General features: G+C 39.4%; 6 protein-coding genes across 8 annotated transcripts; 4 read left to right on the top strand and 2 right to left on the bottom strand.

Moving 5' to 3' along the window:
• The first annotated feature begins 6,789 nt into the window (after positions 1 to 6,789).
• On the top strand, positions 6,790 to 21,788 carry LOC137041176 (flavin-containing monooxygenase 5-like). The gene is made up of 9 exons (XM_067417200.1): positions 6,790 to 6,944; positions 10,001 to 10,152; positions 10,300 to 10,488; positions 10,599 to 10,764; positions 12,680 to 12,822; positions 12,925 to 13,124; positions 13,240 to 13,595; positions 20,988 to 21,060; positions 21,172 to 21,788. Exons 2-9 carry the CDS (start codon positions 10,021 to 10,023, stop codon positions 21,596 to 21,598), a joined length of 1,686 nt encoding a protein of 561 aa, XP_067273301.1. The 5' UTR covers positions 6,790 to 6,944; positions 10,001 to 10,020; the 3' UTR covers positions 21,599 to 21,788.
• A 6,811-nt stretch (positions 21,789 to 28,599) lies between these two features.
• On the top strand, positions 28,600 to 39,665 carry LOC137041175 (flavin-containing monooxygenase 5-like). Its single transcript, XM_067417199.1, has 9 exons — positions 28,600 to 28,738; positions 33,069 to 33,220; positions 33,390 to 33,578; positions 33,693 to 33,858; positions 37,767 to 37,909; positions 38,026 to 38,225; positions 38,351 to 38,706; positions 39,039 to 39,111; positions 39,211 to 39,665. Exons 2-9 carry the CDS (start codon positions 33,089 to 33,091, stop codon positions 39,617 to 39,619), a joined length of 1,668 nt encoding a protein of 555 aa, XP_067273300.1. The 5' UTR covers positions 28,600 to 28,738; positions 33,069 to 33,088; the 3' UTR covers positions 39,620 to 39,665.
• A 4,042-nt stretch (positions 39,666 to 43,707) lies between these two features.
• On the top strand, positions 43,708 to 50,372 carry LOC137041174 (flavin-containing monooxygenase 5-like). Its single transcript, XM_067417198.1, has 8 exons — positions 43,708 to 44,017; positions 44,172 to 44,360; positions 44,475 to 44,640; positions 45,151 to 45,293; positions 46,173 to 46,372; positions 46,498 to 46,853; positions 49,471 to 49,543; positions 49,643 to 50,372. Exons 1-8 carry the CDS (start codon positions 43,886 to 43,888, stop codon positions 50,070 to 50,072), a joined length of 1,689 nt encoding a protein of 562 aa, XP_067273299.1. The 5' UTR covers positions 43,708 to 43,885; the 3' UTR covers positions 50,073 to 50,372.
• An 826-nt stretch (positions 50,373 to 51,198) lies between these two features.
• Positions 51,199 to 93,021, top strand: prrc2c (proline-rich coiled-coil 2C). Of its 2 annotated transcripts, none has more exons than XM_067417195.1 (33): positions 51,199 to 51,597; positions 69,612 to 69,781; positions 70,287 to 70,464; positions 70,597 to 70,709; positions 70,867 to 70,992; positions 71,799 to 72,094; positions 72,218 to 72,297; positions 72,485 to 72,621; positions 73,045 to 73,132; positions 73,225 to 73,396; positions 73,517 to 74,099; positions 74,652 to 74,827; positions 75,017 to 75,266; positions 75,512 to 75,722; positions 75,837 to 78,278; positions 78,941 to 79,098; positions 79,319 to 79,473; positions 79,651 to 80,029; positions 80,201 to 80,286; positions 80,423 to 80,617; positions 80,921 to 81,172; positions 81,678 to 81,770; positions 81,848 to 81,949; positions 82,037 to 82,223; positions 82,331 to 82,528; positions 82,983 to 83,104; positions 83,220 to 83,392; positions 83,483 to 83,717; positions 83,821 to 84,129; positions 84,771 to 84,874; positions 86,346 to 86,487; positions 86,590 to 86,814; positions 91,198 to 93,021. In XM_067417195.1, the coding sequence occupies exons 2-33, from the start codon at positions 69,667 to 69,669 to the stop codon at positions 91,447 to 91,449; spliced, it is 8,334 nt and encodes a 2,777-aa protein (XP_067273296.1). In that variant the 5' UTR covers positions 51,199 to 51,597; positions 69,612 to 69,666; the 3' UTR covers positions 91,450 to 93,021. The 2 variants fall into 2 exon arrangements, with proteins under 2 accessions (XP_067273296.1, XP_067273297.1); XM_067417196.1 differs by having other exon boundaries at positions 51,200 to 51,597; positions 86,361 to 86,487.
• A 95-nt stretch (positions 93,022 to 93,116) lies between these two features.
• On the bottom strand, positions 93,117 to 102,107 carry myoc (myocilin). Its single transcript, XM_067417197.1, has 4 exons — positions 100,142 to 102,107; positions 97,129 to 97,194; positions 96,851 to 96,949; positions 93,117 to 94,659 (listed from the first exon to the last, which is right to left on the bottom strand). The coding sequence occupies exons 1-4, from the start codon at positions 100,611 to 100,613 to the stop codon at positions 93,872 to 93,874; spliced, it is 1,425 nt and encodes a 474-aa protein (XP_067273298.1). The 5' UTR covers positions 100,614 to 102,107; the 3' UTR covers positions 93,117 to 93,871.
• Positions 102,108 to 109,101: 6,994 nt separating this feature from the next.
• Positions 109,102 to 134,490, bottom strand: vamp4 (vesicle-associated membrane protein 4). Of its 2 annotated transcripts, XM_067417193.1 has the most exons (9): positions 134,337 to 134,490; positions 131,586 to 131,718; positions 126,986 to 127,087; positions 123,880 to 123,926; positions 123,696 to 123,746; positions 119,446 to 119,546; positions 111,701 to 111,780; positions 110,350 to 110,401; positions 109,102 to 110,207 (listed from the first exon to the last, which is right to left on the bottom strand). In XM_067417193.1, the coding sequence occupies exons 2-9, from the start codon at positions 131,586 to 131,588 to the stop codon at positions 110,182 to 110,184; spliced, it is 462 nt and encodes a 153-aa protein (XP_067273294.1). In that variant the 5' UTR covers positions 131,589 to 131,718; positions 134,337 to 134,490; the 3' UTR covers positions 109,102 to 110,181. The 2 variants fall into 2 exon arrangements, with proteins under 2 accessions (XP_067273294.1, XP_067273295.1); XM_067417194.1 differs by lacking the exon at positions 131,586 to 131,718.
• Between the last annotated feature and the right edge of the window lie 1,457 nt (positions 134,491 to 135,947).

Raw genomic sequence — 135,947 nt, 5'->3', positions numbered from 1 at the left:
AGCAAATCACCTTTCAATCACCTTTGAAGAGCATTTTTGATGCCCAAAGTGGGCGGAGCCGTCTGTCATCAACTTGGCAGCAAGTCTCTGCGCATCACTTCCAGAAAACTGAAAATGGGCAGCACGCTAGCCAGCAGCAATAAACATTGAAGAAGATAGCAAGATATTGTGGAAGAACACAGTCGCTGCATAAGCTTCCTTTGGATCATAATATTAGAAATGTGTTATACTTCATTTATTTTTAATGAAGTTCCAGTTCACATGAGGAAGACCGTGTGTATGTGTTCGCTTCATTTCACTGTGGAATCGTTTGTAAACAAGTCTCAAGTGCTGGATTTGCAGACACAATGTTGTGCCTTCGATATTGGATCTGACAGGAATGGTGCAACAAACTTATGTGAGTAAAATGTCTTTTTTATGTAATAGTAGTCCCGGGGCTATGTGTTTTTCAGACGGGCAACCAAAACGTACGCCCATCGGCAGAAATTCTTTCTTGATCTGGGCGTGCACGTCAGGGATGGAAATTAGCACGTGCCACCAGCAAAATGAGTTGTGGCGGGTAAACTCGCTTATGCAATTGCAATGCCTTGATTTTTAGTAAATTTTTTTAGTTTACACAGTCATAGCATTAGACATAAATGCAATAGTACTAATAATTGTCCTAATTTATTTAGGTGTTTTGGTTTCCTTGGTTTCCTCTTTTTCCTCTTTATGTCACATAGATTTATTTCCTTTATGTGTAAATAAGTTTAGGATTTTCTGACATTTATATGTACCTTATTCCGATGCCGAGGAATGCCAATGTGAGTGAGAATGGGTTGCGGGGAAATATATAAAGCAAAGCCTGTGAACACTTTATCTGCTGAACAAGTACCATAAATACAGTTTAGGTAGCTCTAAATCCAGATGATTATATAATCGTCATATTGCCCAGGCCTAAAAATTGTTAACGTAATAAGGCGTTTTAGACATAACATCAGACTTGATATGTGGTCATACTTCTAGATGAGATTTATTGGTGAAATTAAAGTGTTGAGGACATCAATGTATACAGTTCCTTCTCAAAAAATTTGCATATGTGATAAAAGTTCATTATTTTCCATAATGTAATGATAAAAATTAAACTTTCATATATTTTAGATTCATTGCACACCAACTGAAATATTTCAGGTCTTTTATTGTTTTAATACTGATGATTTTGGCATACAGCTCATGAAAACGTCTAAAAAACATTAGCATATTTCATCCGACCAATAAAAGAAAAGTGTTTTTAATACAAAAAATGTCCACATTCAAATAATTATGTTCAGTTATGCACTCAATACTTGGTCGGGAATCCTTTTGCAGAAATGACTGCTTCAATGCAGCGTGGCATGGAGGCGATCAGCCTGTGGCACTGCTGAGGTGTTATGGAGGCCCAAGATGCTTCGATAGCGGCCTTAAGCTCATCCAGAGTGTTGGGTCTTGTGTCTCTCAACTCTTCTTCTCTTCACAATATCCCACAGATTCTCTATGGGGTTCAGGTCAGGAGAGTTGGCAGGCCAATTGAGCACAGTAATACCATGGTCAGTAAACCATTTACCGGTGGTTTTGGCACTGTGAGCAGGTGCCAGGTCGTGCTGAAAATCGAAATCTTCATCTCCATAAAGCTTTTCAGCAGATGGAAGCATGAAGTGCTCCAAAATCTCCTGATAGCTAGCTGCATTGACCCTGCCCTTGATAAAACACAGTGGACCAACACCAGCAGCTGACATGGCACCCGAGATCATCACTGACTGTGGGTACTTGACACTGGACTTCAGGCATTTTGTCATTTTCTTCTCCCCAGTCTTCCTCCAGACTCTGGCACCTTGATTTCCGAATGACATGCAAAAAATAAATAAAAATATTTCGAAAAAAGTACTTTGGACCACTGAGCAACAGTCCAGTGCTGCTTCTCTGTAGCCCAAAGTGGCTTTACCTGGGGAATGCGGCACCTGTAGCCCATTTTTCTGCACACGCCTGTGCACGGTGGCTCTGGATGTTTCTACTCCAGACTCAGTCCACTGCTTCCGCAGGTCCCCCAAGGTAAGGAATCGGTCCTTGTCCACAATCTTCCTCAGGGTCCGGTCACCTCTTCTCGTTGTGCAGCGTTTTTTGCCACACTTTTTCCTTCCCACAGACTTCCCACTGAGGTGCCTTGATACAGCACTCTGGGAACAGCCTATTCGTTCAAAAATTTCTTTCTGTGTCTTACCCCCTCGCTTGAGGGTGTCAATGATGGCCTTCTGGACAGGGTCGGGTCGGCAGCCTTATCCATGATTGCGGTTTTGAGTAATGAACCAGGCTGGGAGTTTTTAAAAGCCTCAGGAATCTTTTGTAGGTGTTTAGAGTTAATTAGTTGATTCAGATGATTAGGTTAATAGCTCGTTTAGAGAACCTTTTCATGAAATGCTAATTTTTTAGATAGGAATTTTGGGTTTTCATGGGCTGTATGCCAAAATCATCAGTATTAAAAAGACCTGAAATATTTCAGTTGATGTGCAATGAATCTTAAATATATGAAAGTTTAATTTTTATCATTATTTAATGGAAAATAATGAACTTTTATCACATATGCTAATTTTTTGAGAAGGACCTGTATATTGGTTGCTTAATTATTTTTTGTAGAGATTTTAAAGTTACTTGGATAGCTGTCGGCTATTACTATGAGCTAGACAATACAGGGTTCTGCACTGTAATGGTGTTCCAACCACATTTGCTGGAAAACTGGGTTTGTCTATTTAACCATCCACCTTTTGTAGATTGACCACTTAAACTCCTGTACAGGGTCCGGAATGGCCTACCCAAATTGAAAAGCTTCACATACACACATACAGTGCTCTAGGTTCAAATATTGGTGTCATTTTACATGAAACCCTTTGAAGTTACATAAAACACTGCTAAAATAATAACATTTGCAACAAATCTCAAAGTGCTACAGTTAAAGTTCCCGTTCGTCGCGATTCCATCTTTCAAACTTTAGTTAATGTGTAATGTTGCTGTTAGAGCATAAATAATACCTGTAAAATTATAAAGTTTAAAGTTCAATGCCAAGCGAGATATTTTATTTAACAGAAGTTCCCTTTCAAAGCCTACAGCGAACGGCCGGTTTGGACTACAGCAGGAAGTGCAGGGATGTAATGGCGTCACTAGAACCGTTTGTTGACTAACCCTCCGCCCACAAGTACACACAAAAAAGGGGGCGTGGTCTTGTTGCTCTCCCACATGGAGATGAGCTTGCATTCAGCGCTTGCATCTCCCCGTTATGGTAAGAGGCGGGACCTTTCCGGGCAAAATGCGCTACGCTGCCGTCCAATCCCAACACAGGAAGCGCTGGCCCAATCAGAACTTGTTACGTGTTTCTGAAGCAGGGACTTCATAGAACAAGGAAATCATCAGGCCGTTTTTAGGACAGAGGAAACAGCGCTGTAACTTTTTAGGAAAACATGGAAACTCACAGGAAACTTTTTACACGCGAAACATGAACTCATGTTATATTGCACACTGTAAACATAATCAAAGCTTCGAAAGCACGCGATGAATGGGATCTTTAAGATCATTAACTTATAGATCTTACAGTTAAGATCATTTAAGAATGGGAAAATACAAATAGATTGAATCGCTAAAAGATATAAGCTCTCACAAAAAGAAATGTTTTAAGTCCTTTTTTAAAAGTCTCAAGAGCTTGAGGTGCCCTCAGATGGTCGGGTAGGGTATTCCAAATACGAGGAGCGGCAGAACAGAAAGCCCGATCACCCATAGTGCTGAGCTTAGTCTTGGGAATATGAAGGAGGTTTGAATTTGTTGAACGAAGTGATCGAGCTGTAGTTGAAGGTGTGAGTAGTTCTTTCAGATAGGAGGGGACATTTCCAGAGATGCACTGATGGGTTAGAAGGGAGACCTTAAATTCAATCCTGGCGGAAACAGGAAGCCAGTAAAGTAAATTGAGAATGGGTGTGATGTGATCGAATTTTCGAACTCTCAACAGGATCCTTGCTGCACTATTCTGAACGCACTGCAGTCTCTGCAAGCTTTTGTTAGGGATCCCGATGAGAAGTGCCTTACAGTAATCCAGTCTGGAGGAGACAAAGGCGTGGACCAGCTTTTTAGCATCTGCTAAGGTTAGTGTTGGATGGAGTTTAGCAATATTTCTGAGATGGTAGAAAGATGTCTTGCAGAGGTTTGTGAGTGTTGAAGACATAGATGATGTTGGTGAAATTGCAGAGGTATGCGTTTCTGATTTCATGTACAGTTGTGTCTCATCGGCATAGCAGTGAAATGAGACTCCATATGACATGGCTGAGGGGGATGATGTAAATGATGAAGAGAATGGGGCCAAGGACCCCTGAGGGACCCCGCAGGTAACTTTGTGTTGTCGGGACCTTGCACTTCCAAGTGAAATGTACTCTGATCTGTTAGTGAGGTACAATTGCAGTCCCAGTGAGTCCATTGGTTTGATGCAGCCGGTTAAGGAGTATGCCAAGGTCCACATGATTACTTGTATCGAAAGCAGCTGACAGATCGAGGAGTATGAGGAGGGATGGTGAGCCTGCAACAGCTCTCATCCGAAGTCATTTGTGACTCTAACCAGGGCTGTTTCAGTACTGTGTGCAGAACAGGCTGAAATTTTTCGAAAAGATTGTTGTATTTGAGATGATCCTGGAGGTGGAAAGCTACAACTTTTTCCAGTACTTTGGAGATGAATGGAAGATTGGAAATGGGCCTGTAATTTGCAAGCACATCTGGGTCAAGGGTGGGGTTTTTTTGAGAACAGGTCTGATTATCGCAGTTTTTAGGGCCGTTGGAACATTGCCAGACTGGAGGGAGTGGTTTTTTATAGTGGTAATCAGAGGACTTAGGACAGAGGTATTAACTTTCACTAGAGCTGTAGGAAAAGGTTCGAGTGCACAGGTGGTGGCTTTCATCCTTTTAATTATATTCTCAACTGCTTGCTGTGTGATTTCTGGAAAGTGATCTATGTGCAGGCTGTGAGTGGATAGTCAGGGTGGATAGTGGTGAGGATCCAGGAAAAGGTAGAGTGAATTGAGTGAACTATTTTTATTACAGTGCTCTTCTGTAGTTTCAGTAAATCAGGTTTGTGGTTTGAGTAGATGATTTATGATGGAGAACAGCTGTTTGGAGTTTCCGGGACTACTTCTGATGACTTTTGAGAAGAAATTTGACCGTGCCGAAGTGATTTTGCATAATTCTTTTGGTGTTCCTGAAAAGCGAGCTTGTGCACAGTGAGACCTGTGGCTATTAATCTCCTCTCAATGGCATGCCCAGCTGCCTTCATTTTCCGTAGTTCACCGGTATACCAGGGAGCTGTTTGGTAGAAAGTGACTGTTGTGGTTTTGACCGGGGCATGAAGATCCAGAATGCCTCTGAGGGTGTTATTATAATAGTCCCCTCTAACAGGATATTCAGGCACACAGACGAGCGATTTAATCACTTAACGTCGTTACAGAGACTTTCTATTTGTTCTGGTGAAATCATGAAATAAAATAACACAAACTTATTGCTGCCTTGAAGAACAAGCGGGTGAAAAAGATGATGAAGATGAAGCTACTGCTGCTCCATGGCTGCGTCCGAAAACCTAGGCAGCTGACTCGTTGCCCCGCTGCATCAGACAATGACTCTGTAGGCAGTGTTTTGTGCATGAAGGCACCTCACGAAACTAATTTTGGACAGACTTCTAAGGCAGTGTAACAGTTAAATAATCTACAGCTAAATAGAGAGAGCTTTGGTGAGAACTAAACACATATTTAATTACTACAGTAGTGATTTCTCGCTAGAAATGACATCAGAAGTGTAATATGTTTGTAAAAAAACATACATTTACACACAAACTGACCAGCAAACACAACTTCTGGATGCCATCTTTTTTTTCCCAGCTCAACTGTCACTGAATGGAAAGCACATGATTGTGGGATATCAAAGGCAGCAAAGGACACATGCATGCTGCCTTCAAAAATGGATCAGATAAAGGTATCTCAGGAGGCAGGAAGGGAAGCAAACATTAGATTCGGACGTGGCTTGATGCCTTCCTGCCTTCAAATGTGTCCTCCGAAGCATTTTACAGGTTTCGGACACAGCCCATGTCTCTCCTGAAAGCTCATATTTACGGACTAATACAAAGCACCACGAGATCATTCCAATATGCTCAGGTCAGAGAACACCTGTCAATCAAAAGCTCTTTATCCAATCAGAGTAGATCACTGTTAAGCCTGCCCCCACAAGAGGTTTGTGTCAAAACAGCAAACGAAAAACTGAGAAATGTAAGCGAAATCTTTGGCAATGCATTCACAATCCACGATTTGCGAAAACGAATCTTTGAAAAACATTAACGAAGAATGAAGCATACTGAATATCCTGTTACATTTGTGCGACTAAGTTCATTTTTTTCATTTTCAATGTGTTTTTCTTCTTTTGTAATAGCATATTTTTGATAGTTTCTGAAAATGTTTCGTTCAGTTTTATAGTTTCGTCCTCTCTCTCTCTCCAGTCCCACGTGACGTCTCAGACCTTAATTACATAAAATATAAGCCTTTATATGCATAATGTTTCTTGCATAAAAAAACACTGTTCTTATTCAAACAACAATATCTTTATTTACCCTTGTAAGACTGCTGTGTAGCTGCTGCAGAACTTCAGTTCATTCAGTCAGAGGGGGTGGAGTTACTTTGACAGTTTAAGGGTCCAACAAGATAGTCACAAGCTCTTTTAATACCTTCCATTAGCTAAATATTTGTGAAACTGACATACAGAGATAATGAGTGGCCAATAGCATCGATTTACTGCAATAAAAAAACAAAAAACACAAAAAGGGTACTTTGACTGTAAGGGCAAAAAGGGCAGGGTGAGCTCTAGCTCTAGTCAAACTTGTACTTCGTGTTAGCTGGGAAGGATTTGCATGCAGCCAGGTATGGTGTTCATTCTATTCATCAGGAACTGTTAAGTTCCACATTTTATTAACAACTCATGTTAGTATTATGTATTTAGGCATGTTAATTGTTGTTTTCGTAATCCTGATGCCACATTTTTTCACTTTGTGTTATTTTGTATATTTTCAAGAAATCAACTGGAAACAAACAGTACACCCAATAGTACAACAAACTTTTATTTTGAACTTTTATTTCGGATATTTACGAAATATTTAGTAGCCGGAGCTACTTCTCTCCGTTTATGTCGGTGGCGTGTCACGCAGGGACTGTGCTCCTCCGCAGCAGTACCTACCAGTCTGGCCTGAAATAGTCCCAATATAAACACTTATTATAAGTGTACCATAATGATTCAGGGAAAGACAAAAACACGGTTTGGAAAATGGATTCATGTTGTACATTCTCATTATATCATTTTTGTTAATCTTGAACACAAAAAAAGTTATGGACAGCAGCTTTAACATGCATGTGTGTATTTATATACAACATAGTACACACACATATATTATTATATACACACATTATTTTTATGTAAACACAAACTTTTATTGGTTTTTATAACACCGGTGGATAGTTTCCTATGGTAAATGCAAAAAATCTGTGTGTATCATTTTCTTATAAAGATTTGCTTTATCGATCGATCTATCTATCTATCTATCTATCTATCTATCTAGATAGATAGATAGATAGATAGATAGATAGATAGATAGATAGATAGCCTATAATATATATATATATATATATATATATATATATATATATATATATATATATATATATATATATATATATATATATATATATATACAGCCTTGTTCAAAATAATAGCAGTACAATGTGACTAACCAGAATAATCAAGGTTTTTAGTATATTTTTTATTGCTACGTGGCAAACAAGTTACCAGTAGGTTCAGTAGATTGTCAGAAAACAAATGAGACCCAGCATTCATGATATGCACGCTCTTAAGGCTCTTGTTCAAAAAAATAGCAGTGTCTACCTTTGACTGTACAAACTCAAAACTATTTTGTACAAACATTTTTTTTTTTCTGGGATTTAGCAATCCTGTGAATCACTAAACTAATATTTAGTTGTATGACCACAGTTTTTTAAAACTGCTTGACATCTGTGTGGCATGGAGTCAACCAACTTGTGGCACCTCTCAGCTGTTATTCCACTCCATGATTCTTTAACAACATTCCACAATTCATTCACATTTCTTGGTTTTGCTTCAGAAACAGCATTTTTGATATCACCCCACAAGTTCTCAATTGGATTAAGGTCTGGAGATTGGGCTGGCCACTCCATAACATTAATTTTGTTGGTTTGGAACCAAGACTTTGCCCGTTTACTAGTGTGTTTTGGGTCATTGTCTTGTTGAAACAACCGTTTCAAGGGCATGTCCTCTTCAGCATAGGGCAACATGACCTCTTCAAGTATTTTAACATATGCAAACTGATCCATGATCCCTGGTATGCGATAAATAGGCCCAACACCATAGTAGGAGAAACATGCCCATATCATGATGCTTGCACCTCCATGCTTCACTGTCTTCACTGTGTACTGTGGCTTGAATTCAGAGTTTGGGGGTCGTCTCACAAACTGCCTGTGGCCCTTGGACCCAAAAAGAACAATTTTACTCTCATCAGTCCACAAAATGTTCCTCCATTTCTCTTTAGGCCAGTTGATGTGTTCTTTGGCAAATTGTAACCTCTTCTGCACATGCCTTTTTTTTAACAGAGGGACTTTGCGGGGGATTCTTGAAAATAGATTAGCTTCACACAGACGTCTTCTAACTGTCACAGTACTTACAGGTAACTCCAGACTGTCTTTGATCATCCTGGAGGTGATCATTGGCTGAGCCTTTGCCATTCTGGTTATTCTTCTATCCATTTTGATGGTTGTCTTCCGTTTTCTTCCACGTCTCTCTGGTTTTGCTCTCCATTTTAAGGCATTGGAGATCATTTTAGCTGAACAGCCTATCATTTTTTGCACCTCTTTATAGGTTTTCCCCTCTCTAATCAACGTTTTAATCAAAGTACGCTGTTCTTCTGAACAATGTCTTGAACGACCCATTTTCCTCAGCTTTCAAATGCATGTTCAACAAGTGTTGGCTTCATCCTTAAATAGGGGCCACCTGATTCACACCTGTTTCTTCACAAAATTGATGACCTCAGTGATTGAATGCCACACTGCTATTTTTTTGAACACACCCCTTTCAACTAATTCAACTAATTGCCCAATTGCACAGCCTTAAGAGCGTGCATATCATGAATGCTGGGTCTCATTTGTTTTCTGAGAATCTACTGAACCTACTGGTAACTTGTTTGCCACGTAGCAATAAAAAAATATACGAAAAACCTTGATTATTCTGGTTAGTCACATTGTACTGCTATTATTTTGAACAAGACTGTATATATATATATACATATATACTTCTCTGAATCCTTAACTTAACTATTTTCATTTGTATAACATTTTGCAGTACAGTTTTGATCAGTTAACCTTTCCCCTGCTTGCCCAACTTAACAAATCTGATTTCTGACATTTTTCACAGTTAACCATTCTCTGAGTGCATAAATTCACTAATCTCTTCTGTAAAATATTACACAGTACAGTTTTGGTATTTTTGGTAACCCTTCCCTGAGTGCCTTACTTCACATATAAACATTTCACAAATAATAAATAAATGTAAAATTATGTAAAAAAAAAAAATAATAATAAATAACGTTATGGCTATAACGTTAAAGCTAGCATGACAAAAATATGTTTCTCATTTATACCTTGCTATGAATAATGCTATGAATAATTGGAGATGTGATTGCAATAACACTGGTGGATAGTTTCATGCTTTGGTAAATGCCACAAATCAGAAGATAATGAAATCATTAGGTTTCAAGCAACAAGTGTGTTCATACGGCATAACTGATGATATATTATTATTATTATTAGTAGTAGTAGTAGTAGTAGTAGTAGTAGTAGTAGTAGTAGTAGTAGTAGTAAAATATTATTTTACTTTTTTTTCTACCATCTGCCTAAAGTCTGACAGTTGTGGATCATCATGGCTAAACGTGTTGCTGTGATCGGAGGAGGGACCTCTGGGCTGACCTGCATCAAATGCTGCCTGGATGAAGGCCTGGAGCCAGTGTGTTTTGAGACCAGCGATGACCTTGGAGGTCTTTGGAGGTTTAAGGTGAGATATATCTGTTTGATAGGGCTCACTAAAGTAAAAAAGAAGGGTGCCAAGCACTGAACCCTGAGGCACGGTTCATTGCAGACCATCAATAAACAAGAAGCTGAGAGAAACTGATGCAGTTTGCTTCTTCTCTTTCCATCTTAGGAAACTCCAGATCCAGATCGTGCTAGCATTTACTACTCATTGATTATCAACACTTCAAAGGAGATGATGTGTTTCAGTGATTTCCCCATCCCTTCCCACTTCCCAAACTACATGCACCACTCCCTCATCATGGACTACTTCCGGATGTACGCTGATCACTTCAAGCTCAAACGGCACATCCGTTTCCAGGTCTGGCCTGAGAAGCTTGAATGTGAAGTTTTATAGAAATATACCTCATGTTTATCTTATGTTTTTGAGGGTTTAGAGATTCTCCATGAGTCATATTTTGTGTTTCTTAGACTAAAGTCCTTCATGTTACACCAAGGCCAGATTTCCCTCACTCAGGTCAGTGGGATGTAGAGATAGAATCCAAGGATGGCCGGAGGGAGAAGCAGGTGTTTGATGCTGTGATGGTCTGCACCGGTCACCACTGTCACCCTCATCTCCCTCTAAAGGACTTTCCAGGTGCAGTGCAAAGTGCAGCAAAAATAATGTCAATAAAAGCCAAACTAGGACACTCATAGTAACCTTTAGATGTACTTTAAGTGTAAGAGTCAATATATATATACAGTATATACATATATATATATATATATATATATATATATATATATATATATATATATATATATATATATATATATATACACACATATATATATACACACACACACATATATATATATACACACACAAATATATATATATATATATATATATATATATTACATATATATCTATCTATATTGTATTATATTGTATGTATTATATCTATCTATCTATCTATCTATCTATCTATCTATCTATCTATCTATCTATCTATCTATCTATCTATCTATCTATATGTGTGTGTATATATATATATATATATATATATATATATATATATATATATAACACATATAAATATATATAACACATATACATATATAACACATATACATATGCATATATAACACATATACATATACATATATAACACACACATATACATATATATATATATATATATATATATATATATATATATATATATATATATAAACGTGTGTGTGTGTGTGTGTGTGTGTGTGTGTGTGTGTGTGTGTGTGTGTGTGTGTGTGTGTGTGTGTGTGTGTGTGTGTGTGTGTTCACAGCATTTCACTTTTTCCACAATTTGAAGTTACAGCCTTATTCCAAAATTGATTAAAATCATTATTTTCCTCAACATTTTTTCAAACAATGACCCATAATGACAATATGAAAAAAGTTTGTTTAAAATAATTTGCACATTCTTAAAAAATAAAAAAACATAATGACACTCAAAATAGAGCTCAGGTGCATCCTGTTTCTGCTGATCATCCTTGAGATGTTTCTAAAACTTGATTGGAGTCCACCTGTGGTAAGTTCAGTTGATTGGACATGATTTGGAAAGACACACTCCTGTCTATATAAAGTCCCACAGTTAACAGTGCATCTCAGAGCACAAACCAAGCCATGAAGTCTAAGGAATTGACCTCTGAGACAGGATTGTATCAAGGAACAGATCTGTGAGGGTAAAGAAAAAAATCTGCTCCATTGAAGATCCTAATGGGCACAGTGTCCTCATCATCCATAAATGTAAGTTTGACACCACGAGGACTCTTCCCAGAGCTGGTGAAGGAAACCAGGCCCTGCTCATTCCCTGGCCAATATCATCCTTACAGAGAGGCATTGTGGTGGCAGCATCATGCTGTGGGGATGTTTTTTAGCAGTAAGAACTGAGAGAGTAGTCATTATCGAGGCAAAGATGAAAGTAGCAATGTACAGAGACATCCTTGATGAAAATCTACTCCAGAGTGCTCTGGACCTCAGACTAGGGTGAAGGTTCTTCTTCCAACAGGACAACATCCCTAAGCACACAGCCAAAATAACGAAGGAGTGGCTACAGGACATCTCTGTGAATTTCCTTGAGTGGCCCAGCCAGAGCCCAGACCTTTGCCCGATTGAATATCACTGGGGAGATCTGAAAATGGTTGTGCACCGACGCTCCCCATCGAACCTGATTGAGATTGTGAGGTCCTGCAGAAAAGAATGAGAGTAACTACTCAAAAATAGGTGTGCCAAGCATGTAGCATTATACTCAAAAAGACTAAAATTGGCGCCAAAGGTGCTTCAACAAAGTATTGAGCAAAGGCTATAAATACTTTTTTTTCATCAATTTGCAAAGATTTCAAAAAACTTTTCACACTGTCATTATGGGGTATTGTTTGTAGAATGTTAAGGAAAATAATTAATTAAATCTATTTTGGAATAAAGCTGTAACATTACAAAATGTGGAAAAACTAAAATGCTGTGAAAACTTTCCGGATGCATTTCCTTGTTATATTATAGTGGCTAAATTTTTTAATCCCCTCTTCAGGAATAGAAACATTTAGGGGAAAATTCTTCCATAGCCGCGAATACAAAACCCCAGAAGAATGGCGAGGGAAGAGGGTAGTTGTGATTGGCATTGGGAACTCTGGAGGAGATATTGCTGTAGAGCTGAGCAGAATGGCCAAACAGGTGATATACCACAACATCAGTACAAATAATTATAGCATATGAATAATTAATATTTAAAGCCTCTGCATTCCACTTATCTTACTTACCTTCCTTGAATTCCAGGTTTATTTAAGTACCCGAAGGGGATCTTGGATACTAAATCGTGTAGGAGAAAAGGGTGTTCCATCAGATATGATATTTAGTAAGAGAATGCGCGGTTGGGTTATTCAAATGTTGCCTGTTGGATTTATCAACAATTTGGGTGAGAAACAACTCAATAAACGTTTCAACCACAAGCTCTATGGGCTGCAGCCTGCACACAGGTACTCTGAACACTGGAGGAAACAAGACTCTGATGACTTTGGTCCATAAAAGTGTCTCTACTGCACTTAACCCTTTTCATAATGTACTATACAATGTATTTTGTTTATTTCCCAGAGTTTTCAGCCAACATCCCATGCTCAATGATGATTTACCAAACCGGATCCTCTCTGGTACCGTCTCAGTCAAGCCGAATGTGCAAGAGTTTCGTGGCTCAAGTGTGGTTTTTGAGGATGGCACGGTTGAGGATGACATTGATCTGGTGGTGTTTGCCACTGGCTACACTTTCTCATTCCCCTTCCTGTCTTCACATGTAATTCCTGTCTCAAATAACAAGGTTTCCCTGTACAAATACATGTATCCCCCAGCACTAGAGCACCCAACTTTAGCCGTTATTGGTCTGATCCAGCCTCGGGGAGCCATTATGCCCATCTCTGAGATGCAAGCGCGCTGGGCCACTCGTGTTTTTAAAGGTATCAAAAATGATGCTGACATTCTGCACAGAAAACTAAGAGCTGTTCTTAATATATATATGTTCATATTCATACAATTCAGAACAACAAAGGTCTACTTACAATATTAAGCAAGATTTCTATCCCCCCAAAAAATTTGTACGTTTTCTCTCTGGCACTTAATTAAAGCTGCACTGTGTAACTTTTTTTGTTTATTCTTAGCTAAAAAAAACTTAGTTCTTTCAAAAATATATGTGCTCATAAATTAGGGATGGGACGATACACTTAAACTCACGATACGATGCACCTCGATATGCCTGGGTTACGATACGATACGATATCAAATGTTTTTTTTTTTTTTTTTCAAATCTGCGTCTTTTGTTTTGTTTGTTTTTACCACCTAACTAATGTACTTAAACGAAAGGTAGGATTTTTCTCTTTCCCTATCTCGAGGGAACTTCGAGCTGCGTCGAAACGCTAGGGGACGCCTCTGCGTGCCATGTCATGAAGCACTTGTGTAATCAGTCCAATAGCGGGACGATACGTCACGGGCGGGTGACGTCATCGACCAGGAAGCTATAAAGCATGCCCGGACCAAACAGTCACTAGCTTCTGTGTCTTCACAAAGCGCTCTGTGTGATATTGTATGTCCATTTATTGTGTGTGTGTCAAAGAAAAAGAAAAGAGAATGTCTAGTCAGTTCAGGCGATGTGTCACTCCCTGCCCTCATTACATCACGGGTGGGGATACACACGACCTGTGTGTAATGTGTTTGGGGCTCGAGCATGCCCAGTCAGCTCTCGAGGGGGTTGGCTGCGAGCATTGCGAGAGTCTCCCAATGCGTACATTAAGATCACGCCGGGCACTCTTCGAGGAGAGTGCTTTGGCTCGTGGTCCTCAGGGCGCGGGTCCCGCTGTTGCCGAGGCACAGCGAAGGCTCGCGTCTTGGGGATCGCAGTTAGATCTAGTGGCGGGGTTAGAGACGGGTGATCCCCTATCTCTGCCCTTACCCACTGGATCTCAAGCCTCAGTTCGTGAGTTGGAAGCACGCTCTGCGGTTTCTTCCGCTCGTGCTGAGGCTCGTGATCAGCCGCAGCATTCCAGTTCCGAGGAACTGGATGTTGTTAGAGTAGAAATGTCTGACGAATTGCTTCCACCACTGCACACACACGCACAGGAGGAGCTTATGGAGGTTGTGACTCGTGCCGTTGCCAGATTGAGTTTAGACTGGCCGGCCGAGCAGTATGAAACACGCCAACATCAGAGCAGGCTAGATGAAAGATTCTTACCCTCATATACACAACCTCCTAAGCGGGGCTTGCCATTTTTCCCGGACCTCCACACCGAGGTGTCGAGGTCCTGGGCTAAACCAGCGTCAGCCAGAGTTTTCAACCCGTCAACATCTGAATATTCAAACATAAACGGGTTGAAGGCTCATGGTTATGCGGCGATGCCGCGGGTGGAAGAGACGCTCGCGAGCTATCTCTCCCCCGAGTCAGCATCGTCGCTGCAAGCCCCGCAGCTGCCCACCAAGCCCGTAAGAACGACATCAGCGCTGGTGGGCAGGGCGTACTCGTTTACATACGGTGGCCGTCCTGCAAGCATATCAGGCAGATTTATTGGGGGATATAAATGAGGAAACTGAGGAAGTGGGGAGAGAGACGATAGCTGAAATTAGACGGGCGGCAGATTTGTCTCTTCGTGCCACCAGGGAGACGGCCAGATCCATCGGCCACTCTATGGCAGCCCTGGTGGCCACGGAGAGACATTTATGGTTAAACCTCTCTGACATAAAGGAGAGGGATAAAAAATTCCTACTGGACGCGCCCGTCTCGCCTTCTGGTCTCTTTGGTGACGCAGTAACAACAGTCGTCGGCCGTTACCAAGAGGCCAGAAGGCAGGCTGCAGCCTTTCAAAAATTTCTCCCCCGAAAAACATATCCCCCAGGGGCTGCCGGGCGGGGGCAGCCCCAGCCGAGTACGTCCTCCTCCGTAGCGCATCGAGCGCAGCAAAAGCAGAGCGTGGCCGCTCGGGCCCCCCCGCAGAGAGAACGGGGGTCCGGGCGACGCGCTCAGCCGGGACCTTCCCGCGGTAGGACGGATCTGAGGACCGTCCTTATCGCTAGAAAGGCCTCGGCTAAGAAGTCCTGACGCCAAGAGCGCAGGGCTTCCGATGGCAGTCCCCTCCGGGAAAGTGCGGCTCGCCGAGGCGCCCGCTCTTTCCCGGTGCCATCGGGGGGCCGGTCTGCCAACCCTGCCACCATTGGTGCTTCAGGGCGCGGCGGTCCCCGGCGAACGCATATCTCCATGTCCGCCCGGAAACGTAGCGGCTTGGGGATGTTCGCGCCCTCTCGGGAGGGCCCCTGGGCGGTCAGTTCGGTTGCTACCTGCCGGTTATCCGTTACAGGACACCGGGCTGACCACACAGGAAAATCCAGAGACCAGCCTCGAGAGTCGGGGAGCGACCTGGCTGGGGAGCGGTCATGAGTGGCCGCTCGGCCCAAGGTCTGTGGAGGGGCCATCAGCTCTCCTGGCACATAAACCAGCTGGAGCTGATGGCTGTGTTTCAAGCACTCAAACACTTCCTCCCAGACCTACGGGGCCGCCATGTGTTAGTTCGGTCAGACAACACTTCGGTGGTCTCGTATATAAATCACCAGGGGGGATTGAGATCGCGTCAGTTGTGGAAGCTCACGCATCACATTCTAATATGGGCCCAAGGCAAGATGCTCTCGCTCAGGGCGATGTACATCCCGGGGGTCCTGAATGTAGCGGCAGACTCCCTGTCGAGGCAGGGAGTGGTGCCAGGGGAATGGAGGCTCCACCCCGAGGTGGTGGAGGAGCTGTGGATCCGCTTTGGGCGAGCCAAGGTGGATCTGTTTGCGTCTCGAGAGACGACACACTGTCCAGCATTCTTTTCCCTCACACATCCAGCCCCACTGGGGCTGGACGCAATGGTACAGACGTGGCCGAGGCTGCGTCTGTACGCCTTTCCCCCTCTGGCGTTGCTCCCAGGAGTGCTGGAGAGAGTCCGCCGGGACGGGGTTCAGCTCTTATTGGTAGCCCCGTTCTGGCCGGGCCGAGTATGGCTGTCAGACATCATGTCTCTCCTAGAGGGTCCTCCCTGGGAAATCCCAGTCAGGAGGGATCTTCTTTCACAGGCCGGGGGGTCAGTACTGCACCCGCGCCCGGAACTGTGGAAACTGTGGGCTTGGCCCCTGAGGGGGCCCAGTTCATAAACACGGGTCTATCGACTGAGGTGATAGAGACCATGTTGCACTCCAGAGCACCATCCACAAGGAGACTTTACGCACTCAAATGGAGAGTTTTTGTCGCCTAGTGTACGCACCAGACTTTGGACCCTGTTAACTGCCCAGTCGGTTCAGTTCTCGAGTTCTTGCAAGAAAAATTCTCCGCAGGGTTATCCCCGTCGACTCTGAAAGTGTATGTGTCGGCGATATCTGCGTATCATAATCCATTAGATAACGCATCATTAGGGAGACACCCGTGGGTCACGCGTTTCCTCCGTGGTAGCTTGAGGCTCAGACCTGCGGCACGCTCCAGGGTGCCGACTTGGGACCTGGCCATAGTGCTGAAAGGCCTTATGTTGGCTCCCTTCGAGCCGTTAGAGGAAGTGTCAGAAAAGTTCCTAACACTAAAAACAGTGTTTCTCCAAGCGATTTCATCACTGAAAAGAGTAGGAGACCTACAGGCTCTATCAGTAGCACCTTCTTGCCTTGAATTTGCACCAGGAGTGGTGAAAGCTTTTCTCTTCCCGAGGGAAGGATATGTTCCCAAGGTCCTGACCAACGTGCCGGGACCAGTAATGCTGCAGGCTTTCTGTCCGCCTCCGTTCACTAGTCAAGACCAAGAGAAGCTAAATCTGCTATGTCCGGTCAGGGCCCTAGATGCATATGTCCACAGAGCTGCCCTGTGGCGAAAGTCAGAACAGTTGTTCGTATGTTTTGGGTCCTCCAGTAAGGGAAAACCGGCTTCAAAGCAGACGCTTAGCAAGTGGATAGTCGTGGCTATTTCGCTCGCTTATGAGTCGGTCGGACATCCTTCACCTATGAGGGTCTGCGCCCACTCTACTAGGAGTATGGCTGCGTCTATGGCTCTTATTTCGGGAGTTTCACTGTCAGAGGTTTGTGATGCGGCTGGGTGGTCCTCTCCGCATACATTTGTGAGGTTTTACAATCTGGACGTAGCCTCTACTCCGGGGTCCCGGGTGTTTCTGGGTTAAATCACACATACAGACATTTGGGACTCTGGCGGCGTGGGTATTGAGGTCCCCTAGCGTTTCAACGCAGCTCGAAGTTCCCTCGAGATAGGGAACGTCTCAGGTTACGTATGTAACCATGGTTCCCTGAGAGGGAACGAGACGCTGCGTCGAGATGCCATACTCCCGGCATGCCTGTGATCGATTTGTTCGACTTTTTCAGAAGCTAGTGACTGTTTGGTCCGGGCATGCTTTATAGCTTCCTGGTCGATGACGTCACCCGCCCGTGACGTATCGTCCCGCTATTGGACTGATTACACAAGTGCTTCATGACATGGCACGCAGAGGCGTCCCCTAGCGTTTCGACGCAGCGTCTCGTTCCCTCTCAGGGAACCATGGTTACATACGTAACCTGAGACGTTTTTTTGCATTTTGGTTCTATAATGTTTTTTAAAAAAAGGAGAATTTTTAGAAGTCCGCAACCACATTTTAAACAGGGGTGCCAATAATTGTGGAGGGCACTGTAGGGATGTCAATCGATTAAAATATTGAATCGCGATTAACTGCATGATTGTCATGAGTTAACTCGTGATTAATCGCAATTTAATCGCACCTTTTTAGCAATTGTAAATGTATCTTAAATTAAGTTAATACTCTAATCAACATAGGTATGGACAAATATGCATGCTTTATGCAACTGTACATTTATTATTACTGAAACCATACTTACATACCATACATACTAATAATCAATACAGCATGAAGACTAGACATATCAAAGGTCATAGATATGTTTATCTAAGAAACTGTTCATGTCTCTTAAGCCTAAACTTAAAAATAATGAGTAAGTAGTGATTTCTCTCATTTTAACAATATAAAGGGAGTTTTTACACTGGCAGTTTAATTCAGAACAGGGCAAAGTTCGTATGAAAAATTGTTAATGTGTACCAGTGAGCGAACCAGAACCACACCATACCTTGAGGAGGTCCATATTACACGAGTAGGAATATAGTGCGGCCCCTTTAAGAGATCCGCATTTCCTATTGAACTGCCGGTATTTTGCGTGTGCGCGCCGAACTGGGCCGCGATTCACGTGGACAGTGTGAAGAACATGGACGACTCGGGAACGCGTTTGTTCAGGAAAGTAACCTGTGCATTCGTTTTATCCGATTGTAAAGTATTTAGTTCAATAAAACACGTGTACTGTAAGCGGGGTGATGGTGTTAATGATTTAATGTTACCTCAGACATGAGCGAGAGTGAGCTGCAGTGCATCGCGCTCAGACTGCAGAGAATGTGCTCAGAGAAAAAACGCCCTTTTCTTTCTGGAGTCTAATAAAAGTTAAACAGAAAATATGGTAGTTTATGTAGGCAATAACTGCATTTTTGGTTTAGAATATTAATGCTAATGTCAACCATTTTCTTTTCCTATTAATGTTTGCTGGTACATCCTTTGTCTCACTTTTTTCCAACTACGGGCTATGCCTCAGATCAAACAGAAAATGCGCGCTGCGTTTTGTTATGTCTGCCCCATACACACACACACACACACACACACACACACACACACACACACACACTAAATTATTAATATACTACGCAAATCATGCAGCAGTGCCATCTATCTTTATTTCGCGATCCATTTTTTTCGACCTCGATGCGTTTCGTCACGTTTTGTATCGCGATATTTTGTCAAACGATATTTCGTCCCATCCCTATCATAAATGTATATTTACTTCTTTCAAGTAATAAAGTATTCTCGTAAATTTATAATATTGAAAATACATACGGGTGAGGGGTTTGAATGCCGGTCCCCATGTTGCCCCTCCATCTTGAAAGTACATTAGCCAAAGAGGGACATACCCGTGAATTCAAGCTTCGCCTTTCACGTTTTAACACTTGATGGCACTCATGGATGAGGTCGAACTGGAAGCCATCTTAATCTTGGACTAAAGCAGCCACTGTAGGAGTTAAAACTAAATCGGAATTGAGAGGAACAGAAATTAATATTCACTGGATGGTCATATATCTTTTCACTGCTAGATGGGGGAAAAATATCACACAGTGTAGCTTTAAACAAAGATTTAAAGGGGTGATGAATTGAGAAGTCAACTTTCCCTTGAGCTTTTGATATATAAAAGGTCATGGCAATATAGGAATATCCTCTAAGTTCCAGAGGATCCAACTTCCTTGTGGAAGAACACAGTCGCTACATAAGCTTCCTTCGGAATGTGTGGTTAAACTTTATTTTTAAAGAAGTTCAAGCTCACATGGGGAAGACATTCACTTCAGTTCACTGCGAAATCGTTTGTAAACAAATCTCCGGTCGATGCTGGATTTGGATCCGACAGGAATGGTGCAACACACTTACGTGAGTAATACAGTTTTTATTTGTAATAGTACTGCATTGTTAAGAATCGTTTTGCTTATGTGTACGTGTCTAACAGAGCATACATTTAGCACGCTCAGAACGTATGGGCCAGGGTTTGCAAAGCCCGGCAGGCCGATGAATCTCATAATATTCCGTTCTTGATCTGTGATGTTGTCTCTTTCGACTTCCCACACTCACGCGTATATAGACCGATCGTGCGGGCTATGTATAACTTAAAAATAATAGTCCAATCATTCGCAGGTGGATGAGAAATAAATCATTGTGTTTGTTTGATAAAGACGTTAACGAGCTCTGTGATCGAGAAAATCATTCCGGTTGCCGCTTTCAAAACAATCGGTCCTCTCCCTCATGTGAACTGACAGGGGAGCTTAAGCTCATTAAATATGCAAATCTTATCCGTGGGCATTTACTTCCAAGTCTCCAGTGCGGCACTCCCATTAAAACCCATCGTTCAGAAGACAGCCTCAAAACCAGTGTAGAAAATAGCCTATTACTTATTAGTCATTATGTTTTTTAATGTAAAAACCACAAGAACGTCAATAGTTGACCTCAGACAACAGTATAAAAATAAAAAAGCCAGTTCATGACACCTTTAAACTATTAGACAATGGCCTTTTGTTGTTTTGGTTGTCTTGGTCCTTTTGGACTGGTTTTAAGTTTTGCAAGTTACAGTATGATGACATAGTACTTCAAATATTTTTATGGATATGATTATTTTAGTTTGACTTTTTAAAAAATTGATACAAGTCAGAACATTTAGTACACATTGTTTTCATATATAACAAACTGTGATATGTTCCCTAGGTCTGTGCAAACTGCCTTCAATGAGTGCAATGATGAAAGACATTAAAGCAAAGGACAATGAAATGGCTCAAAGGTTCTCCACACTTCACCTCACATGACTATATAACACAGAATTTATTACATTTCTACAGTTAAAATGTAATTTTAGTGTATCTTGATGGCTCTTAATCATACTGTCTTGCAGGTATGTGGCTGCCCAGAGACACACCATCCAGGTGGACTACATTCCCTACATGGATGAGTTGGCTAAACAAGTGGGTGTCCGTCCTTCTATCCTGAAGCTGCTCCTGACAGACCCAAGACTGGCTCTGAACATCATCTTTGGGCCCTGCACCCCGTACCAGTTTCGCTTGCACGGACCGGGCCAATGGGAAGGTGCACGGCAGGCCATCCTGACTCAGTGGGATCGAGTCACAGAGCCCCTAAAAACACGCTGTGCACCAGAGCCGCAGTCCCAGCACTCCTCTCATTCACTCATATTCTCAGTGTCTGTTGTAGCGCTGCTGTCTGCTCTGTATTACAGCAGGGCCAGTCTGCACACACTCATAGCAGACCCTTCGTCGCTCCTCGACAAGATCAGGAGTTTTGTACCATTGTCTGTGACCACATGAGTGATTCTCGGCTATATATAGCTATCATGTTATATTTGACATTACTTAATACAAAATGCTTGAATCTGAATCGCAAAGTGCCATAACATTTGAAACAGTTTGTGTGCAATGGACATTTAATTTTATTGTTAAACTGCTTGTTGAAAAATGTTGAAGAAAACCCAAATATAATTTCCATAGGCTACACTAAGCACTGAGTATTTTCATGCATGTAGGTCCACACACACTTTGTAGAGGTGCGATCCAACACAATATTTCAACCTTATTTAAAGGAAATAGAAAAATGGGGCCTCGTGCAACTAGTCCATTCAGAGTTATTGACCAGAGTATCGGCTATGAATCTCCGTCTCTTCAAGATATATGCAGGGTGTGATGGAGTGTTTGTGTGGATATAAACAAAGAAGCTTTGCTGAGGCATGGTGCACAATCTGCTGTTAAGGGGGGTATTAATAAAAAAAATTGTGGTCAGTCAAAGAAGTCCATAGAATGCCAACATTTAGATAAAAATTGGACATACATTTTGGTATGAGACAATCAATTCGAGATTGCCTTGATCCATTTTTGTTGGACCAGGTAAACTCCAAATTGTTCTTGCCAAATCAAATGTATAGATTAGCCCTAACAGTGAAGGGCGGAGGAGAAGAGTTAGTAGAGGATATCTATCCAGAGTTATTAAGTGATACATTCAAATCTTCTAGTATGAAAAAAATGTGTTAGGGAATTTGACCAAATTGTGAGTTTCTCATCTAACATTTCAAAGAAAATTGTATTATCCAAAGAAGGGTTATACCCATATAATAATTACTGTTGGTTAAGTGAAATAACTAATAAATGAAAGTGAACCAAACTATCTGCATCGGATCCCAATATATCCCTATTTAATGTAGGGTATATCTCGAAATGCTTGCTCCAGCAGAGTGTTCTAAGCACTCTCCAACTTACCCCACTGAGATTTCCACCATTTGTAATTGTCTTTAAGTAGCACACTCTTAAATATGACAACAACAACAAAAAAAACGGAGTCTCTTTTTGTTAAATGTCAGTTTATGTAAGATCAAATAGACATTATAAAAAGGTAAAAATTATACAAGAAATTAAGCAAACAATCAATTCAAACATACAGTCAGTGCAAGTAGGCTACAACCGTAAAATTAAATAGCCTAAAATACAAAGTTATGAAACTTTACTTTGCCCTCAGCCAAAACGATGTCAGTTAGACAAATTCTCTCTCATGTTTAACCACTACAGAGACAGCGCCAGCGGCAAACATCAGAAAGACTAGCCAAGGAAAGGCTGCTCTCGGCGGGGTTAAAGAGCGCCCAGTGATCGACTGGGTCTCACAACTCTGAAAACACCAGATCAAATTCAAATTAGGCGATCTCTTCATGAATAAACCACACAGTCGAACTTTAAACAAGTACATTCCATGACACATTAACAGCAGTATTTTTTAAGTTACTCTGGGTTTCTCATTTGCTGTTGACACTTGTTGTTTAGCACGAGATGCATTCTGGGATACCTGTCTGTCTCAGGGGCAGATCAAGGACACATCCTGAGAATTAAGCTGTACTTGGCTAGATGTAAACTTTGAAATGGAACAGTATTGGCCAGCAACTGGTGACGTTTCACAAGTCTAGAACAGACTTAAGAACACATTTAAGAAATTATTAATTACTAGTAAAAATGCAATTACGACTATAACACTGGGAACAATTTAGGCTAAAATGGCTTGCGATAACCTACTTTTTGCATCATGAACTGGTTAGTAGATTGCTGAAGATATAAAGTCCATAGATGATTTTATAAATGAGGTAGTGGAGGATGACATTTGTCATATATTTTCATGCATACTGAGCTTTTTACACTGTTAAAGACTTGTATTCCCATCCTAAACATAGACAAAGTTTCAAAAACTAATGTTGGACATTTGATGGAGTATTTCTGTGTTAAAAATACTCCTTCCAGTTTCGGAGAGTTTTTTTCGAATATGGCTCGGCTTGACGTTAATAGAGCGGAAGGTCCTTGTATGGGCAGTACGGGCTCTTCTCCCGAAAGGGTGCGGACACATCGTTGAAGTCGCACCCAAGCGACTTCGACGCTTCAGCACAGCATTCCGGGAAGGCAGCGCTGCATTTGAACCGATTTAAACGCAGAAATGACGGGAACCTTCACAACATCGCTTCAGTCGCGTCGCAAAAGTGGATCTCCACCGTTCACTGCTGTCAGGACTTTACCAAATCATACCAAAGAAGTTTTGACAGAGCGGTCCCAGCAATAAAGGTCCGGTCCTGCTTTGGAAGCAGCCGGTGAGCCTCCTTCAAATGTCTATGCTGTTGGTTATCGTCACGTGATTAAACATCAGTAAACGACACGATCGCGTGCTTCGGCATTCAAATGCGCTCTCTCATTATAACGGACTCTATTGTTGTTCTATGTATAACGTTACACTAGTCTGACGTGGAAAACCGTTTTGCTTGCTACTGCTAAGGTTTAGTCGCATACGATAGTCCATAAACCGAATCATGTCCTCATAAACTGTGAGTAAACACACACAAATGTTGACAGGCCACTAAATACAGTACATACCACAGAGACGGACGTCCTGCTGTTGCTCCTGTTCTATTTATTTCAGCCTCCGAATGATCCTGGATCATAGATCTAGCTGAGCTCGATAGCAATGAGTTTCTCCACGTTTGAGGACGTCACCGCTCGTCGTTCTTTAGCTCCGCCCACACAATACGCCTCCAGGCGCTCGTTTTTTTCCGGATAGACTCGGTACAGCCCATATTTCTTTTATAAATATAATAAAACTAAAGACTTTTCGGAGACATGAAGGATGCAATACTACTCTATAGGTAGGCTACTCAAGATTGACATGAGATTGACTGAAACTGAGTGTTTCCAAACAAACACATTAATACAAACACTGTATTAATGGTCTGATTGTCATTAAGAAAATTAATAATAATAATAATAATAATAGATTTTATTTATAATGCACTTTTCATTCCGAAGAATCTCAAAGTGCAACAAGGGGGGGGGGGGGGGGGGGGATAACAACAAAAAATGAATAACAAGTAAAAATATAGAATACTACAAACAATCAACCAACACAGAAAACAGAACAGAAACAGAGCTGATGGTGAACAGAAACAGAGCTGATGGTGAACAGAAACAGAGCTGATGGTGAACAGAAACAGAGCGGATGGTGGACAGAAAACAGCTGACGGTGGAAGTCTCTGTTAGCTCCGCAGCACACTGTGGTCCACTCCATGTTTCAGATTTCTCCCAGCGGCAGTGTCCCGATGACATCGCCGAGGCACGACAGCTGAAGACCAGATGATGGGTCTTCTTCATGATGATTCAAACGATGGGGATCGCTGCAGCACCATGCAAGAGGCAGAACATTCCTCCGGACACTTCTGTGGACACAACGGGGCCGGCGCAGATGTCGCTCCACGGTCGCAATGCAGGACGGAACAGCGGCGCAGCCGAGAAGCAGAACATCCCAACATCATGCCGGACGCCGCCGACGAGAGCCAAGATGACGCTAGCCCGGTGCAAACTTCAGCCACCATGGAGCTTAAGCCCAAGGGAGACCACCAGTGAGCACCCGCGGCGAGAAACATCAAATGTCCTCCAAACCAGAAACCAACCGCAGCAATTCAAACGTAAACATTAGAGAAGCGGTTGAAAACGGCGAAACGACGAACAACGACCTCTCAGTGGCTGCCAGCAATCAGCAACAGTCCCAATTGTAGCTCTGACTGTTAGACTAGTCACAAACATAAGGAAATAAAATAAAATGTAAATCTAATAGTACATTAACATGATTTGTTGTGGGTGGAGAAGCGGCGAACAGACAACGCCAGCGTCCTCTCCCCCACGTTGCCTAGCAACTTAATTAACCATTAATTAATTAACCAACTTAGAAATTAACCATTTCTGTTCACTGTGTGAAATGCCAAATACATAACATGGATAAAATGACAAAATAAATCAAATCAATAAATAAAATGTCTTTCCATCAGTTAATTTGGAAGAGTAGGAACAAGGAGCACCTTCTGCCCAACTCCCCGAAGCAAAACACTGATGGGTACAGGTAGGAATGGTACTGAAACCCGGTAAATGAGCCCTGGTGCTAAATTATGAAAGACCGCAGTATCCATAAGCTCTGATGCTATCGGTTCTGCTGTCTGTATTGGAGCAATGAAGGAAATACACTTACTATTTATTATCACTATAGAAGTTATATTGCAAATTTTATATTCCAAACCATATTTTTACATTCAGCTGGGCGATGAGTGGAAGCTGAAAGAAGCTGAAGGTCTTCACGTGTGTTTATATAGTCAATCACATGAAATATAAGTCAACCACCTCAGATGCAAGATGCTCAAGAAGATTGTGGGAGAAGACGAGACCCTCAGCATTAATCCGGTTATCTCTTTATGTGTGTAAATAAAACGAAATATGTCATAAAACAGCACTCTGCCTCTTTTCATTTTCAAAAATCTTAAACATTAATAGCCACACAAATGTGGTTCAGGTAAAGCATACCTTGATCATCACTGCAGTTATATAATAATAAAACAAAATGTAAAACAATCTTTTTGTTTAATTTTTTTTAATTAAAAAGTATATTAAACAATAATCTGGTTCAGACAATAAGTGTGCATATATATTTATCACTGTAGTCCTATCTGCCTTGTGTTTTTTGGCAAACAGAAAAAAAGAGTCCCCTGAGCCCCCTGGTGTTAAAAAGATAAACTAAAACAAAGTATGCTAACTGAGTAAACCAAAAGAGTTCACCCCTTTCAACCAGTAGTATATTCCTGCACAACCGGAGGCTGCAGTTTCAGGACCCCAGTTTTAGGACCGCAATTCCAGGACCCTCATTTTTTGTGACAGCGCCACCTACAGAACTGGATGATATAGCGGTGTGCTGCAGTTTCAGGACCTCAGTTCTACGACCCAGGTGGTTTAGTTAGTAGCCACATAGTATCAAGATATTTAATCTCAGGAGTATATTTTATGTGATTTTTTAAATTCAAAATGCATCAGAGGTTGATTACAAAGTGTGTAAAACCTGCTTTGATGCACAATTTTAAATTTAAACAAATTAATTTACACAAAATATAAATGAAAAATGTATATCAATCTTTAAAGAAAAGTTGAGTACCTTAAAAATCTTAATTTCTTGAATTATACTGTATATTGATTAACCTCCTTAAGTTTAACTAATTAGTTCATTATCAGGTAAAATAAAGATCAGTAGGCTATATGCAGTCACTAAATTACAGCCAGATATTTTAAAGGTAAGGCAAGGCAAGACTCAAGAATGATTGAAGAATATATATATTTATATTTAAAAAATTCATTTTTGCAATAACAACAGCACCAAAAAGACCCCATTTTCATCAGTTGCTGCACCAGACAGAATGGCTGTATATTATATATATATATATATATATATATATATATATATATATATATATATATATATAATGATTTAAGTTAACACTTGTGCACTGTTGGAGTTTTAGAGAGAGAAAGCCAAACAGAATATTAATGTTACTCATGTCTAATTCCAAACTCCAAATTTGCAAGTATATAATATCCACCAATTGAGACCATGGTACTTTACAGTTGAAGCATAAGGCAACTATTGTAAACATTTCCTATACATCTTACTAAGCTGGATGACGACTGACAGTCATTATACTAATCTGGTGAACATGGTAATTTTGATAAATGAGCCAAGGCACAAAATGAACTGTAGATTAAAAAAATTAATAAAAAACTGCACAAGTTATAAAAACCAGCAAGTGTTACAATATACAATATATATACAAATGTATATACAATATACAAATATGTTATAACCTTCCTATTTTGAAGAGCTCCATCAGAAGAAGACAACTTTCTAATGAAAGGCATGTCCATCTGGAAGATGTGTGACATTGACAGATACTATATTAGCATATGCTTGGCAAAACAAAAACAAAAAACAACAACAAAAAAACACTGAGACTTCATCCCGCAGTCATTTCCACAGTGATGGCGTGGCAATCCCTAAAAGCAAAAAAAAGGTAACACATGTCAAAAGCCATTGCCAGGTTACATTATGAAATTTACATGATATGCAGAATGGAATATAATAATATGGAGTAGCTAAATATGCATTTATTAATCACTGCAATGTTATGCCCAGTCTTTTCAGTCCAGCTCTAAGGATAACAAAACAACATTTGTGCAAGATTCATACAGAAAAATTATTTTAAAAAAATTAAAGGATTAATTTTCAACTTTTTAATCCTTCACAGCAAAAATATATCAGTACAGGCTATAAGAACGTAGCCAAAGTATAAATGGCTGAACTTGTCAAACATTATGCATCATTTAGACAGGCTAATATTGTACTGCAACCAGGCAGTCAGCGCAGTTATGTAAGAATATTCCTAACTATGGCAAAACAATGAGTATTCAGCAAGTTTGCCCTCTAATACAGTAGCTACAGGTACACACCCTTACACCAACATGCTTTTGTCATCTTTTTAAGTTTAATTAATGTGTTGGCAGCTGGCTAGATGCATTATAGTCATTAAAAATCAAAAAGGATTTAATAAATCTCAGCCACGCCACGATCAAGAACATCCTAGCCTAATTAATAAAACTAGCACACAAATTGTTATAAAATAAAACGTGATTGAATATCTGTACTCACAGTGATCGGTGTCCATCGTCCATCTTAAATTAGTGTTTTGGTGATTCAATTCGGTAGGTGGTGCTGTCACCTATGGCTGTCACAAAAAACTAGGGTCCTAGAACTGCGGTCTTAGAACTAGGGTCCTGAAACTGCAGCCTCCTTTCAACGCACTTTCCTCAAAAGGAGCAAACACGACCACAAAAATGCTCACCCGAAACTAAGTGCTCAGATTTAAGTTCAGACAACGACGGATCGTTAGTTCAGCCGTTAGTTGTGTCGTTGGACAGGAAGTTTACAGAGTGTCAAATCTATGGTCAAATCAAAATATAGCCAGACATGAAGTCTCCGCCTCTTTTACATGCAGGGATGGTAAGGAGAGGTGAAATGTGTGTGGAGTGACCAACATCGTTCTGCGCTCACTGCTTGCTTACTAGGTAAGACGGTTCGCCACAAACTTTTTATTGACACTAATATCACATATGTTACGAGCTGTTTGTTTTCAGAATCTTTATATCACCGTATATCACTTATCAAAGCTTTAGCAAGTCGATTTCACAAATACAGAGCCTGCTTACACACGGTACCGCAGTCAAGATAGATTGCGATCTAATTGCATTTAACATCTTTGAAGAACACAGAAAAACGGGTTTGAGCGATGTTAAAGGGATAGTTCACCCAAAAATGAAAATGTCATCATTACTCCCCCTTTAGTTGTTCCAACCTGTATGAGTTCATTTGTTCTGCTGAACACACACAACAAAAAATATTTGAAAGAATGTTAGTAACAAAGCTGAGATAAAAACATTCACTACCATAGTAGGGAAAAAATTATATGGTAGTGCTCCCAGCTAACAATTTTAGGTTATAAGAACGTTTCCTTAACGTTCCCATTAAGTTATAAAAACGTTTTCTGAATGTTCTAGGAAAGTTAAAATGTCCAGTCTGTGAAACGTTGTATTAACGTTCTCATTAGGTTATAAGAACGTTAAAAAATGTTCTTAAGGGTGTGGTGTATGATCAAATAAAATATTCCTGTTTTCTCCTTTAAAGTACTTGCTTTTGTTTATTGACATCTTATTCTTTCTTTAAAAAAAGGTAAAACCACTTTTATCATTGACTTTTATATTTATATTTAATACATAATTAGTTTACTAGATTTTTCTTCTGATTGTAATATATATATATATATATATATATATATATATATATATATATATATATATATATATATATATATATATATTAAAGGTGCACTATGTAGTATTTTTGTAAAATATCACTATGTAAAATATCCGAATACCACTAGGCCAGTGTTATATATTTTGTTCAGTTGAGTACTTACAATATCCCAAATGTTTCCAACTATTTGTAAATTGTGAGAAAATTGCTATTTTAACTAAGGACCGGGACGTTTCAGCATAGCTTTTGAGCGAGTCGCCTGTCAATCGCGTCATATCTGTGTTACCCTCAGTTTTATTCTGCAGAAGTGCTTTTCTCTTAGCAGTGTGAACATGTCATAGCAGCGCCACGGCGAACGCACAGAGTAACGTCATAACATAATTTTAAACACACTTAAATGTATTTAATATGATAAACAGAGCTGCTGGCTTTACCTTATACTCATAACCGGAAAAAGCGGAAGTGCGCGCCCCCGGCGACTGTGTCCCATCATAATAAAAGTCCTGGTACTCGCAAGCCGTGTGTTTGTATGACAATCACTCCCGCGGATGTGCTCAGCTCCACAACACTCAGTCCTGCTCTGTTTTACACTACAGTAACGTTACTAACCACATCCATGAACATGATTTCTGCCCGAGTCCTATTTTCCACCGGCTGTGAGGTGAAGACCACATTTCCCAAGATGCTGTGCCTTCCAGTGGACGGAAAGTTGCATAGTGCACCTTTAACGAAAATTGCATTTAAGTGTCATTAATGGGATAGTTCACTTTAAAATGAAAATTCTGACATCCTTTACTCACCCTCAAGTTTTTTCAAACCTGCATGAATTTCTTTCTTCAGCTGAACACAAGGGAATGTTTTTTTTAAGAATGTCAGTAACCAAACAGTTAACTGGAGCCATTGACTTCCATAGTAGGAAAAACAAATACTATGGAAGTCAATGGCTCCATTTAACTGTTTGGTTAGTGACATTCTTCAAAAATATCTTCCCCCAAGATGCGCGCATCTTGACATCATTGTGTGGCGAAACACCGCCTCTACAGAAAAATAACCATGTCTAATTCAGCAACCCCGCATGTATCATGCAAGCCAACAGCAAATAACTTGCCAACAAAGATAGCAAGATATTATGCTATTCCTGGTTATGGAAGAACACAGTCGCTGCATAAGCTTCCTTTGGATCCTAATATAAGGAATGTGTGAAACTTCATTTATTTTTAAAGGGGTGGTAAAACACATTCTTTGGAAGGCTTGATTGTGTTCGTGGGGTGCACTAAAATATGTGTTACTGTTTAGTTTTTTAAAAAAATGGCATTATTTTTCATATATTTTTATTTTACCTTGATTGTACACTGCTCTGTCCCTCCTTGAAAAAATTATCTAATGGTTTCCGAGTTCTATGAAGCCGGTCCCTCAAAAATACGCAATGGGCTCTGATTGGTTAGCTGGCCCAGTGTGTTCTGATTCACTAACCTCTCTGAAACCCTCTCCCTTTAGCGATAGTCTGTAAAGACTGCGGCAGACACAACACTTAGACAACGTGGCACGCGCTCTTATTACAAACAAAAATAGAGGAATAAACTATAAGTTAAGTGGTAAATAAGTCCATGATTGCACTGCCTGCTGCTCTCCTGCATCTTTCTGGGTCCAAGCAGCTGTAAAACAGTGAGAGATCTCGAGGCAGGCGCGACGCTAAGTTGTGGCAGGCCCAACGCTTACCTACAGGTGATTACAGACAAATCCATTACAGACAAATGAGCGGATTAAAATACATGGTCAGGTCGCATATTAAGTAAAATAAGAACATGATAGCACTGTATGTTGCTTTGGTACATCAAATGCAGCTGTAGAATAGTGAGAGATCTTAAGGCAGCTAGGCATAATGCGTTTGGTTAGTGGTGAATATTTACTATTTACATATTGTGCATACCATAGAGGCTCTCGCGCACTGTAATCTCAGATAGTGAAATAATATTCCTTTCTTGATCTGGGCTCGCCCACACGTGTGTGTGTGTGTGTGTGTGTGTGTGTGTGTGTGTGTGTGTGTGTGTGTGTGTGTGTGTGTGTGTGTGTGTGTGTGTGTGTGTGTGTGTGTGTGTGTGTGTGTGTGTGTGTGTGATCGGGCGGGCGGGCGGGCCAAGTAATATAAAAATAATATGCCAATCAATCATGGGTGAATGAGAGATAAATCATTGTGTTTGTTTGATAAAAACATTTACCAGCCCTTTTGATCGAGAGAATCATTCCGGTTGCCGCTTTCAAAACATTCCCTCCCTCCTGAACTAACAGGGGAGCTTAAATCAATACTCATAACGACTAATCGATTAATCGACTAATCTCATAACGACTAACCAATGACTAATCGATTGGGAGATTACAGCCCTAACACTAACAACAGATTTGGACGTGCCTTGATGCCTTCCTTCCTTGAAATGTGTCCTCCGAAGGCAGCATTTTCCAGGTTTTGGACGCAGCCAGAGTCGCACTAGTCAGAATTTGGCTCAAAATCGGACGAAAACTGCACAGTGTATTCCCAGTTTAAGTGTATACTGTATTCCTGTCACATACAGGTTCAGTCACTAGAGCTAGTTATAGCAGTCATAGCTCTATGTTTCCAAGATCCACCTACTTTACTGTGCATTTTGAGATATTGCATAAAAAACGCTGGATAGAAACATCAAGATGCACATAAATCTAATAATGTGAACAAAAAACTTGTGCGCTCAATTGAGGCAGGTCATTTTTAACTGGTAAGAAGAAATGTGCATATGATGGAAATTGGAAACACATTTACTGAATAAGTTTTACTTTCTTACCTGAAAATCAGTTTTTTGGTCATAAAATCAAATTTGCTCGCAGTGTACCATGCAATTTCTCCTGTTAACTCAAATGGGAATGTATGATGATTGTTACCACAGCTCTTTTCCAAGCTGTCAGATTTAGTGTTAAATCTAACCCAGTGTTACAACACTCCGTGGTCTCCCCTACTAGCTTCCTGGTTAAGAAAATTGGACATGAACGCCCTCTCCAGTTAAAAATTGAATAGGAAGAGCTCGTATCCTGATTTCAGAAGTGGGAAGTAGAACATTTCCAACATTAGCTGACTGGAATCAGCATCATCTTGACCAGCTATTTGTGTGTTTTTTCCCCTCTTTATTTGTGAATTTTCACAGATCAGTTTTGTTCAGTTTATACCCTGGGTGCCTAAATTCACTATTCTGATGTGTGAAATATGTTGCATAAAATCAGACCTTTCACAAATCATAATTGTGAAATGATCAAACAACAAAAAAATGTATAAACTTTTTTTGTTTATCATGAATTCATATGAAATTAAATTTATCATGACAAAAAAAAATTCAAAACTAATTTCTACCACAAAATGCTATGCATAATTTGAAATGTGATGGAAATTACACTGGTGGATAGCTTCATGCTTTGGAAAATGACAAACATCTTTAGAAAATAATGAAATCATAATGGGTTTCAAACTAAAAGTGTGTACACAGCATAATGGATGACATTTCTTTTTTTCTGAATAATTCATTTTAATAAAAAAATTATATCATCTGCATCGGCCTAAAGTCTGACAGTTGTGGATCATCATGGCTAAACGTGTTGCTGTGATCGGAGGAGGGACCTCTGGGCTGACCTGCATCAAATGCTGCCTGGATGAAGGCCTGGAGCCAGTGTGTTTTGAGACCAGCGATGACATTGGAGGTCTTTGGAGGTTTAAGGTGAGATATGTCTATATGACTGGGCTTACTGAATTGTCAATAAGAAAAGAGGGCCAAAGAAGAGTGCAATGAACTGTGCCTCAAGAAGAGGCCCCGTTCATTGCAGACCATCAGTAAACAAGAAGCTGAGAGAAACGGATGCAGTTTGCTTCTTCTCTTTCCATCTTAGGAAACTCCAGATCCAGATCGTGCTAGCATTTACTACTCATTGATTATCAACACTTCAAAGGAGATGATGTGTTTCAGTGATTTCCCCATCCCTTCCCACTTCCCAAACTACATGCATAACTCCCTCATCATGGATTACTTCCGGATGTACGCTGATCACTTCCAGCTCAAACGGCACATCCGTTTCCAGGTCTGGCCTGAATATCTTGTGAAATGTGAAGTTAAAAATATACTGTACCTCATGTTTATCTTAGGTTTTAGAGTTTTCAGAGATTCTCTATTATTCATGTTTTGTGTTTCTTAGACTAAAGTCCTTCATGTTACACCAAGGCCAGATTTCCCTCACTCGGGTCAGTGGGATGTAGAGATAGAATCCAAGGACGGCCGGAGAGAGAAGCAGGTGTTTGATGCTGTGATGGTCTGCACCGGTCACCACTGTCACCCTCATCTCCCTCTAAAGGACTTTCCAGGTGCAGTACTTGTGATGGCTAAGCAAACATAGTCTGTGTGCAAAGTGCAGTAACATAAAGTCAATAAAAGCCAAACTGGGACAGGGACACTCCTAGTAAACTTTAGGTGTACAAGAGTCATTAGGTCTTATCACAGCTCTTCTACTGTCAACTGTTGAATGATTAAGCAGAATCTCAGGCAGAAATATTGTTTATAAATAGTAAGTTTACAAGTTTTGTAAAATATATTTTTACAATAACAAGTTAATGATTTTACTTATTTGTTTTCAATATATACAAAATGTATACAGCTTTGGGAAAAAAATGAAGAGACCTTTTAACCTTGAGAATTCCATGATAAGTGGTCTACAAAACTAAAAACATTTCAGAGCTGTATGTGGAAGTTACTGTCAGTGCTTTTGCAAGTCCATTTCACAATGCATTCCTACATATGTTACACTAGTGATGGCGTAACATGGTATTTCATATGGAGTACATGATAACAGAGCCACACTGTAGCGGTTGTGTTGCGGCAGGAAGACGAAGACAGAAGAATAGATCAAAATACTCCAAGTTTAGTTTCAAAATCCAAGGCAGGCAGGGTAAACATAACATATCGCAATGGTAACCAGACAAAGACTGAGGCCACATCCACACGTAGCCAGAACTTTCCCTATACAATCTTTTTTCCCCCTTGTCTAAAGAAATATCGTACACATGAAACCGACTCAAAACGATGTAGTATAAATGCCGGACCAGTATGTAGCGCTGTAATTCTGTAGCAGAAATACACTAAAAACAGAGAAGAAGAGTTGTGGCTAGAAGGGGTACATTAGCGGTCAGAAGTGAGGAAAATAAATAATCCGTCTGGATGAAACGCTGATACGATACAAACCAATTTTTTACATATACAGCTAATTACGTCTCTATTTGTTACTATGGAGACAAGTGGCAGGAAAACTAAGACAAAGGAACATGTGACAGAATACAAGCAAACTTAGGGTGCTTTCACACTAGCACTTTTGGTGCGCTCCGGGTTCGATTGACGTCAGAGTTTGGTTCGTTTGGATTATGTGAACGCGGTCTTCCCAACTCAGGTGCGCACCCGCGAACTGCACCTGAGTCCTTTTAAAACGGTGGTCTGGGGTTCGCTTCATGTGAACTTTGATACAGTTTGTTGTTGATGTGAATGCAATCGTACTAAATCACAGAAGTGAATCGCTATTAATGACATATGATTTGATACAAATGTGGGTTTTGTGTGTGTTTCACTCATTTACCTGATGAGCGTCACTGACATACTGCAAGCAGAGAGCTGTAGATCTCATTTCTGCTTGTCTTCTGCGTTCTTTAGAGCATTTGCAGTACATTCGCGCAATTAAACTCTGATTCAGTCCAGGCAATCGAGCAAAGTGTGAAAGCACCCTTAAAGTCAAAACAAACAGAAAGAAAAGCTAGTAGCTTATGTTAGAAAAATGATTACATAAGAACAACAACAAACCAGCAACACGTTCATTATTCTTAGGTTCCCTTGACAAAAAGAAGTGTTCTTAATTGTATTGAACATAATAATAATAATAATAATAATAACAGATTTTATTTATAATGCACTTTTCATTCTGAAGAATCTCAAAGTGCAACAAAGGGGAAAAAAATGAATAACAAGTAAAAATATAGAATACTACAAACAATCAAACAACACAGAAAACTGAACAGAAACAGAGCTGATGGTGAACAGAAAACAGAGCTGATAGTGGAAGTCTCTATAAGCTCCTCAGCACACTGTGGTCCACTCCATGTTTTACATTTCTCCCAGCGGCAGTGTCCTGATGACGTCGTTGAAACATGACAGCTAAAGACCAGATGATAAGTCTTCATGACGATTCAGACGATGGGGATCACCGCAGCACCATGCAAGAGGCAGATAAAGTTTTCCGGGCACTTCTGTGGACACACCGGGGTCAATGCAGATGTCCAAGCCGCTCCACGGCCGCAATGCAAGACGGAACAGCGGCGCAGCCGAAAAGCAGAACATCCCAACATCATGCCGGACTCTGATGACGCTGGCCCAGTGCAAACTTCAGCCACCATGCAGCTCAAGCCCGAGGGAGACCACCACTGAGCAGCCGACACCCAGAAGAGAGAGCAGCCACAGCGAGCAACATGAAATGTCCTTCAAACCAAAACCAACCGCAGCAATTCAAACATAAACATCAGAGAAGCGGTGGAAAAAGGCGAAACGACGGACAACGTCCTCTCAGTGGCTGCCAGCAATCAGCAACAGTCCCAAGTGTAGCTCTGACTGTTAGACTAGTCACAAACATAATAAAATCAAATCTAAATCTAATAGTACATGGTAATAGTTGGCTACATCAAATCTTAAAAGTATATCCGCAGATAGTATAATTTTAAATGAAATAAAATCCTATGTACTTAAAGAGAGTACACTTTCAATGACCAGGACACACCGTTTTTGAGCCTCTTAGGCCTCTTAGTTCTCCGTTGGCTCTAGTTGGACACTGTCCGGTTTTTTGGGGGCGATGCAGTATGTAGAATCAACATCACACAGTCAATCAGTCGACTGTAGTTCTCCCTGTGTTCAAGTGCAGTTTTTTTTCCCCAACGCATGCGACACAAGGCTACAACACATTTGGCTTTTATTAGCGATAGTTATTTGGTGTTGGTTAGGTGTGTCCCTACCTTAAGGAATTATATAGATTAGTTATTCACAGATATAACAACATTATTACTGGTGAAGTGAATAACTCTGATTATCTCTTCATCACAGCCCCTGTTAGTGGATGGGATATATTAGGCAGCAAGTGAACATTTTGTCCTCAAAGATGATGTGTTAGAAGCAGGACAAGGGCCAAATTGTGATGGCTAGACAACTGGGTCAGAGCATCTCCAAAACTGCAGCTCTTTAGGTCTGCAGTGGTCAGTATTTTTCAAAAGTGGTCCAGGGAAGGAATAGTAATGAACCGGCAACAGGGTCATGGGTGGCCAAGGCTCACTGATGCACGTGTGGCTGGCCCATGTGGTCTGAAAAAACAGACGAGCTACTGTAGCTCAAATTGCTCAAGAAGTTAATGTTGGTTCTAATAGAAAGGTGTCAGAATACACAATACATTGTAGTTTGTTGCGTATGGGACTGCATAGCAACAGACCAGTCAGGGTGCCCATACTGACTCCTGTAAAAGGTGCTGACAGTGGGCATGTGTGAGTCAGAATTGGAGCACAGAGCAATGGAAGAAGGTAGCCTGGTCTGATGAGATGAATCAAGATTTCTTTTACGTCACATGGATGGCCGGGTGTGTGTGCGTCGCTTACCTTGGGAACACATGGCACCAGGGTGCACTATGGGAAGAAGGCAAGCAGGCAGAGGGAGTGTGATGCTTTGGGCAATGTTCTGCAGGGACGTACCACACGTACCACCTACCTAAGCATTGTTACAGACCATGTACACCCTTTCAAGGAAACGGTATTCCCTGGTGGCTGTGGCCTCTCTCAGCAGCATAATGTGCCCTGCCACAAAGCAAAAATTGTTCAGTAATGGTCTGAGGAGCAATACAACGAGTTTGGGGTGTTGACTTGGCCTCCAAATTCCACAGATCTCATTCCAATTGAGCATCTGTGGGATGTGCTGAACAAACAAGTCCGATCCATGGAGGCCCCGACTCGCAATTTACAGGACTTTCCGCTGCTAACATCTTGGTGCCAGATACCACAGCACACCTTCAGGGGTCTAGTAGAGTCCATGCATCGACGGGTCAGGGCTGTTTTGGCAGTAAAAGGGGGACCAACACAATATTAGGAAGGTCATAATGTTATGCCTGATCTGTGTATATTGCATTAGATAACATAACATAACTTAAACAGTGATATCCTTTCTATATTATTGTGGCTAATGGTCCAAATCCTCTCCTTAGGAATAGACACGTTTAAGGGAAAATTCTTCCACAGCCGTGACTACAAAAACCCTGAAGAATGGCGAGGGAAGAGGGTAGTTGTGATTGGCATTGGGAACTCTGGAGGAGATATTGCTGTAGAGCTGAGCAGAATGGCCAAACAGGTGATATACCACAACAACAGTATAAATAATACAATTGTACTGTATGAGTTATTATATTCTTATTTAAGCCTCCGCATTCCATATTGTTTTCTTTACTTGCCTTCCCTTAATTCCAGGTTTATCTGAGCACCCGAAGGGGATCTTGGATACTAAATCGTGTAGGAGAAAAGGGTGTTCCATCAGATATGATATTTAATAACAGAATGGGCGTTTGGCTTATTCAAAGGTTGCCTGTTGGATTTATCAACAATGTGGGTGAGAAACAACTCAATAAACGCTTCAACCACAAGCTCTATGGGCTGCAGCCTGCACACAGGTACTCTGAACACTGGAGGAAACAAGACTCTGATGATGTTGGTCAGAGTTAAATACAGCATACTCTCTTTGATATTATATTGTGTTGTAAAATGTTTTATCGTGTATGTTTTTTTTACCTGACAGAGTTTTCAGCCAACATCCCATGGTCAATGATGATTTACCAAACCGGATCCTCTCTGGTACCGTCTCAGTCAAGCCGAATGTGCAAGAGTTTCGTGGCTCAAGTGTGGTTTTTGAGGATGGCACGGTTGAGGATGACATTGATCTGGTGGTGTTTGCCACTGGCTACACTTTCTCATTCCCCTTCCTGTCTTCACATGTAATTCCTGTCTCAAAGAACAAGGTTTCCCTGTACAAATACATGTATCCCCCAGCACTAGAGCGCCCAACTTTAGCCGTGATTGGTCTGATCCAGCCTCTGGGAGCCATTATGCCCATCTCTGAGATGCAAGCACGCTGGGCCACTCGTGTTTTTAAAGGTATCAAACATGATGCTGAAATTCTGCACATAAAACTAAAGGCTGTTCATAATATATATGTTCATATTCATACAATTCATAACAACAAAGGTCTACTTATACTATTATTCAAGAATTCTATTACCAAAAAAGCATTTTTCTTGTTTTGGTTGTCTTGGTCCTTTTGGACTGGTTTTAACTTTTGAAAGTTACAGTATGATGACATAGTACTTCAAATATTTTTCTGGATATGATTATTCTTTTAGTTTGACTTTAAAGTAATTATATGAATAAGTCAGAACATTTAGTACACAGTTTTTTTTATATATAACAAACTGTGATATGTTCCCTAGGTCTGTGCAAACTGCCTTCAATGAGTGCAATGATGAAAGACATTAAAGCAAAGGACAATGAAATGGCTAACAGGTTCTCCACACTTCATCTCACATGACTAGCCTATATTACACAGCATTTACACAATTTCTTATGTGTATCTTGATGGCTCTTAATCATACTGTCATGCAGGTATGTGGCTGCCCAAAGACACACCATCCAGGTGGACTACATCCCCTACATGGATGAGTTGGCTAAACAAGTGGGTGTCTGTCCTTCTATCCTGAAGCTGCTCCTGACAGACCCTAGACTGGCTCTGAACATCATCTTCGGGCCCTGCACCCCGTACCAGTTTCGCTTGCACGGACCGGGCCGATGGGAAGGTGCACGGCAGGCCATCCTGACTCAGTGGGATCGAGTCACAGAGCCCCTGAAAACACGCTGTGCACCAGAGCCACAGTCCCAGCGCTCCTTTCATTCACTCATATTCTCAGTGTCTGTTGCAGTGCTGCTGTCTGCTCTGTATTACAGCAGGGCCAGTCTGCACACACTCATTGCAGACCCTTCATCGCTCCTCGACAAAATCAGGAGTTTTGTATGATTGCCAGTGACCACAAAGTGAGCATGTAATATGCAGCTCATAGAGAAATCAATGTTAAGTGCTCTCTTAATTTTTTTCATAGCTGTGTGATTATATTTATATATATATATCTCAGAAACTTAATATACTTTAAATGAAATGTAACATTGCTTAACAGTGCTTAAATTAGGGTAAATTGTAGTTTACATCTTGAAAATGTTAGAATTGACATTATAAAGAATAAAATGCTTGATACTGAATAACGTAAGTGCCAAAACATTTGAAACACAGTTTGTGTATAATGGAAATTTCATTTCATTTTAAAAGGATTGATTTGATGTTCTATTTTATATGTAATTATCAAACTATTTTGTTGTGTTAAAAAGTATTATCTTACTGATGTAACAACTGCTGCAGTTGTTGGTATGTTAATTAACTCAAATATGTTTATATTGAGAATGGTAAGGCTGATTAAATTGTTGCAAAGCAATTCTTAATTTTTTTTTTAAACTAATTATAATTTAATAAAAATGACACTTAATTCTACTAAAAAGTGCACTTTCATAACTCTTTCTTAACACACATAAGTGAACTTTAGAGAAGTGTACTTTAATTTACATTTGTCTTGAAACTTTCGCTCGGGAAAAAAAAAAAAATTATATAAAACTGAAAGTCAGCATTATAAAAGAACATTGACCAGAAAATGAATCGCTGCCCCTTTTACAACCTGACCGGGGGAGTGGTGAAGTGTTCATATTTCTCTGAAGTAACCATTAGCCATAAATTTCCCTCTCTCCTTCACACTTGGTAAGATACAATTTTGTATTGACACTAATGTAACTATATTTTCGGCTTTTACGTACCAGTTTTTGTAAAAATGTGGATTGTTGACGCTCTATTTTGTATGTTATAGATGCGTCACATGCGGAAGTTACTGTCAGTGTTTTTGCAAGTCGATTTCACAGTACATTCCCACATGTTACACTAGTGATGACGCAATAGGGTATTTCATATGAACTGCATGAAAACAGCCATACGTGTGCTAGTTGCGTATGCAAGAAATGATTACATACGAACAATAACGGACCACCACCACTTCCATTATATGCTGCATTACAAGCATTTCCCTTGACAAAAAGAAGTGTTCTTAACTGTATCGAATGTGCACTTGCAGTGTAATATTAAATGAAATAAAATGATGTGTACTTTACACTTTCAAATTAAGTTTTACTTACTGCATTTTAAATCATTTATGTTTTACAATCTTCTACAATTACTTTGATCTTTTAACTAACATAGTAAATACATGCAAAGTAGTTTACCTTGTATAGCTATAGGCTTATAATTTATAGTCAATATATTTTAACTACTAAATTGCAACTTCATCATTACAACTGTGTAATAACAAATATATTTAATTGCATGACATTCAAGTTTCAATAGAATTGCATTAAAGTAGAATTTAGTTTACCATAAATGTTTGTCGCAAATATATTAAATTGCATGACATTCAAGTTTCAATAGAATTACATTAAAGTAGAAATTAGTTTACCATAAATGTTTGTCAATATATTTGACAGTACACTTTAACTGTTATTCAAAGACAATAGAGGTAATTATTGAATTACATATACTAAAGTCTTAAGTGGGTAAAAAAAGACGTTCAACTGTAAGTATGCTAAAGTGCGTTTTTAATCCCAAGGGTTACATTATGCTTTAAGTCACCATGAAATCAACTCAAAATAGCATGAGAGCAACACTTACAAGTCATAATTTTAAGTCTGGCACAGAGACCTGGAGGGCAAAACATCCATAGAACTGGCCTGTCAATTTTCCATCTGTTTCAAGCCATGACTATTTAGTTCACCTCACAAAAGAAGAAAAACAAAAATCTGAACTAAATAGAAGTTTTGGACACTTGTGATCCATATGTCCTATACACCATCTGCAATATTTCAATCCTACTTAGTGTCTTTCAATCAAATAAAGTGCCTTAATGTACAAATTCAGTACACCTTATTGATGATGTATACATAGACAAGCAGATGAGGCCAGAATATGAAAACGATGTGCTAAATCGTTATAAGTGTCTTCTTTATAATGGTTTTCTCTGGAAAAGCCCTTAACAAGACACTGAATGTTGCATTTATATTCTGGGTTCATCTGCTTGCCTGTAGTATGCATCATCAGTAAGGTGTATAATTTCACTTACTCACATTATTACTTGGTATGAACCTAGTAAAAATGACTGGCTGAACTTTGCTCTGAATATTTAGAGCTGATGTACTGCCGAAATAAACTCTGTTTGCATCATTGAATCATTTTCCTGTTAAGCTGTTTTGAAACATTCTGTATTGTTTAAAACAATGTATGTAACTTGGACATTCTATTAAGGGTGTGACATTGCATGAAAACTGAATAGCAAACCAGAACAAAATGTTCTTCTACCTTGAAAAATGTTCTTGTTTGAGGACAAAATGGAAAACAATACTATTGCAACTTCCATTTCATGACAACTTTAATTGCCTTTACTTAGCTCCTCACTTTATCAGTTGTTACTGAAATTAATTGTAGCTACAGTAAACTGTGGGAACTTCTTATTGACCAGCGCTGTCATCAAATGCATATGTTTACAGTCCATATTTACTTTTTCAGATACAGATGAATAATTTTATAGTTTATATAGTAGGTCTACTCTAGGAGGTAAAATCATTTCATAGTTTGCACACCACAGCTGTGTCTGAGATATAGAAACCAGTTTAAAGAGGTGATGAATTGAGAAATCAACTTTCCCTTGAGCCTTTGATATATAAAAGGTCATGGTAATATAAGAATATCATGCACGTTTCGGAGCTGAAAAGTTATAGCCTGGATGCCAGCTGAACTTAGCCCTGCCCTCAACATTTTTAGGTCGGGAAGTTCGGTCTGGACTCGATCCATAGAGGAGTTATTATGCCCGAACAGAAACTGTTTGGACCAATCACATTGTCAGGGCGATGATTGACAGATTATCACAGAAACATAATCACTCACATCATCAAAGCGGGCTTGGGTTGAATTAGTTTACAACAATGATGGCTGTTGTTGAAGAACTGAGATGTGCAGATTCTGCCATCGCGTCTGTAATAGAAGATATCGTCAGCACGTTCATTTTAAAAGAGGAACAGAGGACCGCGATCAAGGCATTTGTCGATGGGAAAGATGTCATTAGCATCTGTAGTCTGTAGCTCTCTGATTGTTTGTAGTCTATTCAATTAAGGTCTTTCCTGTTTGGTTGAAATAAGCCCCCATAATCAAAGCCCAATGGAGCAGTATCAGACTCATATTCTGACTAGAATTGAGTATGACCACGTCAGGCTAGAAAACTTCCTTGTTAGTGAAAGAAAAGCTTTTATAGACACCACGTCCAGAAAACGAGGCTCTCAAATCAATGGCATATTAGAAGGGGGAACCGCCGCCTCTACAGATAAATGCGTATGCCTGCTTCCCACCAACTTGTGGAGCTTGTGTGGGTAAAACATGTTTTTTTTGTGTGATAGTATTGGATTGTTACAGATCGTATAGATTATGTGTACGTGTCTAACTGAACATACCTTAGAATGCTGTCACAGGCTGGAGAATCCTTTATTTGTTGGTTCATTGCAATTTGGGAATAGACTCCCAGGGCTCGCAAACCCCAACATCCCAGGGCTATGTGTTTTCCAGAGGGGCTACAAAAACATAAGCCCGGTCGGCAGGCCGGTGAATCTTAAATAGTGAAATAACATTCATTTCTTGATCTGTGTGCATGTGTGTTTGTGTGATTTGCGCTTATATCCACCGATTGGGTGGGCCAAGTAATAAAAAAAAATTATCAATCACGGGGGGATGAGAGATAAATCATTGTGTTTGTGTGATAAATACATTTTGAGACTGAGCCCCGTCAGAAAATTATTCCGGTTGGCGCTTTCAAAACAATCCCTCCCGTGAACTGACAAGAGAGTTGAAGCTCTTTAATATGCAAATCTTCTCCAATCCTTGTCGTGGGCGTTTAATTCCAAATCTCCAGTGCGGCACGCCCATCAAAACCCAGCGTTCAGGAAAGAGACTCAAAACCAGTGTAGAAAATAGCCTATTACTTATTAGTTATGATGTTTTGAATGTAAAAACCATGCAGGAATCATAAGTTGACCTCAGACAACAGTATAAAAAATGTTAAAAGCCAGTTCCTGACACCTTTAAATCCCAAATCTCATTTATTTTCACCATCTGCACCATCTTCACCAAATCTGGCAGTTGTGGATCATCATGGCTAAACGTGTTGCTGTGATCGGAGGAGGGACCTCTGGGCTGACCTGCATCAAATGCTGCCTGGATGAAGGCCTGGAGCCAGTGTGTTTTGAGACCAGCGATGACATTGGAGGTCTTTGGAGGTTTAAGGTGAGATATGTCTATATGACTGGGCTCACTGAAATATCCATAAGAAATGAAGAGGGCCAAGCACTGAACCCTGAGGCACGGTTCATTGCAGACCATCAATGAACAAGAAGCTGAGATAAACTGATGCAGTTTGCTTCTTCTCTTTCCATCTTAGGAAACTCCAGATCCAGATCGTGCTAGCATTTACTACTCATTGATTATCAACACTTCAAAGGAGAGGATGTGTTTCAGTGATTTCCCCATCCCTTCCCACTTCCCAAACTACATGCACAACTCCCGCATCATGGACTACTTCCGGATGTACGCTGATCACTTCCAGCTCAAACGGCACATCCGTTTCCAGGTCTGGCCTGAATATCTTGTGAAATGTGAAGTTAAAAATGTACTGTACCCCATGTTTATCTTAGGTTTTAGAGTTTTCAGAGAGTCTCTATTATTCATGTTTTGTGTTTCTTAGACTAAAGTCCTTCATGTTACACCAAGGCCAGATTTCCCTCACTCGGGTCAGTGGGATGTAGAGATAGAATCCAAGGATGGCCGGACGGAGAAGCAGGTGTTTGATGCTGTGATGGTCTGCACCGGTCACCACTGTCACCCTCATCTCCCTCTAAAGGACTTTCCAGGTGCAGTACTTGTGATGGCTAAGCAAACATAGTCTGTGTGCAAAGTGCAGCAACATAAAGTCAATAAAAGCCAAACTTTGGACACTCCTAGTAAACTTTATAGGTGTACAAGAGTCATTAAACCTTATCACATTTGTTGTAAAATTAATAGAAAACTCTCTCATACTTAAATGTTGAATATGATTTGTTTTATATAATTAATAGGTTTACAGAGAAAGAAAGAAAAAGGCTCACAAAGAAAAATTCAGCATCAGAATATACAATATATAATGACACACGATGGATGGATGGATGGATGGATGGATGGATGGATGGATGGATGGATGGATGGATGGATGGATGGATGGATGGATGGATGGATGGATGGATGGATGGATAGATAGATAGATAGATAGATAGATAGATAGATAGATAGATAGATAGATAGATAGATAGATAGATAGATAGATAGATAGATAGATAGATAGATATTTTCCATATTAACATATCCATATTATACATATCTTACAGGAATAGACACATTTAAGGGGAAATTCTTCCACAGCCGTGACTACAAAAACCCTGAAGAATGGCGAGGGAAGAGGGTAGTTGTGATTGGCATTGGGAACTCTGGAGGAGATATTGCTGTAGAGCTGAGCAGAATGGCCAAACAGGTGATATACCACAACAACTTTTTTTCACTTCTTTTTTTTTCTCCATTCTTCTTTGTAAAGTACCCACCAGTCACATTGTTTGATATATTAGAATTGAAAAAATGCATTTATTTAGAAAATTACAATCCTTGTTTTCTCACCTCATGATGTTCGAAACAATTTGATTTCGACAAAACACAAAAAGTGAAATTTTAAAGGTGGTTTGATATGTACTGCAACAAGGAGCACTGTCAAAAGTGATCCAGAATGCAACAGAGAGAGTGGTCTTTAATGGGCTGAAGAGGGCACATCACAGCTTGTGATTTTCTGCAAGTGAACAGCACCTTGTGGTGCCATCCCAAAGAGGCACAGAATCACTTTAACAGACCTTTACTCTTGACTGTTAGAAGCTGGTTGAATGAAAGCTGGTGGAATGACCTGCCTACTCTACCTGAGCTGCTACGTCTTTAGCCATTTTTAAGAATAGACTGAATATACGAAAACATTTTTTGCTATATGTACTGTGCAAGAATAACTGGGTCTATTGGGGCTCTTACACAGCACATTTGTTGCTCTGTTGTTGGTTTGATTGCTTCTATTGTTCTCCTCATTTATGAGTAGCTTTGAATAAAAGCGTCTGCTAAATGACTAAAAGTAAATGTTAGAGGGCCTTTACTGCTTTAAAAGGGAAACACAAGTACCATAAATGTATAAGTCATCTGAACATGATAATTTTTGTGCTTTTTGACATTTTTGAATGCTTAGTCCACATTCATTGACATTGTTTGGAAAAGAGCATCTTCAGAATTTCTCCTTCAGGGTTCCACAGAAGAAGGAAAACATTTTTTTAAACAAAATGATGATGAGTAGCTGTTAGTTAAACTGTCTCTTTAATTTCAGGTTTATCTGAGCACCCGCAAAGGATCTTGGATATTAAATCGTGTAGGAGACAAAGGTGTTCCTTTGGATATGATGTTTAATAACAGAGCACTAATGTGGTTTCTTGGATTGTTGCCTGTTGGATATCTTAACAAATTGGGTGAGAAACAACTGAATAAAAGGTTTAACCACAAGCTCTATGGGCTGCAGCCTGCACACAGGTACTCTGAACACTGGAGGAAACAAGACTCTGATGATGTTGGTCAGAGTTAAATACAGCATACTCTCTTTGATATTATATTGTGTTGTAAAATGTTGTATTGTGTATGTTTTTTTTACCTGACAGAGTTTTCAGCCAACATCCCATGGTCAATGATGATTTACCAAACCGGATCCTCTCTGGTACCGTCTCAGTCAAGCCGAATGTGCAAGAGTTTCGTGGCTCAAGTGTGGTTTTTGAGGATGGCACGGTTGAGGATGACATTGATCTGGTGGTGTTTGCCACTGGCTACACTTTCTCATTCCCCTTCCTGTCTTCACATGTAATTCCTGTCTCAAAGAACAAGGTTTCCCTGTACAAATACATGTATCCCCCAGCACTAGAACGCCCAACTTTAGCCGTGATTGGTCTGATCCAGCCTCTGGGAGCCATTATGCCCATCTCTGAGATGCAAGCACGCTGGGCCACTCGTGTTTTTAAAGGTATCAAACATGACCTCCTGACCTCCTACAAACAGGATGTTCTTAATTAATCCTGTGCATTGTTTAACCTATTGAAGCAACTGTGTGTAAGTTTTCAACCTTGAAATATCTGTTTCAAATCATTGATGGTTCACTGACTTTTAAGATGAGTGGCTTCTTTTTCTTTGCCATACATAGGCTATGTAAGTTTGGTGAGTGTTCACAAAATTCCATGAAAAAGAATGGATTCCTTTACAGGAATTATCAGTATGGACATCACAGCAGAGACAGCAGTAAAGCCCAATGCATTCTGCACTGAGAGACACTGACCAACAGCAATAGACACACACAGCAATAGAATAGTCTGGGTTTTGTCAGATCTGTGTTACCCCTGTCAGCATCTGTTGGCGTTGGTCCTGCTTGTTTTGACGATTTAACATGTTTAATCTGTTTTTGTTGGGTTTTGGAGTGTCTGAGAAAGAGACATCTGGTGATTGTCCATGTTGGTCAGCGTCTGTCGGTGCAGTGTAAAGTGGCCTTTAGAAACCAAAGAGAAAGTTGAAAGAGGAATCTAAACAGAGAACAAGAGAAAGTAACTTTGCAAAGGGCCAGACAAGAGTAAAAAGACAAGGTTTTTACTTGTGGCAAAACCTTAGTAAAACTAATGGCGTAAAGACTGATCAGCATTTAATACTAATATTAGCTGAAATGCTATGTATTGTGTTTTTGCCTTTGAGATTTGGCTATGTTATTAAATTATATACCCGCTAATTTTCGATCATAAATTAGCCCAATTCCCAATGAAATTTTGATTGAGGTTGCGATTGTTTCTGGCACTATCCTATCACTAAATGTCATGATGTTATACAGTATAGATGATAGTTGTAGTTATCTGTCTAATGGCTGAAGATAACTTTTATACATCTAACAACAAAGTGGACCTCCTTGCAAGTGTTAATTATAAAAGATGGCTCTTTTTCTGTTAACACTCCCATCTCAGGATAGCATGCAAATAAATACATCTCATAGCATGTAAACTTTTGAAAGTTTGCATCCTTGCATTTCTGCATGATATCTCTTCTATCTTGTAATTGTCTATGCAGTCCATTGTGAGCAGTGTTTAATTGTGTTAACCAACATTTAATTGCAAACATGCACAATTTAAACTCTTGGCACACAATGTACAACTCCCAAGTTTTGGGATACCTGCTTTTACATGCACATGGACTTTAATGACATCCCATTCTTAATCAGCAGGGTTTAATATGTAATTTGCCCACCCTTTGCAGCTATAACAGCTTCAACTCTTCAGTGGAGGCTTTCCACAAGGTTTAGGAATGTGTTCATGGGAATTTTTCACAAATATTTTAGAAGTGCATTTGTGAGGTCAAGCACTGATGTTGGACAAGAAGGCCTGACTCCCAGTCTCCGCTCTAATTTTACCAAAGGTGTTCCATCAGGCCAGTCAAGTTCCTCCACTCCAAACTTGCTCATCCATGTCTTTATGAACCTTAATTTGTGCACTGAAATTCATGTTGGAACAGGAAGGGGCCATCCCTAAACTGTTCCCACAAAGTTGGGTGCTTGAAATTGTCCAAAATGTATTGGTATGCTGATGGATTAAGAGTTCCTTTCACTGGTACAAAGGGGACAAGCCCAACCCCTGAAAAACAACCCCACACCATAATCCCTGCTCCAGCAAACTTTACACTTGGCACAATGCAGTCAGGGAAGTATTGATCTCTTGGCAACCGCCAAACCCAGACTCGTCCATCAGATTGCCAGACAGAGAAGCGTGATTCATCCCTCCAGAGAACACGTCTCCACTGCTCTAGAGTCCAATGGCGGTGTCCTTTCCCCCCTGCATCCTACACATTGCATTACACTTGGTGATGTATGGCTTGGATGCAGCTGCTCTGCCATGGGATCCCATTCTATGAAGCTCTCTACGCACTGTTCTTGAGCTAATCTAAAGGACACACAAAGTTTGGAGACTCTGCAAAAAGTTGGTGACTTCTCCGTCCTGTGCACCTCAGCATGCTCTGACCCCGCTTTGTGATTTTACGTTGCCTACCACTTCGTGGATGAGTTGCTGTTGTTCCCAATTGCTTCCACTTTGCTATAATACCATGCACTAACAGTTGAATCATGATTAATCGCATCTAACATAAAATTTGTTTATATATGTGTGTATATATTTTTTATACACATTATATATTATACTGTATATGTATGTGTGTATACACACATATTATATAAACAAATTTTATATTAATGTGATTAATTGTGATTAATCAATTTGACAGCACTAGTGAAAATGTTAGTAATATTTGAGCAAAACTACATACAGTTGCTTTAAAGATAATAATAAACCTCTTACAATATTACTAAAGATTTCTTATACCTGAAACCATCATAATTAAATTTTTCATTTTTGTTTTACCCTTTCTCTGTTTTTGCCTGTAGAATTAAACTGACTAATTTTGTTATTAAAGTACTGTTGTATTTTCAATAAATTGTCTTTTTGGATTGAAAGTTTAGAATTCGGAAATAACAGTACCACATGAAATTACCCTTTTTTAACGTTTTATTTTGAAGTAAAATATGAACATGTCAGAACGTGTGATTTGTTCCCTAGGTCTGTGCAAACTGCCTCCAATGAGTGCAATGATAAAAGACATAAAAGCAAAGGACAATGAAATGGCTAACAGGTTCTCCACACTTCATCTCACATGACTAGCCTATATTACACAGCATTTACACAATTTCTTATGTGTATCTTGATGGCTCTTAATCATACTGTCATGCAGGTATGTGGCTGCCCAGAGACACACCATCCAGGTGGACTACATCCCCTACATGGATGAGTTGGCTAAACAAGTGGGTGTCCGTCCTTCTATCCTGAAGCTGCTCCTGACAGACCCTAGACTGGCTCTGAACATCATCTTCGGGCCCTGCACCCCATACCAGTTTCGCTTGCACGGACCGGGCCAATGGGAAGGTGCACGGCAGGCCATCCTGACTCAGTGGGATCGAGTCACAGAGCCCCTGAAAACACGCTGTGCACCAGAGCCGCAGTCCCAGCGCTCCTCTCATTCACTCATATTCTCAGTGTCTGTTGCAGTGCTGCTGTCTGCTCTGTATTACAGCAGGGCCAGTCTGCACACACTCATAGCAGACCCTTCATCACTCCTCGACAAGATCAGGAGTTTTTTACCATTGCCAGTGACCACAAAGTGATCATTATATATATATATATATAACATCATAACAAGTGTGCTGTAATTAGGGTAGATTGTAACCGTGTAAGAAAAAATGTGAGATTTTTACATCCTGTGAATTAGCTGTACAGCTTCCAGCTATCACTGTGAGTAATAATAATATAACAAATATACGTTTAACACATTTATTTTTTATTGTTAAAAGAAAGGTATAAATACATTTTCAGCATACACAAGCTATTTTAATAATTAAGCATGAGAATTCAATTTGATACAATAAATATCAAAATGTGACTGTATTATTATTACCAAATGACCCTATGAGTTGTTGTAATATTAATAGGAAAAATAAATCAATTTAAAAAAAAAAGATTATTTGTGAACCCTGATTTTATGAAAAAGAGCAGTCTCATCATTCTGCCAAACATCTCCTTTTGTGTTCCACAGAATAAAAAAAGAAGTTTTGGTGACAGAATTATTTAGGTATGAATGGCGATTATACAGACATACATAAATTAACAGCTCATAAAAGCTTGTTGTGTTGAAATACATTTAAAAACTGGACTGAAGCTTGGCATATATAATTTTTGTGACAAATACTGTTAAAAAAAAATGAAGTAAAAGAGGTTACATTTACATGTTTACATGTAACCAGCTTGTTGAAGAATTAAGGTTGGATATTGATATTTTTTCTATATTTTTGTTCAAGTTCAACAGAAAAAGAATCTAGCCTATTGTATAACCTTTTTTTTTTTTTTTTTTTTTTTTTGCAAGATTAATATTTTTGATATACCATTTTTATATTCTTTTTAAAAATTATTATTATTATTTGTACAACATTTTTTAATGAAAAGTCCACACTAAAGAAATTGTCAGGGTCAAAGCCAGATTTCATTTTCTCCAGGAGACCAACCAAGGACTCATGTTTGTAATATTTTTTTATGATGAATACAGAATCTTCTATTAATGAGTGGCTGTTAAGTACACAGGCATATTTGTATAGAAATTTGTATAGTTTTTCTAATTAAAAGAACATTTAGCTAGGCTCCTTTCAACAAGTATAAAGGGCGCCATCTGCTGTGTCTTTGTTAAAGGCGCTTCTTCAGCCGCTGACGCTGCGCAGCGCCTGTACGCGGTGACGTCAGGCTCTCGTGGATTGGCGCTCTGCCATCTTTGATTGTGCGACAGGCCGCGGCGCGAGCGGGGCCCTCTCTCGAGCGCACGAGACACCGCCAACCGCCCGTTACTGCTCACCTCACACAGGCGGCGCGACCAGAGAGAGAGCGCGATAAAGAGAAAGAAAACGACAGAGAGAGGGAGATAAGTGCTTCTCTCTCTTTTTTGGAGGAGGTTTTGTGGGTCGCTAACCGCTCGGCTAGCTGGGACTAGCATAGCACGAGCTTTTGTAATCCACAGCCGGCCTCTCTCACACATACACACACACGCACGCTCAAACACAATACAAAGGGCCAGGACTCAGACCTTCTGGACAGAATAAACGATATAACGTTACCTGAAGAGAGCGACGGGACCGGCGGAGACAGGTATGTTAACGGTCTATCAATGTGCTGCTGCTGCAGTGGTGTGTGAAGAGAAAAGATTGAGTCTAACGTTAGCTAATGTTAGCATTGCCATGAGCAACGAGAAATCACGCAACCCAAAACCAGTTTTCTTAATTTCTCACAAAGGTCAGCAATAATATGGGCAGGTTTAGTGTTAAAATTGCGAAAAGATGATGGCCAGAACCAGAATTTGGTGATGAGTGGAGGGTTTGGAGGCCACCTCACAGGGCCCAGTTGACCAGCCCATTTCAACAAATGACTCATTTTGCAGGTACAATTTGTGGTATTTCGGAAATAGTTTGATTTGTTACATCCTAAGTGTGTTGCATTCATAAAACCTCAACTCGATAGTCATATTGTTGCATTTTAAAGCTGAAAGGCAAGCTCGCAGACCTGAGGAAGGCACTAGTTATCCAGTGTCCTATTCTTGGTTGTGCAGAGGTAGGTTAGCCAAAGGTGATGGCTCACATGACAATTACAGATACATCAAACAAAATATTAAAATCAGTGCATGCAAACGAGCAGCCACAACTTCCACTTTACCACATGCAAGACGCACACAGTTTTGCTTCATGCTTATTCTCCATCATGTTGAGCATATGCATGTGATTTAACCCTATGAATTCATCTGTCATATTTCATGCACAAAATCCTTTTTAAATTATCAACAAATTTTGTGCAGAAACCTGTTAACAAGCCCTTTTACACTAATTGTAAAATCGCTATGTTCAAGTCGTTTGTGTCTTTTGCTGCAAAATATTTAAAGAGGGAAACTTAAGAAGTACTTTTATATTGTTAGTAATTTTTAAGATAATTAACATTTTACTGACTAAATTAGCATTTAACATTTGCTGGACTGTGCTTGATTATCCATACACCATTTTTGTGTTTAGAAAAAAACATGATACAACTTTTTTTTGTTTTTAAGAAACTTTAATATGTACATCTCTCTATCTTCATTTGTATTTTTATTGCATTATATTCTGACTCCACAATAAAATCTACAGACATTTTTCATAAAACATATTTTAAATATCAATAAAGGCCTGTTCACTCCACTGTCAACAGCTAAGCTGAATTTTAATTCTATGAGAATAGGGAAGTCCTCTACAACTGTTTCAAATGTCAGGCTCTACAGAGTTAAATGTAAAATTTGCCTATAGCGTCTATCTTAATAGACATTCTTTTGTGCATTTAGCCACATCACAAATTACTCATTTCTTCTGTATGCATGTTGTTTTGTGGGCCTTGAAACTAGATCCGTGAGATTTTGTGAAAACGGTATTAAACTGAGCAAGTCAGAAGCTATTTTGGGGTCAAGCACAACAGAGTCTTTCAACAGAAAAGGGAATAAGTCAGATTTGATTCATCACAGTGGCAGCAGGAGGGAAGATGCTTGTGAGCGTCAGTGGTGGAAGACTTGATCATTTAATTTAAACAACTTTACATATTCATAAGGAGAAATGCCACCAAGGACACCATTAGTTGAAACAAGACCAGCCTTGAAGGTTGTTTTTAGAAAAGAAAAGAATGAAGCCACATGAACAGCGGATCAAGTGAATGTTTTGAAGCTTCCTGGTAACTGCAGATCTGTTTGAGCTGTGAGGTTTTATACTAGAGTGCTTTCTTCGTTGCTTTAAGAATGCCCCTCGCCAATTTATTGAAAGGATATTGACTTTACTCATCCCTCAGGGGCTGCGGCTCTGTGCACGTGCAGTGATTGCTTGGATGCTCATTTGGGAATATCAACGGAAAGCAGCAATTGGCTTGTGCATTTGGGAGGCAGATGGCCAGGTTATGGGGGTGTGATTGGATGTCAGAGGTTGGGGTTGAAAGAATAAAGACGTTTTAATTGAAACCTCCAGTGACTCTCACTATTTCAGACCATGTTCTTCATTGCTTGTACTGGCCTACACCCAGCTGTATGTTAGTGTTCCTCTGTTTACAACGCAAGTAAAATGTGTCACAAGCCTGGAATTTGTTACTTAAAAGGCACGGTTTCCAGCCTTAACCATTTTGGTCCTAGACATCCCTAATATGACTCGTGCGCTTTAGGGGGTTTTATCCAGTCATCTGTCTCAGTCTCCTGTCCTGGCAGTATGAAATAAAGAGGCATATTGAATGATACCCTAGCCTTTGCACAGCCCCGTTGGTTGTTTAGCTACCTCTGTAACCTTTCCTCCCTCCACAATACACTGACTAGACAGCTGTATTGATGAAGTATCTTGAGGTCTGGATTGAGGGGAAGTTGGTATTTAACTGGTGAAGCTGCACAAGTTCTCCTCATTGAAGTATTTGACCCTTGTCTGGCTATCACCAGACCAAGCTTAATTTAAAATTGAACATTGGTCTGGGGAGTCTGCTCTGTATTTTCTACTGCACAAGAGGCGGGATCAACGTGCATTATTTGAATGACTCCGAATGCAATTCGGATTGTCCTTCAACCAGTCAGACCACAAGAGGCGTGATCAACAGGCTGTCATCGTGTTAAACCCACCAATAGCGTGCCAGGTGGATAAGCCAGTCTGTGATTGGTTCCCGTAAAGGTGTAACAGCAGCAGTAGAAATGAATGTACTGGTTTCCAGACTGAGTTGCCGGGCGAAATCAAATCGCCAGCAGATCAGGCTGGGTTTACCCAGTCTCGTTTGTCTCAGTATCCAAAGTAAAAGATGATTGCTTTCACTTTCATTACACCTGTCTTGTCATGTGACTTTTTCTTTGTTTGTATTTGTGGAGGTGTTTTACACGATATGTTCAGTTTTATGCACTTTATATATTTAATTAGGCATGATTTAGGGCTGCACGATTTGGGGAAAATATATAATTGCGATTATTCTGGGTAAAATTGCGATTGTTATTTTTTTTTTACAAATGAAAAGTGTGTATATAACATGTTGTGTTTTTATATTAATGTGACTAATAATAATGATATTTTTTTAAAATAAGAAATATTACCATTACAATAACAGTTTCATAATTACAAATAAAAAGAGTATATCAGAATAAATATAACAATATAATACTAATTATTATTATTTTTGTAATATTTTACAGAACTTATTTTACAAAAAAAGAAAAGTTAAGAAAATAAAAAAAACTGCTGGGTTACCTATTAATATGCATACAGCCTATGACTAAAAAACATTAGAAAGGTCTAAGCCGAAGGAGTTATTGTAAAAATAAAAAAAAGGCTCTGTGTGTGTTGTTTATCTGTGGTATCAATTTCTTAAAGTCTGTCTTTAATATGAAATATGAACCTCTTGTGCATCCACTGTGGGGGAAAAAACTCCTGTACATTGAAGAAAAACATGGATTGTCCAATAAATGTATTATTTTTTTAAGTTAAGAACTTAATTTTATTATGTTTCTTATTATTGATAACCCAAAAGTTTTTAATTCATACTGTAATCCAGAGGGCGCCCTCGAGCGGAACCCCCACATTTGCCTCAGAGAAGTAATTGACGTTAGTTATCAGGAAATCCATGATATGAAGCTAACGTGGTGTAAACAGAAGATAGAGACGCTTTGATTAAACATGACAACAACAAACACGACTGCAGCAAAATATGGTGTATTTGAGTTCAAGCCATTAAGGGTATTTTCATAATATTTCATACCCCCCTATGGGTTTCCCATCCGTCACTTCACCACGTGACAGCAGTAAGCAGGCTTATCATTGGTTAACGCGGCGCGAATATCCGCCAAATTTCAGATTTTTCAACTTGAGCGATTCGCGCGAATCACGCGTTTAAAACGCTCAAGTCGCGTGATCATTGCCGCGCGAATCGCGCCATTCGCACCGCAGAATGCCTATTCGCGTCTCTGCATTGACTTAACATGTAAATCACTCGCGCGAATCGCGTCATTCGCGTGCGGTGTGAACACAGCATTAGGTAAATCCTCAACACTATCATCCCTTACTTTATAGAACAAATGACATCGTAATGGGCTAAATGCATGCGCTTTTTAAAAAAAAAGTTACAGTCTCTGATTGTAAAACACGCACATCACGCAGAGAACGCATGCTGCACAGAATCATTCCGAAGCGTGGAATTGTATTGCCAACACTGTTCTCTGATTTATCAATAAAATAGTTTAGAAACTGAATTTCTTGATAACTAAAACTCACTGCTTCACACTTAGGCTGAAGACACACTGCAAGCATGGCGTGAGCATGGCGTTTCTGTTGCGTGTCAGTCGCGGGGCGACTGCCTGGCGTTTTCTCTCTTTGCACACCAGAAGCGGGTCTGACGCAGCGCTGCTGCTTCTATTGATGTACAGGGAAGCCCTATACTTCATGTAAAATATAAATATATTGCTACAGCAAAGACAACGTCTGCAGTAGCCTTTTGACCATACATATCTATGGTATTGACGGCAAAATAGGCTACATAATATTTCGTTCTGTATTGAAAGGTTTAATATTTCAAAACAGTGTTTTCACGATACCAAAATTATGACTTCGATACGATACCAGACTAGAATACCTCGATACCGTTACTAAATCGATACCATGGTTAAAAAAACAAACAAACAAAAAAAACAGAGAATATGATTAATATGACAACAGAACTTATTATTCATTGTTTTATTTAAAAAATAAAAATAGCATACTGTTTCCCCTCTATGTAATTTTTGTTCAATGCATGCGAGTGCGGCTGTATGTCCGAATATGACCAGTCGTTTTCGCCGTCATTACCCGGATGTAGTACCAGAAGACGTGAATACAAACTCGCGCGTGCTGAAAGAAGATCCGTCACTGCGCATCATCCGAGAACGCGCACTTGTCTCACAGCGCACAAATATTGAGTTCTCTTTCAAGTCTTGCGCTTAAATGGACAAACTCACACAAAAAGTATGTCAACATGTCCATCAGGGATGGAAATTAACTTTTTTGTCCACCGGCCACTGTGGCTGGTAGATTTCAAAATCTACCAGCCACTCCATGTTTTAACCAGCCACTTTCTTGTTTATAACCTACAACGTGTAACTGCACATGAAAATTAATACTACAAGCTCTACAATACTAAAGCTGTTTATTTAATCTCAAATCTCAATGAAATACTGACATTTTTTCTTTCACTCTTATACACACACAAACCATGAACTGATATACAATTCATTAAATGAGTAGGGCTCTGTGCTTTTTTTGTTTGTTTTTTTACCTGGATGTGGCATTTGGATGATTTGTGGTCTTTTATGGCTTCCAGTTTTAGGTTTTTAGTACCAACAATGAAACTACTAGTTTTGGCATCTCCTGAAGCGTGTTGACGACATACCGAGCAGAACATTGTCGGTAGGGATGCACCAAAATAAAAATTATTGGCTGAAACCGAAACACCAAAAGAAATTATGCCAATTATCCATTGCATTTATGGCTAATGCTATGACTGTGTAACTTTACTAAAAATCAAGGCATTGCAATTGCATTAATTAATATTAAAGTTTCAAATAATAAATCAATTACAAATTATGCATATATTTATTTAGCACATTGCAACAACCCACAGTATAAAATAAAATTCAAACTAAAATGTTTAACTCGACCTCACTCATGTGTACATTAAATAATAATGTACAGGTCTACTGGCCTGCAGAAAGGTACAGAAATTGAATAAAGCAATCAAATGTAAAATAACTGCATATTTAACTGTTTAAATGAAAGATTACTCCTTATTAAACTTACAAAAGCTATTCAAGAGCAGTGAGTGATGTCCTTTTGTTTGACATTAAACAGACAGCAGTAAAGGCTACTGCCCCTTTAAGACCTAGTACAGGGATATGCTCTTCTTTCTCGACTGTATAACGTTCACTTGAGGCATATTCAGACTATGTTTGCTAACTAATAGTTAGCATAATTTCTTTTGGTGTTTTGGTTTCGGCCAAGAATTTTTATACTAGTAGTTTCATTGTTGGGACTAAAAACCTAAAACTGGAAGCCATAAAAGATCACGAATCATCCAAGCCACATCCATTTAAAAAAAAATGCGCACAGAGCCCTACTCATTTAATGAAATGTATATCAGTTCATGGTTTGTGTGTGTATAAGAGAGATAGAGAAAATGTCAGTATTTCATTGAGACTTGAGATTAAATAGTAGTATTAATTTTTCACATGCAGTTACACATTGTCGGTTAAAAACAAGAAAGTGGCTGGTAAAAACATGGAGTGGCTGGTAGATTTTAAAAATCCAAACAAAAAAGTTTATTTCCATCCTTGATATATACCATGTAAAATTTTAAATGTAACTTCTTTTACTTTATTATTTAAGCAGTATGCTTCACAAATACACCAAGCTTTATTCCAGTATATATTACTTAATACACTTCCAATATAAACTTTTATGAGTAGCTGTTTCACCTGTTATAATATCCCTAATATGTTTATTAGTACAACTGTGTTTCAGAATGTCAATGTCTCCTAAAAACATGCTGTCTTGAACATATACTGCCTCAGAAGGATCACTTCCACACGCTCTTACAAATTGTATAACTTGTTGAGGTATGGTACCAAATACAACAGCATACTCTTTTGGTGTAACTGGAAACTCAAATTTATTCAAAAATTCACTATAAGATAATAAAATACAGTTTGAATTTAAAAGTTGTTTAACTAACACAATGTTGTTTTCATACCAAGTATTATAGAAGAGAGATCTATTTTTATATTGAATGCATCTATTTTTCCAAATGTGCAGTTAATCTTTGTCGTGCATTAATGTGAGTCATGACGGATATTATGGGAGTGGCTTGATGCAGCGCAAGAGATCCAGATAATTTGATCTTGACTGTTGAGAAACTTTAATATTCTCACATAACAAATCTGCTTCAAATTGAATTAAAAATAAAATTACAACATTGAAATCAAAATGTAAAGTGTGTACAAATATTATAAAATCGTGAATATAAATTCTAGTAATCATGTTCATCATAACAGTGCACATTTAATTGATCTAACTTTTATATTGGTTTGTTCGTTTGTCTGTTTCCTTATAAAGGTCCTTATAAAGGATTTTTTTTTTTTCTTTGACAAGTTTTTTGCCAGGGGGCTTTTTTTATGATGTCATTACGTTGTTTTGACGCCAGCCAATCGCTGCATTGCTGATCATGGTTTCACGTATAGATGCATATGCCCTCTTCAGGGAACACAGGCACGAGCAGTGATCTCAGATAATTTAATCCAGATATATTAATCCAATCTGCAAATTAGTTTGAAGAACCAAATTAGCCAGAGATCAATTATCAGGATTAAAAGATCTGGGATCTGTCAAATCATCTCGGATGTATTAAGCAAGGTACAAAGATCTGGCCCCTAGTCTCTATTTTAACCTAAAATACTACAATAAATAAAAAAAATTAAAAAATAAAATATTTTATAATTTTAAATGGCAAAAATAGACAATAATTATTATTGCATACATTTAAAAAAAAATACCATCAAATAATCTCAAAATTAAAAAGAATAAAAAATTATTGAAGAAAAATAATTTGCATTGGTTTAACTTGGGTGGAGGAAGTTTAATTTTTAGGTATCCGGTCACTTATGACTGGGAAGACAACCAATGCAACACCTAAACGAAGAGAACCAGAGGGTTAATGCTTTTCATTGTGTGGTTTTGTCCGACATCTTATCAAAAATCTCGGCCCGAGTCTGACTGGAGGCTGTTTTTTTGTTGTTGTTTTTTTTGGCTTACATTGTTGCAGCCATTAAAATAGTTCAGTTTTGTTTTTAATGCCAAAGTAGTTATTTCATTTTGTTTATTTAACTTAATTTAGAAAAATGTTTAGAGCTATTTTTTTTGTTTGTTAAATTAAAGTTTTATTTTTTTTAAGTGACAACCAAGCGAGCAAGGCAAGGCAAGTTTATTTATATTGCACATTTCATACACAATGGCAATTCAAAGTGCTTTACATAGAAATAAAATAAAAAAGGATAACAAATGCATAAGAAAAAGAACACATTGTGTAAAAATAAAAATATAAACCATTGTAAAGAGAATTAAAAAAAAAAAAATCTTGACCAGCGGCCGACAGTGAGTTAACCACAAGTTTAATCAATTTAGCCTCTCAGAGACAACTCTTGACTTGTCTTGCCTATAATAAAATCCATAGATATAACACTTCAAGCATCACAGTGTTAATTTAGCCTGATATAATGTTACTTCCACAGTAAAAAAAAAATTGACGAGCTGAGGCTGATACTACAACTCAACGGCGCTCGCAAGCTAAACAAACAAATAAAAAAATAATAATAAAAGAACATGTAGTTTGTCTTATAGCTACTTTAAACCTCCGCAAAATGAATAGCCTATAAATCAGATCTTCAATCCTTGCACTATTTAATGGAGTTCACACCAACAAAAGCAAAAGATTCAAGATGCATTTTATTCAGCAGCTCATTTCAAATTCAAAGACCGCAATATGAGAGATTGACCTAAGCACTGGTAAGATCACTTATTAATTTTGATTGATGATCTTGTGTTTTTGAGTAACTAAGACTTATTTTAAGTTTCATTTACTGCCATTTGCGTTGGCTTTCTTTACTCAACTGCAGTGATGTGTGTTGCAGCACCATATCTATCTGACTGCAACATAACACGCTTTCACACTAGGGCTGGGATAAACGATTATTTTTTTAACGATTAATCTAGCGATTATTTTTTCGATGCATCGATTAATCTAACGATTATTTTTTCTCTGTCCGATTCGGTTACGATTCGATTCGATTAGGGCTGCAGCTATCGATTCTTTTTGTAATCGATTAATCTACCACTTAATCAATCGATTAATCGATTAATCGGGTAATAATTACTTTTTCTTTATTAAAGAGCAATAAGAGACAATAAGACGGGTATCTTAAAATTAACATCTAATTTGTTTTCTTTTTAGAAAAATTTAGTTTTATTGCTGAAATTGCATACATTAATAACTGTGAAACTAAACAATTTTAATGCATACAATTGCCATATTATATTAAATACAAATCTATTTCAAATTACTTTAAAAAGGTAAACATGGTTCAATCTAAAACTAAACCTACAACCAATAAATCTAAATAGTAGTAATATAAATAACAATAATGCCAATATAAATAATATAAATATTCTATAAATTCTATATAATATAAATATTCTAATATTCTAGGCCTATAAATATTCTATAAGTAATATAAATAACTAAACATTGTATTTATGTTGTGCAACTTAACTTTCATGTTTCAGCTTCAGCTCAGGCATGACATAAGCATTTACTGTCTTATTTACTCCTTTACTGAAGCAAAACATATTGGACAGGTTAACTTGGAAGAAGAGATGTGCGGATCAGCTCTATCGTCACCGAATCAGCTGTTAGAAGCAAACCATCCACCTGCACCCGGTAGTCACAACTTCAAATCCTCCGTGTTAAGCGCGATGCTATCGTCACATATTAGCTACACTGAAGAAGGTTGCTAAACAAAACAAAAACACTTATTTACATAAACCAGGGTCGACAACCTATACATCACACAAAGGAATAACCGCTAGAACGTGATCAAACGCGAGATATGTTTAATTCCGTTAAAGTACATCACGCATGCTGATCTTTTGAGCTAATCATTCATCATTGTAACACAGCTTGTTTTAAGTTAGTAGCTATAAATATGATTAAAGTGTGATATTTAAATTACACAAATCAATGAAAGCACGCCGCTCTGAGCTCTGAAAGCACGAGCGCTGCTCATCACACACACGCGCGCGCGCGCGCGTGTTACAGCTTGTTCTGATGTTGCGCCTAGTATTGAGAACATCTAATGGTGCATTTTTTTCGAAGATATTATCAGGTAGGATATATAAAGTCTCATTAAAGATTTCACACACATCACAATGACGGTGATCCATGTGCAAAGCTGCAAACTCCATCGAGTTCGTGTGTTTGGAGTTGCTTATCTCCTCAGCTGACGCGTGAACTGCCGCAAATGAAACTTAAATGTTCAGCGTCGGATCCTGAAGCTCAACACACAGTTTTCTTCATTTAAAAACAGCGATACTAAATGATATTACCAGTGCTGATGCCCGGCCGCTCTCTCTCTCTCTCTCTCGCATTGCGGTCTTTGATCTCGACATGAGCTGAAAACGAAAGTTAAAGAACGACACGCATTCATTGCGTTTTAGCGTGATATGAGAGTTCCGCGTCTTTATTAAAATCAACATATTAACGATTTCTCTCATCCACCTGCAATGTTTGGGATGTTTACGCACCTGAACCGCGGATATAACCGCAATCCGCTCATACACCGAGTCCTTACACAAAAAATGTCTTTCTGCAATATGTGTGTGTAGTTAAATGGACTAAGCGAAGCATCGAGGCAGATGATTTTGCCTCGAGGATTTTTTTGATTCGATTAACTCGAGTTACTCGATGAATCGTTGCAGCCCTAGATTCGATTATCAATTATCTCCCCATTAATTGCCTAATAGCAATTTATACATGTTGATTTAATTATCTGAATGAAAAAAACTAATTCCTTAACATTGCAAAATATGTTTATTGCTCTTAAAATTCCAAAGTAAAAGACTATACAAGAACAATGCATTCAATAAAATCATAACAAAATACACACACACACACCCTATTTTAAAGTTACTGCACTCTGCCTTTGTATTGTCTGCAAAAAATGTGGAGTCATGCCAAGGCAAAAACTTCCATATTATCAATATTTGGTTGCTGATCACCTTTTACAAAATCAATATAGTAACACCTGTATAAAATCTAATGATCATGGCATTTATTTTGGATGATTTACAATTATTTATAGCCATCTTTTTATTACCATCATGTGCTTTGGTTGCATTCTGATGCCATTATTAAGGACACAATACGTCTTGTAAAGAGTATCTTCATTGCTGTGCAGCAAAACTTACAGGTTGATAGGTGACACTGAATTATATGAACAAGATAAGCTTATTTCTAATGAGTAAACATTTGCATATATAATGCAAAGATATAAAAAATAGAACAAATAACAAATCATGAAAAATGCATGGGATTGGAATAAGATAAATAGCAAATAGTGCCGCTGGTTAATCAAGGGTTAAGTTTGGCTATCACGCTCTAATGACAGCGCTGACTGGATCAGATTGCCCATTCATAGGCTACAGAGTAATTATTTATTGCAATATGTTTTTAATGTTTTTATCTAGTAAAAAAAAAATGATACAATAGGCTACATAGCTTAATTACTTTTACATCTTTGAATGAAAATCGCCTATAGCCTAAAAGGACAACTTTTAGATTGATGTGAACGACAAGTAGGAAAAATTCTCAGAATGCTTGTGGATTAAACATCCCCGATGACGTTCATTGCCATGGATTTTATCGGGTTTACAAGAAAAGGTAGGATATATGGATATAATTGCGAACTGTTACTACTGATTGTATGCGTGAGCTCACGCTGTCACGGCATTCGAGTGCACACAGTCGTGGGCAGCCCCAAACTGCCTGACAGCGCGCTGAGTGAATATTCTGCATTATGAAAACATGTATGACAGTACACAGGCTACACCGTAACTTAAACGCGGCAGACTTTAATAGACAGTAAAACAAAGGCGGGACACCATAACTGGATGTCGGTACCGTAACTTAATTGTAACATCTGTCTTCCTGTGTGCAGAAATTTGTTTATGTAGCAGTGACAACAAAACACGTGCATGCGCACCTGTGCTCTGTGCGCGCCGCGCGCCAACCCGCAAGCCTTGCACTTCTGAAAGTCTGAGGAGCCACTCATGTTGCTACCATAGATATACATAAAAAATAATATACTTAATTACATAATATACTTTATTATGTTTGGTTGCTACTACTCTCCGGCGCTACCATCTTTATTTTGAGTCTGACAAATCGACGCGCATATTTTGCGTCGACGTATTTTTTGCGTCGACGTCATCGATGACATCGACGCGTTGTCCCAGCCCTATTTCACACCGAATTTTTTTTAAACTATTTGCCAGGAGTAAAATTTACGCGTGGTTTAAACAGCCAGATACATTTACATTTGTCCGGTTTTGTCTGAAATGCTTTTAGACCACCTTCTGAATTGGTTTGTTTGGAATCTCGGAAGGCATTTACGCCAACTCCTGGTCATTTCGTAATCAGACAGATGCCTGGTCAGAGAAAACGAATGAAGGAACCAGTTGCAAAAAGGCCATAACTGTAGAGCTGCGCTAAAGAAAAGCGTGCTGCTGCTGGACTCTTTAACCCTGTGCAAGACATGTCTTGACAGTCGTGTAAGCTATTATGGTCTCATGTTGTTTCCACCATGCAGTGTAGCACATCTCATTGTTTCTTTAATAAAATAAATATAAAACGAAAAGGTCGGAAGCCCGGCCCGCGTTTAGGTATGATGTAAAAAAAAAATGGCATAAATGCAGGGCTCTAGTGTGAATCTAGGTTCTGTTGTTGAGCTGTTCTGTATGTTCTGCTGTTTGCACAATAAAATAAACACATGAAAGTCTTTTTAACGGGTCACAGACACTCGTCAATTGTATTTTTATGTAATGCCAATTCAATATTATAATCTTATCAGTTAACGGTTAATATTTGATTAATGAGCATTAGTTGTCGGTCGGGAAAATCAACCGAAATGAGCATCCCATCTATTAGGGCTGTAACGATATGCGATATGAAATCGAAATCGCAATACGCAGGTCCACGAACCTGTATCGCGATGTGAGAAGGCAGAATCGCGACACACCCTTTCCAACTCCCAGAATTAACCTTCCTGTCCAGGTCCAACTTTTAAGTCAGCAGTATGGCAACATTTCAGCTACCCGGTGGAGAACAAGGATGGCAATCGTGTAGTTGACAAGACCCACACAATTTGCCGTAAGTGTTTCAAGAAGCTTCCCCAACCGGCTGGCAACGTGGTGTGAGCGTGGCGTTTCTGTTGCGTGTCATCCGCGGGGCGGCTGCGTGGCGTTTTCTCTTTCTTTGCACACCAGAAGCGTGTCTGACGCGGCGCTTCTGTTGGTATTGATGTACAGGAGGCCCTATACTTCATGTTAAATATATATTGCCTATTGGTACCGCAAAGGTCGGCAGTAGCCTATTGACCATACAGATATATGGTATTGATGGCAAAATAGGCTACAGAATACTGTACAGAATAAAACTGTTTTGTCCCCCCCATATCGAGGTTTGTATCGTACCGTGGGTCAAAAATCGTGATACGAACCGAATCGTGGGTTTGGTGTATCGTTACAGCCCTACCATCTATGCATAAAAAACCTGCATTTGTGTTTCAGCTCGTGGATCAGACTTATTTGTTCATTAATGATGTCCTCAGCGAGTATTTTGACTCTACTTTCATCACATAAATGTCGACCTTAAATTGTCATTCAATCCCTAGTGGGAGTAGGGGTGTAAACAAGACTAATATTAAGTGACTTACATTTTAGACACCATATTGCCTGTTTTCACTATATTTCCCCAACGAAAATGGCTCAGAACAAAGTCACAGCACTGTAATTGTGTGTCTGAGCAAAACGCAGATGTGTCCTTATTGAGTGAATCCGCTTTTTGACAGAATTAGTTGAATCCATGATTTGATGACTAAGATATTCAGGAACAAAGCCGGGATAAACAGAGGAACTAACATTAGCGTAGATGCCATTCTTTTTATGATGTAACGAGTACATCAGGTGCTATGGGAAGTGTTCCCGGTTCCAGCTGATCTAGTTAATGCAGCCACAACCATTTAACTGATTTGAATAATAGAAATTGATAATGTTCTACAGTCCCTGACAAAAGTCTTGTTGCTTGTGTACAAATTGACCTAAAGTGCCGCTGAAATATATTTCTAATCAAGATTTTTTTACAAGAAATGGCTCATTTTAATCCCACCAGCTTTTGTGATAAGGTTTCAGTGAAGAACTAAACTTTCAAAAAGTATTCTAATATTCAGAGCTTGGTAAAGCCCATTGAGTCAATTTTTGCAAAGACATAAGTGTTGTCACCTTGTCATATGAGCTTCACCAGTGACTAATAATGGATCAATTAGGTCTCAAGTGTGTATAAAAAGAACCCCAGTACGCTAGACCTTCACATCAACTGCAACTAGACCTCTGCAAACATGCCTAAGATTCACCCAGAGACTAATGTTTTGATTATCAAGAGGCTGAAGACCAGATCCACTGCTGATGTGGCAGACACCTTCAATGTGTCTCAGCGTCAAGTACAGAGGATAAAAAAAAGATTTGAAGAGACTGGAGACGTTTTTGACAAGCCCAGGTCAGGCAGACCCCGCAAGACAACTGCTCGAGAGGACCGTTTGTTGGCTCGACTGCAGCAGAGCTCCACAAGACCTGGTCACCTGAAGTTCCTGTGTCAACCAGAACAGTTTGTCGGATTCTGTCTCGAAATGGCCTCCATGGTCGAATCAGTGCCCAGAAGCCAGCACTAAACAAAAGACAATTGAAAAACCGTGTGGCATTTGCCAAGGCCCACAGCCTGCTAAAAGGATGGACGCTGGAAAAGTGGCAGAAGGTGGATTTTTCAGATGAATCTTCCGTTTTTACACCACAGTCGCCGCAAATATTGCAGGAGACCTACTGGAGCCAGAATGGATCCGAGATTCACCCAGAAAACAGTGAAGTTTGGTGGCGGAAAAATCATGGTCTGGGGTTACATCCAGTATGGGGGTGTGCAAGAGATCTGCATGGTGGAAGGCAACATCAATAGTCTAAAATACCAAGAAATCTTAGCTACCTCTTATATTCCCAACCATAAAAGAGGCCAAATTCTGCAGCAGGATGGTGCTCCATCGCATACTTCCATCTCCACATCAAAGTTCCTCAAGGCGAAGAAGATCAAGATTAGGGATGGGTACCGAAACCCGGTATTAAACGGGCACCGGGGCTGAATTTTGAAAGACCGTTGTATCGATAAGCTCGGCCGTTATCGGTTCTGCTGTAGGTACTTATGAAAATACACGTGACGAGAGAGAGCGAGCGAGAGAGCGCAAAACGACAGCCCTAATGAGTTGATGACTGAGGACAGAACTAAACATTCAAACATAGTCTGGTTACACTTTACACTAGATTGTGATAATGTGATTTTATTTTAGATTTTGGCTTCTTTGGCAAAGATTTTGGCCAAGAATATAATTTTAATATTTATGCCTAGCGCAACTTAATTCCCTTTGCAGCAGTAGCCTATCATTTCTCCTTATGACTCAAACAGAATCAGCACGATCGGTGATTGTTGTAAAATACAGTCTAGCTACTGCTGGTAAATTGTGGGATGCGTTTGTATAATAAAAAGAGCGATTAAAAGCACAAAAATATGCGCAAGAGATTGTATTCAAGTCAGCGCGCGCTCAGAAACAGCTGCAACGAGACGAGCAAATTACACTTTCAGTTTCACACTCGCGTCTAAACGATCAAATGTACACAAACATCTATGTCAAAACGACCTGCTTGGAGAGTCACTTAAACACAACACAGTTTGTCTAAAATGGACGTAGTTATTATGGATAGTTGGGAGAAAATGTAGTGCATCTGCCTATTATCAGTCACATATAGATCTGCACATCTGTCTTAAAGAGGCAGCGGTGTAATTAATCATGCTGACGAATTACTGCGAATTAAACAACCAAATGCAAAGAGAAAATCACTCACAGCTCTTGATTGAATAACTTCAGCTTTAATAAGCATTAATTTATCCTATCTATGATAAACTATGCAGTGTTATTTTACATTTGATTTTGATTACTAGAATTCTTCCTGAAATTAAAGCACTGTGTAGGCCTATATAATTAATTGTGTGTGTGTGTATGGGATATATATATATATATATATATATATATATATATATATATATATATATATATATATATATATATATATATATATATATATATATATATAAAATACCGATACGAATACCGTTAAAGTACCGGACCGATAAGCAGTATCGTTAAGAGTAGTAATACCGTTAAAACCTTAACGATACCCATCCCTAATCAAGATGCTCCAGGATTGGCCAGCCCAGTCACCAGACATGAACATTGGGAACATGAGCATATGTGGGGTAGGATGAAAGAGGACGCATGGAAGACGAAAACCAAAGAATATTGATGAACTCTGGGAGGCATGAAAGACTGCTTTCTTAGCTATTCCTGATGACTTCATCAATAAATTGTATGAATCCTTGCCAAACCGCATGGATGCAGTCCTTCAAGCTCGTGGAAGTCATACAAGATATTAAATTTGGATCTCACAGCACCACAACTTAATTTGCTGACATATTTTTGTATTTGCTGTAAATTTGTTCAATTTCTGTATAGGCGACAACTTTTGTCTTGCCAAAATTTTACCTTTCCGTCTTGATTAAATGATAAATATTTTTTCTGTGAACATTATTTATTTCAGTGCATTAAACATCATTTGGGAGGGTTTTAGCTTTTCATATGGGCTATTTCTAACACCAATTAATTAATTAAAAGTCAGGTTAATATCAGGTATTTCTAGAAAATAGATAAGCGACAAGACTTTTGCCAGGGACTCTATGTGTATGCCATAGTAAAGAGATATGTTTTTAGTCTACATTTAAACTGACAGAATGTGTCTGCTTCCCGAACAATGCTAGGTAGGTTTAGGTGCTAAATAGGAAAAGTATCGACTGTCTGCAGTTGATTTTGATATTCTAGGTATTATCAACTGGCTAGAGTTTGAGACGTGATGGAGACGCAATAGATGTGATTGAGTATAATGTGTTAGGAGTACTGGGGAGCTGTTGAGCCAGTACTGTTAAGAGTACTGGCTCAAGTACTGGGGAGCTAAACCATTTAGTAAACGGTATGTGTATATGCCACTTCAAATACAAATGCAGTTTCCTGTCTTTTGCAAAGATAAATTTTGTTGATGCTTATTTGATTTGATTGGTAATGTCCCTATTGTCTTATACTTTTGATGAAATGTATGGAATTGACTTTATGATGCATGCATATTATGTTTAAATACATTTATAAAGGTAAAATGACCATGAAAGGTGAAAAATCAATAATATAATTTTTTTTAGGGGGGGGGGGGGAGATGGTTCAATGCTGTGAACTCCTAAACTCCATCCTCTCGCCCCCAGCAAAACAAATGTCATTTATTTTTGTTCAATAATAAATTTTAATTATTTAAAATTTTATTTTATGATCATATGGAAGGAGTTCACATTTCTTAGTGAGCAGACCGACCAGTATTGTGGCTGTGCAGTGAAGCTCATTGTGTATGGACATGTTGAGGTGACCCTTTTGCTTCTACTGTGCTGTCTTGGCATAAGGCCTCACACCGCATCAATTATGAATGGAACCCCATGTGGCTCACGGTAGATTGCTGCACCCCCTCCCTTACTGTCAATTCACTATCTACTCTGACATTGGCATGGCAACGTGATATGCATCATTGATTTGAGCCATGGAGATTTAAACATGTAGAGTTCTGACTGCCTTTTGCAACAATGACATCTGCTACAATGACACAGCTAGTAATGGACAGATAGACTTATATTGGCCATGCAAACTAATTGGTCGATATTTTTATTCAATTCATGATTGCTTTATTAGTGTGCGTTTGTATAACAATATTAAGCACATAATATTCTGCCTCATACAGGAAGTTAAAATGTTTAGTAAAAAAAAGACTTGTTTTGCCTGGAGTTTTATGTTTTTTGCAAGTTAGGGTCATGGCCTTAAAAAAAAACCCAGTTTGAAGCACTGATTTTAATTTAGCAATGTTTGTGAAACAAGTGTAAAGCCTATCATTTGTGGTGTTTGGGGAGAGTTACTTGCTCTCATACACATTTGTCAGTTTTTCCCTGTAGTTGCTCAACAATGGCTTCTGGTTGTTGTGTTGTAGCTTGCTCAGGAAATTATAGCTTAACACACTTAAGAGGTGCAGATAGATATTAGAGAAAGTATCTGAATTTTCTGTCAGCTCATTCAGTCTTTGATATTTTGGTCTCTTCCTAAGGGGCTGGTTCTGAGGGGTGAGGCCGCAGGACCAGACTCAATGAGTTTCCAGCGAAATGTCCGAGAAGTCAGGGCAGAGCACCAAGGCAAAGGATGGCAAAACAAAGTATGCAACCCTTAGCCTCTTCAACACGTACAAGGGCAAGTCTCTGGAGACCCAGAAAACTGCAGGTGAGTCAACTGACCATCCTTGCATATGGTCAAGAATGTTACACATCTCCTCAAAATTGAAAGCTGTAAACTGTCATCTTTAAAAATCATCTTTAATGCAGACATTTAACTACATTTATTTTGGGCTGAAATGTAATTTTAGCACATTTTGAGACATTCACATATGTAGCTCATTATAATTTGCACTTCAACTCTTAATGTATGAATTGTTCATTGAGAAGTGTCAAGTGATGCAGTGGAGTCTTTGAACTGTTGTTTATTGAGCTCCCCAATCAGCCTTCTGTGCATTGCTGGGTCAAATAAGAAGCCTTTGTCCACTCAGTCACCGCTTTGAATTCTTATGAGCTTTACCAGATAGAGAGTGCCCCAAAACATTTGTTGTTGCTGCTGTAAATGATTTTCTTGTTAAAAACTCAGAAAACTATACTTCCTTTGCCTAAATCAAAAGTTTAGTGTGTATTTAAGGCTAATGAAATGTTATTTTTTGTTTGTTTTTTCTCCTCAGTTGCCGCCAGACATGGGCTCCAAAGTTTGGGCAAAGTTGCTGTTAGTCGACGCATGCCCCCTCCAGCTAACCTGCCCAGCCTGAAAGCTGAGAACAAAGGCAACGATCCCAACGTCAGCATTGTACCCAAGGACGGCAGCGGATGGGCCTCCAGACAGGATCAACCAGGAGACGAACGGTAAAACTTCACCTTCTTAAATGATAGGTGTATTGCCTGTTGAAAGATCAGTTTTGGAAATTATAATCCTCTTGTTCCGAACACACTCCTTTAGATTCCTGTATTCCATTGACACTTCCCTTATGATTATAGGCAGCAAGAGACTCCTCCACCACAGCCCAAGCCAACGGTGCCCCAGACCTCTGATGCCCCTCTGGGAGGCAGCCGCTCCTGGGCCAACAGCAAACAGTCTGGGCAGCTGGACGGTAAGCCTTTTCTTCTGTAAGCCGTTGTTGGAGTGTTCTCAAAATACAGTGTACTCTGTGCACTGTAAATTCTTATGCAAGCTAATTTATATATCCGAATTATCAATAGAGTTTTAAACCGCTAAAGTCAAGTGCTTCAATGTCACTGTATGTACAGGAGCTCCTCGGATGAGCAGTCAGTTCCATCAGGAGTTTCCGAGTCTGCAGGCGGCGGGTGAGGTGGAGAAATCAGGTGACCAGGAAGATGAACCCTATGGACCGGGCCCCAGCCTCAGGCCTCAGAGTAAGCCCATTTTGTCTTTTAACTGTGTGAAGGCACTGAGTCAAGATGGACATGTTGACATACTTCTTGTGTGAGTTTGTCCGTTTAAGCGCAAGACTTGAAAGAGAACTCAGTATTTGTAGACTGTTAGATGAGTGCACAGAGGCAAATCTCACAGCGCGTGCCAGTTCTCATTCGCGTCTTCTGGCACTACATCCGGGTGATGACGGTGAAAATGACTGGTCATATTCGAACATACGGCAGCACTCGCATGCATTGAACAAAGTTCACAAAGAGGTGAAACAGTATTCTATTTTTATTTACCCGCCAAGGTTGTCGGTAGGTGAAGCAAGTTTACCCGCCAAAACTCAAAATCACCTGCATTTGGCTGGTGGCGGGTGCTAATTTCTGTCCCTGTCATAAACACACAGAAACTCAAAGGTCTTCATATCAATACGTCAAAATAAAAGTTGAGTTTAATATATTTCTGTCACAATTACTTTTTTAATGTTGCACAGTAGAATTTAATATAGAATGTAATATATGTATTTAATTTATACAGTGAAGTATATGCAGTGTTATTTAACATTTTATTACTTTATTTCTGTACCTGGAAACTATTAAACCTACCTACAAGCACTGTTTATTTCATATGTATCTGTTTTTGTGCATTTATGTTGACCTGCTGAATGTTTAGTGGATCCAGTCTATGTTCATTAGAAATTAATAGAAAATCCTATCGGTGCATCTCTAAAAATAATCTTCACCATGTGCATTTCCTCACTCTGTCTTCCTCACTCTGTCCTTTAATGTCCATTACCAACCAGATGTGGGTAGCTGGCGAGAAGGTGGAGGCAGGAACTTAAATGTTGCTCCCAGCTCCTCAGAGACTGAGAGTAAGCCCTTGGAGGAGTTGGGCGTGGGACGAGGCACACCATCTCCCTCTGGGGATTCTGATGAGGCAGGAAAACTCTCTGCCGTTGAGGGCAGAGAAAAGAGGGATGCAAGGGATAGGCTCCCACCTACTGCCCCTCAGCATAAACTGAACGGTGGCCAGCAACCACCGGGAGGGATATCATCTCAGTTCCATGCTGCCCAGTTCAGGAGCATGATGCCGCCATATGTGAGTGATTATTTAACCATTGTTTATAATTTATTCTGCCTTCTGAAATGTGGCATGCTGTTATATTTATCTGGCTGGTACTGATTTTTGTTAAGTGCTATTTTAATGTGTGAATCTTTTCAGATGTTCAATGCTTACCCCCGAGGACCCTTTCCTCCTGTACAAGGCAGCTTTAGATACCCTGGGCAACAGGAGATGTCTAAGTAAGTGGTCCTATAAGGTCTGAAACCAAACTTAACTGGCTTTAGATGGGGAACGTTTTTTTAAAAAGGAAGCAGTTGAATGACAATCTCAATTGAACAAGACAAGCAATTTGGCCTTTTTGGATGCTTCCAGGACATTATGAGCTTTGTAAAGTCTTGCTTATGTTTCTCTCTCTTCTCCTTTTAGGGGTCCACGGCCTGGAAGACCATTACAGCCTCCCTCTCAGCCATGGCTGCAGGATCCAGACAGGCCTTCAATTGTTAGTGCCACTGAATTAAAGGAGCTAGACAATCTGGACACTGATGCTGATGAGGGTTGGGCAGGTGAGAATGACTATTGGAGTGGTTTACCTCCTTTTTTTGTGTGTGGGTGTTCATGGTTTAGGGTTGGGTGGGGTGGGGTGGGGTGGGAATGTACAGTGCAACAGTAGAATTGTCATTAGTGGTTGCTATACCGTTTATATCATGACAGATATTCACATAGCTATCAGAACTTATAGTTTGTAGTTTTAGATGGTTTTAGTTTGTATTTCCTGTTGTACGTTTTTAACTCGTAATGCAAATCACCCATTGCTTTCACCAATGTCAGTACATGTCAGTGTTAGTAGTCTTTGATTAGGAAGGTCATGGGACCAAACCAGAAGTGCAAAGTTATTAAAGTTCTTAATTTCCTGGCTTATTAGTTATTGCACAGTTTATTTCATATGTAAACCATTGTCCATCAAGTCATAATTTTGTCTTATTTAGGTGCCCAGATGGAAGTTGACTATACTGAGAAACTGAACTTTAGTGATGACGAGGAGAACCATTCAGCTAAGGAAAAAGGCGATAGCTGGTAAGCACACATCTATGTTTTAAATAAAATTTGCCACACATATTTGGGCATGGTAAAAATTGGTTCTATAAAACTTTCTTGCTAAAACTCAGGGAGTGGATGGCTAAAGTTGATCGTATGCGGTCAAGAAACATTGATGTACAGGAGGGATGGAAAGAAGGAGCAGAGGAGAGGAGTGACGGCAAAAGTTCATGGCTGGACAGTGGAGATCCCAGGGCTCCCTCCCCTGGCAATATTGTCCATTATAGCAAGACGGACCCACAGGTATGACGTGCAATGGGATGGTAGTCTCTGATTTGAAATGAAGTTTGCTGAGAATTTGTTTTGCTATTATTGCTTCATTGTTTTTTGGTCTATAATTTCCAATAATATCTAATTGTGCAGGGACAAACTGTTGGACGTTCTGTGGGAAGTGGTGGCCTACGTGTTACAAAGCTGCCCACTACAGCACCCCCTGCTGGTGAGGAGGAAACGGAAGCATGGAGACAGAAACGGAAGAAGCAGTCAGAGCTCTCGGAAGCAGTGGAGCGTGCTCGCAGGCGGCGTGAGGAGGAGGAACGCCGCATGGAAGAACAGAGACTTGCTGCTTGCAAAGAGAAACTCAAACAACTGGAGGAGAAACGTCGACCTTCAACTACAGAAAGTACTAAACCAACTACGCAAGCTCCCGATGATCACCAGGAAGTGACTGAAACTGTGCCTAAACTAGCTGCTGAAACTCCATCCCCTCAGCCTCAACCACCACCAGCCCCTGCACAGCAACCCTGTCTTCCTATGCCAAACCATCAAAGGACAGAGCCCACTGTGGAGGAGGTGCCACAATTTGTTACTCGGCAACCTAGCCCTCCTGTTCATAGGACTGCCCCAGAACCTCAAAGCAAGGTTGATACTGCTGTAACTGAGGAGGTGCATAGACAGGTGGAGAGACAACCAATGAGAGACTACTTCAGTGCTGAGGAGCCCAGAGGTAAATGGATTTAAAACATCATGTGCTGTTGATGTGATTTTGTTGGTACAGTTCACCATCAGTATGAAAGTGGTGCATCCTAAATGGTGTTTGACATGCATTTTTGTATGCTCCTGTCACTGATTTTCGCATGGCTGTTTGTCTCCAAAATGTGTCCAGTACACATTCTATGCATGTATGGCAATGTTTTTGCAGAATATAAATGCAAATAGCTTTCTATTGTGGTAAAGTTTTGTTTTTAAATCTAAAGAGACAAGTAGTTTAATGAACATTGTCAAAATTGACCAGTCAGTGTAGGGTGTAAAATCTTATTCAGACAAAACAGTGTGGAACCTTAATTAAGCTCACCTGGTTTGATGCATGCAATAAATAAACTGGGATGGACTTTTTCTGTAGTGTAGCTCAAACAATGGAGCATGGCACTAGCAACGTCAAGGTCATTGGTTCAGTTCCCTGTAGCTTTGGATAAATTCATCTGCCTGATGTGTAAATGGTTATTCTAATGCAGTGTGCTATTTTTAGATTTAAAAAGATAAAACATTTGTGTTTCAGCTGAGGATCCTCAGTTGCCTTTGTCCCGACTGGATCATTCTGTTAGTGACGATACACCTCTTCCAACTCAACTGGAAAATGAGGGAGACTCCGGCACTGCTGTTCGCCCATCTGTCACCTCTGGATACTCAAAACAATTCCAGAAGTCTTTGCCACCCAGGTTCCTTAGACAACAGGTGCTTACACACTGTCCTGGCTTTGTGGCCTGCTTCCTTTTAAGCATCAATGTTAGTTTGAACCCTGTAAAAGATGAAATTGTACAGTATGTTAGTGTCACCTGTCAGATATTATTTTTGAGAACTGTATTTCTTTGTAGTAATTCCGACTTAAATGTAGTTAATACATATTTTTATTAAATTCTTTAGGAACAGCTTAAACAACAACAGTGGCAGCAACAACAACAGCAGCAGCAGCAGCAAGGTGGAGGCGGTCCGGTCTCTCCCTCTGGGGGTTCTGTTCCCCCTCAGCACAGATCCCTATACCAACCTCTTGGCCCCCACCACCAACACCTAGCCTCAATGGGCTTTGACCCACGCTGGCTTATGATGCAATCTTATATGGATCCTCGTATGATGTCTGGAAGGCCACCCATAGACATGCCTCCTATGCACCCTGGTATTTCTTGCAAAATTAAATGGTTTACTTCCCTAGTATCTTGCTTACAAACATAAACACTGTAAACCATTTATAAGATGCAGTAACACATTTTCTCTCTTGATATTTGATCTTGATCTTATGCGATTTCTGTTTTCTTTTAAAATACATCTCCAGTTTAAGATTTTGACAGTATTTCTGACCATTTAATTTGTTTTGGAGCATTCTATATGTGTTGTTGTTGTAACTTTATTTTTCTTCATCAGGGAGAATGCCCCCTAAGCAACTGGTACGACGAGAGCCTGCAGACAACAGCAGCTCTGGGTCAGACAGTTTTGATCATCTGACCCGACCAATCAGAGAACACGGAGTTCCCAGTGAGCCTCGAATGGTCTGGGGTTCTGACCCATATCCCCCAACAGAGCCCCTGCCTTCCTCTGCCACTGTTAAAGGACGAGAAGATAGCAAGGAGCCAAGGTTAGAGGCTATTGTTAAATATGAAATCTCTGAAAATATTACAGAGTTATATGTATTGCCCCCACTGTTTGAAATAACTTGGATCAACTTCTAAGATGATTGTTTTCCTCTTAGATTGGATGCTGGTCTAGAGCTAGATAGAGGTCTATCAGGGGTTTACCCTCAGGACCATAGCCCACTGGAGCTCCGGGGCAAGAGCGACTTTTTCAGGGATTCATCTGAAACCTTATCTGCTTTTAGTCGTATTACCGAAGATGTTCCAGGTCTCTTACAGACTGACAGAGCACCAGTCATCTCTTCCTTTGAACCTGAGGAGGTTAACCTTCCCAGTGCAGATGAGGTTGAAGCCATTGGACCGGCTGTATTGAAAAGGAGTATCTCTCAAGGCTCCAGTCACTCTTTGAAATTGGAAGAGCCCAGATTTGATGGACTTACCATAGCACAGAAAAACCTGGATTTATCTGATACTGTGGAAAGACCTGAGGACCCTAAGTCCAGAAAGGAGCCTTTTAGCCAAGGATCTGTGATCAACAACCGTTCTACCCCTCCTGTGGCTAATGATGGTATGCACAAAACCGAAAAGCTCATCTTACCTGCGCCCAGCAAGCAGAAGTCAGAAATGCGCTGGGGATCCCGTGGACCTGGATCCGGGAGGAGAGAGGGTCCCGGAGGTGAGCGGCCAGTCAGGAGATCTGGACCTATCAAGAAACCTGTACTGCGAGATATGAAGGAAGAGAGAGAACAGAGAAGGGAGAAAGAAGAGCAGCGAGGTGAGCGATCCAAAAAAGAGGGCTCTACTTCCAAAGGTGTTCCTCCAGCTGCTGTAGAAGCCTCTGATGGACTGAAGTCCTCTGGTGATGGGAAGAAAGTAATGGTAGAAACTGAAGTGGGCGTAGCGACTGGTGGAGCAAAATCCAGAGATCTTCAGACAACAGTAGGTTCTACAGTCTCAACTGCTGCTGAGGAAAAGCCAGAAATGCCTCCAACTAATGACAAACGTCCTGAACCTAAACTACCATCTCGCAAAGAGTCCAATCTCCCTCCCAGAGTTTATCGCAGAGATGAGAGGGACCGAGATAGAGAGAGAGAACGGGACAGAGATAGAGAGAGAGAACGGGACCGAGATAGGGACAGAGAAGCTGAGAGAGAGAAAGACTGGCCGTCTGATTACAAAGGCCGTGGTCGGGGAGAGTATTATTCCCGTGGCCGTAGTTACAGAGGTAGCTATGGTGGGAGGGGCCGAGGTAGCCGTGGCCGGAGTCGAGGGGACTACCCATACAGAGAGCCTCGGTCACGCCCGGACTTACCATTAACTGCTACAGGGACAGCTGGGTTCCGCTGCCGGGAAGAGAGTGAAACCCGTAGTGAGAGCTCAGACTTTGAAGTCTTGCCCAAGCGCAGGCGCAGACGAGGCTCGGACACAGATTCTGAAAGTGAAGGCAGAGAATCTGCCAGTGACACCGGAGCATCAGACCGTGAGCCCAGCGCCAAACCGAGCAGACCGCTTCGCCGTGAGCTGCCGGAATCACGACCTTCTAAATCTGCCTCTGGATTTGCAGCTGGACCTATTTCTGAAAAACCTGGGTCTCGGGATGAGGATGGGCGACCTAAACCAGGTTTTCTGTTAAAGGGTGAGGCTGCACGCCGGGGAAAGGGTGGCTTGCACAGCAGGCGAGGTGGCGGCAGGGAACGAGGTGGCCACAGATCTGCTCCTTTTCGTCGGGCTCCTGTCAAAGATGGTTCGCAGTGGCCCTCAAAGCCCATGGAGACCTTTCGGCCAGAGGAAGCTGAGACCACACGCACTGATAGCACACCCTCTGAACGACGGCACACCAAGTATGACAACAAGAAGATTGGAGAGGGTGGACCAAGCATAAGGGAGAGGCCACGGAGACCAAGGGCTGCCCGTCCTCCCAGACAGGACAAGCCACCGCGATTTCGGCGGCTTAAAGAACGTGAAGCAGCTGTTTATGCTGGTGAAGCTACTCCTGGTATGCCAATACCTACGTCTGTCTCCCCGACACTGTCTAAAGCTCATGGAACTCTGGTCACTTCACCTGAGGGAGGGGTTGATGCCACTAGAGCGCCTTCTCTCACTCCTGATGTTACTTCGCCTGAACTTCCTGTCACAGAGACAGTTGTTCCTGAAATGGGAGCCTCTACTGTAGTTGCTGCTGGCAGCAAATCACCTGACTTGTCCAATCAGAACTCTTCTGACCAGGCCAATGAGGAGTGGGAGACTGCCTCTGAGAGTAGTGACTTCAATGAACGGAGAGAGCGAGAAGACAAGAAGCAACTTGAAGCAGCCATGACTGCTACCGCTTCCTCCTCATCTGTGCCTACACAGATATCTGGAGGACAGAGCAAAGCCCCCACAGAAAGTGTGGCAATCCAAAAACAGGAGTTGGCTTCGGCAGCCAAGAGGAGCTTCTCCAGCCAGCGGCCTGTGGATCGACAGAACCGCCGGGGAAATAGTGGGCCTAAAACAGGTCGAGGCTACCCTGGAGGCAAGAGCGAGAGAAGGGGAGGATCTGGAGCTAAATCGGGGCGTAGAGGGTGAGTCCTGAACTGTGTTGTCCCAGGAAGTAGAGAGTGAGTTTTGATATCGGTTTTGCTTTTAAAGCAAGCACCAGTATTACTTTGCTTGTAATTCAAATCCTGTCCCTGGCCGGCCACTGTGCTGTAGAGTTTAGCACCAACCCTAAATTAAACATCTGAACCAGCTAATCAAGTCTTCAGTATTGCATGAAACATGGTTTGTTGAGGCTAGTTGGAGCTAAACTCTGCAGTATCTTGACCCTTCATGAGTAGGATTGACACCCCTGCATTAAATTAAGAATTATTTTAGAACACAACTCGTTATGCCTAATGTAGATCCAAGACTTCTGATGACACAATGGCTTTATATGATGAACAGATTTACAACGACACGAAATTGTGAAATTTGTGTCGGTCCCCAGTCTGTGTTCTTGTCAAGCATCAGAATGCTTTGTTTACATGTTAAGGTCACAATTTTTTTTCCTGGGGTAGGGTGCTCCCAGAACCCCCTATAACAATTACATTTTTTTGGACATCATTTTGCCTGTTGTGAGTTTGCAGTTCTGAATACAGTTCTTTCGTGGCTTTCTGCTTTTATTAAAGCATTATTAGTAACAACTTATTTGATTCTGCCTTACTCTGTTTTTCTGATGAGCTAATATTTTTTCTGTTCCCTACAGTGCTGCACAGAATGCAGACTCTGCTCAGGCTGCTACTGGTCAAAAAGCTGGAAAAGAACAAGCAACCAGCCGCCGGAAAGACGAAGCAAAGCAAGCTGTCAAAAAACCCAAAGAGAAAGAAAATGCTTTGTCTCAGTTCGATCTCAACAATTATGCCAGTGAGTGATCAAGTCTTTTGTCTATATTGCAGTTGTTGCAACCTTTAATTTATAGACAATTTTTTTTTCAATTAACTCTAACCCTGGCTTTTTTAGCTGATTTGTTTCAAGCAAGTACTTATTTGTAATTTTATTATTATTATAGTATTATTGTATGACTAAGTCTTAATATTTGTAAACTGAATAAAATAGTTTGAAACTCCTTTCTTGTCTTCCACAGGTGTAGTAATCATTGATGACCACCCAGAAGTCACGACACTGGAGGACCCACAGTCAAACACGAATGATGATGGGTTCACAGAGGTTGTTTCACGGAAACAGCAGAAACGTTTGCAGGATGAGGAACGGAGGAAGAAAGAAGAGCAGACTGCACAGGTGAGGAAAGGAAGGAAACTCAATCCTTTTATTGTTTTATTCATTTAGTGCAATGTATTGGGCAGTTGGTTCACTGCCATGGTGCAATGTATAATTGGTGCACTGTTAATTTATAATTTACTGTTAATACATCCAGTCTCATCCAATGTCTTCTATGTCTGTCCAAATGCTGTGCAGAACTGGAGTAAAAAGGGCTCTGGGGAGAAGGGCAGGGGAGGAGGTGGTTCTAAACTTCCTCCGCGGTTTGCCAAAAAGCAGCAACAGCAGCAAGGAATGGCAGCAGGGCAGCAGCAGCAGCAGCCATCAGCCCCAGCTCCACAGACCCAGTCTGTCCTGCAGCAGCCTCAACCACAGCCAGCTATCTCTGTGTCACAGCACAACCTGCCCGTCTCTAACCAGAGCACTAGCTCGCCCCAGCCTCTTGAGGGTGCTGTAGCACCTCTGGCTCCTGTACCTGTAGACTTCTCTGCCAAGAGTCAGACACACAATACCCTGGGTACTGAACTGTGGGAGAACAAGGTGGCTGGCTCCACCGTTCTCTCTGATGTAAAGAAACGTAGGTGTCTCAACTTAAAGCCATGTTTACTTTCACCACATATGGTATTTACTAATGTTTACTTAAGTACTTTCTTGAAAAACTAAGAAATTAAAACCGGTGTGTTTTTCTTTGATTGAATTAACAACAGTTCTTTATCTGATGGTTTTCCCATTTCTCTTTCTTTTGTAGTTGGGCCTATCAGCCCTCCACAGCCTCCCTCTGTCAGTGCCTGGAACAAACCCCTCACTTCATTTACTGGGACCGTTACACCTGAGGTGTGAGATGGATATCTGAATATTTTAAGAATGTATCAATTATCTTTTCCACCATATTGATATTGTAACAGGCTGACCAACACTATTTTAATTATTCTGAACTTTATGTGCTGATAATTAATTGTGTGTATTTTAGGGTGTGAAAGCGGGCACAGACACTGGGGTTGAGCTGGGTATGGACAGCATCCAGTTTGGTGCCCCCTCTTCAGCAGGCAGCACTGACAGTGATGGAGTGCCCACCCTGCTAGAGAAAACCTCTGATAATAAACTACCTGAACCCAAAGAGCAGAGACAGAAACAGCCCCGTGCTGGACCTGTCAAACCTCAGAAGGTAGTCTCTGCCTTTGTCTAGAAGGACCTTTATATACAACATCAGAGCACAGCATATTTCCAAGTCAAACAGAATATTTGTATATTTGCGAGATCTGTTGAACAGGACATTTATAATGGATAAACATCCATTGAAACGTTCATGAAAATTGGCATGTGAAGTTTACTGTTGTTAAAAAAGGGTGTCATACCAAATAGTAAAAGAAAATTGATATGCAAAATAGCTTTTCATTAGTGTGTCCCAGACTTTTGTATATATAGGTGAATAATGAACATCATTTAAAAATCATATTTTCCTCTACAGTTACCTGACATCCCTCCTCCAGAGCACAAGGAATATAAACCTGGACCTATTGGTAAAGAGCGTTCGCTCAAGAACCGCAAGGCTGCCAAAGATGTGCGTCAGTCCGATGGAGAGGGCCTGGATAAAAGTGGAACAGGAGGCAGCCGAGACAGAGACTCCAGTTCACCTACTAAAGACAAAGTTCCTGAGCTGGGTGGAGACATTGAGGGCATGATCACTGCTCCGTCAGCAGAATACTCCAGCAGCTCTAAGGTGAAATATAATATGCTTCCTCGATCCTTTAATTTATACATTACTGTCAATTATGATCAATTTAATGCATTCTTTCTGAATAAAAATATACATTTTTAAAACTCGCTGAACGTTTGAACTGTAAAGACCATTGTTACAAAATATTTATTTCAAATGAATGCTCTTCTTTTGAACAATATTCAAAGAATCCTGGGGAAAAAAAGTTTTCACAAAAATATTAAGCAGCACAACTGTTTTCAACATTGCTGCTCAAGAAACATTTATTTTTATGAAATCACATAAACTGTTATTTTAAATTGTGTATTATATTTTTTTCTTCAGTTATTCAGTGATTTTATAACACCATTACATTTTAACAATATTACATTTTTTGTATTAAATAAATTTAGCCTTGGTGAATTTTTCCAAGCACACCATTTTGAATAGTAGTGTATATTTTATAGAAAAAATCTTTTTTTTTTCACTCTCTCGCGCTCTCTCTCTGACATTGTTTTTTGTTTTGCAGGAATCTGTTACTGACTACACAATTCCGTCGTCCTCTTTAGCTGATAATGTTCCTAATGCAGGGACCAAGATGGAGGAGAGCCTTGTGACCCCTGTTAGTGTTTTAGTGCTTTAATCAATCTGTGTTGTGGTTTTTCTGTGTTCTGATCACTTTCTTGGTTGTTGGTTCAGGTTGCTCTCCCGCACCCGTTACCTATTCAGCGAAGAGAAGCCCTGCAGCAGAGCTCCAGCCTTGCCACTGTCTCACCTGCTACCGTAGACCTCACACTCAAAGTAAGAGATGCACTGAATAATTAATTTGCTAATTGGAATTTTGCTACCAAAAGCATCTTGTAAAGCTGCATCAATGTTTTCCTGCAGATGGAATCTGCACGCAAGGCTTGGGAGAACTCGCCTAGTCTGGGGGAAAAGAGCTCTCCTGTCACCTCCTCTGCTTCCCCCATCACCAGTGGAGGAGGAGCAGGTGGTGCCTCCTTCAACTCCTTCTCCAGTGCTTCAGTGCCTCAGATACCTGTGGCCTCGGTCACCCCCAGCACCTCGCTGTCCGGTAGGATTTCACACTTTATGCTTTGATCCTTTCATGGGGTGTGCTGGTAAAAGCGTTTAAAAAAAAAAACATTGGCAGAGTTTTAATATTGGTCCTCTGTTACACAGGATCCGCAACTTACACAACGTCCTCTCTAAGCACGAAGAGCACATCAGCCTCTGACCCTCCCAACATCTGTAAAGTAAAGCCCCAGCAGCTGCAGAGTTCAGGAATGTCCAGCACTAACTTTTCCCAGCTGGGATGTGCGCCTTCTCTGTTACCGCAGCAACAGACCCCACAGGTGTTCGTATCCCAGTCTGCAGCAGGTATTTTTAGTTAGTATCATAACACCCTCAAGCAGCTAATATAAATACTTTTGTTTTATTATTCTTCTGCATTTTGAATATTGTGTTTTGAAATGCTTCTCATCTAATTTAATACACTATTGTTTAAAGGTTTGGGGTTGGTAAAACTTAAGATCTTTTATTCTCACATTTCTTATCAGTTTTGAAAACCGTTGTGCTGCAAAATGTTGTTTAATAGAAATTTCAAAAGAACAGCATTTATTTGAAGTAGGACATGTTTATAACATTATAAATGTCTTTATTGTCACTAACAAATATTGTCCATCCATTTATAATTTATTTAAAAAATACTGACCCCAAAGTTTTGAACAGTAGTCTCTATTTAATAATTTAGAATTTATATGGCATTTCTGTATTTTATATCTCCATGCAAGTCTTTTGAATAAGTGATCAACTCTTGTTTCTAATCGTATAGGTTCTGCAGCCCAAATCCCAGCCTTCTACATGGACACCAGCCACTTATTCAGTGCGCCCCACCCTCGCTTGGCTCCTCCCACTTTAGCCCAGCAGCAAGGCTTTCAGCCTGGACTCTCACAGGTACCACCCATCACCAATGTCCCCCTCCAGCAGGTTCAGCCTGTCAAGTCATTATCTTGGAATAATGTTTCCCAATAGTCTTATTTTTCTGAAGTTTATCATTTATTCCCTTTAGCCCACAGCGGTGCAGCAGATCCCCATCCCTATCTACGCTCCTCTGCAGGGGCAGCACCAGCACCAGCACCAGCATCAGCATCAGCATCAGCACCAGGCCCAGATGAGCCTTAACACTGGACCTCCTGTGTCGCAACCTCAAGATCTCTTCAGCTCCTCTTTACAGACCTACAGGTACAGTAGACTGCTTTTAACTCTCCAACTTCCAACTATTTTATATGTAATATTTAAATATGTTTATCATAAGCTCTTTTCCCTTCACAGGTCTCAGCAGGCATTCATGCAAAACAGTCTCTCCCAGACATCTCCCATGATGCTGTCTGGGACGCCACTGCACAGTTACCCTGGAGTGCAGCCCCCAGATTTGGGCAAGCCTCAGTCTAACCTGGCCTTTCAGCAGACCTCAAACACCCAACACATCCCCATCCTGTTTGAGCCCCAACTGAATCAGCCGTCTGGCATGGGAGGATCGCAGCTGATAGACACGCACCTACTGCAGGTCAGAATTTATTCTGGCTGCTCGTGGCCTATTATATTTGGCTCTTTCCCACCTTTTCAACCTGCCATGACCTTGGTTTTTTTGTGTGTGTGATGATCTGCAGCGTCAGGGAATGAGTCAGCACTCAAACCTGTACTCTGGACAAGTTCAGCAGCAGAGCAGCTACTACAGTTCAACACAAAGTCCCAGCTCTGGCCTACAGCAGGTGACAGTTCCTGTGCCAGGTTCACAGTTGTCTTTGCCCAACTTCGGCTCTGGTGGTGGTCAGCCGCTCTTGGCTTTGCCTCAGTCCCTTCCTCCGACTCCTCCCCAAGCCCCACCCCCCAGCCTCAACCGCCAGCCCCCCAGCAATCAGACCTACCGTGGCCTTATTGGCCAGACTACACACAGTATGATGCAGCCTTCCAACAAGGTTTGTGCACAAATGCACATACACTAGCCATGATGTTTGATTTTTGTTCATTTTAATTATGATGTTGCTTTTATTATTTTCTGTTTATATATTTCTTACATGAATGCTAAATTTACTTGCAATAATCAAGTTAATAACAGACCAGGCTATTTACTCATATTTGCTGCATTGTATATTCATTCCTGTACACTTGGTAAAATTCAATATTCTGACAATAAAATTGTCTTTTACATGACTTTTTTTGAATGCAAGTTTTTATTTGTGGGGGAGTTGGGGGGGTTATATGACTGTATATTAGAAGGGAGCATACTGCACCTGTATGATGCTCAATGGGGTTACCATGGAAACATCTATTTCTACTGTTCCAAAAGCACCACCTATTTTCAGAAAGTAAATTTGTTCAGACCAATTATATAATAAACATTATTTTTAAGCTGAAATATGGGTATACTCATTTTTACACAACTTATGTTTGTCAACCATGTGAACTGTAATGTTGAGATTGTTTAGGACACCACAACTAGCAACCAGCATTGATGTTTTTGAGATGTTGCTCTATTCTAATATCATAATTGCAGGTAAGCCATTACTGTTTCACACATGGGGCATATTAATACATGCATCCTTTTTATCTTCTGTAGATGTGCGAGATGGATCTGAAGCTCTTCAGCAGTGGAATGGATATGAAGCCTGGAACGCCACCTGTCAGTGCCAGAAGCACTACCCCCACGTCTAGCCCTTATAGGTGTGTTTGTGTGCATGCAAAGCCATCCAGCTTAAGGCCCAGACACACCAAACCAACATCAAAAAATGAGTGGCAACACAAGCTGACTGGTGTTGCTTTTTTCTCTCTTATGCTCTCAATGGCTGCATTTATTTGATTAAAAAAAAAAAATATATATATATATATATATATATATATATATATATATATATAATATATTAGGGCCGGGACTTTAACGCGTTAATTAAGATTAATTAATTACGTGACTTTAACGCGTTAATTAATTACGCAAAAAAAAAAAAAAAATTAACCACACTTATTTTTGCACCGCGGAACGTTTTTCAATGAATGAGTTTCGAAGGACCGATTATAGTGGAACACCAACTAGCGCTCGCTCCGGAGTCACGACAACAACAAACCATGGGTGCGTCTCAATCAGCTCCCTAGTTCAGTAGTCAGGGCACTGATCAGGGAGTCAGCCCATTGACTTATGTCCTGATCAGTGCCCTGACTAGTGAACTAGGGAGCTGATTGAGACGCAGGGCATGAGTGAACATGAACGAAGAAGCTGATGAGACTGCCCCGTGGATGGGAAATTTTGTTTTAAAAAACCAAAGAATGGAAGCCTCGTCAAGAGCATGGTTGTGTGCAAGCTATAAAACAAGGAATTTGCGTATCACCGCAGCACATCGAGCCTCAAATATGCTTTTGCTAAACTTAATGGCAAACATTGCGCTGGTCTGCTGGACTGAAATAAATAAACAATATTTTGTTGATTAAGCTTATGTATTCAGTCATTATTCAATGGTATACTAAAAATACATGTGAAAAATTACTTCTCATTGTTCTCAGGTCAAATATTTATATGCAATTAAAATGCGATTAATTTCGATTAATTAATTACAAAGCCTCTAATTAGATTAATTTTTTTAATCGAGTCCCGGCCCTAATATATTTATATAATATATATATTAAGTAATAATGTGAAATTTTACATTGCTAAGAGCCGTTATTGAGCACTAGTAATTGATTACAATTTATATGCTGATTTAGTGCTCAGTTATCATATTTCTCAATATTACTGTTTTAACTGTATTTTGATCAAATTCAGTATTATTGAGCATAAACTTTTGACCTGTAGAGTACAAACCTTAAACAAAGTGCTTGCTGTTTTCCCCCTTAACCTCATTTCTTGCTTGCTTTAGTCACTTCAGTTTTTCTTCACTTTGATTGGCTGTTAGTGAACCAACCCCTGAGATTTCTCTGCTGGCCAATTCAACATGATCAATTGGCCGAAGAGCCACTGACCGGCTCTGACTAGTGTCAATGATGTAGAACATACCCTGAGCAAAATCTAGACCAACAGACAGATGCTCAATTACAGCTCATTGGCTGACAAATAACCTTTAGGTTTTGTGTGTCTTGGCTTTTTTGTGCACTGGATGCATATCCATTATCAGTTGTAGACATATTTTGTATGTTTTTTTGAAAGCTTCTTTGTTCTCAGGGCAAGCTCCACAAGCCCCAGTAGTCAGTCTAGCAAGATGAACAGCATGCTGTATCCCAAGCAGTTCCAGTCAGGATCTGCGGGAATGCGCATTGCCCAGCATTTTCCTGGACAGTTCAACCCACAGGTCAATTACTACAGACAGACACAAAGAATGTTTTTGGAAATCTTAATTCAGTCACATTTCTATTAAGAATATTAACAGCGTTTCCCATCTTTATGCATACAGATGTTGTCTCAGGCCAACATGGTGTCTCCATTGGTGCGTCCAACCCACACAAACTCCTTTCCTGGAGGGGTGCAGCGTTCACCTATGGGTCCACCCATGTCCCCTAACCTGAGCGGGGGTCTGATGCCCCATCCCCGACCCCAGCACCCTCCACGTGGACCTTCTGGTCCCCCGCTCGCAGCCCGCGGAACACAGGCTGCCCTAAAAGCAGAACAGGACCTTAAGGTAACTGTTGTGAATAAATCAAAACCACGCTTTTACTTAAAAAATTTGTAATGTTGACTTTATGGCATTGGTTCTCAACCAGGGGTCCTCAAGATGACTTAAAATTATTTAAAATACGCAAAAACAACAAAACAAATCTTTTAATTTACCCTTTTTTGTTTTTGTCTTTTGAAGCATGGGATTTTAAACCTGGATATAAGGGTAGCCTAATTTCATGTAAATTAATCAAAAAAATATTCCATCCCATAATATTCTCAACTAATGCTGTAAATTATACAGGGAAGCCCTTTTAGTTGGAGCATTACAAACAGCACTGAACAAATGCATGCATAACACAATTTTGCATCAATAAAGTGGTCTGAGTGCAAAAAATAGTGCACTGTGACCAAAGTTTTTTTTTTTTTTTTTAGATAAACGCATAGCATAAAAATAATTCTAACAAATGAAAGAGTACAGCAACCTGAATTTAAAAAAATGCTTTGTTACTTCAGTGTAGCTTAGTAATGCCATCTTTTTATTTAACAACAGTCATATTGTAATATATTAGATTGTAATATTAACAATAAAATAAATGTATGAAGTCTAATGTATAAGCACAAATGTAGCTGGAGTCAGATCTTATTCATCATGAGAGCGAGGAGCTGACTGACAAGATGGTCATGGAAGCTTTGGTTTCAAAACTACAACGAAAAACTCACTTAAACAGGCGCTTTTACATTTAGTGTTTTTCATTAAGAATAATTGGCCCGCAGTTCAAGCGACCTGCTAATTCTAAACCAAAAGTAAAATGTTCGCAGCCACACTGTCATTCACGGTGTGTCCCCACTGGCACGTTTTCAGTTGATAGGAATTAATTGAAAACGCTCGCTTTGCTCCACATCATTATGAATGCCGAGCGGCCCATTCGCATCTTACTTTCGGTTTAGAATTATCGATTTAAAAGCCCCTGATAGTGATTCTGGTATTACCAGGGTTGGCACGTGTCAATTTAACCGGTGGGAAAATGTCCTTACTCAGGGTCCCCGCGGAGTCTTAAAAAGTCTTAAAAAGTATTAAATTTCAGAATCAAAATATAAGGCCTTAAAAAGTCTTAAATTCGCGGAAGCATTGCGTTCTAGGTCTTAAATCATGTTAAACAGGTCTTAATTTTCCTACGTCCATGTAACGCTACCTCATTGAAACGCTCTCACGTCCCGCAGCACGCGAGCATGTGTGTGTGTGTTTGTTCCGTGGTGTTTGTAGTTCTTTCTTTCGCTAGACCAACTATTGTTCGCTCTATTACAACTACAAATTAGGCAAGCATGCCACGTGTATTGCTGCCAATCAGCTTTCGTGTTATTGGCACGAGCCTCTTTCTGATCGTACCCCACAGACGCATAAAACGGATTTTATTCTTCAGCTGAGTCTGACGGTTCTTGCAGTTCCGCGATCGTGAACGTGAAGGCGAATCTTTCTCACCATCTTGCATAATGACCAAATAAAAGTATAATATACCCGATTGCACTAAATAGAGTTAATAACAGTGATGCAAACGCCGAACTCCGATGTCAGACTGTAACGTTATGTGTTTGCTGCCTGTCAGCGCTCGCGCGAGTGTATTGAATGTGTTATTTTTAGGCTCATTAGCCTAACGTTACTCTTGAACGATCAAATGTACACATTATGCATATGTCTATATCCTGATTTGAGTTAAAAAGTTTGGGAACTGTCAGTAAGTACTGGATCTGGGCATTAAAGCTCTCAAAGTGAAAGCAAACTAATATAGCTTAACAACAACACAGACGGGGAAACAGCACTTACACTTAAAGGAACACTCCAACTGTTTTAGAAATCGGGCTTATTCTACTTTGCTACATTTAGATATGTGGGGAAATGAATTTTAAGCTAAGCTAGCGGCGACCCTGCCAAACTAAAACAATGCATGCACTGAGACAAATGCATTTGCCGACATATCTAAATGGGGTTTATCCAAAAGAAGTTGAATAAGCCCTTTTTCTAAAAACAGTGGAGTGTATGCATCTTTATATGCACTTTGTATGCATCTTTATGTTGTATTTATTTTTCCTATTGTCATTTGTTTATAAGTATATATTTTATTACTGACCGATTACTTGATTACGTAATTACTTAATAACGTTTTACTTATATTAAGCAATTGCTTATTGCTCTGGTTGGTCATATTTCCCACCCCAAGCGATCGTGTTATTAAAGATAGATAGTGCACTACTGGACCAGCCTTTATTGTTTTTGTAATATGCCTACCAAACAAGATTCATGCATTTTGTTAGTTTTATTGCCATGTGTGATCATTGTGCATCTAACATAATAATATGGTTAATGTTGCATCCTAATTATGAAAAAATAAAAATGTATGAAAGTGACCACCACAAAAAAAAAATATATATATATATATATTAGGGCTGGGTATCGATTCCAGATTCGATTCGATGTTCAGATTCGATTCGATTTTGATTCACAAGTCCTCAAATCGATTCAATTTCGATTCAATTCGATTTTCGATTCAACTCAAATGAATATAGATTTAATACAAATACTGTAGGTATTTATAAAAAAGAACAGTGAACATAAATGTGTAATTAAAAAGAAATGAAGAGCCACAATCATGTATGTTAAACTTTTTATTTTAGGTACACCTGAGTACATTAAAACAGAACGCATCTCTATATTTCAAATCCATACAATTGTTAAATACAATTTTGATGCAACTTTATTTAAAAAAAAAATTATCTGAGAAGTATTTTATGGATGTTTTGATATATTTATTCTAAAACATGAAAAGCTAGGATATTGGATGTTTTTTTATAGCAATTTTCAGTACACGACAAGCTTTTCTTGCAATTTTGCTGCTCATGTGTGCAAATTTACTTTTCATACATGAGAAATGCGTTCATCATTTTTTTAGTCTATGGGTGAGTAGTTGTCGTGGTAACGGACAACAATACCTTAACTGACTTAAGTTGACTGTGGACTAACTATTATTAGAGGAAATCTGTTTATAATATAAGCTATTAGGGTTTGAATCATTATAATTTGAATATGTCTATAATGGCTAACGTACATGCTTAAGTGACTGCTCAAGTTTGATCCTAATGCAAGGCAAGCATTCGCGTGTATGTAATTATTTTTAGCAGTTGTGTGCTCGGCTGTGTGTGTGTTGTCACATCAAATGGTTCCGCATATTTTTAGTATTACTACAGTATTTCACCTCAGCATTATAAAAGGCGACAATGCACCGGAAGCTGCCATTTAAACACTGAATGGATAAATGATGTGCGCCTCTTGCTCCTTTGTAAGATCGCGCAAGGCAAATGGGTGACATCTAGTGGAGAAGACTAGTAATTAGATTTACGTTAAGCTTATGTTCAATGTTAGCGGAAATAAATATTTTAAAAAATCGATTCATGGCCTTTGAGAAATGATTCTGAATCGACCAGATTTTAAAAACCGATTAATCGCAAAATCGATTTTTTTTTTTTTGCCCAGCCCTAATATATATATATATGCTAATCCTGGTGGGATTGAGCTATGAATAATAAGTTCACTAATACTTTGTTCAATTTAAAATAAATTAAATAATATAAGTTTAGGTAATTGAGTGATTCTGGATTTCTTATGCATGTTTTTTTTTATTGCGCAATATAGGTCTTAAATTTTATTCATAATGGTCTTAAAAAGGTCTTAAAAAGTCTTAAATTTGACTTGGTAAAACCTGCAGATACCCTGTTACTGTCCCATCCCTAGCTTTTACACAGAACGTCTCCTTCAGTGATTGATTTCCATGTAGCTGTAATCAGTTAGGTTTTTATTAGTGAAATAGTAAAGTTAATATCATTTAGGGAGTTTTAAACAAGTCAATCTTACTAAAAGATGCATACAGTGGGCATGCTAGAGCATTCTTGAACCGGTGAGTGAACGGCACTATGAATGTGAATTTGAGACTAATAATGAGCATAGATGACAAAGAGAATTCAATTCAGAGGTTTTATTTCCAATTCATGTTTTATTTAATGTAAAATGATGTCTTTATTGTGACATGACTTGATGCATAACGTGACTTTCTCCCTTTTTTGGCACCAAGTTTAAACTATATATCAAGCATGTCACAGCTCATTTGTCCATTATATTAAGTAAAACTTAATAAGGGAGGTAATTTCATATTTTAATAGGTGAAACAAAACCGATACCTGATTATGGGAAAATTTAAATGTCAGGAAAAATATTGGTAAAACCAATTATCGGAATACTGTTGTGGACAACTGGGGTCTTTGTAGTCACAAAAGGTTGAAAACCACTGCTTTAGAGGGTGTATATGAGGGCACTTTCTATATTGGCTTTAAATGTTGATCTCTCACTCTTACTCAGGCTAAACAGAGAGCTGAGGTATTGCAGTCTACACACAAGTTCTTCTCTGAGCAACAACAACTCAAAGCTCCAGTAAGCAAGCCCACCCGCATGGAAGGTGTAGGCAAACCCACCGACAGCATCTCTTCAAATCACCAGGGGATGCCATCCGACCGTGCAGAGTCTGACAAACCTGCACCACTAGCAACAACCAAACCCATCCGGACGGGTCCGATCAAACCGCAGGCTATCAAACCAGAGGAGAGCAAATAGTCGTTATTGCTTCAGAAAGAGCACATGGATGGATGGAAGAATGGACTGAGAGGCCAGAGGCTTGAGGGAGGGGAGAGGGGTGACGTCCTACAGCACCTGAAAGTAGCAGAGAAGTGTAGGGAAGTTGAGTGATGGAAGTTAATTTTACGAGGTGATGTGCATTTCTCACATTCACTGTGCCCTTTTTCCTCATCCTTTTATCAGTCCATCCATTCTCTCTGCTGTGGTTTGCATTACAGATAAAGCGCCCCTCCATTGTGTGAACTGTACATCCCCAGTGAACAATGAAGGTAGACATCAACAAAAGTTACACTTGCTGCTGAGAATGCCATTTTAAATAGAAATATGATTTACTTTTCACTTTCACATTTCCTCATGTAAAGAAACATGTTTTAGGAAGGCAGATATCTTTTTTTTTTTTATGATTGAAGATGTTTTTCCCACTTTTTGTTGTTCCTGATGTCGAACAACAATGCTGGGGGCTATGGCGATTTAAAGATACAATTAAATGTCTGCACACACTCGCATATAATTATAGCGTGTGCATACACCTCTCAACATTATCTGTACACTTACTTTCACTTCAACCATGTGTATTGGCCTTTACAATACATAGAACATCATTTCAGCAGATTAGGAATTGATTACCGACGTGTCTGATTAATTCATCGATTGCAGTCTCCACTGTGAGCCTTCCCTCTTGCCTTCTCTGTCAATAGTCTATGCCTGCAAGAATTGAAGATTGTGTGTGCGCGAAATAACCTTGAATCTTTAGCCAAAGGTTAGACATCAAGAGACCTGAATCCTTTTAGATGAAAATATGATTTTGACAAAGACTGCTCAGCTTGGTCAACAGATAGTAGAATTATGATGGAATATTTTCTTTTTTGTAAACGGTTCCTCCAGATCAGGCCTATGTTTGATATGTCCTAAGCTTAAGCCCCTCCCCTTTTCTGTGACAAGTACAGATGTAGACACGCCCACTTCTAGAACTCCACTCTTTCACCTTCCATCCTCTCCACACAGCTCCCAACCATGCTGCTGACCAACTCTGACTCTCCTGACCAATCACTGCAGAGGAGGGGCGGGGTTTGGGTTGGGGTGAGTGGTCAAGCAATTTAGGTTCAATGCTAAAGAGCTGCAGGTTTAGAAAGAGGAATGTTGACCATAAAGCAGCCAAACTTGATGGGGGGGTTTGGGGTAGGAGTAATGCAAGTCTTGAACAGAGGTTGCCAGATGTTTTGGACTACTCTTATGGTGACCGCAGACCTAATACAAGGTCTTTCTCCAAACCGCTCCTCTAGGGTTGCTATTGGAAAGAAGGGGCATACAGTTGAACAAGGGTTTAGTATGCCCCCCCCCCCCATTTCTTGTTTGTTTAGTAAGTATGAGAAACTACAAACAGAAGGGGAGGAGAGGGAATTGATTTGTTTTTTTTCATTTTTTTCATTTTTGATTTCTGTTTTGTTTTACTTGTACAGGGGTTCAATCGCTGTATTAAAATATGTAAGGTCTTATTTACATTCTCCTGGTTTGGTTACAGAAACTAATAAAATAATATGCTGTAAAAAATGAACTGTGGTCATGTGTTTTTTGGTTTTGAGGTGCTGAATTCATTAAGATGCATGCAAAAAAAGACAACACTAAATTAGAGACGCACACAGATGAACTTTTTTCATCTTTATTCTCATAAGTTAATATACTTAGAGCCACAAGATCCCAATCTTAACATCTCAAGCAGCACAGAGTCTTGAGGCAAATTCATAGGAGAGTAAGGAAAACATTCATCATATACAGAGTAAGGATAGTAGGCTACGACTGCTTGAGGATTAGAGCATGTACACAAGCAAGGGTTTTGTTACGGTTTTTAAAGTTGCAAACCTCTGTACAATCTTTCAGTCAAGAGGCAGGCTTACTGTAATTAATTGTATGCCATTTATATTTCCCCCCTTCCTTGAATTTATTCAGTGCCGTAAACACAAAAAGACAAGACATTACTTACAAAGGTAGAAAAATAATTTCTCTATTAACATGTTAAGTGGACAACATCACTGAGGACTTAAATGTGGCCTCAATTTATTTAAAAAAAAACTGATATCATGATACATGATTAGATATTTATCCATATGGGAACTTGTTGGTCAAAGGAACTTTTTAGCAATTTGTTTTGTTAAATGTAGTCACTGGTGTGCTTTATTTTAATCTTTAATTGATGTCTTAATTTTCCTGATTTAAGCACAAACAATTGTATGTTTTTTGGTATTCATTATATATAATGTGGTGCTATGTCACCAGCATAATTATGGTTGACTAATATCAGTAAATCCAACTAGCTGTCCCACTGGATGTTAAAATATTAAAAGCATTACAAAATGCGTCTATAAGCTGGGGTGATATGGAAATTTACGCTGATGGCGCCGCTTTACTCTTGTTTGCCAAGTCTCACTTTATAAGATACGATATAATAGTTATCCCAGGCATTTAGCTTTCTCTGCACTGGGTTGTAGTCTACCATGCTGTTGTAGCGATAACGGTTTTTGAATGGCACTGAGATCTGTTTACCCTGGCTGGTTGCGGTGTCATACATGTAATTTACGGTGGTGTTTGGTGAGGAGTAACTAGCAACCGTGTACAGCTTGCCACATATCATGAAAGCATTAGCCACAGAAGTCTTCCGGATTTTAGTCTCCCAGGTGCCCTTCACCTCCAAGTTGTGAGGGTCCAGCTGGGAGATCACGATAGCGCCCTTGGCTTTGTTGGTGCTGTATATGGCCCATAGACCATTCTCATCTACTGCCAGGTCGATGTCTGTGTAACCACCCCAGGAGTAGGGGAATATACCGTGGAAGCCCGCATGGGGAAGATCACGGCGGGCAGCAATGCTCTCGGACAGTAGATCGTATCTTAGAAGGGTGCGACTGAGCCTCCGTTGGTAGTACAAGGAGCCTCTGTACATGGTGGCACCTGTGCTCTCCACGGATTCTGGCAAGAGGAGGACTTTGGTAGGAAACCCACGTGACAGCTGATCCATGTTTTCATACCCGAAGAGTTGACGCACATCAGAGCCTACGGCATCGATGCGCCATACCATCTCTGGACCATAAGGTTCCTTAGCTTCTGGGTCTTGCATCCAGACACCGTATTTACCTGCAATACTGTCAGCCTTACGGTGCATCTCAGGATCTTCTACCCACACCAGATCACCGCAGCCTGAAAGAAATCAAGAGATTGGACACTTGTTGGAAACAACAGATTGCCGATGACAGGTTGAAAGGAGATGCCTTTAAAAAGAAATCTGCAAAAGGTGGAAGACAGGACAACTTGTCCTACCATTCCTGCTAGTGTAAAAGATTGGAAGCATACTTAACCTTTCCTAAAATACCCTGTAAGAGAGAGGTACTGGGGGAAGGGATGCTTGGCAGATTTCAAAGGACTTCTTGGGAAAAACCTGAACCATGATGTCTTTGTTTAGCAACATGTTCACATCAAGTGATTCGCATTACCATTTTGGCGCCTTACTAAACATACGCGCTCCTTTTATAACGCTTGATTATTTTAGACTTAAATGAATTGTTAAAAATAGCAGTATTTGTGTTAGTGCTGTCAGCAGGAATGAAAGCTATGTGCACAGTATCAATTTTTCAGGCACCTGAGATGAACAGATGTAGGGGCATGGGGCATATATATATATCAACATGACTTGACAGTCAAGCTAATGTCGGAAGACATCTACTAGGCCCTGTTTACACCTAATATAAAGATGTTTTAGTCGATCAGATCACAAGTGGATGACGCTAAATCGGGTCTAAAACATTTGAGCATGTCAACGTTTGACCACTTCCAGAGGTAGTCAAAAACTCAATTGACCGGATTGCTTTCGTAGTGTATATGCTCAGGGTTGATGCGTTCGGACAGCCACAAAAGATCACCTAATCTCTGCCTACTGACTTAAGAAGCCTAAACATTATAAGAAGTGCACTAGCCAGACAGGATTTAAAGGAACACTGCAATTTTTTTGGGACTTAAGCTTATTCACCGTATCCACCAAAGTTAGATAAGTCCATACATACCCTTTTTATCTCTGCGTGCCATAACGGTGTCAGACACACCCACTGCTAGCCTAACTTAAGACAAAGACTGGAGGTAAACGGCTCCATCTAGCCTACTGCTCAATAAGTGACAAAATAATGCCAACATTTTCCTATTTATATGTTGCGATGTGTATAGTTACATCGTGTACTAAGACCAACAGAAAATGAAACGTGATTTTCTAGATTGATATGGCTAGGAACTATACTCCCATTCCTACATAGTAATCAGGAAACTTTGCTGCCGTGCAATGCGTGCTGCAGGCGCAATGATATCATGCAGCACCTGAAAATAGGCTAACTTCTGTCAACATAACCAACATGACAACCTACTTGCACAGAAAGCGCACTGGGGACTATTTTCAGGCACTGCGTAATATCATAGCGTCGCTATACCAATGGCACGGCAGCAAAGTTCCCTGATTATTAAGCAGGAATGAGAGTAGTCCCTACACTGTAAAAAAAAATAATAATAATAATTGTTTGTTTTAACTTTAAAAATTTAAGTAACCTGGTTACCTTAACAATTTTAGTTTATTGAAATTTTTGTTTCACAAATTTGCGATGTTTCACTACCTCATGACAAATAAAACACTCAAAATTACCCAATACGCTTACAAAATCTTTTAGTAATATTTGAATAAAGGTTGTGGATTCTCAAAATGTTTTGTTGTATTAACTCAAATTTTTAATTTCAATGAAGCCAACCAGGTAACTTATTTTTTAAATAATTTTTTACAGTGTAGCCATATCGTTTACCTCCAGTCTGTGCTCTGCTTAGCGATGGTGCATCAGATAAAGTTATGGCACGCACGGAGATAAAAATGGTATGTATGGACTTATCTAACCCTGGGGTATATGGTAAATAAGCTTAAGTCCTGCAAAGTTGCCATGTTAATTTAAACTTTGTCGGCTGAAGACCCAAATATGGTTTGAAGACAATATGTATCCAGCACAATGTTCTCTCAGCATTTCTGATTTCTAATGCACTCACTCTTGCGACTATCAGCATAAACGAAAGCGTGTTTTTTCCACCGGTCACGTTTATAAGTAAATTTCGCAAACTTATGTTGTCCATTAGATCAGAGATCTGAAAAAGGCCATACATTTACCTGCCAATTGAAGAAATAAGGACAGAGGTGGTTGAAAGTGGACCAAAGAGATAAATAAAAAGGCTAAGTGTAAACTGAAATGTCTCCCTCATCTACTTTTGATCCGATCGACCAAATCGCATCTTAATACCAGGTGTAAACGGGCCCTAGATTGTGGCTTTATGTGATAAAGACACCCTAGGGTTAGGGTGTGACTCTCACCTGAGATGTCTGCTGGACCTTCCAGATTTGGGGCAGATACCTCAGTGACCACAGCTGTCAGCTCTTGATATCCTGGATTCGAGTAATGCCATGCAGGATCTAGGAGAGCAATAAGACAGAAATTCACATACTCAGATGGAGACATGTATGTGAAGGTGTTGAGGTCTACATTTGTCAATTAGTGACCATGACAGCAGTAACAAGAACATCAAAGATCTTGTCCTATTTGCAGTATGGATGGTGCAGTTGGTTCTCTGCTTGAGTAACTATACCCCTACCTCTTAAACTGCTTTTGTCTCCTTGTGTATTCCCAGTTCTGGATACGAGGTGGGAAAGTGAAGAACCTAAAAGGCAAAGACACATGATCAATGTATACTGTTATGGTCTGGGGATGTTTGCTGTCCTTTATTATCTGGATTCTCTAGACCACAAATGTGTATAGCCAAATCATACGGTTATAATCAGCTCTCAAGTTGGTACCATGACCAAGTCTAAACGAGTCAAGTTGGACAGGCTTGGCATTGATCCTGAGTTGCCTAAGAGAGGCATGTTTGTTGGGATGCATGGTTTTGGGGGACTGGCAGCTCTACTGACAGTCAGGAATCTAACAGAAGGAAATAAACAGCCCTGAGTAGATTCCCAGCTGTCCCGGAGCCTGCCAGACTCCAGACCTCCCATTACACATCCGAAACTCAGACATGCACTCCACCAGGGTGCACATGCACACTTCCTGATTAACAATCTCAAACAAAAGCAAAGCTAAATAAAATAAAATAAACTTTTCCCATCCCAACTTGTGCAAGACTTTTTTGTAATCTGACTTGTCAGCTTCTGGTTCAGCAAATACCTGTTTGTCCAAAGTCCAAGAAATGGAAGCTGTTTGAAAAGGGGTCTTTTAGAAACCTTGTCGGGTCCTACTAATGATGCATAAAGGACCTAAACATCTCACACACATTAGAAATGACCTCGGTTAAGCCCTACGGCAAACTATGGTGCCACATTATCATTGATGTCTGATCATGTGCTTACATGTTTACAGGCTTTTATAATGCTTACACTTTGAGACGTGAACATCTGAAAGCTGACTGTGATTGATTGATTGCTGTGACGAGGGTTAAAAAGGGCGGCTGATGATGATGATGATAGCTTGCTCAGACCTGCAGTGGGAAGGTCTGTAGTTACTGTTTTTATCCCTATAATCAACACATGCTCATGGACACGGGTCTATGCATCACTACCAGTCAACAAAAGCATGCAATTCCCAAGGTTTGTTTGCAGGTGTTTGTACTTATCTGTATTTCGTGCCTAATGGTTCCCTGCGAGATCAAGCAGAACTAAAGAACCTTCTGGGCCAGCTGGTAGCGTGTTGCAGGCTAATTTATTTGCAGGAGCCTTCACATCTTAACATCTTGAAGACTTTGGAGAGGTTTTTATTTAATGTTCTTTTGGGTTTTGCAACTCTGTGCCGTGAAGCACACGCCAAATCTTAGTATAATTCTAAATGAGAATTCTTGTAGTTTAAAATATCGTATTGAAGATTTCCAAAACACTTTGATATCCAGAGGCACGCATTCATATGTTCGTACTTAATGAGGTGACACTGACACTGAACATTTATACGGCTGAATGGAACGGGGTTCCTGATGTTTTATTTATTGCAGAGACATGTTCAGTTTGGCAGCTTCACTGCTCAGTCATTTTTTTCTCATTAAAATGTTTTACACAGAGTAGTACTTTTAAAAAGCTTGTAGTCCTAGAATAAATTAATCACAACTGAATGAAAATAAACCATTTCTGCAGTTGCATTGGTACCTGACAACATTTGCTTTTGCTTGAAGTGTTAGTCCAAGACGACTCCCATATAAGCCAGAGTAATATAAACAAGTAATAAGTGCACCTTTCTTTGAACATTCCGTTAAGCAATGTAATTAACTTTTTTTTTTATCCACTGGTAAATTACTGTTTATTCAGCCCCTTTCTGTGCTTGTGCAAGATGGATGGCCTGGTTTCTTTTCAATCTCAAAGAGCTGGAATCTGTCATCCTTTTGCTAATAAGGTCTCATCAGTGCTTCTGTCCTCTGTCTTGTTCATTTTTTTATTTTTCACATGTTTTTTTACATGACGTACAAAGGTGTGTGGAGCTGTGGCGTTGTTCACAAGTGTCAGTATGAGAAACAGAACAAATGTCAGGACGTGGACAAGAGGAACAGATGGGGAGGAATATATAACCTCTATAAAAGTTATTTGGGACATGGTCTTTAAATACCTTTTTTTGTGTCTAAAACGTAAGTTATTTGATATTACTTTTGTTTATAAACCTGTAGTTATAAAGTGTTTATTTGATAAATTACAATAACAGAATATGTCAGTAAAGCTTAACCAAGACAAGTTTTTAAGGTACTAACACCAAATTTAATCCACCACTTACAACCCCAGTGGGGATCAGTTACCCCTGACCTCCACCTCTCCTCGTGAAGCATCAGTCAGTGGTCTGCTGGGAGCTGTCAGTAAGACTTTACTGCCGAGTATTAGCGCACCACTGTTTTACTGCTTCAGCAGCTTGCCGTAACACCCTCATGAGTCTTTCGCTCATATGTGGAGCTGCTCTTATAATATATGACCGGGTGATGTCACCTAGTTCAGCTCTGATACTGTTCGCTGCTCCTTTAAAATGAACACAGCATCCTGCTCACCTATCCCCCACCGAAGTGTGATTCACGCTTCCAGGCAGATATAACTGTGGAAATATATACATAAACCTGAGAGTCTGTTCCAAGGTGCCAGTGACTAGCTTGTCATATACTCACACCCTCTGCTTTCCCAGACACCGCACCTGTTTACAAGTCACGGTTCAATTGCATTTAGTAAAATTACAAGTCAGTGTATATTTTGCTTGAGCATTTTCCATCATCATTCCATCATAGATCATTTTACACTTTATAATGAAATTTACACGGTCATAAAACAAGCTACGAGAGGGTACAAGAGATTGTCACTGGGACAGAACCCTTAACGGGACACTTTTGTACTTTATCTTTTAAATAATGCATTTGAATGCTTTTGAGTAATAACATGCATTTTTAAGATATTACGTGAACCCTTTAGTATTATACAAAGTTTATACAAAGTTTACCTTCTGAGGGTACTGCCCCGGTGAAAAGCTGTTAAAGGTAAAATGCACATCACAAATATATTCCAAGCGGATAAACCGTTTGAAGGTATTGAACATTTGGCTATTTTTTTACTTCAACAAAATATCCTCTGACAATTTTCTCGGTTGTCACAACTCACCTGGTCTGAAGCTGTTGTCATTTTGCGGCACTCTGGGAGGAGGTTGTTGCGTGCAGGGTCTGCTCCTCAACCTCTCAGCCTCCTGGCGGAGCTCTTCCATCCTCTGCTGCAGGTCCTGGACCTGTCTGTCCAGCCTTTGCTTCTCTCTCTGGAGCTGAGCGTTCTCTCCCATCACCTGGTTGTAAGATTCCTGGAGACCTGACTGTGATCCAGAACCCTGTGATGACTCTGACGCGGCGTCCGCTCCTACGAGACGGGCGACCAGCGCCTCTAGCAACCCCAGGCGGGACTTCATGGCCTCCATCTCAGGATTTATACCTGCTGATGGACAACTGGCCTCTGTAGGGCTGTCCACTGTGAAGCTGTACTGACAACGGCCATTGCCGCCATTCCCCCGACGAAAACTAGCACTGCCTTGAGCCTGGGTGCCCATGAGCAGGCAAGAAGCGCACAACACAGCCCAAAACCACATGTTGAGGTAGACCTCAGATACCTGGAAAATTCTTTATCTGATGCTCTTCTTCCAGGAAGGTTTACGCAGAGGCGTCTCTACTCTTTCGGCAGATCACTTGTCTGTCCTGTCCTCTTTAGCTTTGGCACTAATCTGTCCCTTTCCCTTTCACCTGACAAGCGTAACCGGAGCCGCTCACTTCTCTGGCGTTCCGCTAGTGACCTCTCACCTGAGTCTTTTCAATCTTTCTCTCCTACTGACTTCCTCTCGGTTGAGCAAAAGATTGCCTTTGAGGGGCTGTTCAGAGTGTCTCGGTTTGATTGGTGGTTGATGCCTGTGATCCCTCGGTTTGTCTCTTCTGGTTTGGAGGCAGTTTGTCTGGGGCAAGTTACGCTGGGGCTTATTTATACAGTCAGGGAGGAAAGGGAGGGAGGGAGAGACTCAAAGAGGGACGGAAGAAAAGGAGGGATGCTGTGTGCTTGAGGGATTGCCACAACAAAAGATCCTTCCAGAGTTCTTTCTTTGCCACCTCCTCCTGGAGGGCATATCGGAGCATGTGTGGGATGGTGTGTGTGTTGTTTGTTTAGCTTTGTGTGGAGGAATGAAGGGGCAAACACAGGTGAACACAGCTGGTTTGTTAATGTCAAAGTGTTATTTAATGGTTTGTATGCTCAGGCATTTTCCCACTGGGTATTGTAGTAATTACTTACGTAATGTGCCTAACAAACTAGGTGTGTGTCTGAGAGATTTAAGAGTACCTACTGGGGAGAGCATACCTTTCTGCTGCTTTCTAATTTGGGTCTTGCGGTGTATGTGGTCCTATCGGTTTGCTGCTGGTGATTCACAGCCAGGGGATCTTGATGTGGGGAACCCAAGGCTGTTGAGAGGGGGTGGATTTGGATAGAGTTACTCCAACTGGACAGTCCATGGGAGAGGTCCAGTGTTGGTTTACATGTTGAGCTTAGCTAAAGGGGTCAGAATGTGACGCAAGCGGTAGCAGAGGTCAATGCGTGTTTGAGGTGTTAGTGATCTTGTTGATGGCGTTTGTAACAGTTTAACACAACACCAATAACCGCCTCAATCTTCAGAATCATGCTCCCTTGCCCATTTCTCATTCTGTCACCAACCTTCACAACCCCTTGCGATTTAGTTTCCTTCTTTCTCATTTACTTATGACATCCCACTGTCATTTCCACCACTCTACCCTTCACAGTTCATCACCTCACTCTTTCAACAGGTCTGTCATTTGTTTTTGTTAGCTTACTTAGTAAACACTGGCTCAGAACACTTTCTCTCTCTTTTATCTACAATGTGGCCCAGATGGCTCAGAACTGGAATCTCTCTTCATGGTGGCCTTTCATTTTTTATTTTGTTTGAATGTGCATGAGATGTCTGAATTTCTTGCCTGGCTAAGTCTTCTGTGATTTTTTTTTAATACAAATTCCTGTTACACAATGTTCATTGTTTCTGATTATTCTTACTTCCCAATCCTAAATTAGTCTTCTCTTCTTTGTGTGCAGGTGAAATGTTAAACAGTATGTATGCTTCTATCCCACTATACAAAAAAAAAAAAAAAAAGGAATAGTAAAATCGGCTTCTGAACAATCTGCATTTACACACAACAATACAATGCAATCTAATTTAGCAAGTATATTATAAGGGTAAATAAATACAAATATTGGCTAAACTTTTGTACCATTTATTCCATAAAACACCTTTTAAAAACAGGGATGGCATTATAAAAAGGCCTATACATTCAAATTTAATTATTCTACTCTGGGAAAAATAGCTGTATTAATGGAATAACCAAATAATAATTCCATTAATTATTTACATAGTAAATTTAAATGTAGTGACATGCAACTAGCCAGGACACACCTTGACATGTAATTTCTACCCAAAACTGTGTTTATGTGAGTAATTATTATCTAATGGTCTTAAAAAGTATTTAAACACATCACAAATAAATAATTTTCAATGTATGATGACGAAATATAAAAAAATCGCATTGCATCTGCAAACAAATGATGGCAGATAATTTCGCTCTAACATTTCTGAGCAATTCGCAATGACTTTTAAACAAGAGGTGCTATGGTGATTTTTAGATGTCCGTGCTGTCCTAACAGAGTAAGCATAGGCATATTTCATCACATATGTTTCAATAATTTTTGATATTCACAAAGTGCCCCAATAATTGATTTTGAATATCCATTTTTTTGTATAATCTATCAAACTTGTCTTTGTGAAATGTTTTGCTCGTGTGCTTGAGGTTTTAAAATAAATGTCACGGTTTAATATTTTGTTATGTAATATTACGACATCAGTACATCTTAAATGTGGCCAAATACCTTTTGGGGCTTGAATTTTTAACATCTTACTTTTGTTTTCAACACCTTTCCTTTAACATTCTGGCCGTTCTTCAGGACCACCATCACAGCTCTCAAATCTCACCTTGCAGGCTTCATTTCATCTATTACCACAGCAGATTTATGGGAGATGGAAGAAAAGAGACATTTACCAGAAACACTTGTGTAATTACAAGATCATGCCTGCAAATATATCCAACTAAATCCTTTATGTCAAACACTGAAGCTGTGGCAGTAACTGGAGACACTGACGATGAAGGATGTTGTAGAATCAAAGCTTAAACATTCCCTCAGTCTATCCAGTTAATATCTGCAATCCTATTCATTTACAAACTCCATACATAGGATTCTGATTTATGATCTATCACAAAAAAATATGAAACTTATGTGTGACCTTTTGTTTGAACAGATTTCCAGCAAGTTCAGAACTGTAAATCTGCAATAAAACTTCAATAGCATTTATTAGCTCAGGAACTTCACATATAGAAATATACACTATATTCCCAAAATTATTGGGACACCCCTCCAAATTATTAAATCCAGGTGTTCCAAAAACTTCAATCGCCACAGGTGCATAAAATCTAGGGATGCAGACTACTTCTACAAAACATTTGTGAAAGAATGGGTCGCACTCAGGAGCTCAGTTAATTAAAGCGTGGTACCTGCGTGGCAGGTTGGCACCAGTGCAATAAGTCCAATTGTGAAATTTTATCACTACTAAATGTTCCACTGTCAGCTCTTAGTGGTATTAAAACAAAGTGGAAGCAATTGGGAGCGACAGCAACTCAGTCATGTAAAATCACAGAGCGGGGTCAGAGCATACTGAGGCGCACTGCGCAGAAGTTGCCAACTTTCTGCAGAGTCAATAGCTACAGACCTCCAAACTTTATGTGGCCTTAAGATTAGCTCACGAACAGTGCATAGAGAGCTTCATAGAATGGGTTTCCATGGCCAAGCAGTTGCATTCAAGCCTTACATCACCAAGAGCGATGCAAAGCTTTGGATGCAGTGGGGTAAAGCACGCCGCCACTGGACTCTAGAGTAGTGGAGACGTGTTCTCTGGAGGGATGAATCACGCTTCTCTGTCTGGCAATCCAATGGACGAGTCAGGGTTTGGCGGTTGCCAGAGGAACGGTACTTGCCTGACAGCATTTTGCCAAGTGTAAAGTTTGCTGGAGCAGAGATTATGGTGTAGGGTTGTTTTTCAGGGGTTGGGATTGGCCCCTTTGGACATTTTCCTTCTCCCAACTTTGTGGGAACAGTTTGGGGATGGCCCCTTCCTGTTCAAACATTCTAATTCGGATGTTACACCAGTGCACAATGCTATGTCCATAAAGACATATATACATAATGGATGAGTTTGGTGTGGAGGAACTTAACTGGCCTGCACAGAGTCCTGACCTCAACCTGACAGAACACCTTTGGGATGAATTAGTGTGGAGACTGAACATCAGGCGCCTGTGCCTGACCTCATAAATGAGCTTAGAAGAATGGTCAAGAATTCCCATAAACACACTCCTAAACCTTGTGGAAAGCCTTCCCAGAAGAGTTGAAGCTGTTATAGCTGCAAAGGGTGGGCCAACTCCATATTAAACCCTGCTGATTAAGAATGGGATATCATTAAAGTTCATGTGCACATAAAGGCAGGTGTCCCAAAACTTTTGGCAATTATAGTTAATGTTTAATACATATATAAATGCACATGCTATTTACACTAAGTGCAAATAGTGATATATGCTATTTACACTGTGCACATATTAATAGCTTATATTTACACTAAGAGAAAATAGCAGTATTTTCTTAGTGATATGCTTTTACCAAGTGAAAAAGACAGATTCTTTTAAAAAGAGCAGTATATAATAAGAGTAAATAGTGCACAGATACTATTTGCAACTCAGTATTTTAATACATTATAAAACAGTATTCAATAATAACATGTTACATACACACACACAGACACACACACACAACTTGCCTGGGGAGAGAGAGGAAGAACCTTGGTTACATAACTAATGAGAGACGCTCTTCATGGCAGCGATTAAAGACTGAGAATTTGCTGACAAAAACCAGAAGAAATGCCCCTTTAACAAAATTCAAGTTAAATAGTTCCATCCATACACACACAAACATCATGGCACCTCAAGTCATTTTAATCAGATTTCTCCCAGTGGTATAGACTTCAGGCCATATTGGACCTCAGCCATCAAGAGACCAGAATATCATAGACTTTGGTCAGTTTGTAAACCACCTAGAACTTCCTAGTAATCACATGACTACATACTAAAAAACAAAACAAAACAAAAAAACATCAAGAACCAAAGCAACTGCACAGCAATAGTTACTTGTGCACCTGCAAACAGTACTCACATTACCTGGTAAGTGTAAAAAAAAATGTAACAAAATATTTCGACTTCACTGGAAGCCATGAGCCACACAGCGATGGGGAATGATGGGAAATAAAAGGAATGCAGAGCCTTGGATACTGGTTGCTCATGATATACCAGTCAGACCAAAATTGGTTACTACAGCTGGAGTGAAGCCATCTGTCATGAACACATGGGAACCAGAGTGCATGACTGAGATGAGAAGAACAGACATATATAAAAATGCAGGAAAAGAGGGATAAAAGACTGAAAGCAAAGTAATTCAGCGTGAGGAATTTAATGATAGTTAAAGGGGAGTGAAAATAGATCTAAAGGAGTAAAACTCAAGAGCTGGTGTTTGAATCAGACCTATGAGTACTGACTAGGGAGTTGAATGTCAATGTTAAAGAAGGAACTATAGTACTTAGTGCTATAAAAAATATATACATGCGAAACAAAATCTAATAGTGAAGACGAGACCTTTACTATTTATAATTCAGGTCACCAGGGTTACAATATATATGTCATTTATAAAGACATATAAATCCATTTCTCTGACGTACTGTACCTCATGTATATTACTTGCCAAACACGAGCTAGGAGAATTACTGAGGCTGTTGACAATAATTATATATTGAACGTTAGGGGCCATAAAATGGAGCCCCTAAAGAGACTAAGGGAGGAAAATTTAGATTTCACTGCTTTTGCATACTCACGTAAACATATTAATTTCTCTTGTAACATATAAACATTTTTTGTTATCTTGCAAAAGTTAGCATTCCCCCTGAGAAACATATCGTACAACTTCCGTAAAAACTTCTGTGACTGACTATATTTCACTATATATCAACTTTATTTCAGTGGTTTTGCGAACGAATGCAAAGTTTTTTAAGGCCCTGTTTACACCTGGTATTAAGATGCAATTTTAGTCGATCAGATCACAAGTAGACGAGGGAGACACTCCCATTTACACCGGACGTTTTACATCCGTCTTTTTTCCCCCTTTCCAACAACTTCTGTCCTAATTTATTCAAGGGGAGGGTCTATGGGCGGGTAAATGTATGGCCTTTTTCAGCTCTTTCAATCTAATGGACAAAATAAACTCACTCAATTTACATATGAATGCGCATGGAGACGACGGGAAAAACAGAGCATCCACTTTCGTTTATGCTTTAACAGCCACAAGACCACAACGAAGCCAATGAGTGCTTGTTAGAAATCAGGAACTGGTGCCTTATACATTTTTCATATACAAAACAAATTTAGGTCTTCAGCTAGCAAAATTGAAGTTCTCCCTTCCCATAATTTTTACGCATTAAGTCACTCTGTATGCAGTCTTCTGTGGCCCGTTTGAACGCATTCGACCACATGAGCATCTATACATTCCGAAAGAAATACAGTTAAATGCATTTCCACTTCCTCAAAGCGCTTTAGACCCCGTTTACAAATGTATTTGGCGTTGTTCACTTCAGGGCCTCAGGGGAACGCAAAAGTTTTGTGGGAGAACAAAAGTTTATTGCGACCGAATGCAAATTTCCCTGGGGGAACGCAATACTATTTTTCTCTCCACTGTGTCCCCTTAGGTGCTTTATATCATTCAAACAGAATGTGTTTTTGCGTTTAAACAATGGTACGATGGTCAAACGTCAATCTAATTGGAAAAAAAACCCCAATGAAATGCAAAATCTTGTTAACCAAGGGCGTAGATTTGGTTTGAACATTAGGGGGGTTGAACTTTAATGCATATTATTATTGGATATTTCTATCTATCTATCTATCTATCTATCTATCTATCTATCTATCTATCTATCTATCTATCTATCTATCTATCTATGTATCTATCTATCTATCTATCTATCTACTAACTTTACAAAGCTGCTGGTTTTCTATACTGTTTCCTATTTTATTTTATTGATTGAATGGCATCTTTACCTGCTCTCCCTCTGCTGACTTCTGCTATATTTACCTCGAATCTGTCATAAAAACATGTTAAGAGATTATACACCTCTTAACGTTATGAAATTTGTGTATAATCATTCGTAAAATTCTAACATAGTAGAGATTAAAAAAAGAAAGCAATTAAGTATTGAAACCGCCAGTAGGAGGCAGAGATTCACTGTTTTAATGAGTGAGCCACTTAAATCGTTCATTCACACAATTCGTTCAAAAGTCAGATTAATTTAGGAAGAAAACAAACACCGATGTGAATACTTTTGTCATTGATAATTACAGACACTATTGAAAAATGAACTAGCAAAACAGACGGCTGCTTTGGTTACTTGTTATACTGTTATAGCTAAATAGACATTGCAATGGATTATCTAGCTAAAATATATGTGGTGTGTACTTAGCTATTACACAGTATTCTCATACCTGATTCTCAGTACATGCTTTATGTTTTTGCATCCCTCTCTGACCAGCTGTTAAATATAGTCCGCTGTGCAGCGCTTCCCTTCATTTATGGCGCTAAGCTTACCAACACCACTCATTAGCTGTGTCTCATTTCAGAAGGCTAGTCCTCCGTAGGTCGCATTTGAAGGGTGCATACGTCATAAGGCCGTCTCATTACAAAAAAAGTGAGTAGGACACTTCAAATGCGACCTTCGAATGCGTCCTTCTTTCAGAGGATTTCGGAGTGTGCATGAGGTGCAGCCTTCGCGGCTGGAGATAACCCATAATTCTTTGCGTCGCCGGCAACCGCCATAAATATTTTTTTAATATTATATGACAAAACGGCACCACTGTCAGATATACATGCGAGCGTAGGTGTGGTGTTTAAAATGTAAGTTCAAACTTGTTTTTATTTTTAAGCTCTATTACCTCAAACAGATAGTTGTGGTAAACAGGATTACAACTCTTTAGTGAATTTTAAACGTTTAGAACAGTACATTGCTGTCAAGACAAGAAACATTTCATAGTCATTTTCAAGTTATCATTCTTCTAACTGGCGTGAGAGCGGAACGAGGCTGAACTTGTTGGCATAGCAACGTGATACTTCCTACCTGTGTGTCCTACGAAGGACGTCTCGTTTAATTCTGATTGAGGACACTCCGTATACTGCATCCTACACAGGACGTGTCCTCCGGAGGACGCAGTCTTCGAAATTTAACGAAATGAGACACGGCTATTGTTTTGGTGAAAGTGCGACTCATTGGTTGGGCGTTACCAATCGGTTCAATGGAGGGGGGATATTTTTTGTCTGATTTATAATGACAAACTCATATTTGATTAGGAACAAAATTATTGTTACAAAATAAACGAATTCTACATATTTTCATTAGATCTACTTTGATTTTAATGTTCAAGTATTGGGGGGGGGGGGTGTAACTTATGGATTTGAATATTGAGGGAGTTAACTTACCCTCAATGTTTTATTTTGTGTTATTTGTTTATCCTTAGGGTCTGCCATATTGTTGTTTCGCGGGCCATGTGACATCAGAACTCGTAACTGGGAGTCCATCGATATAGTACGAGTTCACGGGTGGAAGTCACGGGATTTTACTTCAGTTCCAGTGCACTGTCATGGGTAGAAGGTGGGAAAACACGAGTAACAGACATTAATTTGCTCTTTTCAGCTGTAATGCGTCGTACGTGAACCGAGAGAAATGTTCTGATTGGCTGCGTTTTGTGATGGTCACATCCTGTCCACTTTTCTGTGTTCGGTCTGCAATGTGAACAGCTTCTCACTGAAATCCTAATGTATATAACCTGACTCCAATACACCTCATTGTCCATCAGTTTTCCTGTCTCGCTCCTCTCTCTGCAATGAATCACATCAAATGCCCTTTAAAATCACTTTATTTCAAATGCAAGATTATTTCAGTCTCCCAATAGGAAGTCAATGCTGACTTGCATGGGAAATAGATATTTACAAATAAATATAACAAAGAAAAAAAACTACAGTCAGTAAAATAATATGGATTAAAGTTTACAGATGTGTTCAGGTCACCTTCAGCAACAGTCAACCAAATCATCATCATCATCATCATCATCATCATCATCATCATCATCATCATCATCATCATCATCACACAACTATCACATTACTGACCAATAACAAGCTGTTCAAATTACACCAGTGAAGATAACTACAATTTTATACAAGCATGGTAGGGCTGTGAAAAAAAGCTTAAAATAATTCCATCATATTAAAATAATACCAACTCAACAATTAACCACGATGAATTAAATTTTGTTGCCAAATATGACAAAAAACAGCAGGTAATAGCAGCAAATAGTAAGTCGCATTACTTGTTGCCTTTCAGACTAGCTTGAATTAAACCCCATGTTTTGTCAAGGTTAAAACTTACAGCAGTAACACAGATAGATGATGAGATCACCGTGACATCATCAGAGGATTCCTATTTGGCCCCGCCCACCTGAGAAGACAGTATTTCATAGACCTACCTATGTGGGACACTCTAATGGTTAAATGTATGTGTGCATCATGGTGTAAGCAGAACGGCTCTAACGTATAATTAACTGTAAAGAGGACATCGAAATACCACCAGAATGCAGGGCTAAAAAAAATTCTTTGTGTATAGTAAATCTTTAATTTGTCTTAAGTCTTACTGAATGCATATACAACATATTAACCATTGTGTTTGTGCGCATACAAGAGATTGGTCTGCACCAGTGTTGTGCCTTCATTGTGAGAGCTTGATATGTTGTGTTGTCATACACGCACAAAATAAAACTCTGCCCCTGTTTGTTGCGTTTCCAGACCATGCCAAAATTGGCAAATACAGTGGGCAGCCCAACCCTGTGCAGCGCCCCCTCTGGTACGGAGGAATGACATCAGGAAGATGAGGGAGAGGAAGGAGGAAGAGTGCATTATGCCTCTAACCTCCCGGCCAGACATTAGCGATACCGCAAGATCACAGGAACTGAAAAAATATATATATATTGGACACAAATTTATGAGAAACAAAGTCAAATACTCTCCAGTCTCAACATAAAAGCAAATGGATTGCACTGACAGTTTACATGGGTTTAAAGTTAAAGATGAGTGTGTTTGAGTGGACTTACTGATTATGATAAGGAGAAGGATGACCACTACCAACGCTACAATCATTTTCATCTGGAGACAGGAAACAAAAAATATGATGAACAGGCCTAAAGCACCATAGACTGTACATAGTTTTGCACATAGACTGTAAAAAAATATTGACGTAGTGTCCATGACGTCACCCATAGGATTCCGATAAGCCGTTATGGAGTGTAAAGTAGAGTCGAGCTGGCTGTTGCCATCTTGCTAGCGTGTGATCGCGAGTTACTGACGGATTACAGAAAATAGGCAAAGAGGCAGGATGTGGGCGGAGCTTAGGTGACGCAATGACTATAGATGGCAGATAAATGGCTATCCACCTGTCACTCAACGTAACCACGTGCATAATTATGTAGAACTTTAAGGACTTTAAGAACTTTAAAAAAAAAAATCACCCCCTCACAGTTATCATGAAGGGCAAAATTAGCTGTATAGACCAAAAACCATAATTTGTACCAGACTGTAAACATGTTTTTTTTTCTGCTGTAAAGATGTGAATTTTAATATGGGGCTCAATGAGATTCTGGTCCCTTCTGGAGTCTGTCCCTAGTGGCCAGTTTAGGAATTGCAGTTAACATTACTTCCGTATTGGCTTCAAGAGAGATCGCGGGAGGTTGCCGCTCGGTTTTGCATGGTAAAATAATTACTGTTTTATATATATATATATATATATGTATGTATAGTATAATAATAAAGATAATTTGCATGTGCTTTCAAAACAATCCCTTCAGCTAATAAATTAAACCATATTCTGTTTATTTTTATAAATACAATTATTTGATTTACTTTTACTTTACTTTTTTCTCAGTACACTTTCATTAAATATTATTAAAATGTTAAAAACACAAAAAACTTAAATTATATTTTAATTAATTAAAATCATTTTAAAAAGTCTTACCCAGCTTTCCTCAATCATTTAATATGGCTGTACAGTAGCAACAATACATATATTTTATTACATGATATGACTAATATCATATTTTTTTAATATGATGGCTTAATTATAAATGTTGATCATCTTTCAACTTGAAAAATATTGAGCATCTGATCATGTTCTAACCATGTCAAGTCGACAAATGGAAAGCCCACATTTGTTATTTATCGGCAAGTCAATTATTGTGAAATTTTTACTCCAAACAACATATTCTTCGCTTGATTTAATTTTTGAACAAAAAAGTGGTGTGTGTGTGTGTGTGTGTCTGTTCCATAGTGAGATGTGAATGGTTTATTGGAAAATAAAACCAAGTGTAAAAGTTTCTACACCCATAGAATCATCATACACAAAAGCAAAGGGCTTTCAAATTTAGAAGATCATTCAGAATGGAAGCTCACCTTCATGTCCCTCCACCACATCCTTCTGTGGAGATGCTTGGCTCTACTGCTGAACGCTGACGCATTGTCCGACAGGCTTTCTGAAAGTCATGAGACAAGAGGTTCAGTACTAAGCTTTACTTATATGCATGCTTTTTATTATATAAATGACACTTTTATATGCTTTATCTTTGCCTTCTAGAGATGCTTGTTGACTTTCAAGATGCTGTTGTGGGATATTACAGCTCTGCAACGTGGGACCAACTAAAACACGTTCAGCCTCATTAGCGCAAAAACAAGAATCAATAAAGCTGAGGTCATACCAGCTGCCATTCAACAACCCCACAGAGGATGACTGTGTGTACCGCCAGAAAGACACAAAAACACAGGGACCCTACTAATACAGATGCATTAGTCGAAATGCATGAAATCAGTCTTATTTAAATCATGATTATCAACTTACGGACTAAGCAAACTAAATATGTGACAAACCAAACAATACTGACAACAGTATTGTTTACTTAATAATTTGTTCATCCTTACGCATGATGCACAAGGGCAGCATTGCAGACAACATATGGAAAACATTCCCCTTTGTGAGTGGCAATGTCTTCCAGATGCTGCACTATAAAGCTACTTGTCCATTTGCAAACAAAGAGGATGTGTTGTTATTGAAATGGAAACAATGGATACAAATACTCCCTTTTTCAAGGCAACTGTCAACAAGCGTCATGCTTCATTTGGACCTCCATGTGAAATGCGTTGTAATTTCAGCAAGGCAGCAATATGAGGGAAGTGTAGTAAACAGAAAACGTTTCTAATTTCTTGGTAGCGATGTACAATAAGGTTTCAACATGAACTAACAATGAACAATATGTCTACAGCATTTATTCATCTTAGTTAATGTTAATTTCAACATTTACATGTACATTATTCAAACTAAAATATGTATTTCTTAAAATGAGTTAATGCACTGCAAATAAAAAATTAATTTGTACTAACATTAACAAATACTAATAAAATAAAACAAATGTTGTTTCACATTAGATAATGCATTGACAAATTACCTTATTTTAGTGTTAGGGATTGTTCACCCAAAAATGAAAATTAGCCCATGATTTACTCACCCTCAAGTCATCCTAGGTATATATGATATTCTTTTTCCAAACTAATTTAATCTTAGTTATATAAAAAAAAGTCCTGGCTAATCCAAGCATTATAATGGCAGTGAATTGTTGCCTCGTTTAGGAAGTTATAAAAGTGCATCTTTCCATCCTATAACTGATCCACGCGGCTCTGGAGGGTTAATAAGGGGGTTAATCACTTCTGAAGTGAAGTGGTGCATTTGTGTAAGGAAAATATTCATATTTAAAACCTCATAGACTAAAATAACTAGCTTCCGGCAGTCAGCAGTGCGCGAGTAGACTTGTGTAAGAGTAACCCCTGACGTTTGCTCTATCCTCTGAGCTTCTGCGTTCGTCAATACCATTGACTGTAAACAAATATGGACACAGTGTCCGTGATGTCAGGATTCTGATAAGCCGTTTTGAACGGATTACCATTTTACCAAATGGCAATTCAAAGTGCTTTACATAGAAATTAAAATTAAAAATGTAATTTAATTTAAAATAGTAATAACATATGCATGCAAAGAAATTAAAATAGTAATAACATATGCATGAGAAATAAGAATACCACGTAAAAGTAGAGACGAGCTGGCCGTTGCCATCTTGGCAACGCGTCATCAAGCGTCACTCCCGGATAACAGAAAATGGGCAAAGAGGCGGGACGTTGGCAGAGCTGAGGTGACGCAATGACAAACAGACAGCAGACTAACGGCTATCCACCTGTCACTCAAGTGACCACGCCCTTTATTATGCAGAACTTTAAGGCTTTATATAATGTAAACGAATGAATTCTAAAAAAAAAAATTCACCCCCCTCACAGTTGTCATGACAGGCAAAATTAGCCATATAGACCTAAACCACAAATTGTCCCAGACTGTAAACATGTTTTTTTCTGCTGTAAAGTTGGCCGTTTTAACCATACACAGTAAAAGAAATGGACAGAGCGATCCCATAGACGTCAACGGCGGAAAATGAGGTCAATTAGAAGCACTCACTTCCTGATGGCTGAGCGAACTGCGCAGGCTCAGACTGAGCTTGACGACACAGATGTGACTTAAGAAACCTGTCTGACAGCTGTAGGTCTTCTAGTAGTTGTGGAAAGTGAAATTTGAAACACGTATAAATATTTTCTCCCGTTGCTTTTGGCTCACTATCGGCTTCTCCCCATTCTTCTCCCTTGACTTTATCAGACTTTACGTCTTCACGTCCCCCCGACTGTCTCATAGACAGTAAAAGATAGCTTCTGAGCGACTCCTCCTGTCTATACGGTAATTTCTCAACTGTGCGACAAAGTCGCGTTGGTTATGATGCAATCGTTAGCCTATTTTTACAAAAACAGCTTCTACGGGGCGATAGTGTAAGATACAAGGTAATGGAGCCTTTTATACATTGTCGTGTTTCTTTAGAAATAAACAATGGACAAATGGAGTCTTTAAACGCCTCAGATGTAAAGGACAGAAAAAACAGCGCTGTACAGATAAGTAAATTGTGTGAAAAATACTGTGTTTTTTTTTTTACACGCGAAACATGAACTCATGTTATATTGCACACTGTAAACATAATCAAAGCTTCGAAAACAACCTGGGGGAGGTTGCCTCTTGATCAATACCCCAAGGGTTACTCTTTCACCATAAATTGATGCGTACAGCAATCTGCCGGAAGTTAGTTATTTTAGTCTCTAACATTTTTTCATTAACATTTTTTATTTTTCTTACACAAACGGATCACTTCGCTTCAGAAGGCCTTTATTAACCCCCCGGAGCCTTGTGGAGCAGTTATAGGATGGATAGATGTACTTTTATGGACCTCAAAAACGGAGCAACAATCACTGCAATTATAAAGCTTGGAAGAGCCAGGACTTTTTTAATATAGCTCTGATTTTATTTGTATGAAAGAAGAAAGTCAACACACCTGGGATGACTTAAGGGTGAAAAAATCGTGGGTTAATTTTCATTTTTGGGGTGAGCCTCTAACCATCTCAAGTTTTGTGAGCTTTCATCGCCGCTGAATTTAATGCACAGAGGAACATTAACACTGTGGTGCTATCACACAATAATTTCCTATTACATAATATTATGTGCGTATTAAGGTATTTAAACATCCCAGCAAAAACAGCCACACTGGCTCAACCAATAGAAACCATCGTATCTCTGAAGTGTGGAAATGATACACAGCTTTTTTCCTCTTTAAAATCAAATCAATGCAACACTACTCATACTTTTGAACTCTGAACACAGTGGCTCCTGTTACCACAGCCTCACAAGTTTTGTCAACATGCAGTTCTCATGAAGTGCTTTCTTATAAATGTACAAAAACAGTACCAGACATGTTCCTTCAGTACACTTGACTCCAAATTTTAATGTTATGAGACTAGTAAGTAATCTCAGAACAACCTGGACAAAGTCATGCTCATTTATTTTCCACATCTGGGCCTGAAATGAGAAAAATACCACACAATCCTGTGGGACACGGGACATGTTACCCACTCTCCATACCATATGTCCCCAGGTAGTTCCAAAACGGAATAACAGAAATGGGACATAAGTCACTAGGATCAGGTGTGATGAAATCTGAACAGAAGGTTTTATTCATGCGACATTGGGATTCAATACACTTTCCCACAGTTCTCCAGATCAACTTTGGTCAAGTGTGTTGAGCTGTTGAATATGTTTGATTTGGAATGACAGTTTGTTGACATACTTCCCTATCTACTCACATAAGCGTTGCCCTGAAATGATTTACGAATGTTTAACGAATTTTCCTGATTCATTTAATTTCCAAATGAATAAAATTAAACTTAAATGTTTTGTGAGAGAACATTCCAAATCATGCATATTTCCACTCACATCAGAAAAAAGGAATGTAAGCAGGTTTTTTGAGCAACAGAAGATCTGTTGTTCAAAAACTGTGATGCTTCAAGGGCTCAATGCTAAGAATTTAACATTTTCAGTCGGCCCACCCCAAAAAACGAATAAAGTAAAATATGCCTGGTTATTGTGTTTATTATTTTTGACCCATAACCGTAATAAACCTCAGCAGCATAGGAGTCTGACACAGACGAGAAGAAATTGTTGATTAAAGTCATTATTTTTGTTTTGTTTTTACAAAAAGTATTCTCGTCGCTTCATAACATTCATTTTGAACCACTGGAGTCACATGGGCTATTTTAATGATGTCTTTACTACCTTTCTAGGCCTTGAAAGTTGCAATGACATTGCTGCCTATGGATGGTTCAGAAACCTCTTGGATTTCATCAAAAATATCTTAATTCTTGTTTTGAAGATGAACAAAGGTCTTACGGGTTGGGAACAATGTAAGGATCAACAATTAATGACAGAATTTAAATTTTTGGATGAGCTAACCCTTTAAGAAATAACAGACTATGTTGCAGAGACCAGCTTTGTTCCAAAAACAGGGACTTTTATTTTACAATCAGAGTTTTCAGAGTCAGAGCTTCAGAGTTTCTTATTGCTCTGAGTCATAGATTAAGATGATTGAGAAGTTCGCTCCACAAGCTTATTGTCGATTATTTGTAACTGTCGACACACACCGCAAACACTATACGAATGTAGCCGTCATTCCCGCATTATTATATGTGACCTTGGATCACAAAACCAGTCATAAGGTCAATTTTTTTTTAAATTGAGATATATACTAGCCTGAATGCCAGCCGAACTCAGCCCCGCCCACAAAATTTGAGCTCAGGCAGTTTGGTTTATGGTAGGAAATGTACAAAATATCTTCATGGAACATGATCTTTACTTAATATCCTACTGATTTCTGGCATAAAAGAAAAAGTGATCATTTTGACTGATGCAATGTATTTTTGGCTATTGCCACAAATATACCCGTGCGACTTATGACTGGTTTTGTGGTCCAGGGTCAAATATAGACAATAAAATGCAGTTAGAGTGGGAAGCAAGGCTTCATCGACATTTTATTCAGCATTTTAAGATGAAGAGGCGCTCTTTGGTTTAAAACTGTGATAACTAATGTGAACACTCACATAATCATACACTGCTACTTTTTATAGAACACATTTGCCGTTATGAATTATGATACTCCTTGGTTTCATTGGTCTGCTGGGTCGAAACTGTTTTCTGACCTTAAAGGGTTAGTTAAAAACAAAAATGAAATTTATGTCATTAGTGACCCTAATGTCGTTCCACACCCGTAAGACCTCCGTTCATCTTCGGAACACAGTTTAAGATATTTTATATATAGTCCAAGCGTATCCAAATGTTTAAACACTATACTGTCCAGAAAGGGAATAAAAACATCATCAGAGTAGTCCATATGTGACATCAGTTAGTTAATTAGAATCTCTTGAAGCATTGAAAATACATTTTGTTTGTTTTTATTTGGAATAAAAATTCAAACGGTCCAAAATTTGGATTGCGTGTCAAACTGTCGAACTGCTAAAATCATGTGACATTGGCGATCCAAATCATGAATCAATGACCGTTTGAATCTTTATTTGAGGTTTGAAAACAAAAGCGGAAGAGAAGACAATGCTGAATAAAGTCATACTTTTTGTTATTTTTGGACCAAAATGTATTTTCGATGCTTCAAGAGATTCTAATTAACTAACTGATGTCACATATGGACTACTTTGATGATGTTTTTATTCCCTTTCTGGACATGGACAGTATAGTGTGTATACACTTGGATATGCTGTTGGACTAAATATAAAATATCTTAAACAGTTTTCCGAAGATGAACGGAGGTCTTACGGGTGTGGAACGACATTAGGGTCACTAATGACATAAATTTCAATGACATAATTTTCAATGACATCGGGAATGACATCAGGGTAAAATTGTTTTGGGTGAACTAACCCTTTAAAGGTCCCATTCTTCGCGTATTTTCGAAGCTTTGATTATGTTTGCAGTGTGCAATATAACATGAGTTCAGTATTTTTCACACAATTTACTTATCTGTACAGCGCTGTTTCCTCTGTCCTAAAAACGGCCTGATGATTTCCTTGTTCTATGAAGTCCCTCCTTCAGAAAGACGTAACTAGTTCTGATTGGGCCAACGCTTCCCGTGTTGTGATTGGACAGCAGCTTAGCGCACTTTGCCCGGAAAGGTCCCGCCTCTTACCATAACGGGGAGATGCAAGCGCTGAATACGCACTCTTCTCTAGAGGTCGACCGATAGTAGATTTTACCAATACCGATAGCTAGGTTGGACCTCGCTTGCCGATAACCGATTAATCGACTGATGGTTTTTAAAAAGATACTAGATTAAAATATAATAATAATACATAAAATAAAAGGTAAAAAAGCAGTGCTGAACTTTATTACAAGAAATTTAAAAAAAGTACTGAACCATGAAAATGTGTTAAATTTCATATGTAAATATTAAAAGGAGTTCTAACAGAAAAAAAAATTCTACAGAAAATAACTAAAACAATAAAATATTACAAATAAATGTTTCTTAAGCTATAACCTAGAAACATGTATGTAAATGTCAGGTAACAGACTGCAAATCCCATTTGTTAACAATGATGTATTTATTTAGTTAGCTTACATGAACTAAATGTATTATGTATTAATATTCGATCAATACAATTCTATCTTAATCATTCATGTTAGTTCATAGTGCATAAAAAAAGGTTAACAGATAAAACTAACAATGAATAATACTTCTACAGCATTTATTAACCTTACTTAATGTTACAAATTGAATATTATTGTATTATATAACATGTACTGAAGTGTTCTGTATTCATACCGTTTCTCTGTTGGTGTTTTAAACGTGCATCAGATGTGTCAGCGCGCTCTGTGCAACGTGAGCTGTGAAGCGCGGAGCCTCACGTGTTAATTTAAACAATCAGTGATAGTTTTTCATTTGGCCTCTAGAGGCCGCTCTCGCGCTATATAATGCCAGCAGACCCTTCTCAGCCGCTCCCGCAACGGACGCAAGCCGGAAAAACTATCGGTATTGATTTTTGGCGATAACCGATTGTTCCACCAATCAGCTATCGTTACCGATTAATCGACAAATCCGATGAATCGGTCGACCTCTACTCTTCTCCACGTGGGAGAGCAACAAGACCACGCCCCCTATTTTGCGTGTTCTTGTGGGCGGAGGGTTAGTCAACAAACGGTTCTAGTGACGTCATTCATGAAGGAAGTGCAGGGATGTAGTCCAAACCGGCCGTTCGCTGTAGGCTTTGAAAGGGAACTTCTGTTAAATAAAATATCTCGCTTGGCATTGAACTTTGAGCTTTATAATTTTACAGGTATTATTTATGCTCTAACAGCAACATTACACACTAACTAAAGTTTGAAAGATGGAATCGAGAAGAACGGGACCTTTAACCAAACCGCTCCAGAGTTAGTTTGCAATCTGGCTGAGACTACCTTCTGTTATCTGAGACTACTTCAGGCGATCTCAGACCAGATCTTGTTTTGGTGCACATCCGAGCGTGATTTCCGTGTTCATAAATGTGAAAACGCAACAAGTTGCCCCATCGGGCAAGTGACAGTTGCGTCCACTGTCCCAAAGCGACGTTTACGCTGGTCCCCGGTCATCGGGCAGTCCTTATTGTTGAGCCCTGATGTTAATCCGTAGAATTCAAAGGAATCGCAAAGTTCCTAAGTATTCATAATGAGCTGTCCATGTCCATCTTACCAGATTTATCCTGCAACTCATCCAGACGTTCCCCACGTTCTATCACTTTGGAGATGTTCTCCTGCATGACGTCAATGACCTCATCAACTTGAGACTGCACCCTGAAGGCCACCAAGAAAGAGAAGAAAACTTGAGAGAACAATCTGGTACTTCCATTCAATTCAACAGAACATTTTAACAGCTCCGTCGCACATGTTCGTGTCTGTGTTTCTAATATTTTGAAGAAAATGCTTTCTTCTTCTGTAAACCGCTCGAGATATCATTATGACTACGATCTTTTGACCCTGCAGTTTGGAGAGTAGGTGAGAACCTTTTGCTAGACGTGGTCTAGACACATCCAAATAGTTTCAACTATTTGATCTTGTAGACGGGGACACGCAAATACGCACTAAATAGCTTGTGAGGTATTTAGCTGCTCTCATACACCTGGCACAAGGGGCTGGCATGGCTTTTGGAGAAGCGGCCTGTGAATGAACTGAGAACAGGATGTTTTGCCACTTGCTTCTATGCTTGGATGCCCAACTAGTACACACCCTGATCTGTGCCAAACGGCCAATCGTGAAGGACCTCACTCATCTCTTGCACCTGGTAACCTCTTAACCTCGTATACAAATGAAGTAACGCAAGAATCCAAGACGTTCATGGAAAAGGTAAGAAAAAAACATTAAGGGAGATTTTATCTTTCAAGTTTTCCCTAATAAATTCCATTGTTTTATGTTACTTTGCAGTGCAGCAAATGGTTACGTAAACCTGTGGCTGCTCACATGGGGCGAAGCTCTGCAGGGTTTCCTTTGGGAGAATTACTGCAGCACATTAGTATGTACCAAACTTCATAACAAAGAACAAAGAAAGGCTCACAGTCCGGCTACTACAGCTTTCGTCAAGAACTGAGGATTTTTGAATATTGGGAGTAGCTGTTTACTTTTGCCTGCAAATATTATGTTGTGTCATAGAAACCCAGATGGATACAGTGCTTCCCTTCTTTTCGGACGGGAGGTGTGTTTGTGGGTGGGTGTTTTCACAGATGTCATTATAAGGAGTTATATAAACTCCACAAGACACAGCGACATGGGCAGTGCTTGTGCAGTCAATAACTGTGATTTCCATAACATCCTGCCAGTGGACGTTAGATATCAGTCTCCACATTCCTAAACCGAATCATTTCTACTATTTGGAAATTTCTAATTGTTTAATTACGAAAGTACCCCTCACACAGGTTATGCAACATACATCAATGTTGCTTCAATTTGTGTGGCTTGTTGACAGCTATTGCTTTTCAACAGAATCGGATGGATTTTACTTTCCAGATGATAAAACAGTTGAAAAAAACCCACAGATGTACATTAAAGGAAAGACCTGAGCTATATCTAGACAGCAGAACATCATAAACACTTGACGACAGGCTCTTTTGGAACTCAGCCAGTAAGAAGCTCCCCACCAAAACACCGTAGCAGCATCCTGGCAACCATCCCCAGCATTTATTTTACTTACAGCTGCAACTGTTGTAGTCAAGACTTGTTTGAGTTCAAGTTGTTTGGATTCATAGTCTATGTCTTGACTCGGATTCAGTCTTGGTGTTGACTCAGACTCGAATGAGCCTATCTCGACTACAAAACTGGAAACTGCTCTATGGATATATGTAGATAGTGACAGTCTTGGAAGTATCTGTAAGAAGGTGTTTGTTGTAGAACTGCCCCCAAATAGTCGACTTAATGTTAGTCAAAGCGAAGAGGCTTGAGGCCTATTCGGACGGGATTAGTTTCACATGGAGAAGTGAGGTAAAATAATTATTACCAGAGCTTCTCAGTGATTTTAGTCCTGTGTGATTGTGCCATCTCAGTAATCATTACAGACAATAGCAATATTCGCACGGGATTAGTATTATCTAGGGACCTCTGTGATTTAGAAATGACTCCCCCACATCTGAGTTTTGCTTGACACATTCACACGGGATAAGCAAAGCCTGTGATTTTACTTGAATTTACTGACTTCTCCCGGATATGATGTCAAGACTTCGTTATAGATATAGCTGTATGAAATCATAAACAGGCATCAATATCGTTTGGATTGTTTTATAGTAATAAAAATTATTTCATTCAGTTAGAGAACAGATGCTACAGTTAAAAACTGACCTGATCAGCGGCAGGAGTCAGATTTCATTTACGAGTGAGAAGCTGACAATATACGGGGGAAGATTCAGTTTCAAAGCCAAATGTAAAAGCGTCCATTTAAACGAGCTTGTCATTGTACTGTTCTGTTTTTCATTAAGAATAGTATTGATGTTAATATTCAATCAGTTTACTCCCAAATTGACACTCATTCTAAAGTGAAAGTATAATCCGCGCAGCTCCTCGGGCATTCATAAAGGTGTGCATTAAAATTATATACGATCCGCCTAATCCTGGCCAAATCACAGAGATGTCGATTCACACGGGACTACTATCACAGGACCTCTGTGTTCGGCGAAATATGGTAGGTAATTTGTGGGGGAATTTTTACTTTAAAAATTACAGACATGGCCGATTCGCACATGATTAAGATCACCAAAATTCTCTGCAATTATTACAAATCACCAGAGGTCCCTAGATAATACTAGTCCCGTGCGAATAGGGCTAATGTCAGTAAAGATTACGGCAACTTTTACCTTTGGTAAAAAGGTCTGGAAACATTACATCAGGTAATGCTAATCCTGCGCGAATAGACAGGTGATATCAGTGATCTCAGGAAGCAATGTGATTCGTACATGACGACAGGGAGTGTGTACATCAAGTAACCCCTCCCACTTCTGGTAGTTTTACTGAGATTTCTTATCATGTGTGAATTGGCCAGAAAGGCCTCGGACTAAATCTAAAATATCTTAAACTGTGTTCCGAGGATGAACAGAGGTCTTACGGGTGTGGAAGTCATTAATGAAAGAAATTTCATTTTTGGGTGAACTAACCCTTTAATATTACAGATTTCCTGTGGCAAAATTACATTACTCCATCTACCCTTGTAAAACGAATAACTTCTGAATAGGGCTTTGGTCGACTAAAATTGTATTAGTTGGTTAGTCGAAGAAAAAAAATCTCCACAGGAAGTGGCCAAGTCAGGCAGTCCGTGAGGGACAGATTATTAACGGCGGTTCCTTGTGGTAATTACAATAATTACAGCCTATCATCCATCAACCTCAAATATGGATTATCATTTGAAACATGCAAGTAGTAGCTCTAACGTTAACCTAGATACTGTAAATGTTCGTTATTATTAGGCGCATATCTAAGTGTTTGTGCGGAGTGTGGAAGCAACAGCGGAAATAAATTAAAATACTGTCATTTTTAGTAGTACTTTTATGTGTGTAAACCAAGCCTCTGCTGCTAATTCCACAACGTTGAGAGAGAGAGAGAGAGAGAGAGAGAGAGAGAGAGAGAGAGAGAGAGAGAGAGAGAGAGAAAGAAAAAATGTGAATTACATCAGTCTGTGCATCTCTTTGCATCGCTGTTATTACCTCGCTAGTGAGAAATGTCATGTAACTTTTTAAGTTGCTAAACTATTTTACTGATAAACAGAGAGCACGGGAGAAAGTAAGTATGTGCTTTCCAATAAAACATAATTTTATGGCAAAAAACATTGGAATAATTTGTCGTTTTTATCCTTTTGTTTACTATATTTATTTGCTTGGTCAATGTTGTTGTGGGTTTTGGTTCTTTTGCAGTTGATTGCTGCAAGACATTTGAAATAACTGAAATCATTTGGAATAGTGATATGGAACTGTAATGCGGTCAAGACCTGTCTGGAACTACTTTTGTGGTGCGTTTTCCTAAAAATAATTGCACACCGTAGAATGTCAACAAGTCAGATTCAAGCATTCAACAGCCCTGCAGTTTAATAATAAATAATTATGTCTCCCTGCTATTTTTTCGGACACATTCATAATAAATACTTTTGCAAGTGATTCGCGGCAAGCTTTATTTAGTGACTTTTTTGTTGTCGCTCAGAATTGGCTATAGATTATGCCTAAGGCTCCCCCCGCCTGCAGTATATATTTAAGTGATTTAATCAATATACATGTGTGATGAGTCGACTAATGGCTTAAATAACGACTACTATTCAAATAGAGTACTCTTTAGTCGAGGGCAACCCTAGTTTGTAGTTTTATACCAATCAGTATTGTTTTGTATCACATGTTCATCATTTTCAATTAAAATTGTGTTTATGAATGTATGGATTCACACATGGAGTTATGCAAGTATAAACAAAAACATACATACTGTCTAATTTTGTCATTTTGGCCTCCAAATCTTGGTCCTGTCGGTCCTCTCCTGCAAATAAAATTCCATTTCAGTAACCAGACAAACTTAAAGAACTTTTCTGTTAAAGCTGTGTGCAAACAGTAATTCATTCTCAAAAATGTGTTTATTTGTCAATGGTGATTATGCAAAACTTCAGACTTACAGGAAAAAGTCCTCCTCTTCATCAGAGTCTTCCTCCAGCAGGTTCCTCTGCAAGTTAAGAAGATCAGTGTGTCAGGCTGGTTAGAACTGGAGCAGAATGGGTTTAATATAATATTCTGTCTGTATTGAGACCCGGTGTTTGCAATAAAAGTGAGAAGACAGACTCATAAAGATCTTATTGTGAAGTATACAGTCGTTGTAGCCAAAGACAACAGAACACTCTGAAGGGCACAATGTGGGAACAGCACGTGACAACAGTATTCCTGGAACAGAATTCACCTGGAGATAAACCTGTTCAGAACACAAACTCCTACAAGGAGACAAGAGATATGAAGGTCAATGTGTTCTGCATTTGTGCCACCTGATCTCTGCGGCAATAAATCATAGATCAGGAGGCATCTAGTTGACTTTCAATTCGTTTTGTTGTAACGTCCATGGCTGATCACATGTAACAAATGCCTCACCAGATCATTTCAACATTCGGATGACTAATGTTATATAACTCTCCATAAATGCATCCAGACCTGTGACAAAATTCCATCTGGACAATTCTGTGATAACGTCAACCTTACCACAGAAAAAATAAACGTTTACCCAAAGAAAGGAAAATGCATTGTTTATAACGACTCCAACAATCAATGACTTTCACAATGTTTGTGTATACAGCTACTTAAATGAGTGGTGAAGATAAACACAAACCACTATCATTACTACTGATGTCATCAAGCTGCTTCAAGCTAGACGTTTTGGAAAGGAAAGTCCTTTAAAAAGTCATAAGGTTTAAAATGTAATGTCCTACAGATTCAGTTCATGCAGGCAAAACATTTTTACAAAGAGTTTTGTAATACTAGCAATTTACTGATTTGTAATACTAGCCATGAAATCTATAGTTTGATCATTTAGATCATTCGAATGTAACTGAAATATAATAAACTTTTAACATTTCATATGGCTAACTAACACCTAGGATAGATCACGAGACATACCAACACCTTAGACTGCAAAGTCTGGAAGTTTCAAATAATTTTTTAGGATTTTTTCTCATTGTCATATAAATGTTGTTTCTGGAACTATGATTTTTCAGAGGTTTTAGGAAAATTCTTGTGAATTCAAATGAGTCATACAACTGAGTAGCTCACCTTACATTTCATGGTATGACCGCACACAACACTGCAATTGCTCGTCTCCAATTGGCCCTTTACTAGGGAACATTTAAAAACAAGAACTGGGTCTTTTCACAGGTCACGTTCAACAGTGTTGCATAACCGGCACGTGGAGAAGCCACATTCATCTTAGCTCTATTACACATTCTTGCTCTCTCAAAATTCTGCTGCAGAGTTCGAGCTTCTATGAGAGCAAATTAAGAGGAGGCTTTTCTTTGAAAGTGCTAATGTCTTAACCATCCAAAAGTTTCCCCCAATCATACATCAGTCGGGATTTGTACTCAAGTGAATTAGACAAGGTTATCATATCCTGGCACTGACTGTAAGGTCTGGCAGGGTTTTTAAGGACAGACTCTGTAGGACTGGCAGAAGATGGAGGCATTGAATGTTAATAATGAGATTGGAACTGACAGATTCTTGGGAAGGGCTCCACAAGTTTGCAACCCCCTGCGTGAGCTAATGTCAGTTACATCACAACTTTTCCGTACACTGTCTGGTTTTGTTATTCAAAAAGAGATGTATTATTGCTTGCTATGTCCATTTGACTTACACTACCATTTTTGAATGAAGTCTCTTATGCTCACCAAGGCTGCTAGCCTAGAAATCTAGATGTACCCTAGCGGACGCAAATGTAATTTGCAGCCAGGGTAATCTAGCAACTCTTCATTAGCTTGCGAGCATGAAAAAACTAATTCTAGTCAGATCAATCACATCGTGTATAGAGTCGGTGGGCGGGGTTAACATAATGACGGCAGTGTTGCGGAGGTTCCGCGTGAATTTCCTGCTACTTCTCTGCTAGCAAAGAACAGCATTGAAGTCATTCTTAAAAAAGGAAGATTTGTTCAGGGTTTTGCCGACTGGACTGGAATCTATCAGCTAGCTACGCTGGAGGGAAAGTGCATGGGTCTCACCACTGATAGCGCTCTGGTTGGTTGTAGCACTACCCTATTGTGTACAAAGGGATTTTGAAAGACAACCGTTTATCCCAGACCCTCGGATTGAGCCTTGTCAATGCTGTGTTCCCAGACTCAACATTTTGATGTTGGTTTGGCCTTTCAGGCTACAAGGCTGAAGTAACATCATTAAATATTAATACAATTTGATATAACTGTTTTCTAACCCTAATGGAAAAGCAGAATTTTCAGCATCATTACTCCAGTCTTCAGTGTCACATGATCCCCTTCCAACATGCTGATTTGCTGTTCAAGAAACATTTATTATCAACATTTTTGTGGAAATTAATCAGGAATTTTCAGAATTCTTTGATGAATAGAAAGTTCAAAAGAACAGTATTTATTTGAATTATTTGAAATAGAAACATTTTGTAACATTATAAATGTCTTTGTCACTTTTGATCAGTTTATTGCATCCTTGCTAATTAAAAATATTAATTTCTTTCATAATAATATGAACAATCTTGATTACTTTAACAGCATTGCAACATCGATTTGCATGGGCCAAAATAGCTCCTATTTTTATTTAAATAATCTAGTTTACATATGATGTCTGTTTATTTCTGCAAAATCATGTTCCGTTTTTTTTTGAAGATTTTCTGTTTATTTTTCTCTCCATCTGTTTCATTTTTCTTCCTTTCTTAGTTTATCCACTGCTGTTATGACATGTGTTAACTGCTTGACACTGTTAAGAACAAATTGCTCTCTGAAGGGCTGTACAACACAGGAGTTGAAATGTAGTGTGTGGGTACATGTAATAGCATGTTGTAGATGGGTTATATAAGTTTTGCAGACACTGAGGAACATGAGGGGAGAGTTGTTTACTCACTCTTACTCGTGTAAACAACTCAAACAGCTCATAGGGCACAATGGGGTTGTAAAAGTGCAGAGATGTGTAAGTCAGGCTCTGGTCAGCCTTTACAATCCATGCCGTCACCACCTCTTGTTACTCTATATGGTCAAAACTAACAGTGTTACCTCAGTGACTTACCCGCTCACTGCGAATGGAGCCGGTGACCTCCTCATCATTCAAATGCCGTTTGAATTTGGGGGGCATGCTGGGGTCGAGCTGCTCCTCCCTCTCTGGCTCCCTCTGCAGGCAAAGACAGGAAGCACAGCTGTGACTGAATAGCTTTATGACATTTTGTGTCTCATTTTTCTAATATAATAAAATTATTTCGGCTCAAATAATATTTCATGTCTATTTGTGACCCTGGACCACAAAACCAGTCATGAATGTCAATGTTTTGAAATTGAGATTTATATATCATCTGAAAGCTGGATAAATAAGCTTTCCATTGATGTATGGTTTGTTAGGATAGAACAATATTTGCCTGTAAATCTGAAAACTGAGGATGCAAAAAACGCCTTAAAAGTTGTCCAAATGAAGTCCTTAGCAATGCATATTACTACTAAAAATAAATTTACAAAATATCTTCATGGAACATGATCTTTATTTAAAGCTGTAGTACATAACATTTTCCTCTCTAGCGGTTAATAAACAGAACTGCATGCGTCTTGCAGAAGAACATTGCAGCCGGAGCTACTTCTCTCAGTTTATGTCTATGGCGTGTCACGCAGGGACTGTGCTCCTGCGCAGCGGTTCCTACCAGACCGGTCTGAAATAGTCCCAATATAAACACTTATTATAAGTGTAGCATAATGATTCAGGGTAAGACGAAAACACGGTATGAAAAATGGATTCATGTTGTACATTCTCATTATATAACTTTTGTAAATCTTGGAACACAAAAAAAGTTATGGACAGCAGCTTTAATATCCTAATGATTTTGGGCATAAAGGAAAAATCTATCATTTTAACCTATACATGTATTGTTGGCTATATATTGCCACAAAAATACCCGTGTATTAATGGTTTTGTGGTCCAGGGTTACATCTGATGTCCAGTAAACCAGTAATTATACCTAAATAAATCTATTTTGGGCTTATTTTGACATTATGACCAGGTGACTACATTATTGCTTATAAATTGATACATATGGTATTACTGTCATGCAATACAGTTCTTTAGCATTAGAGTTGGGTTGACTTTTGCTGTGCATTAATACAATTAGCTTGCATTAATCAGCTATTTTACAATGCCTTTGAATGTGTCAACCTATTTAGATTTTAGAGCTGGGCCTATTTGTTCTTTAAGTCCTAATTTAGACCAGACTGTGACCTAAGTGAAAGCTCAGCTATAATGACCCATTTGAGCAGAGGTCTGTAAATCGGTTCATTAGACTGAACTTTAAACCATAAAAGCTGAACTACTTTTAAGTAAATCCGTCATAATTCAGACTCGGGGATGGACCACCCGTTATATTTTAACTAGTTTAGTCAAGGGGATCAATCTAGCCACACTATTGTAATGTGAAGCATGCAAACATCAAACAGAGCAGTTAAAGAAGAGCTCCTAGAGTTGATGTCAAAATGTGTTTGCTTTATATTCACCCATGGTTAAACCATTTGGTCATTCTTTTAAAAATCTGTAGCCTATAGCTTTGAAGTCCACAGCAGGTTTTCAACTAGAAACTACCAGACATATAAACTTTACCTATGGAACAACAATGACTGGCTCATAAACAGTCCCTCAGATGGACACTTTCTAGAGTTCAGATCTAGAATCAGTACAACTAACAGGAAATTCATTTTCAAATTGTAGCTTGCCAAATTCTACCATGCATATAACCCTGATAACAGCAATATTTAACTAAATACTCATCTGCTACAAAAGACAATAATGTTGCATGGAGTCTTCAAGGAAAACTAAAGTGTGAGATTTTACTGAGATTTTTTTGTATGATATTTTAATTATTTTGAGAATCAGTTGCTGTGGTGTGGCAAGCAGCGTGGCGAGGGGCCGCGAGAGCGGCCGGTGACGAGTGGTAATGAGTACCAGCTGCGCGACACACCGGTCTTGTCTCGCGGCCAAGGGACGGGAGCATAAAAAGAGGAACGAAGGCAGCGGAAGACGAGAGAGGACCAGGCCTGGATTTATGTTGAGTTTTGTTTTACGTGTTATGTGTTTGTGGGCAGTCGTCCGTGAGGGGCTGCCCACGCTTTATTTTGTGTGTTTGCGGGCAGTCGTCCGTGAGGGGCTGCCCGTGGTTTTACTTTCGTTTTGTTTATTTATTTTGAATTAAAAAGTGTTTGAACGTTCGCCGGTTCCCGCCTCCTTCCTTCCCATCTACGAACTTTATTACAGTTGCATAGTGCATAATATATGAATTATGTTGAGATTTAATAATAGTTGCCAGTTTGGGCGGGTTAGCCTACATATCTCATCATCGGTTAATTTCAAGATTTTTACAGTTTCCAAAAAAAAATTGTCATACATGAATTTGCCCTGTTTTGATCCATTTTCCTGGGAAATTGATTATTTATTTATTCATTTATTTTTGTCATCATTATTTTGTTTTATGGAAATAAAATGGTGCTAATCAATCTTGACTGACATGGCAATGCAATTATTTTGCATTATTTTAATAGTAAAAATTTTGGGTGTTTTTTTCTTGGATTGGGCGGGTTTTAGTGAGCTTTTGGGCTGGAAATCGTCAACCCAATCTGGCAACACTGCTTGTAGCTACTGTAAGTTTCTACTATTGATATTTTTTCCCGTTTGTGTAATTTTATTATTCTCCAACAGCTCATATACCTAACGGATTTTATATATTTAATTCCAACTACTTATATGCATATAGAATGGTGCATAAAACAAATTCATAAGTAAAAAGGGGTTTAAATAATAAATCAGCTCTGTAGTAGTGAGTGAAGGACATACAAATATGGAAAGGAACACAGTCTATATATTTATATAATTACATCCCAACAGCTGTGATTTGCTATCATATTCTCACATCTATGCATTGTCAAAATTCATTAAAAAAAAGGTATAGAGAAAATTATAAGTAATGGGTTTAGTGGCGATTTTTAATGGCATTTGACACTTTAAACCCTGGCTACTATCCCACAGATGGCACTGTGAGTGCTTGCAGCATTGTCAGAAGAAATCTGTGCATAAAATAAATGTATTAGAAAACTAAACATTTGTCAGTGTATTTAGTAATGTTTGGGACCACATCACGATTTCAATCATCATACTCTTATCAGCTACTGCCACCCCAACCGCTTGTCTTTTCCAACAAAGGAAAAAGTTCCAGGTACGGGCAGGTGACTGACTGCTCTCACCAACCGGAATGGAAAGGGGTTGTGTTACTCTCTATGCTGCACACAACCTTAGGGATTTCTGCACTTTTCATCTTTGAAGAGACATAATTAAAATGTAATGTTTATGAAACCGGGACTTTTTATACCTTGAAACCAGGGATGGAAATTAGCACCCGCCACCAGCCAAATGTAAAGCGCTCAAATGTAGAACAGCGCTCGTGGATCGATTCGTCGAGACTGTTTTCCAAGATGGCGCCTGTCCGTAAATGCGTAGTGTACTGTGTTTATAAAGCATCTTCTTATTAAACTATTTGTACACTTACAAAGTTCTCAATGCTTCGGTTTGCATGTAGGGACCCTCATTATGCTACCGTGTTAGTGTGAGGCTATTTTGAGCCTTGTTAGTGGTATTAACCAGCGATTTAATTTTACTACCCTGTGTCGACCCTGTGCCCCATACACAAGTGTTATAAGCTAATCTGTTTTTAGAGATAAAACTCTTTACATTCGATTTTCATGAAAACCCATCCCAGAGAACGATCTACTTGGTAACCATCTGTTAATTACCCCTAGGTTCATTTCTCACCGGAGTTGTCCTTTAAGTTGTCCTCTTTCATAGACAGCTCTTCTCTTCTTGCTGTGTAATTGTTTAAATTCTTTTTTTTTTTTTTTCAATCAATAATATTCTGCAGAAGACAGAAATTAATCTCACTGCTTTTCTTGTGAGAAATGAATGTCAGTTTTACACTGATCCACAGCATGTGATTGGATGTTCACGGCTGATGTCACAGCTAAACTCCTAAACTCAGGATCAATGCCTGAGTTGAAAGAGAAAGACGATGATCAGCATCATGGGACCAACAAAGCCTGAATTGATTGGTTTGGTTGTGTCAACTCAAAACTAATCCTGTAACCTTAAGTTTGTTAATCTACCATCATGGTACAGGCCCCAAGAACAAACTAAACTAAATTTTAAAAAAAAGAAGAGTACTTGTAACCAGAGACATGAAAAAATGGAAGCGAAAGTGCAAAAATGCTTGCTCATTTCCTGGTTTTAGGACTCATTACTGCTGACTCGAATGAATAAGTTAATTGAAATTAAACAACTAGCTTAAATGAATACTTCTATGAGGGTGTGTTTGTCTAATGTACTACACAATGTGACATAATATACTAATGTAATACTGTCATGCTACACTGATAGCTTCTGGCTGGAAAAGCTAATCTATTTTAACAGCTACTGCCAAGCTACTGATGCATTTAATTAGGTTGTAGTTAAATGTGGCAGCTACACTATTTTTGGTGATTTACTCATTTATGAATTCTTGCTGTTTTTGATTTAAAAAAAGTCTTTAGCAGACAAACTAAAGCTGCTTCCTTCCTCCACCAACTGGACAACACTCAAACTCCAAGTCTAGTACCATTGAGTCCACTGTCCTCTGCTCTCTGACTGTTCTCTGCTTCTCTTGCTGGAAGAGCTGTAGGAAAACGGCTTCTCCTTTATCCAGGAGTATGGCAGAGCGTTCCAGAAAGCAGGAAAAGGGAAAAGCGAGGCTGGGGACAGGGAACGAGAGGAAGGGAAGAGAAAAAAGTTTGAGAGAAAGAGCATGAAAAGGTAAATAAAGGATGCTAAGACACAGAATCTAACCACCATCCACTGACACCCTTTACATCTCTTTAAGTTCATTTCAGTGCAAATATAGAACCTTACCATGGTTTCTTAAAGCCTGCTATCATTTAGTTATCCTACCCTTTGTGTGAGGAACAGACTAAAATTTGTTACTCATTACAAATCTTGACCACATTGTCTGCTCTCAAATTTCACTTGCGCTTCCATGTATTTAAACTTGGGTGGTGTCCAAAAATAGGGCACTATTTGGGGGGACAGCTATTTGTACCACATGGTGTCAGAAACCATAGGGGATACTGCATTCAATCAATTCCACAATGCACAACGAGTGTCCAACTGATGCATACGGCTAAAGAATACCCCTAAAGCACTGTGAGAGTCGCGCACTGAATGATTTACAGCAGCTGAATCAATCGTCCAGCCATCCAGCCATCCATCCATCCATAACGCACTGGTCCAGTGTAATATCATAAAAGTAAACTTTAAAAAAAATATTTGATTATTAAATTGTTTAATTGCGGTTATACATGCTAGTTTCTATCGCAGAGTTCTAGATAAATATTTCCATTACTACTGGACCTGCCAGTTTGCTACGTTTCAAATAATTATCAAACAGCAAGCACAAATTATGCAAAAGCGGCAGCCCTTCTGGCACACTCAGTCTCCGAATTCACTAACTCATTCTCGCTCACTCCTTCAAGTGGACTATATTAGTGGAGTAATGTACGGAATAGTGAATGCGACAAACACATCATTGGTGTTTCTTAATGTCAAAATGTATGTGTCACCTGAGAACAAATGATGTTGTGCAAATGTGTGGTCAATCTCAATAGGAATACACTCAATCAGGAACACAAAGCTGCTTGATGTGAAAGTGTCTTCCGTGAGCAATGTGCTTCATACATCATTATATTTACAAAAGACAATGAACCTTTTTTGCCTATGAAATTTTGCAGAATTATTGCTAATGTGACCATACCTTGACCAATGTAAAAAATATAACATCTTTATGGTCCGGTTCCATGGAGGAGAGGAACATTTTCAGCAAATTATTATGTGACCTTGAACATTAGTCAGTATATGTTTGGACTGTTTCTCACACAAAAGAGGTTATTGTGCAGCTTTTTATTTCTTTTTTCTTTTTTAAGCACGACAAATGTCATTATACAGAACTGTCTGTGCATAAAATATAATTACAAGAAGATTTTTTTTAAATGTATTTTCTGTTTGAAAGGTAAATGGATGGGTGGATGGATGATGGACCGACAGTGATATGAAGGCTGGATGGAAGGAGTGATATGATTGATGGATGGATGGATGGATGGATGGATGGATGGATGGATGGATGGATGGATGGATGGATGGATAGAAAAATTATATGATGGACAGATGGATGATGGACGGATGGAAATAGTTATATATGATATGATCATGGATTGTATAGTAAAAAGACATTGGAGATTTTTTAAATTCGTTTTCAAGGTGAAAAAAAATACGGCATACAACACAACTTGGACTGGAATAGAGATGTTGGTGGATTGATGAATGGATGGATAAGATAAATGAATGGATATAGAGTATGGATGGATGGAAATAGTGATATGAAATAGGGATGGATGAAAATTGTAATATGAAATCTGTCTGGACGGATATGGCCATGATACAAATACAAATTACAAACAATACAAACCACCAAACAAACAAATGAACATCTGATAGTAAAAATGTTTCCAGACTTCACAAGTGATCACACTGATTAAACTTTCACGTGCGCGTAACAATGTTATGGAACAGCTTCATAACAGACAGCTCACAAACAATACTAACAGGTTAGGCAATAAGCATCATTCCAGTGTCCTCTGTATCCCCATCACTGCCACTGCCACTAAACGCTCCAGAAACACACAGGCCAGGGAATGGCTAAAAGAAACATTGAAATCACTAACAGATGATGTGACTTGACTTTCTATCAACAACTGTGGATTAATCAGAGACTGTTTGAATAACTGAATCAAAAATCAATGGCACTTACATAATCACTGAGCAGAAAATATATAATGAAACAATAAACAATAGTCCTTCGCTTATTCATGCCCATTCATGTCATATTTTACAGGACTCAACTTAGTGAGATTAGGATGTAATGTGCATGCATATGGATTTAAGAATATTCAACAACAACAACAACAACAAAAATAATACTAAGAAACCAAATAACTAAATAACCAAAGTTTCAACTGACCACTCATAACCCTGCTCAGCACCTGCTAAACATGCTAGTCATCACAACCATGTAACTTAAACATACTGATCCTACAGGACGCTTAAAGACAGACACAAATGATAAGACATGCTTTGATGCATGAAATCAAACGATCGTGTTTACATGAAGATTTGTGGAAGAATGGAAACACTGAAGTGAAAGCAGAAGGGATGACAGCTAGCAGAAATGCTAACACCTCTGGCTACATCACTGACCGCTTGACAGACAAACAAACACACACACACACAGGCCTTAAGAGTCACTCTCCGGCCAGTCTACCTCGGAGATCTTGTTTTTGTCGAATCCTGTTTAGAAGAACCGCGTCTGTGTGTTAATAATCCTGATCCGAACCCGATCACAGCGACGCGTCCTGAATGATGATGCCTCTCGCTTGGCTCTGTCAGAAGCGGAAGTCAACACACAGCTGGACTGATCCTGTTTCCTGCAGACACATCATAATTTTAGTCATTACCATCTTCATCTTCTAATCAAATATTAAATCAACATATGGTCAAAAATATATGAAAAAACCCTCAATAAATCGTCAACATTATTTAAATCATCAATATATTCTAAATATAGGCCTACACAAGAATAAAACATTATCACCGTCTCATAATATAAAAATATCTCCATAAAATAAATGCTGTCTTGGTGAGCATAGGAGGTTGAGTGTATCACACAAAATAAGTTGTTATACATACACGCATTGAAGATATAAATTATTGTGTAGCCTATGGTTTGTGTAAAAAGGTTACCTTTTAATGAGTCGAGTTTAGGCTGAATACTTTATTGATCAGATTCCCCAAAACACACTGAAAACAAATAAAAACCAAGGACTTGAGAAGATTCATGGAACATTTGGAGTAATAAATTCAGTTCATCCTGTCATGAACATGAAAAAAAATGCAGAGTGATGCAGCTCTTCAGAAGAGATGGTTTTGTGAGCAGGCCCGGAATGTGTCCCGCGAGCTACAGGAGCTACATGATCTGTAAAACAGGCAACCATGAGAAATGTTTTACATGGGGATAGAAGGTGCTTTGCAAAGTGAAAAGTGTTATGTGTTCAGGGCCTTAATTTTAATGTAAGGATGCACTTACAGACATAAAAGGGACGTTTTTGTTACATGTGTCTTTTGTGCAATAACCTGGTGTTCATCTCAATCAGCTCACTATATTGTGTACATGAATTTGATTCAGGCACTGGAAAGGAACGTAAGGAAGGACACTGGACTAGCACACTACACATTGGGACACTGATGATGACATGACAACAAACTTGTTCAATGTCACTACTGTTTTTTATTAACAACAGCAGAACTAATATTTGTCTTTGATTGTTGCATATAAATTAATTGAATGTTAGCTATTATGTTCAGTAGGCTACCATAGAAATATATATATATATATATATATATATATATATATATATATATATATATATATATATATATATATATATATATATATATATGCTGAAATAGGAATAACCCTTAAACGCACACCTCGGGTCTTTAGTGACCCGCAATGTCATTCACTACCATTCTTTTTATCTAAGTTAGACAGCAACATTCTCAGTATTCCTCAATCAATTCATTATAAATAACAAGAAACAATAATAGAATTAGACTTTTTTTTCCCATAATTTCTTTGTAAATATCGCTAACGACCCAAGGTGAGTAGGTATATATTTTTCTGAAGTGCACAACTATTTATTCCACAATGTGGTGATGTCTGATATACAATGATGAAGTGATGTTTCAAAGTTCAAAGTTCAAAGTTGAATATCTAAAAATGATTGGCGAAGCATCCATGCATTAAGGGTAAAATAGCACCTTGCTTTTCCAAAACATCTATTGTGTGTGTGTGTGTGAGTTAACTCACGTGCTT

The sequence above is a fragment of the Pseudorasbora parva genome, chromosome 15 (genome assembly GCF_024679245.1).
Source record: "Pseudorasbora parva isolate DD20220531a chromosome 15, ASM2467924v1, whole genome shotgun sequence".
NCBI classification, from domain to species: Eukaryota; Metazoa; Chordata; class Actinopteri; order Cypriniformes; family Gobionidae; genus Pseudorasbora; species Pseudorasbora parva.
Note: the sequence above shows the minus strand (reverse complement) of the source record. Positions and strands in the feature narration are given on the sequence as shown.

Bases quoted from the DNA above. Each gene is read 5' to 3' on its own strand.
- LOC137041176 (XM_067417200.1), top strand. From the start codon at position 10,021: ATGGCTAAACGTGTTGCTGTGATCGGAGGAGGGACCTCTGGGCTGACC. The intron at 10,489-10,598 runs GTCTGGCCTGAG...TGTGTTTCTTAG, and splicing joins AACGGCACATCCGTTTCCAG to ACTAAAGTCCTTCATGTTAC. The intron at 13,125-13,239 runs GTACTCTGAACA...TTTATTTCCCAG, and splicing joins GGGCTGCAGCCTGCACACAG to AGTTTTCAGCCAACATCCCA.
- LOC137041175 (XM_067417199.1), top strand. From the start codon at position 33,089: ATGGCTAAACGTGTTGCTGTGATCGGAGGAGGGACCTCTGGGCTGACC. The intron at 37,910-38,025 runs GTGATATACCAC...CCTTAATTCCAG, and splicing joins TGAGCAGAATGGCCAAACAG to GTTTATCTGAGCACCCGAAG. The intron at 39,112-39,210 runs GTTCTCCACACT...ACTGTCATGCAG, and splicing joins GACAATGAAATGGCTAACAG to GTATGTGGCTGCCCAAAGAC.
- vamp4 (XM_067417193.1), bottom strand. The intron at 123,927-126,985 runs GTAAGTCACTGA...CTTAACTTGCAG, and splicing joins GCTCCATTCGCAGTGAGCGG to AGGAACCTGCTGGAGGAAGA. The intron at 111,781-119,445 runs GTAAGATGGACA...CATGACTTTCAG, and splicing joins TGAGTTGCAGGATAAATCTG to AAAGCCTGTCGGACAATGCG.
- LOC137041174 (XM_067417198.1), top strand. From the start codon at position 43,886: ATGGCTAAACGTGTTGCTGTGATCGGAGGAGGGACCTCTGGGCTGACC. The intron at 44,361-44,474 runs GTCTGGCCTGAA...TGTGTTTCTTAG, and splicing joins AACGGCACATCCGTTTCCAG to ACTAAAGTCCTTCATGTTAC. The intron at 49,544-49,642 runs GTTCTCCACACT...ACTGTCATGCAG, and splicing joins GACAATGAAATGGCTAACAG to GTATGTGGCTGCCCAGAGAC.
- prrc2c (XM_067417195.1), top strand. From the start codon at position 69,667: ATGTCCGAGAAGTCAGGGCAGAGCACCAAGGCAAAGGATGGCAAAACA. The intron at 75,723-75,836 runs GTTAGAGGCTAT...TTTTCCTCTTAG, and splicing joins GAAGATAGCAAGGAGCCAAG to ATTGGATGCTGGTCTAGAGC. The intron at 82,529-82,982 runs GTATTTTTAGTT...CTAATCGTATAG, and splicing joins CGTATCCCAGTCTGCAGCAG to GTTCTGCAGCCCAAATCCCA.
- myoc (XM_067417197.1), bottom strand. From the start codon at position 100,613: ATGTGGTTTTGGGCTGTGTTGTGCGCTTCTTGCCTGCTCATGGGCACC. The intron at 97,195-100,141 runs GTGAGTTGTGAC...TTTGCCTTTTAG, and splicing joins TGACAACAGCTTCAGACCAG to GTTCTTCACTTTCCCACCTC. The intron at 94,660-96,850 runs GTGAGAGTCACA...GATTTCTTTCAG, and splicing joins AGGTCCAGCAGACATCTCAG to GCTGCGGTGATCTGGTGTGG.